The 144,179-nt window shown below is 40.0% G+C and overlaps 3 protein-coding genes across 8 annotated transcripts; 2 read left to right on the forward strand and 1 right to left on the reverse strand.

The window, feature by feature from the left end:
- Window positions 1-9,993: 9,993 nt before the first annotated feature.
- On the forward strand, window positions 9,994-31,197 carry CIITA (class II major histocompatibility complex transactivator). The gene is made up of 20 exons (XM_057367274.1): window positions 9,994-10,129; window positions 11,783-11,896; window positions 12,329-12,388; window positions 13,697-13,780; window positions 14,356-14,415; window positions 17,071-17,220; window positions 18,396-18,536; window positions 18,667-18,723; window positions 19,509-19,565; window positions 20,790-20,855; window positions 21,299-23,006; window positions 23,119-23,292; window positions 24,154-24,225; window positions 25,500-25,580; window positions 26,579-26,671; window positions 27,022-27,105; window positions 27,818-27,901; window positions 28,374-28,457; window positions 29,150-29,242; window positions 30,624-31,197. The coding sequence occupies exons 1-19, from the start codon at window positions 10,003-10,005 to the stop codon at window positions 29,220-29,222; spliced, it is 3,369 nt and encodes a 1,122-aa protein (XP_057223257.1). The 5' UTR covers window positions 9,994-10,002; the 3' UTR covers window positions 29,223-29,242; window positions 30,624-31,197.
- Window positions 31,198-34,496: 3,299 nt separating this feature from the next.
- On the reverse strand, window positions 34,497-42,527 carry DEXI (Dexi homolog). The gene is made up of 2 exons (XM_057367282.1): window positions 41,547-42,527; window positions 34,497-35,163 (listed from the first exon to the last, which is right to left on the reverse strand). Exon 1 carries the CDS (start codon window positions 42,072-42,074, stop codon window positions 41,793-41,795), a length of 282 nt encoding a protein of 93 aa, XP_057223265.1. The 5' UTR covers window positions 42,075-42,527; the 3' UTR covers window positions 34,497-35,163; window positions 41,547-41,792.
- Window positions 42,528-43,501: 974 nt separating this feature from the next.
- On the forward strand, window positions 43,502-103,401 carry CLEC16A (C-type lectin domain containing 16A). 6 transcript variants are annotated; one of them, XM_057367281.1, is made up of 24 exons: window positions 43,502-43,680; window positions 49,900-50,028; window positions 50,729-50,862; window positions 51,618-51,766; window positions 52,423-52,528; window positions 54,399-54,522; window positions 55,404-55,578; window positions 56,535-56,588; window positions 58,970-59,083; window positions 63,852-64,080; window positions 65,483-65,612; window positions 69,674-69,774; window positions 70,521-70,643; window positions 72,018-72,127; window positions 72,597-72,641; window positions 73,874-73,924; window positions 74,627-74,755; window positions 78,321-78,441; window positions 81,445-81,596; window positions 82,333-82,537; window positions 83,234-83,398; window positions 88,361-88,507; window positions 92,578-92,697; window positions 96,527-103,401. In XM_057367281.1, the coding sequence occupies exons 1-24, from the start codon at window positions 43,601-43,603 to the stop codon at window positions 96,865-96,867; spliced, it is 3,234 nt and encodes a 1,077-aa protein (XP_057223264.1). In that variant the 5' UTR covers window positions 43,502-43,600; the 3' UTR covers window positions 96,868-103,401. The 6 variants fall into 6 exon arrangements, with proteins under 6 accessions (XP_057223264.1, XP_057223258.1, XP_057223262.1 ...); XM_057367275.1 differs by lacking the exon at window positions 92,578-92,697; XM_057367279.1 differs by lacking the exons at window positions 92,578-92,697; window positions 96,527-103,401 and adding an exon at window positions 95,437-95,553.
- The last annotated feature ends 40,778 nt before the right edge of the window (window positions 103,402-144,179 follow it).

The raw sequence follows: 144,179 nt of genomic DNA on the forward strand, positions 1-144,179 counted from the left end.
TTCTTTAGATTTTGTACATGTTTCCTTTCTCTTTTGTTCCCCCTGGCTGCTGATAATACCTACATTGGCTCGTTCAGCTCCCTGAGATGCTTGCTGGACAGTTCTTCAAACACTGACTGGCAATTTCTATTTCATCTTTTGTTGTGGACGCTGGGGCTRAGCAGCTTTTGCTATAATTGCTTTCACTTGCTGGTATTATTTATTCTAAATTGGTGGCAGGGAGGTAGTAATGGCAATTACTTGGTCAGAAAAAGAACAAAGAGAATATAGACAAAACACCAAATAAGAAGGGGTTCCTAATCTGGTGATGCAATTAAATGTAAGACCTGTTCCTACCATTCTTAATTCTGTGAATTTTTCATGGTGTCATGAATTTTTTTGAAGCAGCCTGTGGTCCCTACTTCTATAGCATTATTGTTTAATAGTATCTTTTCCTAATTTATTAACACCTTTTCTTCTAGTTCATCAAATCGCTTCTGCCTCTTAGTATTCCTTGTACTGAATCAGGGAGAACCTGAAGGGAAATCTGAGGAATTCAGATTCACAAAATCTGTACTAATTCTATAGGTCTGAATGGTACAAAGAGGAAGAGGTTTTCAGGATTGGTCTGTAGGTCCCCAGATCCCACAAATAAGCTGCAGGGACATCAAGTGCCTTGGATGGGGTCTGACACGTTGCCTGCTCATTCTTTGCAAGATGCACCAGGTGCTACTGGCCATAACTCACTATCTACGGAGTGCACACTCTGAACCTCTCCTGGGCGCAGGGGCCCAACCTCTTGTGGCAAAACTGAAAGCAAGGTTCATGTCTGTGGCCTATGAGCCCCTTTTGCAACCAAGGCCATGATTTAAGAGACCACAATTCCCTCTATGGCCTGAAAGGTGACAAGCCTCAACCTCCCAGCCTAGAAGAGGAGGAAGCTCCAGGCTTGCTGGATGTCTSCACAGCTAATTCCTGGGAATGTTTCCTGTCTGACTTCCCAACAGAAGGGTATTTCTCCTGTGACTGGGCCTGAATTCACGAGCCACACATCTTTAAAATMTATAAATAATCACCAATTAAAAAGACTGAAATAAAGCTTGAAGGAAGGGCAAGAACCCAAACCTCTTGGTTTCACAGAGAATGCACTAACTGTCTGGCTTTCATCCTTCATGCAGAGCAGAGCAGCTTTGGCAGAGGTGTGAGAGCTCCCCTTCTCCAMATCAGAGCAGCCCAGAAACCACACTGCAGAACTATGGAAACATGGACCTGAAGCTCCTGAAAWAGGTGGTGTGACCTTGTGACCCTGTGTGATACCACAATCACGGTGTGCAGTTACAATAACAGCACAGCTACTGGAATGGGGGTGATGGTAAGTGCTCCTTCATTCAACTGATTAACRGCAGAGCTGCTATGTCTGATGTGGATTCCGACAGCTTTTGTGTCTGTTGTGTGTTTTAGTTGACACTAGGAAAGCCCCTAAAATATGTGGTTTCTTCAACTGTCGGTTTATTATTTTTGCCCAGTTTTTTTGCTTCAATTTGAAACTTGACACACGCTGTGGTTTTTTGCACGCATCCTTTTCATTGTTAGGTGGAGTTTGCATTTGTATGCTGTTTCCCATTCTTGCTCTATTTTATTCCAGTGTAAGGGAAATTRCAGGGGGGTTATGTCACATGCTCCAGTGTACCATTGTAATGGACTAGTTATATGAGTCCCAGAGGTAGTGACAAAAATATTAGGATTTCTTTTATTTTCTTCTTTTTCCTCTTTTAATTGCTCTTAGCTAATGATAGAAGAGAAGTCCATCTTTAACAAGTTGAATACTGTTGTGTACTTCCTGTCCCAAAACTGCTGCTAGGAGATCTGTGCATTTGTCTTATTCAGACTACTTGAAAACCAAGAGAAGGCATARGAGGTTTTCTCAATGTCTTCTTCTCCATCTATAGGCCAGACAGCTTCTAGCTGCTGGTGGAAATGCTTGCTCAGAGCTCCAGGACAGAAGTGTGACAGGCTGTGAGGGGATACAGTAATGGGAGAATGGTAGACTTCTCATGGACAAAGAGCTCCCCTCCACAGGATAGTTCTTTCCAGAAGCAGACAAGCAAGTGAGCAAACAGCTTGTGATACACTATCATGATTGCCATTTAAACATGAGAAAAGCCGATTTTCTGCAAGTATTTCACACCTTAAGCAATTTCCACCCACATGTCTGCCCAGACAGTGTTCACCATGCACGGGAGATGATAGGCTTTTCAACCCAAACACAGGATTGTTTCCTCTGTGATAGCCAGATTGGAGACAGATCAAAAGCGAGATGGACTTTGAATGGGTGTTAAGATATAAAGATGTCAGGTTGGTTCCTGTTTTACTCTTCCTGCATGTTCTAAGTATTCCTGAAGAGTTTTCCAACAAGATCTGCAAGACCATAACTTGGGAGGAAGCCTAGTTTCGGTAGATCTGTCCTTGGATTTTGTTGGGCTCTAGGCAAACCTACTAAGCAATAACATGCTAAAAGTACTCTGCCTTTGACCCCAAAGCTGATTATTTTGTAGCTAAGGCCAAAACAAGAGAAAGGGGACTAGAGAAGCTTAAGCTTTGAAAACTTGGTTGAGRTTTTTCTTCTGCCACAGTCCTAATTTGCAATAATTAAATGTGATTTCTACTTCTGGTTTTGCTTTTTCATTTGTAGAAAAAAAAAAACAACTTTCTTACTATCTTGACACCAGATAAAATCTACCAAGGTTCATGACATACCCAAATGCCTCGTGCTGAAGGACATAATATGGCCTACATTGGTACACTTTCAGCYACCTCACTGCCCCTAGGAAAAATACTGACATTAATTGCTGACATTTTACTAATATTATTTGGGTTCCAAAATTAGCTGTAGACTTTGCGTAGCACCATATTTACTTAGAAGTGATACTTCCCCTCAATGCAGAGAAATCAAAAGCACAAGTTCTCCTTTTTAAACTCACTTTCCTCTTTACAATTGGTCACAGCACAAACAATGTGTGTGAAAAAGAGAACTAACTACATTTTTACTGTATGTTYCTTCTTATGTAGCTATTGCTTAGCACTTTCCATAGCTATGGCATGCCTTTTCTTTTGGTCCTTGAGAACACTATGATGACAATCCCTAGGAGAGATACATTTGCTATGAAAGGTCTGTCTTAGCTACAAAAGCTGCACGTGAGTTAAAGAGAATCCATGAAACAGGAAGGGAAGTCACGCACTAAAGCAAAGCAGTGAACTGCTGATGTCTCTCTATTGTACAGCTTGAATCATTATAATCAGAAAATAGGGGAATTTGTTAAATAGACTTTCCACTCCTATGAGAAATTGCTCAGCCAGCAGTACCTCAAAGCTGGTTAGAAGGAATCCTGAACAAAAATTCTGCTATGGAAAACAATTTATGGCCAGGGAGGCCAAAGAGCCTAGCTGACTGGAAATCCAGAGCTCAAATAGAGAGCCAACGTGAAGGAATTTTCAAGGAAGCACCATTCCTTGTTCATAATACAGCATCAACATCTATAGGGACTTTGCAGCAATATCCATGAACATTAGACAGCGTGGCCCTCAGTAAGTAAGCACCAGCCCATTCCCAAACTGTGTAAAGTAGAACTGCAGGAACATACTTTGAATAAATCTCAGGAGCCTTGGGTTATCCATTTTGTGCTTTTTATTTTTTGTACACACTCACAAAGGATTTCCTCAGCAACTCCACCAAGATTTGCAGTTCTTAATGCAAAGTTTTCTATGTCTATTATGAAATGAACTTCCTGTAGAAAAGTAAAGCTGTGATATTTTGGAAGATGTTTTGAACATAACAGCTYTGCCTTTTAGATCGAAGGGATGAGAGGTTTTTTTTTTTTTTCTCTAGATCTTGTTTTAAAAGCTGTCTGATCAAATATTTTCCTTACTTGCTCACCTCAGAACTCAGCTGTGGTACCAAAGCCCTCCAACCTCCTTCMACATCTACATTTCTAGTATCATCAACATGTTTCTTCCCAAATGCTGTGATGAGCCTCAGTAGTGCAGCATAAACACTGTAGGTGAGACAGACTGAGATAACACACTGCAATGCTGCTGGTCACACCTGCAGCTCCCTCAGAAGGTCATTTTCTCCAGTGAAGTTAGGAACTCAGAAGGTTCAGAATTTCCAATCTAGTAAATGCAAAGACAGATTATGGCCTTAAATGTTTGTGGTCATTCAGAATCTCACTGGACTTTGGACAAGCATTATCACAGAGCAAGACTCTACAGGAGGGAAAGACTGAATTTTATCTTGAGAAGCAAGGGGAACTTTTAACCAATTGAAGATAGAATACTAATTAATAAGAAACCTATGTAACTTGTAGCCAATGAACATTAATGCCTTTGTTTGCCAAAATGTATTACTAGTGAAATGTTTTGATAGTTGTGCTGGTTTGTGAATTTGCCACCCATTCTCCCTTTCTGTACAGACCTGTAAATGAATAAAATACCTCAACTCTSTGTGGGGGTTGGCCTCTCTCACAGCAGGTTAAAGAATCCATTTTGGGACAAGGCATGGATGAAAATACAGGAGAAAATCCTCAGGATACAAATTAGAATCGTTCATGTGAGGGTAAAATAATGACYTCTATCATTACACACATTCAAACTAACGCCAATAATTCATATTTTAAATGTAGAAAACCATAGAAAGTGGCCTAGTATCACTTATGCTGGTGCTTCCAATACTACTGAGCATGTTCTGCCTCCTGCTTTGGCAGTAGCGTAGTGTCCCAATTAATATCAAAGCAAAGAAGCTGACAGTCACCTGAAAAGCTTAGGCAGTTCTCAGGTGTCTCACAGCCTCTTCTTTCCTAGTCTGCTTTTCCTTCTAAGACCACCTCTATAGACCACTCCACTAGATGATCTATGATTTGCTCCAGCAATTCCTTTYTGCTCTTTCCAGGCAGCTATGAGTGTTGTACAAGAAATGAACAACCAGTCTTTGCTGCAGTTTGTGTAGTAACAAAATAACTTTTGTTATTTTCTGCTCTGAATGCTGTTRTTCTGAGATGTTGCTTTTCTTCCAATGTGCATAGAGGAATTCCAACACAGCCTGGATGGTGAGAGAGCCTGAAGAGGCATGTTCTGCATCACAGGTTGGACCCTATGTCTGTAAAYAYTGGGAACASATCAACCCCTCCCAGGAAGGAAACRGCTTTGTCTCTYCTCAGKGAGCATGTTCTCRTGGAACCTGGTGAAAATTCATCTCCTCTGCAAAGAGAAAAATCTCACACAGGTCAGCAGCMGCTTTGCTAATGGAACTGCTGCCTTGTGCAGAAGTCATTTCTCACTGAACAGTTGATTGAAATCCTGCCTTACTGAAGCAGAAAGTGTGGATGTCATTGTATTCATCCAATCCTACTTCCTTTCCCCTTCAGACTGGTGAAACTTTACTTAAAAGATATAGACAATGGAATAATATCACAAAAAGTATCTTATCACTATAGAGCACAGTCTCTTGCATAATTAATTGTCCATTTGTGTAAGTCTATGCATGATAAAAAATAGAAAAATAARCAAATAAGCTTGCAGAGTAACACAGAAGCAGCTATAGGCATCATGAGAGGAACACTCATGAATTAACTTGGTTTTCAAAAGGTTGTTTGCCTTACACCAGGCAGGCATGGCAAGGTAAGTGATGATTAGATGAATAAACATGCTGCTGCAAGCAAACTGTGAACACCATGTGTAAGCCAGACAAGCTCCTGCTCCATAGAACATCCCACTTGTCATTTGGGCCAATGGCAAGAGACTCCAGCATGAGATGCAAAACTAATTTGCTATTGCTAGAATGTGAAAGACATACTTTCACTTCTGTTACACCAAGTGGAGCTGCTGGGTAAGTGTCCACATGCTGGGGCTTTTTTCTTACTAATGGACTGTTTACAGTGTGAACTTTGGGACAGATTTGAATTGGAATGAAAAGGGAAAGGAAGAATGTAGGGGAGCAATGGAAAGTTTTACTGTCAACTCTTACCCAATTCTGATTTGCAACCAAATAAATTGATCTGGCCCTAATTAGTGACAAGATCAAGCTCTTAACAGGACAAGTGACCARTAAAGGTAAAAGTCCTTGTTATACTGGGGTTGCTAGAAGGGAGGTTCTTCCTAATTTTCCTGTTTGGAATTCCCCCTCTCAGTGTTCTGCTCCCTCTTATTTCCTCCTTTCTACTGTCACTTTCTGTTAGCCCTGGGCAGGGCTGGAAGTTCTCATCATTTTTTGGTACTGAGTCCAGAGTGAAAGAGCAGGACCTGTCCAGTCTCTTAAGGTCAGTTTTTTCTCAACCTTTGAATGCATGCCTTTTTCATGGTAAATTAATCTTACCTTGCCTTTTGTACATATTTCTAATTGCACTGTAGGATGATGTCTGAATGTGGGTGAAATTTTTGAGAATTTGTGTGATTTTCTTTAGCTTCCTTTAGTAAGCTAGCCCTGTTACTTACCGAAAAGGTTGGTGTAGTTTATTTCAGACTTTGTTAAGAATATTCTTTTCTTTGTCTAAATGTTGTGCCWATAGAAAGTGAAACTGAAAATCATTGAAAAAGACCTGGCTTATTTCCATTTTTTCAGAAAACTGGCAAAACAACTTAAAGCTTTACTTTTGCATTGAGGTGGGCTGAAATTCTGYCTTGAAGAAAGCTCTTGAGTTAAGATGTAGACGAACATCTGCTCTGATGCTTTATCTCACTGCTGGGATGGGAGAGCTGGGTACATTTGGTACACAGGAGGCAATACTGGACATGAAGGGCAAATTCTGCTCAAAATCACAACTCTGACTCCTGCAGGCACTCATTRCTGCTCTGCCTGAATGTGTCCATCGCTAGCACCAAACAATAATGTTGATTTTAAGCWAAGCTCAATTGAAAGGCAAAACCACCTTTTACCTGATATTTATGCTTTTTTAAACTTCTTTAAACTAATCTCTAAGGAAGACAATTATGAGACAGGATATAGATCAGGGAGTTTTTTCCGCACTGTTTTTCTTTCAGTTTAAAGTRTGTGGAAAGTAACACCATTCCATTAGAAATAATGGAATATTTCTAATATTCAGCAGAAGTAGTATCTCTTCTTGAGTTGGGTAATACAGTAGAAAAGGTTAAACTGGCTTTCAGGTCTAMAAGTTTTTCACAGATCTGAAATAGAAACTAAAACTTTCAAAGCKAAATACAAATTGAGCTCAATTACTTGCATTTTACAAATAATCAGGRCATTTCTGAAAGGAAAATCTCTGTGGTACCTGTGGAGCAGAGGAATTGTTAGTGATTTATTTGGGGAGAGGAAAAGGAGACAAGTGATTAGCACATGGTGGGAATTTCATCCTTCCTCGCTGCTGGCTTGCCCACCTCCCATAGAACCTTGTCCCAAAACACTGCCTGTGGTAAAAGCCAGGAAACAGCCCTGCCTTCGGGGGAGTGCCTTGTGCACCTTAACATAACCTTTAGGGGGCACAGAAGATGAGAAACAACTTTGTAAAGGTATTGAAAGAAAACAGGGCTATAAAATTGTGTCCAACTACACTGAGCTTTTCAATCAAAGTACTTTTGAATCAAAGTACTGGTCTTTCACTGGGCTCCTTATTTACAGCTTGATATAATCTGCTTTTTGTCAGCCTGTTTCATTCAGACTCATGGGTAGCCTTTAATGGGTCTGGGGTGCTGCAGGAAAATAACATTTGTTCAGCAATCTTTGTATTTAATTTTTCAACTTCTTGTCTTTACAGCAGCTCCACTTCCTAATTTTTCTGTAATCTAGGATTTGGAATYTTATGAAAGACTTGGATGTTATGTCATCCTCTGGTTAAAAAGTGTGTGATTTGCATGGCACTACTACTCTTTTCTATGAATTGTCYTCAGCTTCCTAAACTGGTCCAAACGTTAAATGGGACGGGGATTTCCTCTGTTCCTAAAATGACTTTACAAATTKTCATTTTCTTAACCTCTCTACTCATGTGGGCGATTTATTTCATTACTAGTTAGTTCATATGTCAATAGAGGTTTGGGAAGGAAACCCCCTAACMACGCTCCTCAAATCTACTCTCCTTTACCTTATTATTGGAATAAATGTTGCATTTTAACCTTTATAACCCTTTGTTCTTTTAGATACCATTTTATTTCTGTTAGTGGCAGACCCCATTGCCTGGAGTCTTCAACATGTTGACCCTTTGAAATATAAGACATGATTAAATAGAATTATTTGGGAAAAATGATAAATCAAATGACCACCATTACCTGTAGAAAAAATAAAATGCCCCATCTAATGCTTATGATTCGTATGTGATTTAAACACCTACTTCTTCTTTGTCCTTGTACAGTGATGTTCACTGTTTCTTTCATTACTTTTCCAGCATTTTTAAATCGTATGATATCACTTGGACTCTAAAAGAGCATTGAAAAAAGCTTTGTGAGTCTTGGAAGTGACCCATATTGTGATGCCATATATGCAGGATGCAGAGCTAAGCCAAATGCATCGTGAGTGAGAGCTGGCAGTGTCAGGTGTGCCCAGAGTCACTGCAGAGGTGGCACCCAGGGCACACAGGGCTGCCGAGTGTGCCCATGCAACCGGAGCGTATCGGCTGCTGGAGAAAGGAGGTGTTATTTAAGGATTTAAAAGACAATATTTGTCTTTACCAGTGTCCAAACCACAAAGGATTGAACTTTCTGAATGGCATGGAAATCCATTTGGAAGTACGTCCTGTCTCGCCCTCAGCCAGCACATGCCCTTTGTGCCTGGAAACCTCGCAGGTGGCCTTGGGGACTCCTGTCCTGCAGCTCCCTGCAGGCTCTGTCTGACTATGGCTGAGAGCTGCCCCTGACCTTCACAGCCCTAACACAGAAATTATTACAAAATTCCTTAGTCCGCTGGCATGAAACTGTGCCAGACACCCATTTTGGCAGCACTGGGTCCCATGAGATCCCAAAGAGAATGTACTATCAGTAAAATAAGTTAAAATCATGTATGAAACAACAGAGGAAGTGCTAAGCACTGCAGAGCTTATTCACTCTTTGCCTCAGACAGGACTGCTGGGATGCTGTGACCAAAAAAGGGGAAGCTCTGGGAAAGGAGTTGCAGTTGTAAACAAGCTTGGTGAAGGTCTGGTTTAATTTTGTGTGCTTCATTTRCAATATGCAGCAAAATACTTGCTGTCCCTAAGGTGTAATTTTCCTTGCCTCTGCCTCTCCATGTAGAAATWTCCATCTTTTAAAAACTTGCTTCTTTATTTTCCATGGTGGCACCATGTTTTTAAAGCAGAATACAGCTGCTATTRAAAATGAGTTGGTTCAGATATAGAAAGGAATCCCAGCTCCAATGTAGTAAATAGAGACAGCTATGTAAAGATTTGTGTCAAAACCAAAACAAGTAAACCATGCTACCAGAAATTCATTTCCAAGGTGACCACGCCATTCTGTACACAATCAACCATATTGTTTGGGGAAAAGTTCTCGAAAATAAGAGTTCTCCTTTCATTGTTCCTTCTTGTGCTGTGYGAATGTCTCCTAGTGCCATCTTCAGGGTTTAGGAACTGGGCATAGCATCTCAGGCAGAAGCTCCTTCTCCTGAGATGAAWTTGTCCTGACAATAAAGAATGGGATTCTTCTATTGTCTTCACTGAAATTTTCTATTTTCCCTKATACCTGCTGGATTTGTGCTCACATCATTTATATCCTGGTAAGATACAGGGGTTGCCACCTATTCAGTACTTGGCACTTTTGGTCCCAGTGGTCAGATTGCAGTATCCCATTCCTCTCTCTGGAGTAAAAGATAGGGGAGTCYCATTGCAGCTCATGGATCTATAAGTTTAAATAACTCAGGGTTGTAACTCAATGCAGCTCTTGGTAAGCAATGCCATCTCTCCAGCCTCAAGACCTCTGTCTTGCCAACAGAAAGCCACAGTGCAGGACTTGTGGTTTTGACTGACAGAAGCTGTGGCTGTGTCATAGCCTAACTGCTGTGCAATCTGATTTCAGGCAAAGAGACAAACCATGGATTCAATRTTTGTGCCTGAAAACAGCTACCTTGATTTGCTGCACAGCGATATCGATCCATTGCAACTGTGTGCTTTCCTTGATCCTAAGCCATCTGRAGATGAAGAAGGTGACTTCTCTACAGGTTAGTAAAGCACTAAYAAATGCTTGATTGGTCTAGTCCTCATGCTGTAAGTTACTGCCATCTCCTCTCAGCTRCAAAGCCATCTAATGGCAGTTTATCATGGTGACTGGGTTCAATTCTACAGGCACTTGGTGCTGGGATATGGTAGCTTCATCTGTATCTGTGCATACAGAGACTGCTTCTGCAAACAATCACATTTTAAAACTGTACACATTTACATCATCCTGCTCAGTCACTCTAACTAAACACACTGTCCTGTCACTCATCAAGGCATGACAATGTCTTTCATTTGGATATCATTCCTTTAAGTAGTTATTTGCAAATGTTCCTGTCATAAGCTGGCCAAGTGTAATTGCCAACACCTCTGTGGCTTCAAGCAGAAAGCTTTGCARAACAGAGACGTTTAGATGAGTTTGCGAGGAAGACAGTCCTCAAGCAAACAGCATTTCATTCTGAGATCCAAAGGCACCACAACAAAGGACTTTCACTACCAGATGTMATTTTCCTGCTTTTGAGGGTACAGTGATGATTCTATGAATGGGAGAAAGCAGAAGGGCCAGGGTRTGAAGAGGACGGTTTCTTGCACTTCAGTTCCTACAGGCAGTCAGATCAGGAGGTTGCCCTTTGTGCTCCTGACTTTGTGTGGAAGTTGTGGAGTGTTCTGGTCTCCTTGCGTATTCTGTTATAAAAGTCTGAAAGTGTTTCTGTGGTATGGAGCATTAGCTGCGCTTATTTTAAACAAATGAGCTGGACCATGGACTGAAAATGGCAATGAAAGGAGAAGAACTGATGTATGCCAAATATAGTCCCATAGCTCTGTGCCCAATAGGCGGAAAATGTTACCAAAGTGGAGGATACCCTCTCCCATCCTTGTGGCTTTCATGAGTGACCAATGCCAGTAGGCACATGGGCAAATCAGTGGAGAACTGAGCACCAGAATMTGGAATCATCTTTGTGATTGATTATTTCCCAGGTTGGGCTTCTCCYTCTCAACTTCTGTCTGTTAAAAACAGCTGCAGGGGTGTTTCTTATCCCATGRCCTTACTTGCTCAGTGACTGAAAGTAGGATGAATTAGGGATCAAGAACTGACTCTTGTGCTATCACAATTGTTTTTCTGATTGGAATAGTTTTGAGCMTTAGCAATGTCTGAGATGATGTAGATTAATCAAACATCATTGGGACATAGCACCAGTTATTGGAAGCTGAGCATCTCTACTGTGAAGGTGTTAGCATGGTCCCTGGCAAGGTTTTAGCCTTGGCCAACTATCAGCTTCACAGGCAATTTGCAGTGCAATTCAAGGACACGGCACTGTTCTGAACAGGGAACCTGGATGATACCACCATATCCTGAAGGATAAGAAGGTTTAATAGGCCATAAGAGTCTGGGCTCTAGTGTCATTGAATGGATTCAGGACGTATTTCGTTTACTAGTAGAGATGAGGTCTCAGAGTTCAGCAAAAGGAAAGTGCTGATTTTCAGATGACTGAGTTAATGAGAGCTCAATTCTCTTCCTCCTGCACCAGCATACAATGAAAAGCCAAAGCCTTCTGCTGAAGTAACAAATCTGCCTGTTCTGCATGTCCTGCTATCTGGCTTTTTTCTGCTGGGTTATGGTATTCATTGAGCCAATGCATATTCCTTTGTAACTCTAGATCTTGAAGTTGATGCCAGCAACTATGAACACTTAAATAATGTGGATTTCCCATGTGAAAATGGAGATGTGTTGTACCCCTGTTCTAACACCACAGATGCTTAYGCTACAATAGGTATGAAAGCAATTTTCRTTTTTTAAAACATTTTTTTGGAATCACTTGCTATAGCTATTTCTTACAAATTCTATTCTCAATCTGAAGTAGTGGCATTTACTCATGTGGCCTTTATCTCATGGATGGTAGATCTAACTTWGAGTATGTGAACCTGTGCATTGTGGGGAAATAGATTAACAGTAACTTGTGTTTGTTAAGGGAAAATCTCTCTATTAATGTCTCCTTCTGCTTGAGGCTTCCTGCCTCAACTTCTCCTTTCTTTTGATCTTTATTTCCTGAACAACAAATTACAAGAAAAACTTAATTTAACTCTCAATTTTACTTACACTGCAGAGTTCTGTTAATGAAGATAAGCTTACAAGAGTTTTGCTGTGAAATTTACTGTATCATGACTGTGTTCCCCCTTTTTTTTTTTTTTCCCTTTGTTCCTAGCTGAATTAGTAGAATATGTGCTCAAGGATCAGCAGGAGAAGCAGGTTGAAGACATTTTTGGTAAGATTGATATGGCAAAGACTAATTTGTTCCATGGCAGTGTTCTGGCTGACATGTGCTTCATTCCCCTAGTTTGAACACTTGTAAAGTTTCTATACCTCTGCTTATCTTCTTCTTTCCTAATTGGTACCCTGCCCCAGGATTTTYTTAGAAAACTGAGATTTTATGCATTTTTGCAGGCCTTTCTTAAAGATGGCAGTTTTATCTCTGACCAAGTTGCTGAGCCTGTCACCATGGCCATAGAATATGCACAGTTAAATGTCCAGTGCAGTAATAGATGCAAGTAGCATCACACTTTGAGCACAGCAGGGATGATACACATAAGTTTCCAGAGCACTTTGCATGTGTGTAAATACAGTTCACACACACTTATTTCTGTCCAGGATGCACAGAGCTGCCTGAGGAAGCGTGTCAGGTTTTACTTCTCACCCTGATCAGTGCAGCAATGCTATTAATATATGTATAGTAAATCATTCCTTCATCCATCCCTGACCAGAGATACTGCTTGGCTTGTGGTAGAAAATCATTGTTTTGGTAGCAGCACAGATACAGCTATTTACTATTTCAGAATCTATATATTAATATGTGGCTGTTGAGATATCCATAGACTCAGAAAGATGCATGGAATATCTCTATCTCCTGTTTTATGTTTGAGCAAAATAACTTAAAATAATTTACCAAAGGTCAATCCTTCCTTAGAATGGMTACAGGAAGCTCACATGAACTTTACAAATGATTTATACTATTCCCTGGTGTGTTTAGAATTTGGGGGGTTTTGCATCTAATGGCAATATATATTGGTTTTGGAAAAAAAGCAAGATACAATATTAGTGCTCAAGTATTTACCAGTAAAAGAATGGTATGGATAACTTCACAGTTCTTGCAACACAGAATATAAAATCTTTTTAGAACCCTTTACTGYGTCTCCTAAAGGATATAATCCCTTTAGTACATAAATTGAGTAATACTGAGATCACACTGTGACACAGCTGTGATGTTTTATCCTTTGCTCATCATTAGAGCATTGAGAAGTACTTATGTTTTATTAGCCACAGAATTTATGGCAGTAGATTAATGGTGTGCAGCTCAGAAATTAACACAGGGTGACAAAGTTGCATTCAGAGCTCTGTGGGCTTTCTAAATCATGTGGATCTGGATACATCTTTTATTGCATTAATTTGTTTTTATCTTTTGTTTGGAGCATATTTCATTTTTGCTCTCTGTTGGTGTATTTCTCTTGCTTTTACTTCTATCTGTAATTTTTTCGGAGAACAAACATTGACATGTGGCCRTGTTTCATCTTTTTAGCAGGGAACCTTATTTTGGATGAAATTACTRCTGAAAACACTGAGAAATTTCCTGACATGAGGATGCAGACATGTCTTAAACGAAGTAAGTGTAAAACAGTGAGAATTTGAAAGGCTTTATGTTTGAATTCTAAACTTGCATTACAAGCCCTTGGCTTTAGCACAATCCCAATGCATTTGTCATGCAGTTCTTCACCGACATCAGATGTGCTTCCTCTGCCTTTGTTCATGCTCACGGGCCGGAACTGAAAGCAGCTCTTCCAAGCATAGAATTGACAGTTCGCAGAATTTGTTGTCCTGTAACATGACATTAAACTTGTTCTATTTCTTTGCATTTTTTTCATCCTCATGACAGTGTTGACTTTGTTTTCAGTGTGTCTATAGCTTAGCAAGCATTTGCTGAACAATTTCCTCTTCAATTACAAGAACAACRGCAAAAATCTTTGGCACAAAAATCTGCAGCCTAATTAAAACTTCACAGTCACAGTGAAATATCATGAGGCTTTTCACATTCATTTTTATACATTGGACCGGTACAGTTCTGAAATAACTGAATTGAAACTGATAACACCCCCGTCTACTTTAAGAAGTTAAAATAAGTTTCATGGGGTAAACTTAAAATTAACGACATTTTGTCACAATGACCTTTCTTTCTTTCAGCCTTCTTAGGCTCTGCAGAGAGTTACTCGGATGCTTCAGAACCCAAATATAAGAAAATTGGTAAGTCATTGGCTGACTAGGAAAAGGTTTTTGAACATAAATTGTGTCATGTTCCAAAATATCATCTTCTGTTAGGTGTTGTAACTCAACCTTCTAGAAGAAGTTTGCTTTCATAGATTTGATGATTTTGATCATTATGCATTTTCATGTTTCTGCAAAAGTCACACCTCTGACTAATTTATGAGGTAACAAATCCATGCCCTCTTATCCTCAACATGAAATCATGCGTCTTAGAACCAGCTATGTGGTAGCCTAGGAACACTTGGATCCTTATGTTTCAAAAGTGTGTGTTTCTGCTTCGCACAGATAGGAAAATTACTTCCTTAACATCAGCAGAGGCACAATTGAGCTCTTCTAAATCCACATGAGACAAGGGCAAAATAGTGGAGAACTAGGTCAGTGCCAAATTCTGTAACTTTTTTTATACACCTTTGGTTTCACTGGATTGTTGGAAGATGTTTCACTTGGAACAAAGAGAATCAAGCCCAGGCAAAAGAAGCTATGACCTGAGTCATRTTACCCATCAGGTTATAGCTTTCCATTGCCTGGTTTGATTCTCTTTGTTAGAGGTATGGCATCTTCCAAAACTCCAGTGAAACATTCTAGTGAAAATAAAAACAGTGAGGAGATGATTTCTTGGCCCAGTCCATGTGATAAAGTCCTTCRAATCAAAGAAAGGAAGAAAGGCAAGGCTTTTTCATACTGTTAGACCATCTACAAGACAGCACCTGGGGCCAGCAYGCAGGCTGGAACTTGTGCCTTAGCTGTAAATTGGTGCTAATGTTCTTACCTAATTGTAGCTTAAAGGGCTATCTCAGGCAGAGCTGAACCAGCAAAATACTCTTCCAAWATCCATGTGAGAGCAACCCGTTTTGACTATTCTAGATTGTGTTTTGAGTTGACATATGACTCATTGTATGTCAGCACACCCCACAAGCCTCATAACGGAAACCATGTACCAGACTCTAGGGGTCATGTACAAGTCAAGGTGGGCAACCAAAGTGTTTAACCTAGATATCCATCCAGAGGGCTTGGATCATGAGACTGCACCTCAGCACAATTCAGATAAGGAGCTGGCATAGATTGGATGAAAGTCAGAGAGAACTTGTGCACCCTGACAGTGATCAAAACTGATTTTCCAATGTTCTTGTGGAGTTCTCAGSGAGTAGGGAGGGAGGATTGTGCAGAACTAGCTGTAAAAATATGTTTGCTGGCTTTGGAAAGGTTATCAGAGTTTSTACTGAGGTGGTAGCTGCTGATTGTAGTTATTTAGACACAGGTGAAGTTCCTGGCGGTTAGTACCCGTTAAAAGTGGATTACTTTCTATTTGTTTAAGTTCCTTTAYAGATCTGGCCCTTTTAAAAGCCTGTGTTTATGCCACACTAACAATAATAATTTTCCATAAGGAAATGGCGTATCAGTTCCAAATGCCTCACCCTACAGACCTTGCATTCCAGTTGAAAGAATCACCACAGAGTTAACAGGTGCTTTGTAAAGCTGAACCTATCCTTTTCCTGGAAATCCTCAGAGTATTATCGGTTTCTCTTCTGTCCTTGATCCAATGAAGGTGCTGAGGAAGGCATAAACATAAGACAGTACAAGTACTGTGTAGACAAAATCTAATTGACAAAAATATGTGCTACTTGACAAAATCAGGAATTTATTTAATCTGTCACGACTGTCACGAGTATGGTCCTGCAAGGGCAAATGCACCAACATTTCAGAAGTGTAAGGCTACCTACAATAAAGAAAATAATGTGTACTAAAGCAGTAAGCCAAGGATGAGATTCTTTCAAAGGAATTGAACGAAATAGTGGCACAAACCCCAGACAGRTTTGTAGCTTCTGATAAAAAATCAGACCACAGAAAGTAATGAAATATAGATTTAACTTGTTGATGCTAGACAGGAGAGAGAATGAAAAAGCGAAACCAACTCGGAGAACAGGGGTGTGGCAAACCCAAGGAAACAAATAGAGTATTCAAGTAAACAAATGTGTCTTGCWTGATTTGTAAGAAACTTTTGATAAGCAGATGAAATTGTACAATGCATGAGTCTCTCTCCCCATTTGTCCTGTTCTTGGAGGAAAAAAATGTGCTGCAGGTGAGACGAATCTTTTAAAACTCTGGTGTTTTTTAAAACTCTGGTCACTTTTGTTCTTTGGGAAACACCYAACACACACTAGTTGTTCTTAAAAGCACTGCAGTGTCCAAGTAGGGAGTCAATGTCTTCAGTTTATTGCTCTTGGCCGTCTGCTCTAGTGCAATATTGAGATAACAAACCAAGCTTGGAAAATCAGTATAGCCAATGTAAGACGTTGCTGTCTATCTGTGAAAAATCCATGTGTAAGGTCATTTACATCTAGATACATCTGGAAATAAGATGGGCCAGGAAAGATGAAGAACAAGAAAATTTAAGAAGTGAACTACTGCAAAGAAATAGTGATCTACTACAGAATTTAATAAATAAATTTTAGATTTTGAGAGCTAAGGGCTTTTCAGAAAGCTATTGTGAATTGTTCTTGTTTTTGGAAAATCAAAACACAGCTGATGGGAATCAAGTGGTTTATGATATCTACTGAGATCTCTTCTTTGGTTCCTTTAACTTCTACCAATGAGATAAATTTCTCCTTTTGTTTTGCTTTTTTTCTTTTAAAGTGGAAGTCCCTCCAGTGTCTGCAGGGAATGGCAGTTTCTTTGCTATGCCTCTCAACAGCCATCCAGTGAGCTACACCTCCCTAACCAACCAGCAYATGTCCTTTTCTGTTCCTGCTGCTCATGGGCTGGAAAGAAGCTTCATAATTCCTGGTACGTAGGAAAGAAGTTTCATAATTCCTAGTACAGCTGTAGGTGTGCACCTGTGCACAGGCTGATTTATASAAGGGGAAAACTCTTTTAAACCTTGTCATTGACTATGAAAAATGGCAGGAAAAACAGGTATGGCAGCTGTTTCAGTSAAGCACTTAAAAGTGTGGCACTCATTAAAAGAATAGAAAATATTCAAGGGAAATGAAAAGGGCACTGCCCCTAATGAAATAGAATGACTCTTTCATTTAATTGGTGAAGTGCAGGTTATAAGAGAACAGTTACTCACTATATGCTAGTCTAAGTAATTACTTACTTGTCTTAACAATAGGAAGTAAAAAAATTTTCATTAATAAACTTTAATTTAGTCCCAATTTCTTTTTCACCCAGAGGTTTGTAAAGGACAGAGGGATAATTATATTTGCAGCAGCAGAGCAGAATCTAGGCTGTGATTTAGCTGGTAAAAACTGAGCAGTAATCCAAGTGATGGGCCATGGCCAGGCTGKGTAGCAGAGGGTGCAGTGAGTAGTGCTGAGGACAAAGGCACAGCTCAACACCTTTCATTGTTAAGTCTGGGCTGGAAAGGAACCAAAAACAATGTGTAAGTTGGAAGTCTTGAAGTATCTGATGCTAGCTGAAGCAGCAAAAAGTAGCAGAAGAAATTCTGTCACACCTACAGAAACTCAGAGCTATGGCTGATTAAATTGCAAGCACTGAATCATCAAAAAACTTTCTGAGCGGAGGTTGAGAGGGAGCATGCTTGTACAATCTGGATGATGTGCACATGTGAGGAAGGATGTAGTGCAAAGGAAGGTAAAATTAATGCAGTTCCGTACWATTGACACATTTTCTCTTCTCTGGATCTCTGGCTATACATTTACGGACTTTGCCTTAAGCACTTTTCCTTATGATAATAGAACTTTTCTTTAGACTTTGAAAACCAGTGGCTGCTAAAAGCTGGRTAATCCCTTGTATTTCATGCTCATTGTACCCTGTAAGAGTTTTTTTTTAGTGGATTCTATGGACCTCAAGTGATCCTATGAATCCCCACAGGGAAGATTTGCCCAGAAGCTGCCAGAAAGGATAAKTAGCTTTTAGAAAGCTTTTTCTCTCTTATAAAGCTTTAGAAAGCAAAMCCCTTTAAAAACAGAAGAGTAATTATTTTGCACTCATTTCAGGATTGTCAGAACCTTTGACTGCACAGTGCCTACCACTCAATGTGAGAGGGTACCAAGAGAACCCAGGCTTTGCAGCTCCYCCTCAGCAGATATTTAACTTTGTTCTTGAAAATGGCACATCTGATGTTATAATATATCCAGGTAAGTGCAATAGCCTTTCATCCACATAAATAGGCATAAAGTGCTAAAAACTCGATGCTGCCAACAGCAGCATTAAATATAGTTACTGATAGTTGTGATATGCTGAAAACTCTGCTTTGTTTCTTGCCAGTGCTGACTTCTTCCATAGAAACATTTGCACCTCCAAGTTTTCCAGATAGTTTATGTGGTAAGTAGAAAATTGAGGTTTCTATATGTACAGCACTTTGAGTTGGGATAGGGACCATAATGCCTCTCCTCAAAGCCAATTCTCCACTCCAGGCTTTACTCATATTGACCTTATTGATCAAAATAAACATTGATGGCATTTCCTTCTTTGTGTTGATCACTGGCTGCTTAGTCTAATCCCAAATAAAGTGCAGATAAGAGTTGTAGAGCTACAGGTTCAGCTACACTTTAGCAGCCAATCCACTGTGTTTCTGTGACATCCAGTTTTTKGAACAGGTCATGTTCAGTTAAAACAATGCAGAGCCCAATGTGCTGGAGCACTCTCAGAAGGGGGAGATGATCTGGTGCTGTCATGGCCTGAGCATCTTAAATGCTCAGTGCTGGCAGCCAGACTGCAGCCAGCTCCCATGGACACCCCAAAACCAACATGATGACAACTTATTTAGCTGAACAATACTGAAGCCKAATGCACAGAAAGGCTTATAAAGGRATCAGAGCCTTGGTGAAGATATAACGATCCCACTTCTGGTAACAAACATTCTTGAGAAGCTTTTCTTCCAGCCCTCAGAGAGCTGTTGGAACAGGAGTCTGATGTCAGCGTTTAGTTTCTGGTCCCTGTGCCCAGTACAGGATTTTGTTGCCCTCTGGTGGCTTCCACCACCTCAAAAAGTAAAAGTGTACCGGGGAGATTAGGAGATTAAATATCCCTAGGTGTAGGGAAATCTTTGTAAACTGTATATACCGTTCATGTGAATAATGCGGACAATTCCAACTGATTTACTGCAGCACAACATATGTACACCACAAATCTTGGAATTCCAAATGCAGCAGAAAAATTAGCAGGTAAGATGCCAAGTTTATTTACCTTTCTTAAAAGTTCTTCACTCCTGACTAATCTGACCAGTTTCCCATCTAAATGTCTCGTTACAGCCCTTTCTTCTGTACTTCCATTCTATTTTCTTATTTAATAAAWTAAATAGTAAACCAAAACCAGACACTTCAAAACAGGCACAACCCTTCTGTATTTAATGTCTTAGGTTGATTTTTCTCCTACAAAGAGGAGAACTGTCTTTGTATCAAATGTATTCTTTCAATGAAAAAAAGGACTGTTTTACTAGAAGTGGTGCTTCTCTGCTAGAAGCACCTCTGGACCCAAACCATTCTGCAGATTGCTGGTATGCAGGGTAGGAATTCATTTCCAGATCTCTGAAGCTCTAAGATTTGTAATTCTTTTAGACCACATTCYACATGGAGATAATCAAGATGATATTATGATATGAAACACATTTATACATATTTAGGGAGATTAATTTGTTTTGATTTGGGTGATTTTTTGCACATCTCTGCTGTGTGTGGTTATGAGACTGAGGTTGGGTGTGCTACAGCCTCTATCAATTTAAATTCTGTCTTGCATATGCAAAGCTCTTCCTACCAAAATTTCTGTCAAAAGTGATACTCTGCAATTACCAATCTGTAGRAAACGTGCTCTCTCTGAAAAATTCCCAATTTCTTTGTGTAAAGTAGACACTGTTCATCTGACCCAATTGCAAAAGTCTGCAGTAGTTTGAAAGCAAACAGGTGAAAAGAAAGAAAAYTGGACAGCAACGGGATTTTGTCAGGGGATGGTTAACGGGTAAATATGTTACCAACAGTCACTCTCTGTGACTTTCATCCTTWGTGCTTGGTTACAATGTGTAGAATAACAAAAGGAAGCTGTTGCTTTTGAAGACATTAAAAAGCACTATGTGTGAACATGAATTTATGCAAAACACTGGCATTTGAAAAAAAAGTGGATGTCACCTGGTAATGGTAGATCTGCTTCATGCAAGCTGTTAACAAGCTGTTATCTTGTTTGGTGCTATTCTGCCTCCAACAGTGCATATTAGCAAAATTCTACCTGTGTCGAGAATTATTTTCATTTTCTTTGTAATACAAACAAAATATCTCTTACTCTGGATGTATTGCAATGAACTTGAAAATTTGTGTTAGTCTTTTTGCTAAAATTAGTAAATCTGAATCAATTATTATCTAGGCATCTGCTTCAAGTACATTGTTTTGTTTCTCCAGATTTAGAAATATTTCAAGAAGTTCAAGATTCCACAATTCCTCCTGAGGAACCTTTCAAAAAACCAGGTGAGTTTAGAAGTCTTGAAYTTAAACCTTCCAGTATTTTTTTGAAAGAGATTCTGTGTTTCTTTCCATACAAAAAGCTGCTTGTAGGAATTATTCAACAATTTGTGAAGCTGTTCTGAGGGTCTGAGCACAATTCCTGGTTTCAAGATGTTAGACTTGGTTACTTTAGATATGTAGCTGTAGAACCTACTTGGCAGGTCAGTGTACTTAGGTGGTTTTATCATCTGTATAGAGAGCTCCAAAACTATTCAATTCATAGGTCTAAAAGTGTCTGTTGTGCCTGCACTTCTCAGCTGCAGCTGCATGGGGTAAATCCAGACCTATGAGCTTTATGGGAGTTTCTGTGCTTTCACCATATTACAGTTAGGCACTCAAACCACCATGAGATGATGTTGTAGTTTGTGGATGGTTCCTTCAGTTTGGTGTGCTCTTTGTCTCTCTAGAGCAAGTGGAATCTTTCTGYTCGTCTCTCAAGGATTATTTCCGAGACACGTGCAAATCTGTGACCGCGGAGCGGGAGGTAAATCTGGATCACCTGTTCATTGATGGGACACTTGTTCAAAGTCAAACTGAAACCAAGACTGGAAAGAATAGTGCAAAAGCAGTGGAAAAGGAGCTGGTAACTTGCAGCCTGCAAGAGAAGGAAAAGACAGCCATTGACAGAAGCCAAATATTTCAAATCCCACAGCGTAAAGACTTAGAGACTAAAGTGATTGTGGTGCTGGGAAAAGCAGGAATGGGCAAAAGCATTCTTGTTCAGAAGATCTGCCAGGACTGGTCTAATGGAGAGTTTTCTCAGTTTGAATTTGTATTTTGGTTTGACTGGAAACAAATAAGCTTGCCTGAGAAGCGATACAGCCTGAAGGAACTGCTGCTTGAATTTTTCGTAAAACCTCAAGAGGGAAGCAAAGAGATCTTTGAGTATATATTGCAAAATCCTGCTAAAGTCCTTCTGGTTTTTGATGGTTTTAAAGGATTGCACGATCACGAGAACTTCCCTCATTGCTCAGCYAGCCAGCCTGAAAAAGATTTGTGCAGTATAAAGGAGCTGCTTTCAGGACTCATCCAAAAAAAGATACTCAATGGTTGTACTTTATTATTTACAGCAAGACCAAAAGACAAACTGTTCCAGTACGTGTCCAAAGTGGATAAGGCTTTTGAAATAGTAGGATTTTCCCCTCAGCAGAGGGAATTGTACATAACCAAATACTTTGAAGGATCACCTTACTGTGAGAGTGCACTGGAATTAATCAAAGAGTGTGAGTACTTGTTTAGTCATTGTTACAGCCCCATTATGTGTAGGTTTGTTTGTTTTCTMTGTGAGACAGTACTTGAAATGGGGGAGAAAAGTCTTCCTTCAACTCTTACTGAAGTCTTCCTGAAATTTTTTCAGCAGAAGATAATGCTTATGCAAACAGATGTTACAACCACACAAAATCAGGAGAGTCTTGCTACCCTAGCCCGTATAGCCTGGTGTCTGGGAGAAAAGCACCAAAGTGCCATGAAAAGTGATCTTCTTCCTTCTAAGGAAGTTAAAGAGTTTGCCCTGAGATAYGGATTTTTCCTGCCTTTTGCGTCCCCCAGACATTCAGATAGTGAAGAAGAGGAATTTGGGAGCACATTCTCTGACTTTGTCATTCAGAATTTCTTGTGTGCACTTCACCTTTTGTTAGCTGAAGAGCTCAAGGATAAAAATCTAACCAAGTACTTGTCRTTTCTATCCAAGAAGAAAAAACCTTATAATTGGTTAGATTTAATGCCTCGATTTCTGGCTGGTTTGATGTTTCTCCAGCATGACTCTTACTTCTGCTCTCTTTCAAATGAGGAYGCAAAACAATCAATCAAGAAGCAGAAAACACTCTTAAAAAACATTAGAAGGCTGCAGATTAATAATCTCTGTCCAGAGAGGTTGCTGGAGCTTTTACGTTGTATTTATGAAACACAGAACAATTATCTTCTGCAGCATGTGGCCTTAAGACTCGAGCCAGACTTGTCCTTTCTGGGCATAGTTCTTTCACCACCTGATGTCCATGTACTKCACTCTATTCTGAAAAGGTCAAGAAAAGAGTTTTCCTTGGATTTGCGAAACAGCAGCATTGACCTGCAAGGGCTGAAAGCCTTGGTCAGCCTCAGGAACGTGACATCGTTCAGGTTGGTCACTCTCTGTACATCACAGCATCATCCTAGCACTGTGTGTAGATGACAYTTGCATGCAACAACAGCAGTCACATCTGTTGGTTTTGCACGTTCTGTCACTTCACAGGGCCTCCCTCAGTGATGCAGTCAGGCTCTGGAAATCTTTAGAACAGACAAAAGACTACGAGCTGCTGAAAGCATCCACAGAGAAATTTGTTCTTGATCCCTTTAAGGCAAAGACGATGAAGGACATCTGTGACCTCTGTGACCTTGTAGAGCTGCAGGAGAAGATGATGAATTGGTAGGATCACTTATTATCAAAACTCCTCTTACACCAGTAATTGATGAAAATAGGGTTTCACTGACAATGCTGAACAGTGGAGGGTCTGCTTGTCCAGAGAAGTAACTAAGGCAGTGCAAGCCCCTGTGTCATCTCAGGGGTCCTCCTACCCCAGCAGGAGGTCATAGCAGGGAGGAGCAATGACAGCACCAGGCAGAGCAGTCATCAAAACTGCCAATAAAAACAGCCAGCTGTCATTTCTCTTTAATCTCTGAGTTTGTCATCTTCCAGTTGCTTTCARTTACATAACTTGGGCTGATTCTTTCCTCCTGTAGTGCCTGGGCATAAATGACAGCCTGTTTTGCACTGGTCCCAAATGGCCTGAGCCAGTCCTTTAGCCCAGGARGTAAAAGCTTGTGTTACATGGCCTAGAAAACCTGTGTTTCATCCCTTCTGATGATGTAGGTAGGGGATTGGCTGCAATTCAATGCATGCTGAAATAAAGTTTTGTTGTTTTTTTTTTTGTAATGATGACATGCATTTTGACATGGGAAAAGCATTTGATTAAAATATAGACAGAATAGTTTCATGTTTGACAGAAAATAGTCGATTTAGAAAAATGTATTTCTGAGTTTTGCTGGGAAAAGAGCAAACAATTGCACTATGAAAGGCAATTACCAGATTGACATTATGTATTTATATATACACAATTTTCAGTTGAAGAAAGGTTGGAGCAGAAATTGCTCTAAAGTTTCCTCGTTTCTCTGTTGATGCAAAAGTAGTTTATTTTCTGTAAAATTTGCTAAAAAATTATTTTTAAAGCCAAATTATTTTTTTTGCCAAAATATTTATCATGCTCTGGTTCTACTGTGATTTATATAGTGTGCAAGGTGCATCTGGTTTCACCAGCTATGAAATTCCGGSCATCAGAAACCTCAGAAAACTCGAATTCGCGTAAGTGCTGGACTTCTACTGTTGAGAGGGTCATGTTTAAGGAGAAGTTATGGATGTTGTAAGTCATTGAACTGATATGTAGTCAATTAATGGTAAAGCATTAAGTAAACCCCATTTATTGATATCGTCCCTTTCTCAACTAGATTTATTAAGTTATGGCCAAAAAACCTCATTTCTGGCTTCTGCAGTGATACAGATCAACAGGGCTCTACCAATTTGGTTTCATTTTACTACAAGTTATCTCCTTACCACAGGGTGTAGGACTTGTGCCACAGGGAATAAAATACTTTCACTGTGATCAAACTAACTGGCAAAAATTTTCCCCCTAGAAATGCTGAACTTTTCTATCAAATGTTTTTGATGTACTTTTCTACCCTGTCAGGGCTAAGGCCATGAGAGAATTACATCCGAGAATGCCTCCCAAATAAATTATTTTGTACCCTTTCCCAGAAGATTGAAGGTTGATCTGGTAACATTATTTTTAAAATGAAGTTTTGGTAACATTTCTTTTTTCCCCCAACTGTAAGCAGCCTCCAAGGCTATTCTATTGCTCAAAACATCCTGCCATGAATTCATATGGGCAGAAATTGCAGCACTGCAATGGAGAATTCTCATCAGGTCTTCACTTGTTTCCTGCTCTTCAGATCTAACCCAACCTGGGACTGCTATTCTTGACCTCACTTCTGCTTTTATGCTCCTTTCTCTTCTCTCTTCCTCTTCCTATTTGCCTTTATTTAAATTTTGTTTAAAATTCTAATCCTTTTAACTAGCTGAACTTGTTCTGATCCCAAGGAAACTACAAATAGGATCTGAGGGACAAATGCTCGGAGCGTGGATATTAAAGTGCAAGTTATGCTTTAAGCTGCAGTAAAATTTTGATCCTAAGTTAGACTGAATTGGCATTAGTTGGGGGAAAAATAATTTTGTTTTCATTTCAATTATACTGAGATACATATATATTTCATTTAAAGATCATACTTAAAACGAAAAATCTGAAAAAATAAAGAACAGAAATACAGGAATTTAAAACAAGTGAGATGAGTCTTGCAAAGGGGAACAAAAAAAGTGGGAAATGCATGTCCTGCCTGACCTAGCATTGTTGGTTCTCACCTGGAGGCTTCACAGCAGAACACCTTGGTGCAGGTGTAGGGAATGGCTGCTTCTGCTGTAAACTAGCTTCCATTGGAGGCTGCAGGGGAAGAAGTTAAAAATTCACAAGTTTTGCTGCTTGTGAGCATGTGAAAAACCTGCTACATGTCTGTATTTTCTTCCAGRCTGGGTCCAGCATGTGGCCTTCAAGGACTGCTAAAACTCGTGAAAATTCTTGCAGCATTTCCATCACTTCAGCATTTAGAGTAAGTTCTGCTAAAGATTAACTTTGCTAACATTTCTCCTCAGCAGCTCTTGATAGTRGAGGAGCTCTTRTACCCAAGAAAAGTTTTATTTGYCAAAAAGACTCCTTGTTTGATGACCAAACTGAACAGCAGAAACATTCCCAGATGGTAACAGCAGAGTAAAAGCTGACACTCCCCATCCTCCCTGGAGACATGTGGTGTTGGTTTGTTCAGAACCTCTCAGTCCTTTCCTGGGGTGTTCCTGGGTGGTTAAAGGTTCTGTACAGAGCCCTTTGGGTGCTCTCTCCTTCCTGCCCCAGCACTGATCAACTGCCTGCAGTCACTTAYGTCTTCACTGGAGCTCCAGAATATCCATGACAAACCAACTCGAAACAATTATTCCAGCAGTAGTCAATGTTCTGCCATGGTATCTGTGGGAAGGTTACTGGGTTTTGAGAGGGTGTTTGGCCTTACTCAGCCCATTTGTCTGTGTTGTATCTGGCCTTTTCATGATTTTCAGGAAAACATTAAAGCTCTAAACGGAAATATGTCCGATATATCCCATTATTACCTGTCAGATTAGAAGGGGATCCGGTATCTGAAATTGTGACTAGATATGGGGAAAACTTCATTTTTAATACTCCCTCTCTGGAGAAGGAGCTGTTTAGGCAGGGATTTACAGCTTCTGCTGGATTTTGTCAGTTCTGTATTTTTGTGTGCACAGGAAATCTYATTTCAGCTTAGCTGGAACACAGCTATTTCATAACCATTTTAATAATCTTGCATATCAAAGGAAATGGGTCAAGCCATTCAAATAGTAAAAAAAAAATTCTTAGACTGTAAATTTGGGCAGCAGAAAGCTGCTTATTAGACAAGCTATAATTTATGAGATGCTTCATGCTGATTGAGGCTACTGCAGAGAAGGAGCTTTTCAAGATAGATAGAGTGGTCTCTGAGGTGAATAAACCACAGAAATTTAGATTAAAAGGAAAGCTAATTCTCTCTTTGTCGTCACACAGTCTTGATGCTCTCAGTGAAAATGGCATAGGAGATGAAGGAGCAAAGAGTCTATCTGAAGTCTTTCCAACCCTAACATCACTGGAAACATTAAAGTAAGTGCAAGGTTAACAGTTCAGGGAAATTAAAAAAAAAAAAAAATAGATTAAACCTAGAGGCTTAAGGGACTGTATGTTAACAATTATGGGCAGGAATATCCCATGGGCATGGAAGACCAATGAGCCTATGGAGATACTTAATCTGTACATTCATTAGACAAATAGGTTAATCCTTCCTGACTTCCCTTCAAGAGCTGTATTTTGTCTTTTTCTCTGTATTTGGTCTAAACAGACTGTCCAAATTAAAATTTTATAAAATTTGAAAATTAATTTTCCCCACATTATAATAAATTAGAATAAATTAGAATAAATATGCTCAACTAACGAAGTTATCTTTTTTACTGTAGTTTATCACAGAATAAAATAACAGACCTGGGTGCAGAGAACCTTGCTACAGCTCTTCCTTCTTTGTCTTCCCTAAAAACACTAAGGTGAGTAGCTGTGTCCTGTTGAGTGGTTTTGTACAACATACCTTGCTGTCTCTGTCAGATACTGTGAACATGGAACAAACAGGTAACACTGCAGCAGCCAAGCTTTTGACTTCATTCTTGCATAAAGATTTCAGAAAGAAGTATGACAGAGATACAGAAGGGATATAGCATGGACTGGACTGAYTTTTCTATCCAGTCCATAATATTCACTCATGAATCATGCCCTGTACAGATGTGCACCCAGGGCCACCATCTGTTGCAAGCCCAAGGCTGTGTTTGCTGATACAGGAACAATGGTCCATCCCCCTGCCTTAGGACATGTGGCACAGGCCTCAGTGAAGAAGGGAATGCAAGAAACCMTGGTGTGAAATTCTGGAGTAATTTGATGATGTGCAAATATTTTGAATGTTGTRCTTCAAATCTTTGAGCCTCATTTTTTGGCAGATTTTAAATTTGATCTAATGTAGGAGAGATGTTCTTATTATTCACAGAATAGGAGAATCTGGACCTATTTTTGCTGTATCTGTGCTGGATGAAGAAGGATGTGGCCACTTGCCTTACTTGATACAGGAAATAGGAATGCATGTTTTAAATTTTAACTGCAGATAAGGATAAATGGAAATTTAAGAYGTGCTAACCATATCTGAAAAGCCTTGATCTGTTTACATTATCCATTATTCAATTGTGACTATACTGGTTTGGTTTTCTGCAGCTTGTACAATAACAACATTTGTGACTTCGGAGCAGAAAGTCTGGCAAAAGTTCTTCCTGCAATGACTTCTTTAAGAGTGCTAGAGTGAGTATGAAATCTTTTGAAATGGCCCAGGAAGGCTTACTTCTTTGGAGACTGAAAATACAAATGTTCCRTGTTTGTTTTTAGAGGAGACAGAAACTGAGGAAGATTTCAGGGGAATTTCACAGAGAAAATGTGCTTATGCAGAGTCCAGATAGTCAGTRCTTAGCAAGAATTAAGGAACAGTTCACCATAAACCCAAAAATACTGGTGTTAAGGTGGGAGAAGAGACTCGTGGGGAGCTGGAGAATGACCTCAAATACATAGAGAAAGGACTCCTTCAGATGAATTAACATAATGAAGTTCACCTTTTGAGTATATTATTACAGGATTTTTGAATCAACAATCAATTTGGGGGTTTTTCCTTTTTATTTTGTTCCCCCATCTGCAGATTAGTCTATATAGTATTTTTGATTTTGAATATAATGTTTGATTACATTTGGTTTGGATTAACAAAGTTGTTTTTATTCCTCAGTGTTCAGTATAACAAAATAACTGGTGTTGGAGCCCAGCAGCTGACTGACAGCCTACGAAAATGTCCCCATATAAAGAACTTGGTGTAAGTCTCTTGACAGGCTGTTTGCTGTACCTTCATTCTGTAAAACTGGGTTAGAGATCATGCTAAAGCTGCMTTCTGTATTTGTCAGATTTATAAGAGGCACAAAAGAAGACATCACCAAAATACAAAAGCAGAGATGTTAAAAAAAAAACAGTTTTCAGCTGTATTTGTTCCCAGTGGTCCGAGGCAACTGAGCTTGTGTTGCCTTAAACAGTTTACTTAGAGCCTCCCTGTGTCAACCTTGCAGAGCCCCAGAGAACCAGAGCTGCTCTGTGCTGCACCACTTGTGTTTGAGGGATAAACAATGAGCAGCCWTCATTAAGGTGAAGTAGACTGAAGCTGCCAGTACAGGTCAGAGGAAGGGAGTTTGATGGAAAATTAAAGAACAGTTACAGGGACAGGACTGTAGTTACAGTTGTGTCCTGTAACCAGAGCCAACAAGGTTATGGAGTACTGACCTGCTTTTCTCTAAATCAAAATCCATTTTCCTTTGTTCCATAGCTTATATACTTTCATAGCATGGTAGTCAAAGGGAAAGACAACTTTTTTTTTTTTTTTTTTTTTTTTTTTTTAAAGGAGAAAACAATAGCAACAACCACAAAAAGCTACAAACATGCCAAACACCAAACACACCAAAAGAAAGGCAAATTATGCTTCTTAAAATCTCTTTCCTTTCTGCATTTGCCTTACAGGATGTGGAATCCCACCATTCCCTATGGAGTTCTTGARCACCTTCAGCAGCTGGACTCTAGGATCAGTGTGTAGATTCAGAGGATTCCATAAAGGTAACACAAAACTGGGCTCCTTGAGACAGCCAGGTTTGTTTCTGAGGGAGCTGTTGATTCCAGGCTCACGGGCAGCAGGCACAGTAACAGCACCCATGTGGCCATGGACAAGYATGGAGACACTGCCCTAGAGTGGCACACACCAATGTCACATCAGGCCCCCTTTCCCCCCACTCACCTTGCATCCCCCACCTCCCTGGCACCTTGCACTAGCAGGCTGCAAGTACTGTGGTAAGAAAAAAGGACTACCAGAACTCCCAGTCCAGCTCAGTCCAGTGACTGGCAGCTGCCCTTCTTACCTTTTCCTTTCTTTTGTGGAAAACTAAGGCTCTGTGCACTGCTCATGTTTAATAGATGAGTTCTGTACTCCTCAGAGCTTGTTTTGTTGACTTTTATGAAGTCCTTTCACRTTTCCTTTGTTTAATACAAATCCTCAACAGCTGCTTGTCTCACTATGCAGCTGTACCTGTACTGTATTCAGAGCAAAGCACTCTCTCCTACATTCCTTGTTCTCAGTCTYATTGTGTGGTTTAGCCACTGGCAGCCACTTTTACTTCATTGATTCTGCCTGCAGTTTCAAAGATTCTTGAAGTAATTGCGTTTTGAAGAGTTTAATGAGTTTGTCAGTAGTCACCAGGATCTGACTGCCTTGATGGTCCTGGACTGAAGGAGCTGCAGCCAGCACAGGAAGTTAGGGGCTTAGTGTAGAATTTCTGTTCCCAGTTTTCTGCCATGTGCTTCTTCTTAAAAAAAAAAAAAATGCAGGTTGCATCAGTGAAATGATCCCAATGAACAATGAGATGCCAGAGTCAAGGCAGGTATCAGATGTGCTCCAGCTTTCTTTAGATGGCAAGAAACCAAATTGCAGTGTGATCACAGCAGCATGAGCCATGCTTTGAATGGGCCTGGCCATGGAATGGCCAGTGGCTCCCTGGACCATACAGAGACCCAAGCTTTTGCATGACCCCTGCTCTCAGTGCAGTCATCACCAGGWGTTTGTGTGGCACTGACCTGGCTACAGGTTGTGGAACATTCAGGWGCCAGAGCAGCTTCACAGAGCAGCTTTATACAGCAGCAGTGAAAAACTGCAGTGCTCCTTACCAGCCTTCAGTCAGCTGAGTCTCTGTCCTGTTGAGCAACTCTAACCCAACTGTAACCCAACTCTTTCGTGGAAAGAAGACATTAGGGGTAAGACTGTGAAGAAATGAATTAGCACTGAGGATAAATAGCAGCAGGAAGTCTGGATTGTGTCTCCCAAACCTGAAAYATCCAGCATCTACCAGTCACTGTTCACAGAGCTGATCAAATCTATGATTTTGGTGTTCTTAACGGTGATTGGTTTGATGGATGTACATCTAATGTTGTTTTCATCATTTCACAGGTGTCACAAAGAAGAGGGGAGGGTGTCCTCTGTGCTTTCCTGTCTTCCTGCTGCTTTWTGAATTGGTGTTTTCATGTTTGTTGCAAAAAAGTCACATTTAAGTTTCTAAATCATGCTTAAATTGGGTGAATTAGAGAGTTATAAAATGCTGTTCAAAGACCCAACTGTATTTCTGCTGAAATGATGAAGGCTTAAGCAACAAGTTTCAAAGACGAAAAGAGCACCTGGACACTGTGACTACTCTAAAGGAGACCAGGAACCCCCAGGAYATTGGTAGTATACAATTCCATCATCAATTCATCAAAGAACAAACTGAAAGCTGCTCAACCTGCAACATYTGAAGCACTGACAGATCAAATCTGATTGCTTGTTTCATGGTGCCAGTGGTAAATGCCATCAAATTTGGTCTGATGATCTCAAAGTTCCATTTTAAAGATGTCTGTATGGACTGATTTGAAGCATTAGGATGAGGAGCATAAAAAAGAATCATCAGTCCTAGAAAATGTTCTGATATGGTAAGATTATTCACAAGMATCTAGAAGTGACTCTTTTCTCCATGCTAATAATCAATGTTGTATTATAAGGGACAGAAACATATCTTCTTTGACTCTCTTGTTACAGAATCCTTCAAAAAGATTGGAAAAAAAAAAGAAGTAATGAGAAGAAAGGAATTAAAAGTGCAAAATTATGAAGGCTTTTTCTAACATCACAAATCCAAGTGGATAAAAATAGCCATTTTATTGCACACAAATCCTCAAAGTGACAATCTTTGGAGGTTTTTAGTTCTTCTCAAAGGAGAACTTTAAATTTATATATCTGGATTGGTATTTAATTTCTTAAATRCAGCTAGCAGCATAAATGTTTACAAGCACCAATTTTATACTTGACACTGATATCACTACTGTGTGTGGTTTATGTGGCCCTCTGGTACAGAGTTAYGAGTAACCAGGCAATCACAGACAAAAGCACATTTCAAAGCACTATCATGTCTATGCTGCTGGTCTCAGGCACATGTGAGCCAAATATTCATCCTGCTGACTGCAATAGCAAACCAATTATCTCTTTTTTTCTTTTATTTCTGCTCTGTGAACATGAAGAGAACTTAAAGTTGTGCAGAGGCAATTGTCAGGTCAGGACTAGCATTCTGCCTTCCTGACCAGATACAGTCTGAGACAGAACAACAAAAAGGATGGAAAAAGCCAGGAATGTTCAAAATGCTGCAAAATGGGAAGTCTCTACTTCACAGTTAGCTCAGGGTTAGTTCAACACCTCTTTGAAATCTCTTCTGCGAGGAATCACTGACAATACCGAGCCAAGGATCTGTGAAACTAGAATCTCTCAACTAACCTCTCAAATACTCTGTTTCTTGGACTTTAAAAAGTCCCCAATTTAAACAGTTCAAAACCACAATCTTTCCAGCAAGTTCTTTCCAGCAAGTTCTACTCCTCTGCTGAAGTTTCAGTGCCTGCAGAATCCTGACAGCAGRGATGTGGACAAATTAAAGAGAGAAGGGAGGAAAGAAAGTCTGTTTCTCGTTTCTGAGAGCAGGGAATCAGGCACAACACCTGAAGGAATAGAGAACAAAGTGGAAAAACTGTGGAGAACATGATTGTAATTAGAATGTGGTATTTTTCTTAACTATCTGCATGGTTCTTCTCTCTAGCCACACTCTAGCCASAGTCATGGATAAAAAATCTTACTTACCCTCTCCTCTTTGAGCTTCTTGCATGGGAGGTAGTTTGAGCCAAATCTTGTGTGATATTCCCCTCAGCCTGCGGCACTCCAGCCATGCACATCCKTGGTGAGCCCTTGTCTTGGCTTCTCTGAACTGAGCTTTGGATGACAAATGCCCCTTTAGGGATATATTCTGCAGCTGCACTTTACTGTGACTGAATCTGAGAATGTGCTAAGTATTACACAGGCAGCTGAATGATACAGGGTGCTGTCTGCATTGCTAACATCATGTTGGGTTTACTGCTGTTCTCTGAGTTAGGGCGGGTTGTATGTTTATAATGTACAGATTGTAAATTTTGATACAGATTATAAGTTTTGGTTGTCTTTACACATCTTTTTTWAAGTATTAATAAAAGTGAGTATTCTGTTTTACAGTACCTGGTAGTACCTGTTGAAAATTATTTTTATTTTTCCCTATGCTATGAAACCACACAGAAACTGCTGGCTTCTGACACAATAACAGGCTTGGGGCTTTGTATTGCAGGTTAATGGAGAGCACTGTGTGTGAGGGAGACAGGATAGTCCTGCTGGCACTTAACAGTTCAGTGGTCTGGAAATGGAGAAGTAATTCTTTCTGAACAGGAACAGGATCTTGCAATGCCAACTGACAGACTGTAAGTTCAGGACTAGGAGATACAAATATGCTGGCTGAGGCTGYCTGCTAATAAAAGCAAAGAGGGGTTTTCAACCTTACTAAGTCTTTGCAGTTAAAAGTTCTAAAATTAATCGTGGTTCAAARTCTGGATATTCTTATAGCACAAAGCTCCTCCAAAATGCTTTTGCCTTATGTATCGAGATTGAATTCACTGGCTATCTTCAAAGAAGCTGTTGTGATCAAATCTGTGTTCTAAAAAAATCTTTTAGGATGAGAAAAATGCTGCTCTCTTTACATCCATCTGTTTTGTTGTCAAAAAGCCTTGCTAAAATGCCAAGGACTGTGTTATCACAGTAGGATCCTGTAACATTCTCCCCATCCTTTGAATGCATGAAGCTGGGCTGTTCTGGGAAATCAGAAATCTTGATCTAAGATTCAGAATCCCTAAAGTGAAATTTGTATTGCTTTATTGTGCACTGTGWGGCACAAACCTGCTGCAGAGAATTTATTACAGATTACTAGGTACTGCAGTAAGTACCAATAGTGACAAACTGAACCATGTTCTTGAAATGGCATATGTGGGATCCTGAAAGTAATGAAGCCATCTCTGTGAACACTATGAATTAATAATTATAGAATGCCCCCTTCAGTAGCAAAATTCAGCCTTTCCTGTGTTAGTACCAAATGGGCACATGAACACAAGCTTGGCAAGTTTTAAACTTGCTTATTCTTTCTATAGGTACCTAAATGGGGACTTAATTCCCTGAATGTATCTTTGTGTGTTAGAATATTGTGCCCTAAGTGACTTCACTCCCAAATTGCTGTGCAGAGTTTGCACTTTAAACACTTGCCAGTGTTTAAAGGTCCTGAACTACACCTGATGAAACCTGTCTTGGAGAAAAGCTTGATTCAGTGCCAGTGCTTTCCTTCTYGCAGGAGCAGCTGAAAATTGCATTTGGAACACAGAATTTTGGGAACTGGGAGGTGATTTTTACTACCTAGGGGCTAAAATGTGCCATTTGAATGCAACACACTGGGAGTATCAGGATACACAAGTTTGTCATTGTTTCATGGGGATCTAAACCATCAGCCCCTTGTTCCCTCACACTGGCTGTCAAGAGACTCCTGACACCATCTGTGTGCATCRGGAAGCCCAAGCTGGGAGCAGATGGCAGACACAGACTGCAGAGSACAGACATCATGCAGTGTGTCAGGAGAATTGTTTCCAATTCTGCTTTATCTGAAATGTTCTTGATTCATCAGCTTGATTTAACAATTGCAGTTACAAAAATCAGACTTTTCTAAAAAAGCATAATGACAATAAAACAAACCAGTCCAATGCCTGCCCTCAATCATATGTGGGTTCCCCCCAGTACAGTTCCTGATGTTTCAGTCCAGGTCTAATTTTTTAAGTAGCTGTTCCCAAGAAGGATTTYCTACCTGTTGGCCATCTCAGCAATCTGGAACTACATGCACATACCTGTAGGAAAAATGGAATTTCCTTGAAAGTATATCTCAYTTATTTTCTGTTCAAATTGAAAAACATCTCCAACACAACTGCTTAATTTTTCATGGAAAAGGTCAGTCTTTATTGTATTGCTTTCACATCTGTACATAGGAACGTGAGCTTAAACAATCTGCAAAGTATCCTGTGTTAAATAATRAATCCATCTGACATATAAAATTCACTCTCTGATCTATTTCAAAACTCTCATTTTAAATAAAATATCTTACTAGCACAGTTCTTGCCATAATACTCCCTGAACAGAACCTCCTTCAGTCACTCCTGCATATTTTCCCCTGAGAAAGCACTGCCTTTGAACTACTGGCTGGTAGAATTTTCAACGTGTGATTGTAAAACTTGCTTAAGCTATGTGWAGAGTGTGTCCATTTGGGTGACATGGTATTTATTCAAAAGTTTATCAAATCAACATCTTGATTTTCTGTTATAATGGAACATAGTTTATCTCATTATTTCATAMAGTCCATCCCAGAATGACCTATGGAAGCCCAGTATGGTGCATGAATCACTGCAGTTAGTGCACACATGAGGCAAAGACCACGAAGAGAAGTCACAACTGACAAGGTCTGATRACAACTCTTCTTCTTGTTCTCTTGTCCTTATTTTCATCTCTACATTTCAGAGTATAGTTTCTTTCCAGGACTTGATCCATTAWCCTGGTCATGATCCATTTCAGGTGTTTAATGAATCTGTTTAAAAGAAAACACATAAATACAGAGTAACCCTCCATACTGACAATAATAAATTACTGTTATATTGCTTTAAGAATAAATTACTGTTAGATTGCTTTATCCCAGTCTATCTACTGAGTCAAAGTATCCAACTGTTATTAGCGGGTAATATTTTACTGTAGTCAAAGGTAAAGACCAGGCTGAGATTTCTTTAGGTAGAACCAGAGMTGTGGATTATGAAGGTGCTGGGCACTGGTGACTGTACCCATCTGACCTTGTGATCTTACAGCTGATTAATGAGTATAGTGTGGAAGGTACTGTAATTAGTATAGTGTGGAATGGTGCATCCCCCTCTGAGAGGGGGTGATTGGGGATGAGTCTGTGTTGAGGATGAGTTGAGGTACAGTTCCATGAGCAGTTCCCCTGGCTGCCTGCAGCTCAGGACATTTCYGTGCTGTGTGGAGCAAGGCTCTGAAGGACAGCTCTTCCCTCCTTCCCTTTATGGGTCTGAAGAAGAATGAAATACAATGGTCACACATTGTGCATGAGCTTGGACAGACAGAGCAATAGTGTCATTAACACAGGCATTACRGGAAGCCAAAAGCAAAGAGATTGGCACAGGACTGGGGGAAAGGTTCTTATATGGATTGAAAGCAGATTAAAAGATTGGAAGGAAAGAATACAGCTTGGTAGGAAAGAACTCAGTGGCAGGGTATACCAGGGACCAATTTTTATTCATCACCATTACTGGCTCAGAGAAGAGATGAAYAGAGAAATCTTGAAGACTGCAGAAAATAAGCTCTCTCAGGTATTCAGATGCTGTACTGATAGGAAGGAAATCCAGAGGGATTTCATAACACTGAGTGGGCAAAGGATGGCGGATTTAGAAAACATTTGCTGATGGGCTGGGCAGCAATGTGMTCTCTAACATCCTGCATTCTATCTTGTGGATTTGGGAAAGCATGAAGAGAGCAGCCTGCAGATTTTGGTCAGGAACATGCGCTCTCCCAGAAGTGGAACACAGGGCTGTGAGATGTGGTCTGACTCATCACAACATTTCACATGTTCTTGTGTGCCACTTACTGCAGATACTAGGTCAGAAACAAAAAGCACTTTCATGTCCAGTGAGGTATTTCTGTCAAATGTCTGTCAGCTACAGTACCTGCTAACAGTACACATCTGCTCAAAATCCTTTCTCTTAAAATGAGAACATGAAAAGGGAAAACAGCAGCACATTTCATGTTTATCKGATTGCTTTCCAAGTGGAACTAAGAACTGATCTATAGCAGACAGTTCAGTGAGGTTGTTAGTATTCWGCACTGTAGATCAAATTCTAGGGTGACTTAAAAATAGCACAGCAAAACGTATTGGGCATCCAAAGGAAAGTATAAAGCTRTGTAATGGAAGTTCCAAACACTGCTGTAGGTCTGCTAGTCCAAGACTAATTTGTTGTGGCAGATATTAAATAGGRTGTAAATTATACAATTGGCCAGGATATTGTATCCTGCCTTTCTTATTTTCAGATTAGATATATGTCCCTCAAATTTCATGAGAACCTATTTTTAATAGGAAATCTCAACAATTTCAGAAAAYAGTGGAAAATCAAGAGGTAGAAAATATTTTTAAAATCTCAGAACTAGAACTTTCAATAGCCTAGAACATATCTGCAAGCATTTAACAGTATGGCTGTAATAGAATGACTTTAGCATTAGCAGCTCAGTCATGATATTTTTGTTAATTCTGTCTTTGAAGTTACTGTTCCTTACATTGCAGGCTGGAGCAAAGGACACATGGTGACTGTTTCACATCYTGGCACTCTCTGCTTTCTGTTTCCTCACTTTCTGCAGCAGTGTTTCAAATCTCATGGCCTATTTGGGCTCCACTGCCTCAGCAACCCTTGTGGAGTTTTTTTTTCCAGCCTGCAAAGAGTATTTAGCCTTAAGTCTGTGAACTGAACTGGAGTTTTCCCCGTCAATCGATCACTCAGTGCATGTCACCATTTTCCATTATACCGTTATTTTCCATATACGGTTCTCATCTGTCTTTGCCCTTTTTATCACATATATTAGACACATGCTCGTGTCTTCAGCGAGCATCATTCCAACTATTCAGTTACTTTTACTTTCCAAATTTGTAGCCMAAGTAATAAAATTCAACTGTGAAAAGAAAGACAGTCTGACAGTTTCTCCGAAGAAATGGAAAGATTTAGCAACTTGTGCATATTTAATCTTTTGGGATAGTTGTAGTCCTAATATGGTAGGATCATTATGAGGGGACAAATGCAAAGAGTTAGAGACTAAATGTCCCTAAACAAATTATTCTTTTTTTCTATTTTAGGACTGATAGTTATTAGCTGAACTGTAGTGTCACTTTGCTTCTCCTCCAGAGGAAACAAACATGAAGAATTAAATTAGATTAATTTCTTAATTCCTTTGGCAGCTTAAAAGTGGTAATTGGCTACTGCCATCTATTGAAGCAAGTTTATTAGAGAAAGCTTAATTTTTATAGGAAAGAACCACAGACTTTTTAAAAAATGGTCTCTAAAGTTACTTGTGGCTGAGGCTTTTAACACATGCAATACTCAGGCCTAAACTACTGCTATCAAAAATTGAATGTCTCCCTAATTTCTGTGCCTCATTTAAATTTGCATTATTAACAGCAGCATTTGGAAAACTTTTTCAAAAATCTTCTTACTCTCTTTACATTATATAAATAAATGCATTTGGTAGAAACTCACTTAGAACTGTCCATGGCTGTGGTTAATTAGTCTGTGGTTAAACAGTATGGACAGTGGAACAGTTAACCATGATTTTGTCTTCCTTCCATTTAGAAGGGAATTCCTGTTAAGTACACATCTGTTTAAAGCAGAGCTGTCAGGTGAGTTTGAACACTGGACTTCTATTAATTTTARTAACATCTAAAAATTCAAATCAAAGTTCTAAAAATCATAGCAATTGCTCTTAATCCTGCTGCTAATGTAATTCATATAAGAGCCAACTGATCATCTGTATCATGGAGTCAACAAACCACCTCGGAGATCTCTACAAAAACGGGGGGAAATAGTGAAAAATGGCAAGGTAAAATAAGTAACAGATTGCTCCACTCATTATTTTTAACATTTAAAGTCTGAAAAGAAGGAAGTCAGGAAGTGGATTCGGATACATTTAAATGTATCCTGACAGTGTTAGTGACATCATTCTTCTGATCTGTCCTTTGCAGGACATCTCAGTTTTGGAACAGAGGCACAGGGGGTTGCTGTCTCATAGACACTGAGCCTGCAGTTCTAATTGGCACTATATTGATGAGCTGGGGAGTTAAGCAATTTTTTTGATTCAGAATTTAGATGCTGGCATTCATCAGAAGCGCTGAGTCATAGGTTTTTAGTGCTGGATTCTGCTCACTGAAGATATTCATCAAAAATCATTTTATGAAAAAATACAGGTAAAGTGTGTACTGTAAGATTCATAAATTCATAATTTATAATTCACTATTTCTTATTCAGTTTTCATTATTGATTACTTYTGCCCATTTTCTTTCTGACAGGAGTTCTTTGTGATAAGTCACATCTGATTTTATGAAAGTATGAGAACAGTCATATAACCTTATTCCGGGGGGCTTCAAGTATAATAAATAACCTGGTACCCTCAYACTAAAACAGTAAATGACAGGCACAAACTCAATTCTGTTCAGTTTACACAGATTAATTTCTTCATTTGAATAGGCCAGGAACCATTTTTCAGCTGCTTACTTAGCTGTCTGCCTTCAATCTCTGCCACCAATTATGCTCAGAAACTTGGGCATCATTTTGCTCCTATTGAGTTTATTCAAGTGAGGSGTTTCTGCCAGAGAGCACAGAGCTGTTCTGATCCACGTGTTCTTTTATTTTTACATCTAAATTAGCCTTTCCACATACTGCAGAATGGCCCTCTTGGGATTTGCCCCCTCTGTTTCCCTGTCACTCGTCACCCACYCCGGGGTGCGAGGCATCGCTTTCTGAAGGCACGGAGGACGCTGCAAGGTTTCAGCTCAGGCTAATCATAGCTCTTTGGTTGTTCTCAGAAATCACTGGTGAGTCACATGAAGAACACTGCTCTTTAATGCAAAGAGTAGGCCTATGTATTTTTCATCACTGCTGGCAAAACAGACCCAATCTCCCTGCAGTGCCTTGTGAATCCTCAGCACTTCTGGGTGCAAGGGAATAGGACAGGTGGGAAACCTTCCCAGGCCAGGAAAACAAGGGTTAACACTCACACAGAACTCGGGTCACTGCAGGCAAGGCACCACAGGAATTTAAATCTTCCTTTTCAGTGCCTTACTGCTGCTCCCAAAGCAGAAAACACAGCTCCAAATTAGGGCCCTCTTCTGCTTTCCTATGGAAGTGGTGAGGAATGGCACAGAACAGTGAAGAGACCTGTAACCAGGATATTAACTCAAATCCCTCTTCATGGTAACACACTGAGTCTTTGCCTGGTAGCTAAATAATTATGCAATTTGTGGCCTGGTTGCTACGTCCGTAAGTATAATTAAATATATAAACAAATGAAACACAGTAAATGTTTTCCTGCCTAAGAACTGATCTAAATTTAGGGATTTGTGATTTGATTCTCACTGGAAACCACCATCTAATATGACAGCTTCCAAACAAAAGGGACAAGACTGGAACTGGTATCTGTGCAGAGCTCCATGAGCTCACAGCGGAGCCTTATTTCTAAGTTTTGGGAAGACCTCTGCATTTTGATTTCTGCATATGGAGGGTTTATGGTTAGAATATCAAAAAGTTTCCAGAGCTTCTTATCTTAATATGAAGGAAAATTTTAAGAAGCCCATTAATCTGCACTGAATAGAGCTGTGCTCAGGCCCAACACACTATCAAATAATATGTTCATATAGTAGGAAAGATCACTGAGGAAAATTGCGTCTGTTCCTCTTCTTAGGTCTTCCTGAAAACTAGATGCAACTTATCAYGACAAATTCTAATCAGAAAAAAAGTTATTTGAAAAAAGTATTTTTAATCCTCTATTAAATGGCGATGGAGTAGTAAGATCTGGAGTTTGGGAAAAGGTATTTTTGGGGAGAAAATGGATATGGCTTCTAGCACCAAAGATCTTGCTTAAATTTCCATTAGTTTTTAGGAATTGCTTTCCTCGAATACAGAGCATGTATGTCATTTGCCCAGCTGAARAAGGAGAAGCAGAGACAACCACAGAAGTAGTCAACAGTGTTTTGTAGGGAGGTTTGTTCTGCTCCACACCTATTTTAGGTGATTCTAATCCAGCTGCTCAGGATAGACCACCAAATGTTGGCATAGACACTTCCATTTGCAGTGACTGTATGCAGTGAGATTTCTTCAGTAGCAACAAAATCTGTTCACTCCCTCCTTAGGCTCCCACAGGCTTTTGACCAAGACTTGTTCAGCTGTGTTTGTGCCATGTTACTCCAACACCAAAAGTGTCCAATTTTTCCTTCTGAACTACTGACCAAAATCAGCTAATATTGCTTTTTATAGACTCTGACTAGAAATATTTAGSACATAATTTTATATCCTATACTAAGGACAGAACTACAGGAAAGGTTTGCTTGTGTTTTTTCAATTAGAAGACTGTTTAAAATAGCCTGATGTTAACTGGTATTTGTATAGTGTGTTCAGCAAGGTTTTATTTGTAACCTTAAAACTGAATTTCCCATTTCCATCATTTCAAACAAAAAAAAAAAAAAAAGAAGATATCCTGGATTTCAGATTTACAGACAATATTTTGCTAAAAAATCTACTGGCAGATTTGCTAACACATTTTAATTTAAACTGTGAATGTTTTCATTAACATACATTTGGCACAGAAAGTCCTAGCTAGAAATAGTAATCTTCTTCCCAAATGCATTTCAGTGTTTTAAAATGCTAAATCCTTACATTTCCAGAATTTTAGATTCACTCAAAAGTACAAAAAAAAAATTGATCAAGCAAACCCTCGTGCTACGATTAAAATGGGAAGAATGGTGAGCTGCGTAGTTTGTCGTTATCCGAGAGTGGTTTTAAAGGGCAGTTGATTAAAACGTATTGCTGGCTCGAGGAAGATCTCTGAATTGTAATAAATATTAGCCGGAATGCTCATTTAGATGCAGGGCTGCTTTTCGAACCAGATCAGAAAGTCGCTGCCCACTGTATAGGCAGCCCCAGCAATACAGCTGCAGTGACTCGGAACGTGAGTCCCCGGGAGGGAGGGACATTGTGCAGCGGGGCCCCGCCGGCCCCCTGGCGCTGCCGGGAGAGTGAAGCGCCGGGGGTGGCCCCGGCCCTCTGCCCGCAGCGCTCGCCCGTGCCGGGAGCTGCGGCGGAGCGTGTCCCCGGCGCTGTGCCCGCTGCCCCGGGAGCGCTGTCGCCGGCCGGACACTGCGAAATTACTTACTYCCCTTGCGAGCCCTCTGCGTCTCCGCGGGCCTGCCCGGCGGCAGTGGGTCTCGGCTGCCCCTCTGGCCCCTGCACCGGCGGGGCGAGTGTCATTTGGAAGGGAAGATGTTGCGCAGGAGCCGCGACGCAGCGAGGGCATCCCGGGGMCGCGGCGGTCCCTGAGCTGCGGCCATGCCGGGACACCGGGCCCCTGCCCCGGGCCAGGCGGCGGCACCGCTCTGTCGCCTCGGAGCGCCCCGGGGCGTCACTCCAAGTACCCGTCAAAGACATCCAGCTCGCTGTCCGTCTCGTAGAGCACCGAGCCMGGGTCGGAGAGCATCCCCAGATCCACCAGAGCTTGGTCCATATCCTCGGGCAGGAAGACGATGCCCACATTGAGGACGATGTACTCCATCAGGAAGGCATAGTAGAGGATCAGCACGTTGACAAAAAACAAGCCCACGTAAAACATATAGGGCAGCACCAGCAGCGCATGGAAGGCCCAGGACTCCACCGAATCCAGACGTGCCGAGACCGCGGCGGTCATGCAGCCGTGGGGGCTGCGGGGGCAGCGGGCACCGACCCGCCCGGCCGGCGCGGGGGGGCGGGCGGCAGCGGCGGAGCCGGGAGCGGGGCAGGATTGCACGCCGCAGCCCCGGTGGCAGCAACGGGCAGAATCTCTGAGGAGCCGGATCCGGATCCCGGGCCGCAGGGGCGCGGAGCGGCCGGCTCGGTCCTTTCAGTCCCCGGAGGAAGAGACGCCCGGGCGGGMGGGCTGGCGGCCAGCGCGGGTTCAGCGGCGTTGCCGCAGCCCCGCCGCTGGCAGGAGGCTGCTGAGCGGCATCTCCGGCCCGGCTGCTGCAGTCCCGCCGCGGCTCCCTCCTCCTCCTCCCGCACGCAAACTTTGCGGAAGGAGCCCGCAGGCGCGTTGGGAGGTCGGCACGGAGCACCTGCCAGCGAGGCCGGCCTGCGCGGCAGGACCGTGTGCCCGCCCGCCCCTCGCTCCCCGCCCCGCGCCTGACCCGCCGCACGCCGCCGYTGTTTACCAGCGCCGCGCTGCCGCTGCCGTGGGGCGGCTGTGACGGGAGCCGGCGCCCCCGCCGCGATTAGCGGCATTCGGGTCCCACTGCGGCTGCACGGGACAGGAGGCGGCGTGCGCTGAGAGACCGACAGTCGCCTGCGCGCTGTGCCTGCCCGAGCTGTGCCGCAGCCCGCAGCCCGGGCAGGACGGGCAGGTCTGAGCTGTGCCTTCGCCCCTGGGAGTTGTTTCCCGACCTCTGCTGTGAACGAGGTCCTCCTGGAGCGGCATTGCGGGCCCGGGCCCCTCTCGGCTGCGGTGCGGGTATTTCTTTGCCGAACAAGGCTTTACCTATACCAAAATACAACCGTCGGTGTTAATTTAAACTCGGTGCGATTTTGATACTGGTTGACAAACTTCAGCTTTTACGTAGATGGTTTATTTCTCTGGCTAAAGGAAAAAAAATCCCAAAAGAGGTCAAGACAGTCAATAGTCCCATTCTCTTCATTCTTCCTTCATTTTTAAGCTGATTCAAAAGTAAGTGTGCGTTCATTACTGGAAAAACCTCCGCAAGGGGAGTATCAGCAGCCGAAGATCTGGCGCTGCGTCTTGCAGCACAGGTGCTGACCCCACAGAACGGCTCCATTTGGGTTATGGAAGCCGAACAAGGAATGTCGGGGCCAAATTTATTATTTAATTACAACCCATTTTGGAGGTACAGGCACACGTTTAATGTTCTGCTTTTTTTGTTCAGGCTCCGTTTACGCTCTGATGTTTTTCTAAGCGAGCCGCCCGGAGAGCGCGCCTGGCCCAGGCCCCGCCCCGCCCGTGTGAGGGCTCGGCCCCGCCCCCGCGGTGCATCCTGGGACTCGCAGTCCGCGGGCGCGCGGGGCGGGCGGGGGCGGGGTCGGGCCGGCGCTTTCCGGCGTGCCCCGCCCGCGCATGCGCCGTGCGTGCCGGTGCCGCTCCGCCGGGGCTCCGCGCCGCTMCCCGCCCGCCCCGCGGGGCTATGAGGCCGTAGGGCCCGCGGGCCGGAGCAGCCTGCCGCCGCCAGCATGTTCGGCCGCTCCCGCAGCTGGGTGGGCGGCGGGCACGGGAAGGCCGCCCGCAGCATCCACTCCTTGGACCACCTCAAGTAAGCGCGGGGCGGCCGCGGGCTCGGGGCCGCGGAGAGTGGCTGGGCTGTGAGGGGGCTCGGAGGGGGCCGTAGCGGCCGGCGTCCGTCGGCGGAGCTGCTCGGGGCAGGTTTCTCTCGGACAGGACTGCGGGGCCGGGGTGAGGAGGGGGCGGCTYGGCGGGCGGCGCTCCCCAGGCGCTCGCTGCCCTCACCGCGGCGTTCAGGCGCAGCTCTCCCGAAAGGAAAGCGCCCAGAACGGTCCCCGGCGGTGAARGAGGCTCTGTGGGCTGGTGTCTGCCTCACGGAAATCGACCTCTCCGTCCCACAATGTCTTCAGGGCAGACGCAGTTCGTGATGTCATGTCACACTCAGGGCTGCCATACGTGTTTGTGTTGTTTTTAATAATGCCACAGAGTGGAGTGCCGTGCGAGGAGTGATCAATACAAGAAATACCACATTCCTCGTGAGGGAGAACTTTGTTTCCTTTTGGTAGCTGAGGCGGGGAGGCGAAGGGCTGGTGCYGGTGTGTGAGCAGTGCCCGTTCCGGAGGGTGTGCGGGTTTTCGATAGTTAGCAGTGAGTCACGGCACTCGGGCCGGGATGTGCCCTGGACTGCAGAACTCAGCAGCTGCTGCAGGAGGAAAGCTTTGAGCTTGAGAACTGCCACGGTGTCTCTGGAGCCCCAGAACCGGGTGTTACTGCTKGCTGCAGAAAGTGGAATAGCTTTTTCCTAGCTCTGCCACTGGAGAGTTAGAAGGGTGGCAAGGGATAAAAATTTTAATTTCCCCGTTCCATTTTAAGTGTTCTGCTATTGCGAGAAAAATGAGAACCACTTTGATAGYTTTTCTTTGTACTGAACGAGAAAAGGAGGTCATTAAGAGACGAAGYATTTTCTAAATGAAATCACTGTGAATATGCAGCTCATTGAGAAAAAGTGCCTGGTAGKTTTCAGTCACCTTACAAGGAGGACACGAATGGGGTCTGACAGYAATGAGCAGGATGCCCTGTACAAGATTTGGATCTTGCAATTGTGTTATCAAGATCATTTATAGATTCTGGGCTTTGTGTCTAACCTGCAAAAACGTTCAAAATGAGCAAGACCAACTGAAATGCAGCACTTTTTACTAAAGACAAAGAAATCAAGTCCAGGAATACAGAACTGACGAGGCCACAGCTTTGCAGGAGTAATTTTGGAAGCATAGTAGATTACACTAGTAAGTCACTGGGATCTGTTTTTACAGCAATAAAAAGGGAAAAGTCATGGTCAGATGTAAACAGGAATGTTTTATGTAACATCCAAGGAGTAATTATTGTGTACTATGCAGCATTAGTGGAGCTWTAGATCTATCTGGCTTTGATATTTCATTTGAAGATAGAGTAAGCACGCTGATGCATGATGAAATTTGAAGAAACTGTATTTAAGTTTAGCAAAAAATAGGCTGATGAGAGGGAGACTTGAGACTTACTTTCAGGCAAGAAAAATATGTCCATATGTTCTGTTGGGGCCCCAGAGAATAGAAAAATTACACCCTGYCTGATTTGTAGCAAAAGGGAATTGGGCTTTAAGTGTTGCAACTTTTGCTTGACTTGTTATCTGAGAGCTGAAGTAAATAGTTATCTACTAGAGTACAAGCTTTGGTCTGCTTTTTTGCATGTGATTCCTTAATTGTGAATCTGAAATGGTAATATGTAAAGGACGGATGGGACCTTTGATCTGTTTGGACTATGTATATTTTACGGGTTTGTTTATCCAGGCTGCAGGAAGTTCAGCTTCTAGCTAGCTGTCAATAGGAGGGGAAATTTAGGTCTTTWCCAAGTGTTGAAGTAGGTAAAATAACAGAAGGAAAAAGGGCAGAGRACCTTCATTTTGGGGTCATGAAAGAAAGTCAGTCTTAATRAGCTTAYTTGATAAGCTGTTTACCTTCTCCTCTTTTCAACTCATCAAAGCCACATTTTGTGTTCCATATGAAGGAGCTGAGTAGAACACACCTGTCTTTCTATTACAGGTTAGCTCAACATGTAAAAGGTGTATTATGCTATGTTACAGGGATGAAATGAGTCTGGGCTAGCTTTGAGGGAACATTTTTAGTTTTAAACTTGCATAGTGTAGAGTTGAGTCTGAATTGTAAACGAAACACCTGCTTAGTGATACCGTCAGAGTTACTGCTTTTTGTCCGTAAATGCTGGATCTTTCCCATCAGCTTTAATGCAGTTTGTTTGAGGCTTGCTTTTCAATTTTTACTATTCAGTCTTCCCACAAGCATGTCATAGAATGGAATGGCTAAAGGCAAATTGTGAGGCCATTTGTGTTAAGTGTTTTTATGCAATCTCTTGATCTAGTGAAAACAGTTAAAATTTAATCCAGCTTCTGAAWTGTGATCTAGGGAAGGATGAAATARTGCTACTCGCTACCTGRRTGCTTCTCAGAGAACTTGGTGTTTTTGTGCACCTTTGTTTCTAAGTCAGATTTTCCCCTCTACTTTTCTATATTGTTAATGTCAAGTGCATTTCCCATTGTGTCTTCTGCACTTGGTATTTTAATCGCATTGTGATTGCACAAAAGGTTCCATGCCATTAAAGTTGGGTGCTGAACATTTTCCATGCCTTGGTCAGMTGCAGTGTCTGTAAACGTATGCTTGAAGTCTTTTTTTCATGGGTGATTCATTTCCTGAAGTACTGTCCGTGCTATGCATCAGGTTTCCTCTGTAAGAACAATATGTTGTTACCTGTTTACAGGCACAATGAAGAAGACAGCATGTTATGGGGTTTTAAAATTTGCGTGCTTGACTTCCTGAACTCTTGCCTATTTTAGTACGTTTTTGTAAATAATAGGTAGGAATGTTGTTAAAACACACCTACAATATTCATGAGTTACTGTGTTACCCCTTTGAGCATGGTTCCTAACCAGAAAAATGTTCAGAATTTTGTTTGGTTTATTAGGTTGCTGGCAACATTTCCCACTAATTTTGATGGTATTGGGTGCTTTGACATTTCCTGCTTGATGGGTTTTTGTTTGAACCCACTCTTCAGATGTAGAGATGACAAAAACCTTCTCTTTGGTAGTTTTGCATTTTGAAGCACCAATCTGACCCCTCTGTAACCAGCATTTAGAGACAGGCTTTAAGGATTTATATAAATACAAAAATACTGTGTTTGTGTGGTACTTTATGCTCTCATTATATGGTATTTCACATGTCTGTAAAGAGAAAAAGAGAAACAAGTATTCTTTCTTGTTCAATTTCAAGCAAATGGGATAAATTAAAAAAAAAAAAAAAAAGGAATAGTTTGATGGTGAAGGCCAGGTTTCCTCTATGTGAATCAATGCCTTGGCAAATTAAAAGAACTCTGCAATTATGCTGCTACCTATAAATTTGGAGATAATGTGTTTCTGACTATTAAACATTTCTTTCTTTTTGTGTTTGTAATGCTCTATATTCCATAGGCTCCCAAAATAAGGCAATAGCATGTTATTCTTCCCATCGCATCACATTCCCAAAATTCTACTGTTGGAGTAAACTTTAATCCCAGATTTGTATAATGCAACTTATTAATGAGAAATAAATGTCTGCAGATGCAATAAACTTCCATGTGAGTTAGAATAAATAGGCTAAACTATGTGAAATAATATAGTATTAATTACTCTCTAAATCTCTAAGGAAGTTGTTCAGATTATTGTGGAATGAACTGGTCTAATTGCCATCTCTTCAGCTGTTCTCTRCTCCATTAACTGCTTCATCCTCGGAGCAGGGACCGAGTTTGTGCTCTGTCTTTTGATTCATTGTTCTGATAATACACATGGTGCCCTCATGGGAAGTTTCTCCAGGGCTTGTGTGCTCATGTAGAAACCCTGGGAATTCTCACAGGTGGTCAGACTTAAGCTCTCACATCTTCYCTGTGAGCCATCATGCTGTCAGTCTCCACAGAAGGAATCTTGAACCGTGATCCTGAGATTAGTGGAAGAGGATTTGCAGGTGCTCTTTGACTTGTTATTAATGGCTTTTATGGTACAGCACGTGACCAGGCAGTTATGACTGTAGGACATAGCTGAGAATCAGCTTTTCCTAGAGTGATTTCAGTCTGAGCAGTTTCTGTTCTGGATTTGAAAATGAGTATTGATTTCTGAGGGGAAACATCACCATGAAGTTTCTTACTGAAGAGAAAGATTATGAAAAGCCAATTCCCCTCCTCCTTTCCCCCCTGCCACCTATTTCATTTTTCCTTCTCTTTTCTGTCTGTTAATATATGTAATATAACAATCTTTGGTAATATGGTGTAGGCTTTGTCACATTGCTGATTTGGGTGTGAGGGAAGGGAGCATGTGGTTAAAGCTGTGAACTTCTGGGAGCTGTTTACCTCTTGGTGTCCTTGTGCAGTACTCAACACAGCAAAGAACTGTTGTTTGATGATTAAGTAATATTCAGACCAGCAAGCACATAGTGTTTTACCATCACAGCACAGTGCATTTTGTCAGCTTCTCCGAAATACCACCTGTTCCATGCATAGTTTGTGAGGACAGACTGTGTCTTGCAACAAGTCCTGTGAAACTCTGCCCAACTCAGCAGCTCAGCAGCTGAAGACAATCCTTCAAACCAAATTTTCCAGATTTTAAGTTAACTGTAAATATGATCAAAGTTCTTGCTGATTTTGGTGGGGCCTTTTGAATTCAAGCAAAGGTTCTGAATCTAGGTAATGTCTTTGTAAAGACTGGAACAGCCTTTGTAAATAGCTGGAACAGCCTCACATGTGTGTTCCGTTAAATGACATTTTAGTTTCTGGCTTCATGTTTGCCCAGTGCAGTGATTCAGGTTTTTAGTGTTGATAAAATTGATGGGAATATTGTTTTTTGAAATGTGATTTCAATTGTGTTTTTTGACCTAAGCATCTTAATTTATGCCATAAACCAGACACTCCAAAATTTTGTTTTAGAAATGTGCTGCATTTTCTGGAACCTTACAGAAGCTTGGCAAAATTCTACTAATGAGATTCCTAAAATTTCAGTCTGAATCACTGAACAAACTTTCATGGAATCCAAAACAATAATGAAAGGCTGTCCCAGGGTCGGTACACACAGGCTATTTTCACATAGTTAGGTCTTGGGAGTTTTGATTAACTCCACTATTCATGGCAACATTTGTAATATGGAAAATCTGTCTTCCTTCCCAAACAGTTGTGAGCATATTGCACAGAAATCCTGGACGCAAAGGTGTTACTTTGGGTTTTCAGTACAGTCACAGTATAACAATATGAGTAGATGTGTTTAAGAATCTAAACCTGTGCAGTTCTAAAATTATATGAAATTTCCCTCACGTATTCTATTTATTTTCAAAATTGTGCACATTTCTGATATTTATCTTTTATTACTCAATAAAATTAAACAGAGGGAAAAAAGCAGTGGTGATTTTTGTGCTTTTATTAGAATTGCCTACACCCCACTTTTTTTTTTTTTTTTTGTGGGATGTAAGAAAGTAACAAGACAGAAGTAAATTAACAAGACTGAAGTAAATTGGTKCTTTGATGTAACTTTTTGGGAAAAAAGTTTTACTCTTCCTTGAAGAGTAAAATTTTGAGACAATCTGAAAGACTTATTCTATTTAGCTTCCTGTCACCTGTGTGATATAAACATCCCGTTTTTTAAGCTTCACTAGACCATCTTAAACTTGCCCTTTGAGATGATAAAGCTGGACTTTGCCCCCTTTCCAATGAATATTTGTGCTTAAGGGAACAGAGACCTGATAATGACGCTTTGCCAAGGTGCATGAATAGTCTTTGAGAGTCCAGATATTAAGGTTCGAATTGATGTGAGTCTGTAAGGGGTCTTTGCAGGCAAGAAAAGGGATCTAATTTCTCTGATTAGACCTTATGTGCCACTTTCTCATATCAACTACTGCATGCTTACCTGCTTCTTCTATTTTTCTTGCTCATCATTCCCTTGACTTSAACATATTCTGAAGAAATTGATATGAGAAGCATCTTGGGGCAGTTACAGTTTCTAGTTCTATGTTAACATGCATAAGCCCTCATAACTCACCTGGCTGGGGAGGATTTGTTTCTTTTGTCACTCTGTGTAACAATTAGTTTTCTGTCTGCAGCAACATTAAAAGAGATTTTAGGGTTTTTAAAGGCTAYAGTGATTAGACTTTGTGCRTATATATGTGTCTACATTGGTACAGTGATGAAAGACAAACAAGATGTGAGGGTGGCAGCATAGCATGTTACTTGTACTTATTTTTTCTTTTAGGTACATGTATCATATTTTGACTAAAAATACAACAGTAACAGATCACAACCGAAACCTGCTGGTGGAGACCATTCGATCCATAACGGAGATTCTTATCTGGGGCGATCAGAATGACAGCTCAGTGTTTGAGTGAGTACTTGTGAGCAAGTTGGGCTCTGCTTTTGTGTTTGAAGAATGCTTGGAGTTGTACAGAGTTCTCATTGAAAAAGTTAACTCTTCCAAGACTGTATTTCATTAATATATGTAGAAAGTTATGGCTTTCTACATATATTTTCATATATCTATGGTAGTAGATAGGTGAGCAGGTTCATATTCACATCATACAAGAAGTTGCTGCTTCTAAAAAGTGTTTGAAGTCCAGAGCCCCTTTTGGGTACTGCTTTTGTTTGACTCTCCATTCTTTTGATGTAAATAYGAACTCTAACTTATTTTAGGGCACAGTATTACTCAATACATGTATTAATATCATATTGCATTAATATCATATCAGTTTGTTCCCTGCAATTTACCTAAGGTACCACAAATAAATATCTTATTCTCATGGTTGTATTTAGAACTGCCTGATAAATTGAATATGCTAAAAATACAGTAGGAAAGGCTCTGATTTCTTTATGTCCTTTTTTGCATRATTTGAATTTTTAAGCCCCATTGTTTAGTATTTAAGGTTTTTGAAAGATGTTATTTTATTATACAGATACAACTTTGCAAAATAATTCTTCGTAAAAGAATGCTGTTTGTCAAAGTTGCCTTGAATCATCCCTAATCCTTGCCAAATGATGTTCCTGTTATTTACAGCATGTGACCTAATGACATCTTTATTTTATTCCAGCTTTTTCTTGGAGAAGAATATGTTTGTTTTCTTCCTGAACATCCTGCGTCAGAAGTCTGGACGTTATGTGTGTGTGCAGCTGCTGCAGACTCTGAACATCCTCTTTGAGAACATCAGTCATGAAACATCCCTGTGTAAGGGCACACTTCCAAACTGCTTAGGATGAAGTGATTGAGATTTGATTGAATTGAAAGATTCCCTTTCATTCAATGAAATTTAGTCCTAGAATTACTAACAATCTTTTAAACTGAACACTACCAAAAATTCAGTGTAAACTGGCTCCAAAATGCCTTTTAATGTAAATTTTCAGTGGTGCAAAAGTAGTTGTTAGGTACAACTGCATTTAGATACAAGCATTTAGCATATTTCAAGGGGTTATTAAAGTCAACAAATTAGTTGTGATCTGRAAGGTTCACTTGCTGCCACAGATCCTATGGTGGAGCTCTGCTGTGTAATTTGTGCTGTAACTGTTCTGATATCATTAGTGCTGACATTCAGCCATGGCTGTTTCCTCAAGCTTTTTGTCAAAATATAAAGAGGATGGAGAATTAACAGTTTGAARTATTACACAGCTATCATGAAGAGAGAGTCATTTTCAAACCTTGGAGAGTTGGGCCTTTGGGAGGAAAAGAGTTAAGCATTATTAGCTGCAGAGACTACCTAAATCGAGAAGATGAAGTGTATTCTCAGTTGTSTTGTTCTTGGGAGAAAGACCTTTGTAGGGAGCAGTCCTTTATATCAGTGCTCAAAGGCATCACTTGAGTTGTTTGGGTAAAAGTTGTGATTATCAAACATCAGGTCATTGCTTGCTAGCTAGTACTTTAAATACAGCTTGTTACCATGATGATTTTTTTTGTATTTACCTGGGTTAATGCTTCTTATTTTTCAGACTACCTGCTCTCTAATAACTACGTGAATTCTATTATTGTCCACAAATTTGACTTTTCTGATGAGGAGATCATGGCATATTACATATCATTTTTGAAAACCCTTTCCCTGAAACTCAATAACCATACYGTACATTTCTTTTACAATGAGGTAAGTGAAGAAAGTTRCAGTATAATGATAAAAGAACTTTAATTTTAAATTGATAGCAGTGTAGCATATGTTTAGTCTCGTCTCTTAATGTCTTGCTTTTATTTTGATAATGGCAATACCTGTGTTTGTGAATTTGTTTGTAAGGATCTCTGCACAAGCATGGCTTTTTTTTGCAGTCCTCTTTCAACTATAATAAACTAAAAATCTGTAAATTGGTGTTATATTAGATCATTTCAGTAGTACTTAAGTCTACTTCCTTGAGAATTCAACTTGTTTATGCTCTGTTTTCTCATGCTTTCGTAAACAGGATCTTTTCTGTTGCATCACTTGGTTCTGAGAGGTTTAGTCGAAGTCCAGAAAGCTGAGTCAAAGGGCAAGGTTGAAATGGGTTTTTTCCTTGCTGTGCTCCACTTTCTGCCAGAAGAGGGCATGAAAGCACTGAGTATGTGCACAGTTACCCTGGGAAGCTCTGTTGTTTAAAGCACTCTCTTTTAATACAGAGCTACAAATGCGACTTGTGTTGTAAAATCATTTTGGTTATTTAAGTAGAACGTAAAAATACCATATTAATACACAGAAAACATAATTCATGTAGAATCCCAACTGATAGTCAGTATATGTTTAATGAATAAATATTTTCTTTCCTCTTGTTACAGCACACTAACGACTTTGCTTTGTACACTGAAGCTATTAAATTTTTTAACCATCCCGAAAGCATGGTCAGGATTGCTGTTAGGACTATAACTTTAAATGTCTACAAAGGTATGCTTTTTATTTATTAAAAAAGGCATGTGTGTAAATTTTGTTTCATTGTAGTTTAATTTTCAGTTATTTACATGTAAGGGTTTTCAGTCTGTTTTATGAGATTGAAAAGCTTAGCATGTTGGCAAGTTTCAGATACACATTTTGACTTTTGTAGCCACTATCCCAAACCTGCAGTAGGTGCTTGTAAATAGTATTTTTTTTCACTGAGGAAACTGGTTTGAGGAAAAAAACACGAAAGTGTCAAGCATACACAAGGAACTTTAGCTTCCCATGCAACAGAGGTCAGAATGTGACTGTATTTTAAAAAGTAAATAAACAAAAAAACCCAAAGCCAAAGTGTTTTTTTAAATATGAATTATTTTTTACTGATTAAATTGAGCTTTCTAGTGTATGAAGCAGTAACCAACATCACTCCCTTTTAGATGGAAGTGTATTAAAGTGTGTCTGTAGAACTCTTGGGCGCTGCAGTCACTTCAGTCTCAGGCAGAGCTGGACCATTCCCAGAARTATGCAGTGAAGGCCAGGAGGCTGCAGTTGCAAATTCCTGTGTTGGGCATTACAAAAGGATCAAAGGGAAAAATGCARAACTTCCCTGTGAAAGTAGTAAAGCTTTCTCAGGTTTTCCAGAGAAAGTGAGGCATCTGTATTGTTTAAGGTCCTCAAAACTCAGTAGAGACCTCAGCAACCTGGTTGTACTTTGAAATTAGTGCTACTTTGGGAATGTCTACTGTAAACCCGACGTCACTTCCCCTTAAATTTTTCTTGGGGTATATAACATTTTTTAATGAACTGGAAATGTCACAGTATTGTCTGTAGAAAAYGTTGTTTATTCTGAACTTCTACCTCTGAAATCAGCATGCTATAAGGTCATATGTATTATGCAAYATGTTCCTGCAGGGCTTCTTGTTCTTTAATTCATTTTAAATTACATGTTGAATTTACACAACTTTCTGTCAATTAAGAGGTCTTCATAGACATTGATAGTCTTCATAGAAGAGGTTAAGGTCTTTTTTAAAACAATGAACAGTTTGCTTTGCAAGTGACTGGATAGCCTGCATAGCAAATAGGTTGTTTACAGTGTTGGCTGCAGCACTGTTTCTGTGTTCTGAGAAATGGGCATTTGGTACTTGCTTTCTAATTCAAGGAACTGTAAATGCAAATATGAGCTTACAAAAAACAACAAATTAGAGGCTTCATATCCTATTTGTGGTATATTTATGTAACTATGTATTTTATGAAAAAAATGTACTTGTCTAGAATTTTCATTGGATGTTGTAGTGATAACAAAGGTTACAGATGAAAAGGCACAGCTCAGATGTWCAGGTTTGATAGTTTTCTGAGTACCTGTTTGCATATATTCTGCTCTAACACCTACCCTGTATCTTTTAGTTTAGGTGCTTTGTGCTTTAGCTTTTTAAACCCTTGTAGAGGATGTCACTATCCCAGTTCCTAATCCTGTTAACTGTTGTCTGTTTCTTTTGCCCTTCCTTCACTGATGATTCCTGTGTTCCTTAATGCAGTGTCATGTAAGTCTAACTAGCTTGACTCTCAGCATTACTGCTTTATTCTTGCGCTTTTTTCTCTTCTTTTTGATAAATAATGTGCTAAAAGAACCTTTCTGAATTCCACTAGATTTGTTTATTTTCAGACATATAAATATATCAACATTAGGCTCATTCAAGCCAGCTAAGAACTGATGTGACATGATGTTTTTATAGATTTCCATTTCACGCCTAAGATTGTGTCAGGTGTATACTCATGTGGAAAGCTAGCATGTAATCAAATTCAGAARRTATTTTGTTGTGTTTCTTAAAAAGCAGTAAAAAATACTGGCAACTGATTTTTGTTTTTAATGATTTTTCTTCAGTGGACAACCAACCTATGCTGCATTACATTCGAGATAAAACCGCAGTTCCTTATTTCTCCAACCTCGTCTGGTTTATTGGCAGCCATGTGATAGAACTGGATAACTGTGTGCAGACTGATGAAGAGTAAGCTTTTGCAAATGCTGGCTATTGAATGGAATTGCTTTCCCCCGATGTCAATACTGTCCTTATTTTGTCTGTAGTAGTCCAGTTAAGTTAGTTTCTTAGCATGTTCCCTTGTAGACAGTTCAGACTTCCCATTCTTTAAAGTTTTTTAGTGATTCTTTTAAGATARCAACGCTATGTGCCTAATCTCTGCTGGTGTGCATACAAGTAAATTAGTGTTTGCCACAAACTTTTTCCTCATCTTTATTTCATCCTGCTAAAAAAAGCAAGTGTCTGGAAGACACAAAAGTTATTTTGCTTCTCAATCTTCTAAACTTTGTCTTTTTTAGCATTCTTTTCCTATGGGTCATCTCATTAGAAGAGCTTTCTGAAAAGATTCTAGGGGATGAATTTAAGCAAGAAAGATGAACTTTAATATATGAACTGTCAGACCTGACATGGCTGTGTAATATTCCACTATSAACTACAGAAATATTTTGTTGATTTGGGTTATTCTTGGTTTGTCTTGCCACTCCCACCTTAGAGTGGGCATGTTTCATGCTTTCCTAAAGTGAAGAGGGACATGTTAAATACAACAGAGAATTCTCCTTTATTTTTGGAAAAAAGTCTTCTCATTTTGGTGGTTGGCTTCTGAGGAGTCTGGCAATGGAAAGCYAAGTTTTGTAAAAACATTTCTTCTGAAATCTTGGGGGTTAAACTGATCTGTGCATCCTAAAGCACGTATAGGCCTGAATAGTGTTTGCCAGTTGCATTAGTTGGAAATGCAACTGAAACATCTTTAGGCAGTCTGCCTGAGCCAGGTGATCTTTGGCAGGGATGCACATTACATTTTCCCCTAAGTTTTTAAGACTTTTACAATTTTTTTTTCTGCTCTCTTTCAGGCACAGAAATAGGGGCAAGCTRAGTGACTTGGTAGCAGAACATCTTGATCATTTGCATTACCTTAATGATATCCTTATCATTAATTGTGAATTTTTAAATGATGTGCTGACAGACCACCTACTTAATAGGCTCTTTCTTCCCCTCTACGTGTATTCATTGGTAAATCAAGACAAGGTAAGCTAAYACCTGCAAACAGTTAAATTTCAGARGTGCTACTTGCTTTCAGTGTGCAAAGTGATTTGTGTAGTAGGTGTATGATACTCTTGATATCTATGTATGGTTTACATGAAACAGCTTTAATAAGTGGCTGTAGAGGAAATGCCCTGAGACTGAATTTAAAAGCACAGCAGATTAAACTATGTTCACCAGAGAACTACTGTTTTGGGTGACATAGTGGTTAAAAGCTGACAGTAGTGGGGACAAGAATAACTACAAATTTGGAACATGGTTTAAATTTCTGCTRCTCTGGGAGATGTGTGATTTCCTTTTCTGATAAAGTTACTTGTCTTCTGGCAAAAGCAGGTTATAATACAGTGCAAATTTGCCGTGACGTAAAAGTCCATCTAGGTAGACAATACAAATTTTCAGGTTTGATACTTATTTCTTCTATTTGTAGAGAAACTGTGTGTTTTAATGTGGTATAGCTGAATTTATTTTTAAAGCATAGCCATTAAATTTAGTGGGTAAACTGTTTTTTGGTGAAATAGAAACTATTTTTTAAAATCTGTACATGTTCCTGCATTCACTTGTCTGTTGTGGGTAGTATTTCATGTTATCTGAATAGCTAATTTTGAGAGCAGTCTTTAATGAAYGTTAACTGAGAAGAATTTTTGGAAGAAATAGCATAGTGAAAACCAGTGTACTTCTGAGATGCTCACCTATTCAAGTTACTTAAGTGACTGTGAAAGACAAATTAATAGCAATTCGTTAAAACAAGGAAGAGTAAGAGATATGCTTATTCAGAGTCTCCATTTCCAATAGTTTGCAAGCAATGAATGTTAAAGAACATGATYCTTTCTGAATRTTTTGTAGCAGAATGTGRAACAACACAAGTTTTGTTTTARATAAAACATTAACSATGTAAATACTTTATATAAATWAATAAGCATTTTTCATAATGTTTTCTRTAGGGTGGAGAACGTCCAAAAATAAGTCTCCAGGTTTCCCTCTATCTTCTTTCTCAAGTAAGTATTTTAAGTATTTGTCCTGTTKCAGAACAAATTTTGCAGTACTGTTCTGGTTTAAAATTTACTGTATTTTTATCATTTYGGCAAAGCCATAAAAGAAAATTTGGCAAAAGAAATTTTTAACCTTTCAGTTTCCATACAAAAGGAAGTAAAACATACTGTCTTTTTACTGGCAGAAGAAATGGCTTCTTATTTGAGTTAATATCATTCTTTTAAGGATCCCAATGCACAGGGTAAGCTTGAGAGCATTCCATGATCATAAACTGTACACCACCTGACATATGATGTGTAATAGCCATGTAGCATGCTGGGACAGAACTTGGTACAATGGCAGATAAAATTTAGCTCAGTGTAATATTGCATTTTGAATCTGCCTAAGCTATGGAAAATTTCAGATTTGAATTTTCCTCTTTGAAAACCCAAACCCCCAAAACCACCACTACCAAAATCTTCTCACAATTTGAATTTCAGAGCTTACASCTGTAAGCCCATAGCTTAAATCTATAATTAAGTACTTGTTATTTCTGATTCTTACCAGTCCCACCTCCTTTTCTTTCTGGAACTTCTTTTCAAATTAAGAGTTTTGCAATAGAGTTTTTRTATAGTAGGGAAGATTCATCTGTTCTCTCTGTAGTCTTCACAGCATTGCTATGAGACTGGTTTTCTTAAATTGTTATCTGAAAATAGTTTTGACTTGTTTTCATAGAATTTATACTTCTTTTTCTTTGAACTTAGAATTTTTCAATAGTTATTTTATTATGTACTGGCCCATAATTTCATCTTTTTGCTGGAAGTATGGGTTTGGGTTTTTTCCTAGGAAAATATAATTTACTGCTTCATAATTTAAATTTTAAAAATTGTGGTGATATGAGGGTTATTTACCACAGAAAAAACTGTGAGAGCAGCAACTTCTTGTAACCAAAGGGATCTGCATCTTACAGTTGCATAAGTTGACCTCTTTTAACATCTTTGTTTTCAGTGGAAGTGTCAGCGAGGTATCACTTCAAGATTTGTATCTATGTTCTTCATTCTCTTTAATAAAGAACATGGAACTAGTCATAAAGAACTGAGAACAAATTTTGTGTATCAGAATGGGATGTGATATAGAAAATCATGCTGTATTTATAACTGGCAGAAACACTTTTTTTCCACCTCCCTTAACCTGGAGTCTCTGTGGTGKGGTGGGATCTGCCAAACCTTGCTGCCTGTTTCTGTTACTGACACCAGGCATACGCTCTAGGCACTGCTCTTATATTAGAGACAAGTGCTAGAGAGACTGTGCTAGCACCTGAAAATGCACTGCTGGGGCTTCTCACCCACTGTTCACAGAGAACATATGCTGTACTTGTACCAAAACAGGCCTGCGGGCAGTCAAGCAACACTTGCTGAATTGGCAGAAGCTTGAGTGATTTGGAGGTTGTTCAAAGTACTTTTGAAAAGTTTTAGATAGATGACTACTGCATGCTAATAATCACTTTTGAAGGTCTGGTTCTGACTTTAATCAGACAACCTGTGGAGAACATTTAGCTAAATACTGTAAAAACAATGATTAGATTTCATGACTTAGATACTATTTGGGAATTTTGTAAGTAGAACCACTGATAAGGGATCCAGCCTTGATATTCCTTTGAAGAGAATGGATATAAGCTGACAGAAGGCTATTGCAGCTGGACCTGAGCTGGTTCTGTGCAGGAGCCAATTGTTTGCTGGCCCACTTGTAAGTCTTGGCTTGAAATAGAGTCATTAGTGTGAACAGAGAACTCTGACCACAAAGCACTTGTGGTCAAATGCTTCAATGCTCCAGGCAGTATGGTCCTTACTCCTGTGTTCTGTAGCCACTGGCTAGCTGACATTGATTTGCTGCAGTTTGAGAGCCAGAAAARCTGCTTCTGATCCAGCTCAGCCTATTGTGTGGCCTTTACTCATGAATCACTGCACAGTGATTGTGTGCACTGCACAGAACTTTCTGGAGTCTGGCCAGTGGCTAGCACACAGGAAGATCTGGGGATGCTGTGCACCATAATCAGTTTGTTGTTCGTGRAAAAAAAARAAAAAAACCCAACCCACATTTCTGGAATGGTTTCATTAGTTCCTTGCTAGAACATCACACAACTTTGCTTTCAAAGGTGTTGAGGAGAGAAAATTTACACAGGAGGAAAGAATATGAAGAATTATTAAAACTAGATAGCCTCAAAGGTAGACAAGGATCAGATACCTGTGTCTTCTGTGTTTTAAAGTAGATTTAATGAGCTATCAGTGTTACCAGTTGTATATAAACTAAAGATAGCAGCAAGGTGAAAAGTATGTTGAGCAAGGGAAGTTGTGAAACTGTATTCTGTAAATATGTCTAATATTTYTTTCTGCTCTTCTTTTAATAGGTTTTTCTGATTATACATTATGCTCCCTTGGTGAACTCCTTGGCTGAGGTTATACTCAATGGTGATCTCTCGGTGTTTTCTTCTAAGGTTGAGCAAGATATACAGAAAAACTCAGTAAGTGGCAAACTGTCTCTGGTTTTATTTTTTTTAAGGCAAAGAAAATATTKGAAAAACAAAATCAKGTATCTGGAAACTGAAAAGCCAAGATGTTCAGGTTTAGGAGAGGAGACCAGCAATAGACATCAGGTTGTGTTGTCAGATCATCTTTTCAATGGGACATTTTAATGGGACATTTCTGTAATCCAGTCTTCTGTGTTCAGTTTTTTTATCTGCCCCTTGGTAGTGAAATAAAAATGATTCAGCACAACTTTCCTRTGAATTTTCCTTGTGCAACTTGAAATGAGAGACTTAGAAAAAATACCTGGCTTAAGGTTTTTATCTSAATATTGCCATTGTTTTAGCAGTAAAATTGATCGTCTCTGAAAATGGTGCATCAGTGAGCTTGTGAGAATAGAGACCAGCCACAGAGAGAGGGGAGKGCATTGCTCTGTCATTGCCCTTTTCCCTTTTTTAACCCTGGGTAGATGTTGCTAGATACTGATACTCTTGTTACTGGTTTTCTAGGTGTCATGTTTATAATATTTTCCCTTTTGTTGTGGCTTTCACAGTTCGTGAAATGCTTACTTGTTACTTTTTAAGGGCCTATTTTGGGGGGTATGACCTTACTGTAAGAGGCCTCTGACTGTAGTTCTGTCGAATAATTGAACATGTCCCCTAATGACTGGTGCTGACCAGCAGTTGCTGATTGAATGTTTAATTTATAACAATCAGTAAATTGGTTCTCATGCACCTTCTTTCCCAGCAGTGGCTATAGCTCTGGGGGTTTCAAGGTGGGAGATGTGTTTCAACTCCTTCAAGATACATGTCAGCTTCTCCACATTTCTTCCCATGGGACMTTGGAAGCTGTGTGGGCTGATCTTAGCCAGTAGCTTTTAGGCTTTTGGTGTTTTGTTCTGTGGACCTTGATATTTAGAATCTAATCTTTTTTAGAAAGAACTACAGTGAAATGGTAGAGTTGACTGAATGCTTTAGGATAAAGCARTCTCTTTCTTATGTTAGGAAATGTCTGACCTTCAGCTAGCTGCATATTCAGTGTTGTGTGTTACTTGTGCAGAAGCAGCTTTGTTACTAGGAAATTTGTGGCAAGAGGGTGGAGCACCAGTTGTTACAGAAGTGAGATTTTCTTTTCCTGTCATGGTTACTGTACAGAGTTGCAAAATACCTATGAATGTGTTTGTGTGCTTGCACTTATGTTAGGAATACTAGGGGTTTCCTATAAAATCCTGTTGATCTGTTTATGTTTGTAATACTGTTTAGGTTGCTGCTTCTTACTGGYCTTAAAAATGTGTCCTCACTACATGTAAACTGGTAAAACAGGCTTCTGTTGTACCTGAACAGKTAGTAAATAGGAGGGGTATTGGCCTTCTGAAATAGGCTGTTAGAAAAACTGCTAGAGGTGGAACTGCTTTACAGGGAGTGAAGAGTGGTGGGTAAAGGGACAAACTCCCATGGGAGAAACCTTAATTTTTGGTAACTTCAGCCATATTCTTTAATGAAACCATGGAAGGGAAAGCCTGTAGTGTAAAAGCCCACTGGTGGAGGCTGGCTATGTGCAGAAGCAATGGGGTGCAATCTTCAGCACAAGTGCTCTGTGCCTGGCTGCCAGGGAGGGGAGCCATCCAGGGAGCTGCTGKGCAGTGATGTGTGTGAGCCACTGCTGCAGGCATTGCTTGGGCTTTTCTGCTGAAATGTGGCTCAGTGCACTGAAGCTCAAGTCAGCTGTTCATATGAAGGCATAGTCCAGTAAAGTGAGGCAGTTTCTTGTTACTCTGTGATGGGATTTCATAGAGCAGGGAGTTGATTTTTGAGCATTGTTAGCCATTCCAGGGGCTGTTCTTTGAATTATGATCATTGTGGGATTATTACTGTGGTGGTTTCTGTTGCAAACAAATTGCCAACTTCTGTTGAATACTCAAAGTTTCTTCAGAAGTTAGTTTAGAATTAGAAGAATTTAGTAAGAAGTGATGAGCAAGTTCTTCAATTTACTTTTAGTCTGGATGTAGAATTGTGTTTTTTTCTGAAGTCAGACTCAAATTTATCTTTTGCTACTTCCTTTCTGTTCTGATTTGCCGTGATAACTATTCTGATACTGTCCTGAGCTTGTTGTTTCAGGGATATCTGTGTATTATGTGGAAACACTGTTATCTCTAAACCTTTGCTCTATACTCAACACTGCTCATCTGTTGTAGCTGAGATGTCTTGATATGTTTAAGTTGAAATGTTACTGTCAGTTTCTAGATAGCACATAGTTTCTAAACCTAGAAGTAAGTAGAATCTCATATCTRTACTCATCTTTCTAATAAGATGAGTTAAAATGGACTGAGGTTACTAGAAGCAGAGTCACACGTCTTCTTGCTGGGATACTGAATAAAGAGCTCCTAACAAAAGCYGAGAAAGGTCATAGTTGCTGTGTATGAATGCAAAATATCCTGAGTTATTTAGGACAAAAAACAATGGTTGTTGTCATGACAGGAATAAGTGGTGCTTTTAACTGGAAATCAATTTATGGAAAAAATGACCAGCAACTGTAAAGCTGATATCTTATGAATTGGCAATGATCTACCCATGGAGATCTGCTGAATCTCACAGGGCAGTGGTCTTTGCCTAAGCTCCTTTGAGCAGGTTCTGCACCTCATTCCATTTTTTYCCCCCTATATTTCTGGGTTTTAGGTATCATCAGAAGAAGTACAAACTCTTATCCCGCAATGAGAGATGAATATGTGTAGGCAGCAGAATGTATTTAAACACGTGAGATATCACACTAAGGTTTACCTTACTTCCTGTGAGATCTGTTTTCCTGCATCATTCAGATGTGGGCCAGTTCTGCCTAGTGCATGTTTCTTCTTTAACCTACTTTCTGCTTCCCGTAAAAGGTGTTACTGGTATTGCCTTATTTTACCAGCACACATTGCACAAGATAAACCATTATTGAAAATGTGGTTGAAAGACATTTTAAAAGTATAAACTAGCAATACCTGAAGCTGTATAATCAAATTATAATAAACCAAATACTATATAAATTAATTTCAAGTCTAATTTTAGAATGTTTTCATCATATAGCCTTGTTATGTTTAGCAGAACAGAATATTTGTGTAGGGTTTTTTCTAGAGCATTCCTTCTTGGATCAGATCATGKCTCAGTGCTTATGAGCACATCACTGTCTACTGGTCTCTCATGTTACTTTGCTCATGTGACTGACAACATATGAGAAATACAAGGATGTTAAGTACATTCTTTTTTCATAAAGAAAGTAGCTACAAGATTCTAGGAAGCAATGCAGAAGTAAGAAGTGAATACAGAAAGGGGAAAATGCATTATGCAAATTGCATATTACTTTTCTGATATTTCCCTGAACAATAGGACTTAAGGTGTTCTTCCCTTTTCTTATAACTTTTCTGACCAGAAGCCATCAATAAAGGTAACCTGGTCATTTTATAACCTTCCTGTGTTGCAGTTGGGTCACACGAAAAATGTATCAGAGGACATAAGTGTAGTAAATTTCATATTGTGGGGTTTTTTTTTGTATTGTAAAATATCCTTCCCACTATGTGGTTAGTTTCAGTGCCAAGTKTAAAGTCACTTATGCAATATTTTTATAAAACATTTGCAAAATGTCAGAAGATGCAGAGAATCATTTTGGCCCTGTAACTTCTAGACAGCTTCTTCCCTGATCTTTTCCTAATCCCTTGGTTTTTRAGTACAGATGTTCCTAACTAGGTGAAGGGAGGGATTTTTTCTGACTTTTCCCCTGATGTTTCTCTGATGCACTCATCTTGAGTGCTTATTGTACTGAGTCATCTATGGCAAAAAGTAATCAGTTYGTATTTACTCTAGTCTTGCTTCTTTTCTCTTGCTTGTGCTTAAATTTTTAACTCCTTAGCCAGTGTCAGCTAAATACAATTGAAGTATTGAGCTCTGGAAGGTGATGGGGTTTCTGTAGCAGTTTTGTTTAGTGYAAACCTGTGCTGGCAGGAAGCTCCAAACCATGTTTCACTTCTCAGTAACAGAGAGGCTTGGCTGATCAATGTTTATAATGAACTGTGATGATCAGCTGGCAGGCCTAGCCAGTGAGAGGGGAGCTCAAAGCAGCAGAGCTCAGAAACGAGCTGCAGAAATGTAGTRAACCAAGTTTTGTTAGCCCATCTATTTGCAGAGATTCTTGCAGTAACAAATGAAGTTGGTTTTCCAGACTTGATAAGTCAATGTCTGGAGACCCAAAAAGGGTTAATGGCAGTGTCATTGTTCCTGGTTGATACAAGAATTAGTTTGCTGTTCAGGGAGGCATAAGACTCCAAAATAAAAAACCCAACCCAAAGCCTCGCAGCACATAGCGTTGGATTTTCTGCTTGCCACTGCCAAGGACCTTTAAAAAGGGGGTGTTTCATATTAATACACTGCTGTCAACACACATTAGGATTTGGCTGCCTTTATCCTTTTTACAAAAGATGTCTCAATTACATATGAACTATCTGTCTCATCCCTTCAAAGAAGGGAAAAGCATTTTAAAACATGTAGTGATGAAATAGGTAGTTCTCTCTCTTCTTGTCTCAAGAAGGCACACTTTTTAATGAAAGATCTTTGGAGTCTGTTGCTTTGGAGATAATTGTGCTACTGATGGTTTGGTGCAACTTCTATATTTTAAAATGGATTTGAGATTTGTGAATAGTGTGCTAATTTACATTTTATATGAACTGAAGTTTCTTTATAAATTACATTGCAAAATGCCTTGCTGTAACTCAGTTTAAACTCTTYGAATTTACAGGCAAAGTCAAGTATCAGATGTTTCATAAAACCAACAGAAACACTTGAGAGGTCTCTTGAAATTAACAAACAGAAAGGGAGGAARAGGATGCAGAAAAGACCCAACTATAAAAATGTTGGTGAAGAAGATGAAGAGGAGAGAGGATCTGAAGATAACCAAGATGACCTTGATAAAAGTAAAGGTACAGAAGCAAGTTCAAAGAGCATAAGAACAAGCACTGAAAATGAAGGTGAGTGTTCCAGCAAGAAAATGATGCTTACAATTTAGGTACTTTTATTTACTGCATGAACCCAGTTGTGATTTGTTATGTGATTGCTCTCCTGTTGCACTATATAAACATGGGGCTGTTACATTTGTATAATTCTTCAGCTGGATTTTTTTCTCATGTTAAATCATACTGTCAGAACATGTATGTCTAATGTGACTAAAAGCTATGACAGTGTTTTCATAKCTGCTCATAGGCCTCAGCTCTTCTCACAATGCACACCTTGTGCCTTGTGGTTGTGGGCACTTGTTAAGTAGACTTGACAACTGTAGCTTGTCCTTTTGTGGTAAGGCAGAGCTGAAGCCACTTCACCTTTGCAAGATGGTCAGCAGTATTTTATGCAAGTTTCAATGATAAAATTGAACAGGTGTTCTGAAAGTGGCAGTATGTGATAGAAGATGATATTGAATAGTTCAAAACTGAAAACATCTTTAACTCGTASGTTTTTTTAATTGGACATTTTCAGGATTTTTATGTAGCACAAACCTAAGAAGTGCTTTTATAGGAGGATTGGTCTTACAGCATATTTTAACTGTTTATTTTATAGTTCCTAAGTTTTAGAAGGTTGTATCTCAGTACTTACATTAAACATAAATGTGGCAGGGTTGCATGCAAGCAATTGAACACAAGAGTGTTGTGCTTTGACAGTCCTGCCCAAACATGGTTGAATTTAGATTTGGGTAGACAGTCTGYTTGAGAAGGCTTTCCTTAAATGGTGTCAAATGTCAAATAACTGATGGTGTGTTGTCTACCATGATTTAGAGAAAATSTGAAAAAATATACTGTTTAAACTGGTGCATTTAGTTGTCATTCTTGTCCAAATTCYTAAAGATTGCTAAAACCCAAGATTTGGTCCCAATAGTTCTACTGAAAGTCAGTAGGTGAAGCACTGGGGACGAGGTGTCCTGKTTGCTGCAATTGTAGAGGCCTGTTTTACACCCTCAGTGAAACATGATGTCCACACATGCCCCGGTCTCACCAGCTTTTTCACAAATCTCTTTTTCAGAAAGAGGTTCTATGGTTTTTCTTCCTGTGGTTTGCGTGGGAAGGGAGCTTACTGTGGCTTYTTTATTTGCCAAAATGATAGCTAAATTTTCTTTACATATGTTATGTATATTTATGCATTTCATRTAGTGTTACATTCCTTAAAGAAATGTAAGCCAAGTTCTTTACTGGGAAGAAAGTTTGCCTAYATCTAATAATGTTCATTCATTAACCTGAGRTAATGGTTATACCTCTTATATATAGATGCATGAGACACTTAATGCCAAACAGAAAATACAAAAGAGCTTGAGACAACTTTGTTCAAAATATCAAATTTTGCTGGTTTTTGATTTGATTTTTGGTGCTTTTGGGTTTTTTTTAGAAATAGAGATGGTAATCATGGAGAGATGTAAGCTGTCAGAGCTGTCTATCTCCACTGTGACAGAACAGAATACAACAGATGAAGAAAAGAGTGCAGCTGCTTCTGGGAGTGAGATAACAAACTGGAACAGGTATAAAGGAACTGTAAGAGATTTTGCTGAATTGCTTCCTTACCTGCCCTCCCCTTAACTCTTTCACTTCTCTTAAGGGATGTTTTAAATCTGCTTCAAGCTAAAATTACAAGGGAACTTCTGGATCACAAGTGAGTGAATCAACAGAAAAGTGAGGTGTAGCCTCTCTATTGATTGGTTTTGGAAATTATCCTGTTCCTTTGTAGTTTGTGCTTCCCTTCATGGCAGTGGTGATGTATTAAGTTGGTAAAGTTAAATTACAGAATAGTTACACAACAAAAGCACAATATGAATGTTTTCATTCCATAATTTTCTAAACCTCTTGAATTAAGCCAGAAGTTTTCTTAAATATATTTATGGTTGCATTTGTCTACTTCATAGGCATCTGTAAAGAAAAAACGAAAAAAAATTCCTCATTTCATGGCTGAATTTGGCAGAATTTTAGTAGTAATAGTTATAGACAAACCCTTGTGACCTTTGTACTGTTTCCAGGGTCCATTAGTGAGTTATTGAAAACTTCTACTGGAAATACAGGTTATAAGTGTTTCTGGGAGCAGAAATCATCCTGACTTCAGAATTTAAACTTGGTTATTTTAAGTAGCCCTAAGACACCTTCTCAGTAAGAATTTTGCATTCCTGTTAATAGAATATTAAAAAACCGTATGTGCCTGACACAAAAGTAATTGCTAATRTGTCCATTGGGGAAATGCATATGTTTGATAGGATTTTAAATTTATTTTTGAACTTGGGAAATGCTGCCTGGTATTCCCAGAATTTCATTCTGTCTCCATTATAGCTTTGTAGTTTAGATTACATTCATTAATAAAGATAACATTTCATTTCATTGTAAAAGTGAAATTGAACCTTGACTTGAACTGGCTTTAAAACACATTGTTCTGGATTATTGATAATTTGACTAAAATATGTGCCAAATGGCTTTTAGAAAGAAATTGGCAGTGAGTGCATGGAATACTAAAGTGACTGGGGTGGCCAGGTCTSGAAAAGTGCAGAATGCTCTGATGTGAGCTGCCAATGCATTTGGCAAATGTCTGCAGTTCAGGACTCTTGGACTGTAGATGTGGTCTCACAGCATCCTGCATCTTTTCTAAAAATAAACATCAAAGCATATGCACTGCTAAAAATATTTTTGAAATAAGGATATGTCTTGTGTAGGGTAATTCTGGCCTTTGTTCTGTGTGGGTTTTTTTTTAAATATCAGTGGATCAGCTGCTATAGCTTAAGATTTTGTGTTATTTTATATGCCAGATGTARTATTTGAAACAGTAGCTGAATTTCTCAAGAGGCTTGCTCAAGTGTGTATAGTCTCTGTCCTACYCTGGTTGGAATCACTGAGCATTGTGGATAAGGTACCATGTGGAAGTGGAAAATGCAGTGATCTCTGTGCCATGGAACTTGCACACCTGGAATAATCGTTAGTGGTTGTGGTGACAGTGCTTCCTAGTGTGCTGAAGTCTTGAACTGGGGACATATTCCCCAAGAATAAATAATTTGAGGAACACWTGTATGGCATTTGATCTGCTTCTCCTATCAAGCCATTAGTAAAAGACTAGCAAAGGAAGCAAATGCTTACAGAGTTAAGAAATACATTTGAAAATACTTACCATGTAGACTTTACTATGCATACTGGGGGTTTTTTATAATAGTTCAATAGTTGCTGGAAAAGCAATGGAAAACAACACAAATAGCAGTTAAAAATCTGCAGCTGTAAAAGCTAAGTCAAGTTTTTMATTTCCTTTAGCCCTTTTCCTACTGTGAAAAACAAAGGAGAAAGCTTAAGTATTTTAGGTATAATTTTATTTTGATGGGCCTCACTACTGGAAAGTTTAAGCTTAAAGACATGTTCTAAATTAACTTCATTTTATGCAATGCTGCACAGCAAAGCTCTTTTCCAAAGCATGTCAAATCTTCATGCTATGTTGTGGCTTCTGTTGCTGTTTTCTTAGGCTGAAGTTTTTGTGACTCTATTGTRTATTTAGTCTAAATGAGGACCATTGGTGAGTGGGATTCTTGGAAGTTGTTTCAGCCTCAGGTTATTGTGGCTGAGACAGATAATRCAGATAGATCTGCAATGAAAATGATTTCTCTTACTGCTGTAGTATTTTTTTCCAAGTTCTGTAATGTCATGAATCTAATTAGTATGTGGGGGAAAACAATGAAAAATGCATTAGACATTACWGAAGTCATTTAATACTGTGTAATATTGGTGTTAATGGGACTACTGATACCTCAGCAGCTTTGACCTTGTAAAACATTGGCTTTAAAAACATTATATTAAAAATAACATATTAAATATTACTTTTATATTTTAGGTTAGATTTTAAGTTGTTTATTGTCAGTTGCTGGTGTGAAAACAAACCCAGTGCTATTTTGCATTGAAGTATTTTAATATCTTGGTCCTTTTCAGACCTTGGGTCTGTTTTTCAGACCTTGAAGCTGAGCTCCCTTTGTGGTGTGCAAAGCCCCCCTTTTGAGTGGGACAGGAGCCTTGTAGGGCTTATTGAATGCTTAGGAAGCCTGAACGCCCTCTTGGCTGATTTTCAACATTGCTCATTATTTAGGWTGTTTTCCCTTGAGTAGTTACATTCTTTTGACATCTACAGTATGTGAGCAATTTGACTCAAGCACTTTGAGTGTGGAATTTGGGTAAAGAGGGATCATTACTGGTGGCATTTCTGGTAGAGGATGTGTGTAATGCTCAGAAATGCACAGATGAGCTGCCGTGGCATGAACCGAGCAGGGAGCAGCGTGGGCTGTGATTCTGGTCACTGCCTTGTTTCAGTAAAGAGAACATGCTGCTGAAATGTGCCTGGAGCTGCCGGGAAGTTCAAGTGCTTTGTTATGATTTGGCTTTCCTGGGACACACTGGGTGTGACCGTGATGGCGCCACAGGTCTGGAGTAGGTATTGAAGTGTGTTGTGTTCTGGTCTTTGCCAGTCCCTCTGACCCCCAGCTGACCACAGCAGTGAGTTTGTAGTGCAGCTTCTCGTCTGCCGGGCCTGTACACAGCAAAATGTGTTTTTGGTTCTGTGACTTTGATGTTATTTTAATRTATTTTCTTTGAATATAATTTAAATAATGTAAGAATTTTTTTTTCCTTTCACTGTTGAAGCATAGTTTAAAAGGTAGGAATTCACTTTTTTCACTYTGGGCTTCCCAATTGTCATCTTCTGGTGCCTGTGACACTTCCCTGACATATCATTTGTTTATCTGGGCCAGTTGTGAAAATATTTTTAATTTTTGCTTGTATTCTGAGCTTGTACAACTGATTGGATGCAAGCCAGCTTAAGACAAGAATCCAAGCTCCCTTGCCATCAGGCCTGTGCTAATGTCAGCTGAATCTCAGCCATATCTGATCTGTCCAAATGCTTTCTGGATTACACTGGTTTTTGTTGTCYCTCCAGGTACGGGTAAAGGAAAGGTGAACTTGGCATTGTTTGTAAGCTCCTGTATATGTGTCAGAGGTCACACATTCTTAAACTCAGGAAAACAAAGATCATCTGCAATACAAAGCCTTTTTTTCTTCAAATATTCCCTCCTAGTTATTTTTTCTTTCCTCTAACTGTTGGACAGTACAATGTWGTTTTAGAATAGCCTAGCTTCCTCCAAACTTCTGGTAAAAATGCTTACAAGTAATGGTAAGAACTTTCYAACTCTGTTTAGTAGATGAGTTTTAAGGTAGTCCTTTATGCAACAGTGATAGCAGTTCCCTGAATTTACTTACATATCCACTTTTAAAAAAAGCTCTACAATGCTTCTGCATACGTACTAAACAGGCTACAACAAATGTTTGAACAATCAGTTCTTGGGAAGGTACTATGGAACAAATCCTGTTAAAACATCAGAATTATTATCAGAATGTAAATACAAAGCATGGCTGTAACCTGAGTAACTCTGTAACAAAACTCTTTTCTTATATGCCTGAAAATGTGCATTACTGTAATTTCCCTCTTCCATTAGCTGACTACCTGTACAATACGATAGTTACCTATTTTTCTATAGGTTTTTTTTTTTTACTCTTTCTAAATTACTTTTTTTCCTAGGCCTTTTCTTGATATGGTGTATAATGCACTGGACTGTCCTGAAGATGATTACTATGCCCTCTTTGTGCTCTGTCTTTTATATGCAATGTCACACAACAAAGGTAAGTGCTGTTATGTAGAGTTAACTGCGAGGCCCGGGTTGGAAGAAACTGTAAACCTCAGTAGAGTCATCTTCTGCTTTATGGGGCTGTTTATTGCTGTTCTTTAGAGTGAGATAGGGAGATCCCAGTAATCCATAATTGTGTGTTGTTCTAAGGGGTCTCACAGCAAACCAGACTTTTATGASAAATAATTTCGATATTTTAGAGGAATATGTTAAAGAAAGATAGGATYAGTTTCCTTATATAACAAGTCAGTGAAAATTTTATTTGTTGGGGAGGATACTAAACRGGGCTACTACAAAATAAAATTCCCATTTCTTTTAAACATGTATGAACAGATTACTTAACTACCACAGCAGAATTTAAAATCAGACTTTGATCTTCTCCCCTTTTACCATTATGCTCCCGAGATGTATGGCTTGACTTTGATTTGATTCAGATGCAAACAAATAAACAGAGAATTTCAGAAGTAGCAAAATAGTTTACATTTCACCAACCACTTTGGGATTTGAATGTCTTCACCCTGCAGGCCCAATTTAAGGCTGAGAATTCTCAGGGATTCATCAATGTGTTTGGTCTTTCTCTTGATCCTCTATTTCCTTGTAATACAAATTTAAGGCTAACTTGCCTGGTTTCCTCTTGCTAATTGTTCTCTTCTGAGAAAGCTGCTGTGATCTATTAAAGGCTTGCCTTGGGGGATTCTCCTGTTTTCTAATTTGCCTTTTTTTTCCTTCACTCCATGAAAGGACTYGACTCAGTCAAGCTGGAAAGAATTCAACTTCCAGCTCAACATGCTGAAGAGAGAAATTCATATAATCATGTCCTTGCAGAAAGGCTCATCAGGATAATGAGTTATGCTGCACAACCAGGTATTGCTTTTCTAGGRTTTGTTTTCCTTCCAAGCTAAAATTTTTGAAGATAGAAAAGAAGCTACTTAGTCTCTTGTCTTTGAGGGGAAGGTGCCTGTTCAGCATGTTCCTCAATGAGCAGTACCCACTGTCAGTACCCACAGCAGTACTACAAACGAGTAGACCTCGTTTGTGAAAGACAACTATTGGCTTTTCTTGTTGTTGAGGAAGCAGAAACTCTGGATTGGTGCTGAGTAACTGTTTTTATACTCAGAACTATACAARGAACTGTTGTCTTAATTCCTACTTTCTGCACTTTAGAATAAWCAAAAATTGTGTTTTTGAGTGGTTTCACCTTAATGTATGATTTCATCCTAAAATTGTGATCTGTGGCACCTTGGTTATAAAAATAATTCTAGTGGAGAAATAGATTTGAAAACTATGGTATCCTTGCTCATAGGAGTCCTTTGGCTATCACCTCTAGGTGGTAGCAAATTTTCCCCCCTTTTTTTATCTCAAATTGTATTTTCAGTTCTGAGCTGTTTTGCAGAAAATGAGGGCTTATTTTCATTCAGCTTTTTTATGACATGAGAGTTACAATGTTCCATGACCTATTCCATGAAAATATGATTTTTGTTCAAGCTACACCTCCTTGCGCGTCCCCCCTTAAAACTTCAAATGGGTCAGACTGGTTTCCTCCAGAAACTGMCACACTATCAAATTTTTCATTGTCTGTAGAGTAAAAACCTGATGTTTATTTGACTTGMAAGATCCACAGCACATTAACTTGTGCTGATGTGCCAAAGATTAAAAACATGTTTATATATGAAGAGTTTGTACATACAGCAGCAGGAACGAGTGCAAATGAGGATATGCATTTATTTAAATAAAGGCATGTCTGGGGAGAGAAGTGCTGGGGAAGGGTGGAAATGGGGGATTTTTATTCATCTTGCTGCATGTTATGTAGAACTTCTCCTTCTCTGTCTTGAAGGAAAAGCTATGATTAGTATGCTAAATACAAGCCTTTCACCTTGTAACTTTATCCATGCCAAATGTCTGGAATCCTTTTGTAATTTTAGCATAATTCAACATGTGCAGATTGATAAATGCATTGGTTTGGCCTTATTTCACTACTATTAAGCTTTACCTTTTTGTTGAATGGTTCTGCTTTAATTTTTCTTCTGCTTTAAATTAGTCTTCCAGTTCTTTTTCTTCTACAGCCCACAGCATTGTAAGGCAGCATCAGCCCTCATCCCTGTCAGATATGGGGGGTGTGACAGAGGAGCAAAGCTTKACAAATTGCAGGAAGAGTAGAAACATTTAAGATCGTGGGATGATGGGAAGAGCTACAATTAAACTGCTGCTATTTTGTRTATTGAAATTTTCTTTTCATAGATGGAAAAATTCGTTTGGCAACTTTAGAACTTGGCTGCCTATTGCTGAAGCAGCTGGTGTTTTCTAAAAATGGCAGGATCATAAAAAGTGTTCACCTTGATTGTCTTGAGGTGAGTATTTTCTTTCAAATTACCAGTCACTGCATTACCGGTGTCAGAGTCTCATAGTATAGTTGAATAAATCTGCTGATTTCTGGTTGCAGTAAGCCTAAATGTGAAATTTGAATTTCTAGAACATTTTTGCATTGGTAGCTCTGTKCAGTGAACATAATAACTTAYGTTYTGTTCTCAGGTTTGCTATTTTAACTTGTAACTTCTCAAACAGTTTTGTGTTTCATTTTCTCTCTGAAATTTGGTCATCCATCTCAATAATGTAACGAAAAGTGCTTTTGAAACTAATGAGCTCATATAAGCTCTATTTTCATAGGTGCAAGGACTGTATTCAGTCAAATTCTGGGATTAAGGCCATGAATAGGGATGTTAATAGATAGTCTTCTGTATCAGTTTTTGGGTGGGTTTTTTAATGTGGCTAATGAGTAAGTGGTGTATGTGTTCCCTGAAATGCATTTTCTCTTTCTAGGGTGCAAGAGAGGAAAGTGTTCATCTCCTTCGTAGTTTCTACAAGGTATATATGCAAAATGCAGTAAGGGAAAAGTCCTTTGCATAACGGGGAATATCTGCAGCCCAGTCTTTAAATACTGCCCAAAGCAGCACTTTTTTTAAGATGGGAACTCCAAATTTGTAAGAGAAGGTAGTTTTTTGTTGGAGGATTCCTCGCCTTTCCTGCCCTTCCCATACCACCCTGACATACCTCACAAAGGGCTKTTGGAAGACTCACAGAGTTTGTACTGGAGATGAAGTTTATCATTGGCACAGATGCAGCATATGCTTGGTTTTGACATTAGTTTTGGTTTGTGTCATCTGAAATGGTGATCTAAGTTTTACTTAATCTTTTTTTCTGATTGGAAACCTTTGCAAAGTTTTTTACTTTGTCTGTGTGTTGCAATGAAAGAAATAAAATTTTTAGCCTTAGGCATTAACTTCTATGTAAAGAGCAGTAAATCCGTGACAGATTTCAMGTGTCTGAAATATCTTCCTGTTTTTCTTAGAATTCTGTTGAAGAATGTTTGCTCAATGTGGCTTACAAAAAACAAGTAACTTGTGGGGGGTTGGCCTTGGCTGGTTGCTGAGGTCCACTCAGCTGCTCTCTCACTGTCCTTCCTCAACAGGATGGAGAATAGAATATCTTGTCAAGATAAAGAATAGGGAGGTYACTTGCCAATTACAGTCATGGGCAAAACAGACTCAACTTCACAGAAATGAATTTATTGCMAAAAAAAAAAATCAGATAGTGAAAAACAAAGGCAAATTAAAACATTGCTGTCCCCCACCTCTCCCTTGTCCCAGGCTCAGCTTCATTCCTGTCTCTTCAACCTTCTCCTGCTGTGAGTGGTGCAGGGGTGACGGGAAATAGGGATTGGGTGTCAGTCCATAACAGATTCTCTCTGTTGCTTCTTCCTCCTCACACTTTCCCCTGTCCCAGTGTGAGTCCCCTCTCCATGGGCTGCATTCTGTCAGGAAAATAATTGCCTCAGTGTGGGGCCTGCAGCTCCTTCAGAGCACATCTGCCTGCAGCAGAGTGGGTACCTGCTCCGCCATGGTCCTCCAGGGGCTGCAGAGGAATCTCTCTCCCTTTCCTAAATGTGTTTTCCCAGCAGTGCCATCAGTGTTGCTGAAGGGCTCAGCAGTGTCCTGCAGCCCCAGCCTCCCCTCACAGACACTCTGTACATAACCAAACTTAACAAAGCTTCAAAGCACCAAGGGGTCATGGCATGTCCATCTGCTTTCTTTTGAAAGGGAGAAGAAATTTTCCTGGATATGTTTGAAGATGAATACCGGAGTATGACAGTAAGTGAGACCCCTTGTGCCCTGCCAAATCCTCAAACTCAGATATGGCACAGGGAAAAGAAAAAGTACTGATAGCTTCTCAGAACACTGGGGTCTTTATTGCTGGGAATAGGAGAACAAAATGTGGGTGGTGTTTTTGTCTCTGAGAAGTTGTGTTTATACTTAAATCATTTATGTGAAATTTCACAGCTCTTTATTTAATAAAGTTTCATTGCTTTCTAAAATTGAGTATATAAAAATTACTTTAGCCTACTAAATAGGGCACTGGATTTATTTTTTTTTTCTCTAAAYGATATGAAAATCTTCCTATATCTGTCTGAAGCTCAGCAAGGTCTCAGTTTTGAGAAAGTTCTTTTCAGAGACAAAAGGTTATGAGAAACTTTCTTTTGATTGAAATAATCACAAATATAAGTCAAAACTGAAAATGAAACCTGGCAAAATTTGKTTTTTAGTATTTGGGAAATATTTCCTTTTGTAATCTTCTGGAGTTCTTCCTGTGTTTTATCAGTATGGAAACTTGGCCAGTGTGTCTGGGAACAGTGAGCAAATATAGATTAGAGGTTAGCATGTAAGGATCTTAAATAAGACGTGGTATTAAAAAATCTCAGAATTGTGGAATATGTGGCACTGAATTGTGTTTTAAACTAAGGAGGCAACTGCTTATTGTTCTGTATAATAATCAGTGTTGAAATATTTTTATAGATGAAACCTATGAATGTAGAATACTTGATGATGGATGCTTCAATCTTGTTACCCCCAACGGGGACACCACTGACTGGTATTGATTTTGTGAAAAGGTTGCCTTGTGGAGATGTGGAAAGAACACGAAGAGTGAGTAAGACTATTTTTCTTATATTTCTTCATGACAAAATGATGCCAAAGTCTTYGAGCAGTTCCAGGAATACAAACACTTTTCTTTGAAAATTGCTTGATTGGAAGCTTCATCCATAAAATCATAAAAGCTTGTTGAAGACAAATCTGTGTAGAGTATATAATAATTACCTGCCCCAGTGGGGAAACTTTTTTTTCTGGCTTCTTGTGTCTAGTCAATGTAGCGTGGTCTTGCACTGGAGTTGTAMTTTTTCAGAGCATGAAGACAGTTACGTACAAAGGCATTTTGATGACACTCAATGTATTGTCAGCTTCTTTTGTCATCTGCTGTCTCAGTCTATCTCTCAATTATATTCCTACAGTAAGAACCACCATGGGAGGCTGACTGGCTCCATATTGCTCATGTTTCTAGACATGGCAAAAAAAAAATTAATTTTACTTGACAGTTCATCTTGCTGAAATAGTTCATGATAGAGATCTTGAAAATGAGGAGAAAACCAGCAAAATAWCTATTTTAGTGACTGACACAATCTGTAGCGGTGATACTGATAAGGACAACATCCTTATTTCCATTCGTTGTTTAATCAGTTCATGGCCCTTATCTGGCTGTGTCCTGGAATCCTTGTGTCAGTAAGTCTGAGATACATAAACGCAAAGAAACTCAGAGAACAGCACTTTCCAAATAATGATTTCATGCAGTAATGTAAGTGTGTTATGTAAGTTTATTCAAGTACTCTTGAAGAAAAAAAMCCCATTTCCAGGAATCTTCTGAAAAGATTTGTTTTCACTRCTTGTTATAAGCCATACAGCTTTTGTTATCACAGCAAGATGCCTGATAAAATACAGTGAATTATTTTGAAAAGTATTATTCTTAGAAAGCAGAAATGTTTCCTGGAATTCTCTTATGAGGCATTTAACAGAAGGATACTTAGAAATGCGCATTAGTGGTAAATGATCGTTCCAGGATTTTGATGTGCTAAATAAGRAATAGCTTAACTTCTGTTGGTGGAAATAAAAAAATCAATACTAATATTCCTGTAGATTCTATAGGATGGAAGGGTCTCTATCATCTGGAAGAATTCCCAGAATTGCTTCCTTGTTGKTCCTCCTTCCCCAGTCACATTACGCTCAGGTTTTAGTACCTCCTCAATTCCTGTGCTGCTTCCTTCCAGCCAGGCTGCCTTGCCTTAGCTGAAAATTGTCATGAGAATATGCTGAACTCAGGTATACCTTGTGACATTGCTGCTGCCACTTAAGCTGCTGAGATATTGCTGATGGTTTCAAATGAAAGGAATTCGATTCTGTGCATCCTCTGACATGATTCAAAAAAAGTTCTCAATTTTCATTTCCCTAGCAAGTGAAATTGTCCCTTATTTTGATTATATTATGAGTTCTTAACTGTTAGGATCTTACTTCTTCCTTGCTACAGAAAGTCCCTCTAAGTGGCAGCTCTTCTTTTCTTTACTTTAGGAGGAGCTCTTAAAAATTTCACTTTGAGAAGTTTTTGAAGTACTAAGAACACTTTTYCTTGGCAATGTAGTAAGATAGTGGTAGGTTTCCCTGCAAATTGCTGTTTCTTTGCACATGGTGTGTGTGTATAAATAAGGAAATCATCATTGTAATGCATAGTTCTTTAATGAACATAGAAATCCATATTTGTTCCAACTTAAAAGAGAAAACAAAGTCAGCTGAAAAATTTCTGGACCACTGAACTTTTCTGTTGTTTTGTTGAGATGTGATAAAATATGGAAAAGCACCATTTATTGRTACTGCTAACAAACTGAGCGCTGTCGGTGTTGTAGGAAGCACAGCATGGTTCCCATTTCATCTGATGTTCTTGGTTGTTTTTTGGKTTTTTTTCCCAAAGCTAAAGTTCTAATTTTATCTTTTGTTCCTGTACTTTGTTCTGCACTAATACGTGTTTGGAGAAGAATGCCATTAATATAATAGCAAATGAATGTGATAAAAATTAATGTGGTCTSGGAGGAAGAGGTTTGAGGGGGAAGRTAAGTGAAAGCTCAGTAGTGGTTACCCTACAAATTTTAAAATGTCCCAAAAAAAAACCTTGTTGGACTTGACCTTTGGGTTACCAAAAAGTGCCAAGATTTTCCTATACTTGATTGAATTTGGCAAGTTTTAAACCAAATACTGTAAATTATTCTTGAAACATGTGGTAGCAAACTGCTTTATAGCAATCTTGTATAATTTCAGTAAGTCCACAATACATTAGAATGYAGTCTGCCTAAATGGGAGAGATGATTTCCCATTCTAAAGTGAYTCTGTTCTTATGAATTAAGTAGTTAATTATTGTTTTTGTTATATACGCTTGACATCCTTTGCTCCACATAATCATATTGTCCTGTTAGAATTCAACAGCATACTAACRTCATTGCTTTGGTGTAATTTCATGGAAGAGCCTGATACATGGCTTCCCTCTTTTCATCCCTGTTCTGCCAGAAGTTTCTGGAAGCTCTGCCGGTAGAGAGCTGGCCAAGCACTCACATTTCTGCTTCACAGGAGCCACCATTCTGTTGATTTTAAAAATAGAGGAGTGCAGGGTTTTCCCTTAAAGCACTTTAGATTTGTTTTTCCTAATACTTCCTGCAATCTGGGAGTTTCTGGGCACTGCAGCTGTTCATGAATTCAGTGCTTTTACTGTAAGGCAGCAGTTAATTTACAGTATGCCACAGAATTACTCTGTAGGAAACTCTTAAAAAGCAGAACACCGGAAGTAATAAAAAATGATTTTTYATTTGCTATACTGAAAATGCAGTTCTTGTTGGGAAAGAGGATTATAAATGGTGCCTTTCAAAAYGTGGCTAATAAAATGATTGTTCTTTGACACTTTGGGTCTTTGCATACCATATGTCATRAATTTGTAAATCAAAACTAGCATACTCATTTCACAAAGCAGCTGTTGAAAGTTTCTTGCGACTGGTGCAGCTTTCAGAATGCTTTGCTCTGATAAAGACCTTCTGAGAATATAAATTAAGTGCTCCAAGAATGTTACATTGCATGTGGCTAGTTTTGATGACCACAGCAAAGTAAAATGCAGAAATCCCCTSTGTTTCTCTCTTAACTTGTAGACATCTTAGCTAGACTTGGCCAGGAAACTTATTACTGTTTTAAGTTCAAAATGTGGGAATCTCTGAAGGTTGGTTGTATAGGTGTCTGTAGCATACAAGCTTTGCAAATACAATCAGTCTTAAAATAATGATTAAATAAAAAAAATCCAAGATTGTTGTTTTTGCTTAAGCAGCTCCTGTAATCGTTTCCCTGTAAGTCACAGTCTGTGTGTGCCAGTGGGACAAAAGCTGTGCTGCTTCTACTTCATTGGAAATAAATAGCATGTGTCAGCTTCTTTCATATGTCTTCTTTTAACTAAGTGGGAAATTACATTCTGCTTTTTCAATTTAAAATTTCAGTTTTATATGTGTTAAAAAAATTTACTGTAGGCCAGTAAACTTGAGACTTGTAAAAGCCAGCATATGTTTGTAAGATGCTCATAAAATATGCAGTATTGGGTGTAAAAATATTTTAATATTCTTTTCTTTAATTTCTCAAGGCAATCAGAGTTTTCTTTATGCTCCGTTCACTGTCACTGCACTTGCAAGGTGAACTAGAAACTCAGTTACCGCTTACRAGGGAGGGAGATCTGATAAAGGCAGATGATGTTCTTGATTTGAGTAAGTAGACCCTTAATTTTCTAAATAGTATGACATGAAGAAAAAAAAAATTCTCCTAAACTGCTTATTACCACTATTCTTACTTACTGGAGATATTGGTGATGTAACAGTTTCCTCAATCTCTGTTAGTACAAAGATTTTAAAATTCCTCTGAACATTAAAAGGCCTTTAGTGTTTATGSTTGTTTATATACAAATAATGTCAAGAGGCAGTAGAGCTTAACATGACCCAAGAATGGTTCCAGTTACTGTTTTGATTTTGAAAAATGCTGTAAACTGTCAAAATGCACCTTTTTCCCTTTTGCCTGAATGCAATGATGATGTTTTATGGGAGCTTGATGAGAGACATTAAAGTTTCTCGTGAAGAAGCATTTTTAATATTTTAATGTGCATATGTTGAATGTGAACCTTTAGGTGTAGTTGCAAGGTTGTCAGCACTATAGATGAATGTAGGTATAGAGAGTTGGGTAATTCCACAGCAGGTTCATTCTGTAGTGCTGGAGGCTGTCAGCAGAATTATTCCAACTGTTACCTTTCAGTGCTTTTTTACTCTAAATTGCTTTGAAGCAGTTACATATGATGTGATAACTGTCTGCCTCACACTGCCTGTGAGGCTCTAGGTGTCTTCTTAGCCTTCTTTAGCAGCTCACTGGATGAAGTTCACTGGCAGCTCAAATTAACAGCCCAGTGTTTGGTTTCTTCAGGTGGTAACAGGATTCTGTTGGTGGCAATGTTTTAAATGCCATGGCCAAGAGGCAAATGAGGATACATTYAATGCTGTTATTTCTTTGCTGAAACCAAAAAAAGGAACGTCATAGTTAAATCTCCTTGCTCACTCTGTCTCTGATAAGTATACAGGCTTCAAAAAGGGCTTCAAAGTCAATTTTTTTTTTTTAAAGATTTGAAAAAAGTTTATGGTGGAATAACTGAGGTTTGAAAGAACCTCAGGAGATCACCTAGTCTAACCCTCTGCTCTAAACAGGGTCAGCTAGAAAAGGTTGCCCAGGACAGCTTGTTGTCATATTTGCAGCAAGGAGAATAAAGACCAAAATGTAATGCAGGTGTATGACATGGGGCACATCCTCTAATTTCAACTAAGTGTACTTAACGGGAACAAGGTGGAGTCATGTTTGGTTGCTTTTGTAGTAAAGCAGAATGTCATCCCAGATGGGCTGCCTGCTGTTGGGAAGAGTTCTTCCTGTGAAGTGGGAGGTGGTGCATTCACTATCTCCAGCCTAATGCTTATCTCAGGCYGCCAGCTGTGCATACAAAGGGCTARAAGTTTTCTGTCAGAGCTTTTAATGTAGATGATTTCTGGAATTGTGATGACTGTAAATTGTAAAATCATTATAGAGCAAGCCCTGAGGCAGATCAGGTGCATTTAGACCATCTCAAATAGCTGTTATATTTATAAAGATTTCTTACAATACATTATTTTCAGGCAAGTATTTCATAAACRCTGGGAACTATTTCCCTTAATTTACATCTTTAGCACTGCAGGTTGCTGAGGTCTGTGAACTTTCCTTTCTTGGCTGTATTTCCTAAAACATGTTTTTTTCTTGGAGAAAGTCCAGAGAAATCTTGGATCCATGTCATAGAGGTGTTGTGTCCAGACTGGTTACAAGCTTCATTTTGCATGAGGAGAAATTAGTCATTGCTGCTAATCACAGAAAGTACACCACAGTTCTTTGCAGCAGTGTCTTATCAGGAAGCCATTCAAAACCCTGTGGTTCACTGTAATCCYCAGACCAAATTTGAATAGTACTGAAGTTTACTGGGCTTGATATTTTCATCTGAATGTGGTTGGGTATCTGTAAGTGTTTCATAGCATGGCTGTAAATATTCTCAGATCAGTTCACTGGAAATGTGTTTAACCACACTTTCTCTTCTGTTTTTGTCATCAAGGATGACAGCTTATGACCCTTCAGCAGCTGTAAACTAGAAGCAGTCATGTAAATGGACCACATTTAGTTGTACAGACTTAAAGGATTCCTGTAACAGTTCCCTAGTAAATGAGTAACTTTCTGTTCTTTGAAAGACTTTTACAGTAATGCTTTACTTGAAGGTGTTGTCAGGTCCAAAATTAAAAAACTTCCTTTTCTGGAAAGCAATTTCTGTCCTTTGAGATCTTGAAGTACTGCATTTCTGCAGTTGGACACTTGAATTTGTACAGCAGGTGTTTTAATCTGCTTGCTGTTGCACTAAAACTTTGTAAATACTGGTCAAAAAGTAGTATTTGAGAGCTCCAAAACTCTGGTGTTCTGGCCTGTTTGTTGAGAATATCTCAATAGATTCAAAATTCATAGAGTCTGACATTTAGTATTTGGAAGGGTCCTAATTCAAGCACTTCATGTCTTGAGAAGARTAGGACTGCTCCAGGAATTCAGGTCAAATGAAATAATTGTCCAAAAGCTGCTACAATTTACCTGGAGAGTCAAAAACAGACTTGAAGTTGAAGGGTGTCCAGCAGTCAGAATAGTCAGGTTTCAGACCTGTGCAGAAGTAACTTGTGTCAAGAGCCAAAGTTTATAACAAGGTAGGCCTTTTATAACAAGGCCTACGGTGATGTAGGGTCTGTCTGTGGTCTTGTGGTAACAAGAATTTTTGAGATTTCCAGAGTGAGAGAAATTGGCACTGTTGCAATTTCACCCCTGAGATGAARGTTAATATAGGTGGTAACAGAAAGAGAAAGGAAGATGCTTAGTACCCATTTTATATTTAACTTGTGAGATGTCTCAACCAGTATGGTTAAAATATTTTTTGCCCTTGATAACTATGATTAGCAATTGAAATACCTGTTAAAAAAGTGATCAGAAGCTTTCTATGTGTCGTCAAGATTATTTTTATATATTAACATTTTTATATATTAACATATATATATTTTTATATATTAAATATAAACACATTTTTATATATTAACATTTTCTGTTGCGTTAAATACCCAAACCCCAGAATCCTCAGCTTCAGTGATTATGTAACCTTCTTCCTTCCTTCCTTCCTTTAGATAACAGCGATCTAATTGCTTGTACTGTCATAACAAAGGATGGGGGTCAAGTTCAAAGATTCCTGGCTGTGGATATTTACCAGATGAGTTTGGTTGAACCAGATGTTGCCAGACTTGGATGGGGAGTAGTTAAATTTGCAGGCCTTCTACAGGTAAGAGAAGTTGTAGTCTGGGTGGTTAGCTTTTCTGAGCTGAAAATCTACATTTTATGTTGCATAGATAGTAATACCAGTATCAGCTTATGTTTTTAAGCTCTGTACCATGCTTACTTGTTTCTTTGGTCACTAATCTTTTTTCTGGTTCCTGCCTTTGAAAACATTTCTGATTTTCMGAAGAAGTTTACATGGCTAACTAGTGACACAATTGCAGATGAGGTAACTTCCCAATATACATTTGGGTCATTTGAGCACTGAAGTCCCATCCAGTAAGGACTGAGTTCCAAGCACTTTGCTCAAGTATCACATTAATGAACTCTCCTAGAGTTCTGATTTTCCTACACAGATAGGGAAGGGACAGGTTGTAATTTCAAAAGGATCTGTGCTTATCTAACTGATTTCAAAAGCTTTAGGAAGTTTCTTGCATTTGTCTCTTTCTTGTCTTAACCGCCACTATTTGTATTTCCTGAAAATTTGCTCTGCTCAGATAATTTAACTGAATTTTTAACTGACTCAATCTCTGTAAATATGGATTTCTGAGGAAGTCAATCCAAGTTGTACAAGTTGCAGAGTCTGTTTTGGTTTTATTTTGYTGGGTTTTTTTAACCTGGAAATTGTCTTTGTAGGATCTTTGATGGARCATTCATAGGCTTTTCTTTCAATGTTAATATTTAATCTGTAGTTTAGAAAAGCTTATTTGTTCTTTAACTGTTTGCCTTCTGCTTGTCTTTAGGATATGCAGGTGACAGGAGTAGAGGATGACAGTAGAGCTCTGAACATAATAATTCACAAGCCTGCCTCAAGTCCTCATTCGAAGCCCTTCCCAATCCTCCAAGCTACATTTATTTTTTCGGATCACATTCGCTGCATTATCGCGAAACAGCGTCTGGCCAAAGGCCGTATCCAAGCCCGGCGCATGAAAATGCAGAGAATAGCAGGTGAATGGGGGTTCTGAAATGATTCACACAAGACTTGTCTGTCATTGCAAGTGTTTACGTAACATCAGGGTGAGGCACAGTAAGGAGTGGTGGGCCACAGAAAGCTCTGAACCAGGGCTGAGTTTCCAAGGAATAGATTTGGTTTCATATTAACTTGGAGTTTACAAAGTGCATATGGCACACTTTTATTGTTTGCTTCATAAAAAAAAATCAAAGCGAGTTTGAGGATAATACAGATCTACTTGATATTAAAAATTTTAGGTTGAATGGTAATGCAAAGGCAATTTTTTTCCAGTTTAGAGCACATTGTCTTTTTAAATGGCTTTCTGCAGTGTTCAGTTGTAACTAATGAATTCCTTTATTTGTGCAGGGAAAAACAAAAGGTTTTTTTAATAACTCCTATGTTTTTTTAGTACAAGGGGCTTCCGGCAATCCTTTTGGGTTTTTTCTCCTCTACTGTATTTTGGGGTTTCCATAGTGTGAATGTGGTGTGGACAGCAATGTAGAAAAGGTTGCCAGAAGCACTGACTCTCTTGTCAGTGCATTTGTAACCCTAATTAAGAGGCAAATGCAGGCAAGTTACGTTAAAAATCTGGTTTAGACTTGAGATCCTGAGCAAGTTATCAATTCTATTGTCACCTCCTCTTCCTTTTATGTATTTGAGTAACAAAAATTATCAATTGTGATTAAACATAGCTCTCCTGGATCTTCCTGTTCAGCCTTCAACTGAAGTTATGGGTTTTGGACACAGCTCTGCTGCAGCCCAGCACCTCCCATTTAGATTCTATGACCAGTCCCGGCGTGGGAGCAGTGACCCGACAGTGCAGCGCTCTGTCTTTGCATCTGTTGACAAAGTCCCAGGTAAGATGAACATTCATTAACAAGCAGTTTTTGCTTTGTGATTTCTATCTGCAGAAACTCTACTGTAACTCATATAAGCAATGAAAAGCTTATTGTGATGTGTTCCTGAACACACAACACCAGGATGAGGCTTAGGGCAAAACTTATTCCAAGAGAAACAAATAATGCCTGGGTGTGTATTCTGGGTATGAGGTGAGCAATACTTCCATTGTAGTTTCCCCAGATGTCTTAATACTTTACCTTCGTTTACAAATCGAGTTAGATTAAGTCATGTTTTGCATATGCAATATTTATGCAACTCATGTGTCAGTGGTGCATATTTCCTCCTTTCATTTGKTTTTGAATGTTTTCATGCTGGATTGTGAAAGCAGCTGGGATGCTGTGCACTGCCTGGTTTCCCTCAGAATGAGCAAGACAGCAAAGGGCCACAGCTACTCCTAAAATATTAGCTTGGAATTGGGATTAAAGGAATGATTCTAAATCAACGAGCTCTTTGCTTTTTTGTCTCCTTTTTGTCTGTTTCACAACTGACTTCTCTGCAGAAATTCTTTTCCAGATGGTGAAATTTTCTCCTTTTTGGTTAAGTCATTTTGAAGTGGAGTCTCATACTGCTGGAAAGTACTTAACTGTGCTGTATTTACAGAAGGTCTTATTACCACTTGCTCCCAACTATTTCACAGAATTCAGTATTTCTCTTTAAATGGGATTTGGTGATTCAGAWTTCAAATGCCCGACTTAGAATGTAGATGTTTGACTCCTTTAAGATGAAATTGGAGCTCAGTTTGCCTGTGTCCTGATGGGAAACAGAAATTATAAAACAATAGATATCRCCAGTCAGGTCTTTCAAATACAAGTGTGTGTTGTGTGATGGGAGTGTATTTCCTTATTTGACGTGACTTCCATGGAAAAGGTGTGGTTGGAAAGATGCCAGTGTCACTGTTTCAACTTTTAGTAAGGAAARTGCACTTGTGTTCCTAACAGGTGACTTCATCTACTAATTTGGAGATGGGGGTATTGGGGATGATGCAACACAGTAGYTTGTTGAAGCAACCACATACTTTATTTGAATTCCAGGAAATGTAGACTTCCACTTGCAGATCCAGAGGAAAAAGTATTTTGAAGTTTACAAAGTAAGATAAATGAGGCATAGAACTTGAAGTACTTCWAGTGCAGCATCTTTGAGATGCATTGTATGASAGTTAGTAATGTAATAAAAAYRGATTAAGATCCTGTTTTACRTCTGATTACAACACAAGTATCAGATACAGGTTTTCTCTCTTATCTTTGCTAAGGAATGAAGTAAGTTTTCTAGTTCGTAGTGATTTTCATAGGAATCTGTGCTTATCCTTTTGTCAGGCTTGCAGTGATTTTTACTTCAAGGGAAAAATTTTGTGGCTTTAAAAAAATTACTGAACAAGTTGGAGTTCAATTACTGGCTTCATGTATTCATTCCTTACTGCTACAGCTTCAATTGGTGTTTGAGTTCTGCAAGGCTGACAGTCACTTTATTTGCTTGTACTTTTAAGAAACAAATCATGCTTTCCCTTGGTGATGATTCTTTTGTAGATTATTTAAAGGAGAGCTATGTTTTTGGCAATATTTTTAGATTAATTACTACTTTTGGCAGGACCATGTTGGTTTTCAGTGCTGTACATCCGGTGTGGTTTTTAAGAAATTAACAATAATATAAATGTTTTCATCCCTTCTGCAGATTTCAGTCTGTGAARAATTTTAATACAGCTGTTGAATCAGTTCCCTAACCTCTCTTGTCAATGAGTTTAGAATTTTCAAGAACATCTGTTGCAGTTAYGTCTGGTTCAGTTTCTCTCATGGTGCCTGCATAAAGCTCTCCATGTTTCCCTAGAGAGCCTGCAGTTACCTTATGCATTCCCTTATTGTTGTCAAATCTGGCACATTTTCCTATATTGTTTCACAGTCCAAAGTTAAAATCTGTTCTGAAAGTGCTTTGTGGTGTCTGGAGGAAGAGGGTGAGGATGGTTATAGCCTAAAACTGAATTTTGTGCATGRCACATGAAGAGTGATGGGAGTATAACATGATGCTTCAGAGCAGCTCCATTAACACAACGAAAAGTGCAGGTTAGCCAAGTGCAGGGAGATGCTGTAATCATCTCCTGCTGGACTGGACAATTCTCATCAGAGAACAACGTAAGCAAAATTCTTCACTTGATCCATTTTATCATCATGAAGTCGTGGCTATGAATATAYTTCAAGGTCTGTTTTAAGTTACTGGCTTTTGTGAGAATATTAGAGCTTGTTAGAGATAATGGCTGGACTGCTCACCATCTCATGTATTAGCTATTTATGAATATGTTGGACTTTTGAAGCATTCTTTGTGTAAATAAAGAGCTACACTGCTYTCAGAGAAACCAGCAGGTTTGGTAGGGGGCCCTGTGAACATAGATCTTMTATTGAAAGTAAATAAATAATGAGCCCCTCTTCAGGCAAACTCAASAAGTAGTTTCAAGTATCAGCTCTATTCTGAAATTTATATGCCCAGTGWGTCTTAAGGGAAATCTTAACGATTTCCAGCAAAAGGTACATCTAAATATTTTAACAACTGTGGTTGCTTACCTACTGAGTAAATTTATTTTGAAAAGCAAAAGGAATCAATAGATTTCTCTTCCTATTTTTTCCATTGTTAATATCTTAGTAGATGATGATGGTGAGGTTTTRAGAGAAAAAGGAGGAAAAAACTTGTTGTTAACATTAGCCTGGTGGCAAGCTATAACCATCTTCCTTTTAAAATCTGAAGGAAAAAAGTCATCCATAGCTTTGGAACCCTGTGCATGGAATGACCTAATGTACCTGTCATCATCAGATTAACCCTTCTAAGTGTTATTTTACTTCCCATAACTGATTAATTCTGCTCACCTTTTCTTTGCAAGTATTTCCTGAAGGAGTTTCCTCTTTTGAATATTTGTTTGTCACTAGTTTCCCAGTTACAGTATTTTGAATGGTTTAGGCTTACCTTTCCCTATCTAAATTAGCTTCCTGTAGCATACTTAAAATCCTTCCTCTGCAGTTGTTTTGGGAGAGAAAATATTTGAGGTCACTTTGAAGCAAATGCTGCTGTGTGGAGATATGAATCCATGAGTGCTGTTCTGCAGAAGCTTTGGGCTGACATCTTGCTAAGTCAGGCCAGCTTTCTCTAGGACAGTCATGGGAGACCTTGTTTACTGTTTTCTACTGTTTTGGTGGGGATGGCAGATTTCTTCTCCCTTGAAGTGCAAGCTTTTGTGAATATAGAATGCTTTGGATGGGTACAGCTTTTACCAGCATTGTAAGGGAAGTTAAATCCCTTGATGCAAGCACTTCTGTACCAGTGGCTTTAGGAACTGTTCTTAGTTTTTTTTTTTTTCATTTTAACAGCTGGCTTTGCCTCACTTCTGTGGTCACAAGTCCACTGGTATTTTTCTGTTTCCCCATCCTAACTGGTATTTCCAAATATGAAATGTGYATGAAAAACTTAATGGACATTTTCTGATTAAAAACTATAGCACTCTGGACCAGTGATACATGTAGAAGTCTTTCACATTTGAGGTAGTTCAGTTTGTGGTCAACTTTTTGCAGACTGTCAGACATCACAGTATGTAACCTCAGTTTAACTTAACCTAAATGATWGCAGAAAATCAATCAGTTTGGTTTCTGAAATAAAATATGTGGATTTATTTACATTTATGGGATAATTAGCTGSTTACCAAACTATTTTGTTTTTAACTAAAAGAGATGTCTTCTACCATGGTGGTGATTTAATTCTTTCAAGTGGTGTTCATCTTGAATACAATGAATTGTAATTTAACTTGGTAAAAGTGACATTTAGATACCTATCTAAAACTATGACACAGTGCTRCAGAAATTCAGATAGCATTGTGTTTCTGCAAGTGGTTTTGAGTCTGGTTCTCGGGTAAGCATGGGAGGTAGAAAGTAGGAGGTGGGACTGCAGATCAAGTCAGATTATTAGTAAGACTGATGTTTGTTAGCTTTGTTCCTGTGCTTTCTTCACTGTGTTTTTTTCACTTGTAGCACAGTCTGTCACTGTGTTGATGCTAACAGCATTTYCCTGACTTGCATATCTATGTTTTGAAGCTTTCAGAGGCTCCTTGTAACATGTGCATTGAAACTGTGTTTTGACTGGCTGCTGTATGGCACCAGCAAATTCCCCATGTAGGAGATTCTCTGAGTGAATCATCCATCCAGTGCTGTGGGAGATTCCCCATATGAAAGGATGAAGAATTGTGTGGTGCATTTGCCATCTTACCTGRCTGTCAGATACTTCCCTTTCCACTGTTAATGTGCAGTGATGGCAGCAAGTAGTATGTTGTCAGGTGTTTTATGGTGCATGTTGTGGCTACTTTCAGTAGTTTAYAGCACTGCCAAAAAAACTTTTGCATTAGTACTTTCTTGAGGGARAGTGAGGAGGATTTAAGGAGTGCTGTGAGACACTATACACCTTTCCAGTCTTCAAACTGGAAAAAGTTTAGCTTGTGAGAGGCTGGATGAAATTCAATGCCAGCATTAGATGTGATTGATTAAAATTTCCTGAAGTTATCTCTAGTAAAAAATGTAGGCCTTCTATCCAAGAGGTTTTTTTATTCGCTTTTGTCTTAACCATTTTCCTTACGTTAAGGTCTATGACCCTGAATATATTGACTATATCAAAAATCAAAGAGTTTTGACTGTTTGTGCAAACTCTAAATTTTAAAATACTTTGAATCCTTTACACTCTGTTTCCTTGCTCATTGATCAGCACTTGTAGCCTGTTTTCAGTAAGATGCATTCAGATGTTCTGGTTTCCAAGATGAAGGTGGGAGAGGGCACATCCTCTGGGTCACTGCGGGAGGTTGGCACCACTTTGATACAGCRTTTGCTTTTACCTTTTCCCACTTTGTTCTATAGCATAACTCTCAAGATAATTAACCTGAAAACCTCCCTGTTTTGCAGGCTTTGCTGTAGCCCAGTGTATAAACCAGCACAGTGCATCCCCACTGTCRTCACCATCCCCTTCCAGTGGCAGTGGCAGTACAGGGCGCTGTGATTCAGTGACTGCAAGCTCGACATCCACTCCTTCTGCTGCACAGAGCCCAGCAGGTATTCACTCGCCATCTTCAGCCTAGGCACTAAGGCATACAGAGYAATTCATTGTAAAATTAAGTTAGTATGTTATTGGATTAAAAGCAGWAGGGCTTTATGGTTTTAGATCACTTAATCAGCTAAGCCAATTAAAAATAAATTGGGTGCAAATTTAAGTGATCTCTTCAGCTCTCTGGAACTCTGAATACTTGGCATCTTTCATTAGAGATTTTAAGTACTGGTGAAATAATGTCCTGCTTTTCTGACTTCTTTCCTGGCACATACAGTTTAGAATKTTGTGGGGCTTTTTATGTTGGTGGYGTGTTTTAACTGAAGAAWTGATTGCTTTGAATAAATCTGTAATGTAAAACTGTTAGCCTTAGGGCCATAGGGGATAAGTTGATCTCCACATGAAGCATCTCTTTTTGAACTGGGTGGCATTYGCTTTTGTGTGTTTATCTGATCCTCACATTAATTTGTAACAATGGGCCAAGTATGAAATATTTGAAAATAGTTATTTAGAATGTTAATATTGTAAAGCTTTTGCAATAACACCGTGGCTGTACACTTCCACGTTTCAGGAGGCTGTTTCAGCTGGTGCAGAAAAGACTGTAATATGAATAGACTGACAGTGTAACTTTCACAATGTAGATTGCATGTGTTTGCATTGGTCAGTGAATTTAGTGGGTATGCTTAAACTGGAGCTTCTTGTTGCATTATTCCTCCTTTCTGTGTACTAAGAGTCGACAATCTTGTCTGTTCTGTGTATGAGGCAAAGCCCCAGGCTGGAGACTGAACAAGAAGTAAATCCTGAAGGGTGCATACTGAAATGCTTTTGTGCTAGAATTGACCTGCTCTATCTCATTTGGTTATAAAACAATAGAGGTAACTTGATTGTCAAGATCTTTTCAAGCAACCCYTCCTTTTAATGGTCACTTCTGATGYTGATCATTCCTTGAGAGGGCTGTTCTGGATACCCCTTCTAGGACATACCATTTTGCCTTTATTTGGAAGGCACATCTATATCTAAAATTTGTTGCAGTCCTGCAGGAAATGATGCAACTTTTGCTAGTTATTGAGTGTTTTTAGGTTTCATTAAACAGTGTCAGCAGATCAGTGTACATTATATGTTTAAAGTGAGTATCCCTGCAAGGAATACCTTTGGAAAGGATAAGGAAAGGATGTCGAKGAAGTTAGTGAACAATATATGAACTTCTTAGTGCAGTTTCAGGCAATAATGAACAAATAGTGGTTTAAAAYCTGTGGCTAAATATCTGACGGTGTCTCAAGATGCTTAGTATAGACAAGTGAGAACTCTGAAATCCCTGGAGTTAGGTCTTTTGGGGAGTGGGAATATAGGGACAGTTTTCACCAATCCCTGGAGCTTTCTTGACACTTTTTGCTAATCTTCAGTGTCAGATCAATACTGTTTATTCTTGGGATCAGTGTTTCTCCATTAACTGAYTGACCAGTTTGCTGCAAGTTTGTAATGAATGTTCTCCCTTTTATAGTACTTCTATGTAATTGTGATCTCTAGTGAAACTTGCCAGGAATGTGRCATGAGAGAGAGGATCTGTTTGGCATGTCCAGGTAGCAGTTCTWTGGGCTTCTGCATGAACAGAACTCTGCTGAAGTAAGTGACAATGCCATGAGCACTGTCTGTGCTCTATCAGGTCATACCAATCACTCARCTGGCATATGGAAAYRCTTGTTGGTGTTCACCCACTTCAATGGGTGATTTTCCCTTAGCTTAAGCAGCTGAAGCTAAACTGCCTTATTCTGCTCGGAAGCACGAGAGGAGACTTRAATCATCTGAAGTGGCTCCTTTGAGGAGGAAGTAACCAGTASCTGATGAGCAGCAAGCAGTTACCAAAATCTGTTTTATGTCCCAAGGCAGCCCTTGAATGCTGCTGCTGTCTGTCACATTTGTCTCATTTCCCATTCCATTTTGAACACACACAAATGTGTAGGAGCTCTCTGCCCCTCCTTCCCTGCTCCCCTGTTTGCTCTGGCACCTGCTCAAATTGTTGAGCATGAAGAGCATCCTGGGTTGCTCAGGAACTTCAGACAAGAAGGCCAGACAAGATAAAAGGGAGATGGCTATCTGGACTTCAAGGAAACTACCTCAGCTACCTTCCTCAGGAGCAACATCTTAAACCACACAGCTTATTATACTCTGAGCTTGTGATTTTAATGTCCTAAAATACTCTCAATTGGCAGGTTTAAACTGGTCAGGATTTGATATATTTGAGACAATAYTTGTAAATCTTCACAGAGTTGCTTCTGGAAATCAGATTTGTGACATAGACACCAATTTTTACATAAAAGAGTGATAAATGAGAATAGAATAAAGACAAATTGCATATTARTTAAGAGAAAGCAATGTTACAATATAGAATATATATTGATAATTGAACAGCAAAAGAGCTTTCAAAAATATCATACAAAAAGGTTACATTAAAGTGTTTTGTGAAAGTAATTTACTTGTTACCATTCCTACCTGCATCAAACAGTCACACAGTGTTGCATCAACATCTTTGTTATGAGTGATAAACTCTTGTGCTTCCCGAGTTTATTGGCTATCCTACCTAAGAGCTTTGTGGCACAGATATTTTAAAGACTAGCAGCTCTCCCATTTGCAGTATCTGGGATTTAAGCTTAGCCCTTTACAAGGTCACTGTTCTTTAAAATTGAAAAAGCAGAAGTCATCCCTTAAAGAAAGCAGAATGCCTAGCAAGACAGAAAAATCAGTATCAGGTTTTGCAGATGCTGCTATCAGAATGTTTTTTTTCTTTGTATTTACATGATTTTTTCATTGGCATGTCCGTTTGAAGTGTTGCTATGCACAAGGTAGAAATGTTCTCTTGTTAGGCAAATTTGAGTCATCAAGTTTCAGAGTTTAGAATAGTCATGTCTTGGCTACCCTTGCTGGAAMTGTGCACTTCTTTAAAGTGCTTATTTTTATATATGCCAAGGAATAGATATAGAAGCTCTYTTACTGTAAGTTAGCAGTCTTCCARAATTATAAATGTGTTAATGTCATCTATGCTGTATTTTATTACTTTTTAAGCTGTCTTAAGTTTTAAAATGCAATTGGCTTCAGTACTTAAGAAAATGTTTACATTGGARCAATAGGTAATGAGGACTTCGCAAGGCACTGATCTGTGCCACTTCTGCTGTATTTCATGCTTCTGGCAGATAGTGATGATAAAAGATCTAAAATAAGTACTAAGAGCTGTYCCTTGTTGCAGAGAACATATTGGATTCCAGTCTGTAAAATTAAATTTCCATTCCAAGGAGAGGATGATTAATCAAGCATGGACAGCCTATAAGAGCAKTGCCTGCCTTCCTATTGAAACCATCTTTGTCTCTTCCCTCTATAATCAGTAATGTAAATGTGGTTTGACCTTCTGTTCTATGATGCTCTAGTAATTTTCTAACTAGGTGAGGAAGTACTTTTGTTCTTAGAAAGTTTCTTTTCTAGGAACTTTCTATGCACCAAGCATCATCATCTGAACTGCTGCTATCTTTTCAAACCCTGTATTTGGCTTTATCATAAACCAAATGTAAATGCTGCTGTTGGATATGAGAATGGTAGGGCTGAATGGTCTGAAGTGTTGTCACCTGCACTGTACTGCACCTCATATAGTTTATGGCCAAGGGAAAGGAGAATAATTTTGTGTCATCAGAATTTGTGGTAAATAACTTCTCTCAAGATTTCTGAAGCAGGTGAGTAAATTGTAATTAAAATAAAAACCTACCAGCCCTCCTTGGTCTAAGTGCTGTTGGTATTGTAAGAAATAGCCCAAACTGTATTATTAATATTTCCAGATAGGAAGCAAAAAAAATCAGTTAAACTCATTTATTTCTAAAGAATGAATACTTCCCGCTTCAGAAGTATTTCYCAAAACTAGTAGGCTTTGGTGTGGTGTTGAATTGTATTCAAGATACCAGCAGTTACGGGTGTGTCCTTGTCACTTATTCTTGTTGCTGCTCTAACATTTATCCTTTGTCTTCATTCCAGTTTCCCTTCCCTGTGTCATTGTTCAAGCCTCTGTATGATTTATGGCTGTGTTTCCCTCAGTAAGGTCTGGCAGGAAAGGACGCCGGCGGGTGTTTAGTCTGTCGGAGGCTGACAGTCACGGTGGACACTGGGTTTAGGCCTTCCAGCAGCAGCTGCAGCAGAAACTCCCGCAATACCCACTCAGGCAGGTTCCTCCATAAGCCTTCACAAGCCCATAATACTCAATAGAACATATTTGCTTTCCATGCTGACAGCAGTGACAGTGAGGTAGGAAACTGAAGAAAGCATCGTAATATTTATCTCTGCGTTTTGTTTTGGGAGAACTRTAAATTAATTAATTAGCTGTTTCTGAAAGCCTTATATGCCRTTTCTCCCATGTCTCTGGACACTCYTGCCAAAGGTGGAAATTGTGCTTATCAAGCCTCCAGCTTCAAAGCAGCCATGTCTTCATTTGCACAGGGCAGCCCTGGCTGTAGTGAAATTTAGTAAGCCCAGGCTCCTGAATGGACAGTAATGCAGGTCGTTGGCCAGCAGCAAGAAATCCTTTTACAGCTCAGGTAAAAGGAACAGCCATTCCCTGTCATATTCCCAGCAGGAGACTGTCTTTGGACTGATGGCACAGGCTTTATATGTCTGTGATCAAGCTCTGGCAGATGACTTTATGGACTGTTTAATTGTCCTCTCCCGAGGAGCTTAGGCGGCAGAGCAGATGCAAAAAAAAAAATGGAGATAYGCTTCACATGACCTTTGTTATTTAATCTATTTTCACTTGTATCCAATTAATTTCTTTTCTTTGTTACTCTCATGGCATGAAGATACTTTACTCAGCTGGTATTATGTAAACACCCTTTTTTGTCTTCATAGATTTAATTTGCAACTTTTCACTTAATGTCTTGTTATTTTTTTTGTTATCCTTTCCTAGTATGTTGCTATACATCTTAGAACCTTCTCTGTGGATGATGCTCATTCTTTCCTTTTTCTTTTCTTTCCTATTTTCTTTCACAATAATTCTTCTTAACATAAGTTAAAACAACAGAAGTAGAGTATTTTAGTTTGGATTTTTTGCTGTAATGATAATCTTTGTAGCATTAAAGAAGTGCTGAAAAACAYGTGAGGCTGAAGCTCTAAATCTAAAGAGAGCTAATAATACCCCAAAACTTGGAAAACTACACTTTGTTTTCAATAGGTGTAGTAAGTTTGGAGGTATGGAAGGGTGTTTGTTAGAGCTAAAAGTTAAGGCAAGAACCATTTTAAGAGACTCACTTCACTCTCCCTGGTTTTGTTGCAGATCTGGCATATATTTTGTGCCAGAACACTCTTGCTTAAATACATGGAGTTTGGGGAGAGATAAATAGAAATGCTGTTTTGTAGTATTAGGTGATAACCTTTTGAAATTCAAGAGTGGATCATATCTTAGTGACTGGTGGTTTTATCTGCATGAGGATTACAATTTTTTTTTCTTTCTATCCAAAAGTCAAACTGGAACAAAGTGTTAGGAGTTTTTGAAAACGCGTTAGTATTYTTGCATGCAGTATGAAAAGAAGTTCCAGATAAAGGGCAGAGAAATTAATTTGTAAACATGCTGGGTACATGAAACTCTTAAAAAGCAAGAGCTTGGTACCTGCCTGGAGACAGACATTGTTGTGAGCTCTACACTATGTTCAGAACTCTCCCTCCTCCACCTCTTTGTGTGTTGGGATTTGCTTTCTGGTCATTTTGGCAGTGATGCCACGTTGGGTTACTGCAATTGGCCACTGTTCCCCAAAATACAGTGCCAGAGTGACAGAAGGACACTGACGAAGGACATGCTGAGAGGAGAGAGATTTGCTTCTATCAATAGTAAATAAAAGMTGGAGGGAAGCAGAGAGCAGTTCTGATCTTCTATTCTCTATAAATGCTGCAGCTGAAATACTGGGAATTATATTTTGCTTACATATTTTGATATTTTTATCTTTCTTCAGAACGTGTTTTGAGACTTTCTATACAAAAGTTTGGACTTGTTAACTCCAGACATTTTTTATGAGACTTTTTTCAAATACTTCTACTTTGTGGCATTAAGATGAAGAGTCACTTTAGCATTAATTTAAAACCTGTGTGGGGACAATACAGAATAACAAAAGAATATGTATATCTTTCATTATTTCAGTAAATGAAAGCAATATGAAACTATACTGATATTCTATTGGGAAAGGAATGATTTAAGAAAGTGCAGCTTCAGAAGTTAAATAGGACCACAAGAGAAATGTGCTGTACAGAACATTCCTGAGCAGAATGCCATTRTTTGATAATACTTTGCTTGCCAGAATGCCTCAGGTTTCTGAATCCTAAACTTTGGTGAATATTCATGCTATAGTATAAGTAAGATWAAAAAAARTATCTTKGCAAASAGCATTTGATTTTCTTTTAAGRTTTTATAAATTAAAAATCAGTTCTGTTCTGTGCATACTGAAATGTTAGTGTTTATCCTGGAATTCAGAGAAATGAGGCTGTTTTTCATTGTTYTAGCAGTTCATTTTCCATGTGAGTCTTGCTTCACTTCCTCTCCTAGYAGTTGCTACATTCTCACTAAAGCTTCTTGACAGCTAAAAACAATCTGTAGGGTTACTTTGAATCTATCCTTATATTTCAAAAATAACCACTGATGTCCCTTTTATTTAAAAGGAGACTTTTTTACCATCTATAAATCTTGTTTTTATTAAAGTGAGAAGCTTTAGCCACCAATTCAGCAAAAAGTACATGTGAGTGGTTTGTGAAGTGTGAATGCACCATTGTTTGGGGTTATCATACCAGAAAGGTAAAAAAATCAATAATCTTAGTGTTATCCACTGATACCTGACTCATATCCATTCCATTCTCCACTTCGTTTTTCTTTTTTTTTTTCTTTTTTTTTTGTCTTATGTTCATGCTTTCTGTTCTTTTCCAGGACTAATTGGAATCATATTGAAACGGAAATATTTTTAAGGTCACTGTGTATTAAAACCATACCTAGTTCTTAGCTTCTGTATTCACTACATTGCCTAGTAGACTTCTCTGCAGATGCCTGTACACTTGAACACATGCTGTTTCTTACAAAAGCTTTAAAACTGGTCTGTCTTGAAGCTGGATACCTGTTACTTTAATGGCATCTATTACTGGAGTCTGAAACGAAAAAAAATCAGACTTTTCTGGGCATACTTGCTCATGTAAGGCTGTATCACCTCCTCCCCTCCATTCCCTCTCCATCCTGAGCCAAATGAGCAGCTTGCTCGGCAGTTCACTAGGATTTTTAGGGGGAAAGGACAGTACAAATAGCTGTTAATGCTGGAGGGGRTTTTCATAATGTGGGAAAGTGTAGTAGCATATCAGTTTTTCTATAGAATTTATTCTTATTCCCAGTTTTATCAGTGGTGGATGCCCCATGCTTAGGAAGACAAAAAATCATGTCTCCCAAGGCTGTGTAAAATTGGCCTCTTTTGCAGCACCTTCACTTGCAGTAAGGGCATCATCCTCCTTCCTCTTCTGCCATAATTCTGCTTTCTGTAGCTGAGGTGTCGCTTAAATGTGAATCTGGAGGATGAATTGAGAGAATGGCTTCCAAATTTTTGTAAGAAACAGGCCACCTTTTGGGAAAGCTGGCTGTAAAGTGGTTCTTTGGTTTTTTCTTTGATTTCTAAAGATCTTCCTGGTATGGGGTAGTGGCTCATTTTAGTTCATACTAAATACTGGAGAGGGTTTCTTCCCCTCAATTTCCTCTCTCTGAGAATATTTCTAATACTGCTACATATTCTAATACTAAATGTATATAATTGTCTGGTTCCTAATTTGAACAGAATCCTGCGGCATTTTATGTTATGCCTTTATAATATTCTGGTTTATTTCTAATTACTAAAAAGTGGATGTGTAAGCATAGTGCTTCACAGAACTGCATTTTCCACCCAGTTTATTCTTGAACACTAATGAATAATGGTCTGTTATTAGGCTTAATGTATATACTGACTTGAATATTGATTGTTCTTGGTGCTTTCTTTTCTCAGATGAWGCTTCAGCTCCAGAGCAGCCTCCGATGGCCAGTTCCGGTCAGACGATGTTGACTGATGAATCTCTTCCAGCTGTCTCCAAATCCAGCAAAAACGCTGTAAAAAGCAGTGACATAGAAACAGCCAACCTGTCTCCCAGCCTGATTCCCGCACAGCAGCCCACAATATCCTTAATCACAGATGACAACACGGACACGCTGAGCGTGGAGTCGCTCACACTGGTGCCACCAGTGGATCCACACAGCATTCGAACATTCAGCTGCATCCCTCAGGCCTCTTTGCAGTCTGAAGTTGAAGTTGACAAAGTAAAAGAGGTAGAGGAAGAACATTCTGACTAAAGCCAAGGTGCAGACTGTGATAAACAGTGAAGGAAATGCAAACCAAATTGTGAATTGTTTTTTCTCTGGGAGTTCAGATACTTCTGGAGGCCTGAGAGGCCTCAGGTCCACACGAAGGGACCAACTGGTGACAGAMAATGTCAACAAAATTTGGAGCCAACATTGGCTACTCGGTGTGTCTGAACTGGAGAATGGGAAAAAAMCCCAAACTTTCCAGTCTGGACTGGTTCTTTCCTACCAATTTCTGTTATATAAGAACATGAAAGTATTTCAGAGGAYCTACTATCTTTCTAACAGGAACTAAACAATTGTGAAAGATCTACAGTATTATGGCAAAGTGAAGAGATTTTTGGATACCCAGCTTCATGATACTGCATTATTACGTCTCTGAAACTGGAGACATACCATTGACCCGAAAAAATTATATATTGTAAGACAGAGGTAAAGCTTCCATTTGAGTCAGGTTTTTTCAGTTYGGGTTTGGRGTTTTTTTGTGGAGGAGGGATTTTGGGGTTTTGTTTGGCTTTTTTGTTTGGTTGGTTTTGTTTCTTAATCCTGATCTTGTTAATCTTTTGGAGGTCTGCAAAATACCAGCAGGCTTGGCCACTTTCAGTATTGTCTTTGTGGGACTCCAGACTTCAATATTATGTTTTCCATATGTAATATTTATTTCAAGATTTATTTCAAAGGTACACCTTTCTAGATGTAAAAGCCTGAAGTTTAATGACAAATGCTTATTCAAATTAACATAAGRGATTTTTGAGACTACTTTAGTCTTTGCTTAGCCACCTACAGAGGAATGTAAAATATTTTAAGAGATTCCTATAGCTTGTTTGTTCACTTCTGACAGTCAAAATCTGCACATCTGAGGAATTGTGATATCCCTGCAACTGAAAGACAACTTCAAGATGCAGACAGAAGCAGTTATAGTCTAAAGAGGTTTTTCAAATTTTTCATAGTCACATAGGAAGAAGGTCACCATATCTAACTGATAATTCCTTTGCAAGTCTGAAACTCAAAAGGCAAGGTATTGTGACTATTTTTTTTTTCCTGTCTGGGATAATATCCCAGTTAAACAATATTGCTACATAAAARTGATTCTGAGTTACATTACTTCCTAGCTCCTGACACCAAGTTGACAGAAAGGGAAAGGTGTTGATTAAAGTTTGCAATGTTCTTTGGTGATTTGATACATAATTTAGTATGAATTGAATTTAAGATTTTTCATCAATTTYCAAGCAAATTAATTTAAATTACTATTAATGTGAGCAGATTGTCATTGCTGGTCTGTTCATAACACCAAGTTGGCAATTCCTCAAAGTGCTGTTTACTTGGTATTGATTTCAGTCATCACTGCAATCTGTTTCCTCWTTCTGTCTCTACTAGCATTGAGTTCTTACCCAGTTGGTGAATCTGAAAAGTTTTTACCCACTTCCCAGGTGCTCATTGTGCCTCTTCTTGGCTGTCATAGGGAACACTTGAAGTGATTTTTAAATGTTATGTTTATATATAGGAGATTGACTAATTSTCAAGTATAACTTTTCTCACTTTCTCTGTCTTCTCTTTCACATAACAATTTAATCCTTGCCAACCAGGTATACAAAGTGTCAGCTACTGAATGCCAGTAATTTTTTTTCCCCTTACTAACTTTTTCATGCACTTTTGTTGATTTCCATTGTTCTGTGACTTCTCTCAAGTTGAATTAACTGGTATTCTGACCACTCCAGAGTGGCTCAAACTCTAAATGAACTGAGAGTTGAGTGTCCCCAGMATTGCAATGAGTTTTGTGTGAAAATATGGCATTGCTGGAATAAGAGCCTACTTTTGGGGTTTTTTGGTCTCATGCTTAGGATGAGTTTGCACTCATGCAGTCACTGTTGCAGCCAATGTGCAGGTACCTGAACAAGCCTAGACATCAGTAGCAATTTGGGCACAAGGACCACGTGAATTTTTATTAGCTGAACTGATGGTAATCTAGACTTCCTCTAGTATGTTGCAGCATTACACTGTAGCCCCAGTAATATTCTGAATGTCATTATAAAAAATGTCTTACTTAATTTGAAAGCATTTTATGTTAGTTGTTAACCTTACACTCTTGACCTAGATTACACAAAATGCCAGTGTGCAGGCTGAGCTCCCTTAAATAGAATTCATTTTAGACAGGAAAACCATGCTCTTTATTTATCTCATTTCAGATTCTGTTCTAGCAAGATTAGACCCATGCACAAGGAGTCTCTTTAATAAATGTGCAYAATCTCACCCCCARGCTGCACTGCACAAGAAATGGGATGAGAGGGAAAGAAAGTTCACTTTGTTCTTTATCTTACCTGTGAGTGGCTTTTAAGTCTCATGACCAGTTACCTGGTGAGAGCTCCAGAGGAAATGACTGAGAGAGATGCTGTTGTTAGGGAAATGGAAAACTGGATCTGCTGTTGAGTCTGYTCCTGGCAGAGCCTTGCCCTGCTTGAGGGGTGCTCAGGTGGAATAGCTTCCAGCAGCTCTCTGCAAAGATGGAATTACCATGGGAGAACTCTGACTCCAGCTTTACCAGCRTTGGGTTGTTACATAAACACTGCAGCTGACCCTAAATACAGACCCTAAATCTCTATTTAGTGCCACGTAAGCAATTGATTTTTGACTTTTGCTTCTRATGTTAAGGTGTATGTGTCTAACATTGGACTGTACTTTATGTAGGAGACTTCAGAATGCAAAACTCTGGAGATGTTGAAATAATCTGCCATTGGCAGTTTTTAAGCTCTGCAAATACAGAGTTACCCATCTACAATTCCTAGAAGTGCTATATCTCTCCCTTATCAGAAAATGGCTGTTTCCTCATCCCCCTTTCACTGTAAAAAGGAAACTCACCTGGGCACTGCTCTTCTRTTATCTATAAATCTTTGGAATAGTTCTGTGCTTGCCTGCTGTTTTGCTCTCATTAGCACATCAGCCACAAAAAAACCCATATTGATGTCAGTGTAACACCAGTGCCTTTAACCAAATCCAAACACCAAATTGCAAATGAGAGCAGCAACTAAACAACTGGTCATTCAAAAGCCTCAATACTTCAGTGTAATACTGCAGAGGGAGATAAAATCACTCTAAATATAGCAATGTTCTGGAGCAAAATGTCWGTTTTGGAGGTATTTTAAATTCTCAGTGTGCATCTGTAGAGACTATACCTGTCTTCAGTCATATTCTGTCAACGTAACACAATTCTGATATTCTCTTCCTTTTGAGAAGAGACACCAAAGAAACCAGGGCATACTGAATGTTACTTCTTACTTTACAGTCTGTGTGTCTTAATTTATCAAATTTTACCAAACTATTACTTGCTGAGCTTTGTGTTGCCTTCACTGTTAGGTCTCACTGCTTCTTGCTGGTCCCTTTTGCTTTTCTGTCATCCAGTGTCCAGCAGTGAACCAGTTGAGTTTTCATTTGTGACGTGATTAATGGCTTCAGACAGGTGGTAATTGGGTCAAGGAAGGGAGGGAGGAAGCATTAGTGCCCAGTTCTGATGTCTGTTTCACATGGGAGAAATCCTTGCAGTGTAAAACTTGGATATACAAATCAATTGTTTTACAGAAATTCTTTGATACAGAACTAAACCAAAGGTGAGGCTTCCTCTGCTTCATTTCATAAGCGGTGTGTATTAAACCAAATTTATTAGAAAGTCATCACTTATATTAGTATTAAACCCGTATTTTGTCTGTGAAGTCATGAATTATATATGCTATAAGGACTGAGCTCATTTATATTCTCCACTGCTAAGTCATGATAAACTAAAATTCTTCTTACTTTTCCTTAAAGTAAACTGAGCTTAGAGAAGGAAAGATACAAAAATACTCACTGAAGGATCTCCTCAGCATTCTTCGTTTTACAGCCCAGTTGGAATTTTTCTTGAAGTCACTTGGTGATGAAACATTGCGAGTATCTTCCAGAGTTCATTTATTCTYTTCCAATGTTGTTGCTAAAGGACAGACAGGTATGTGACATTTAAAAAAATCATCCTYCTTATCCAGAATTTAAGACTCCATATTCAGAGTTTAAGTCAATGATACAGAACAGAGGAGGAAATAATGTTTTTTTTCTGGATTTKAAGTATTTTGGTTTGTAGAATTTGAGAAGTAATAATTAAAATAGTTTTTTTTTATTTATGGCAAGATTTACCATTTTCAGGATTAAATTATTGTCATTTTATTTTCTAATTAAGCAGTAAGATGTGAGTGACTGTAATTTCCACCCTCACTGCAAGTGTCTTGGGATGATTACTGCAAGTAATCCACAAATTCAGTAATTGCCCTGGAACTGAGTGTCATTTCACTGGTAGTAAAATAAGCTTTATGCTTGAAGACACAGGTAAGCTATCAGACAAGCAGGTCAAACTGTCTGTGTAAGGATGAAGCCACTTCATAAAGGTRAACACTTCACTCACATGGTGCTGTTGTGCTCTGGTGTAATCAGTCACTTCACTGCACTGCACTTCACTTTACAGGGAGCTCCAGAGCAGCCTCAGGAGCAGTGTCACTGACCACATGGAGTAGTGGTCAAAAAACCCCCATCAGGCTAAACATCCTGCTGTTGTCCCACTAACCAGCTGAAGTTAAGCTTGCCTTTAAAAGCACMTTGCCCAGGCAGGCAGCTGCTGTCTGGACAATGAGTGCTTTAGTCCTGTAGCTGAATCAGAGATCTGCAGAGACATTTGCTGGGGCTAGGGAGAYGGAGGCCTTTTGCCTCCAAGATAATGAATCTCCTCCCTTCAGACAGCCTAATGTAGCCATCTAAATACACCTTGAAAATTCTCTTCTTAACTGCTACTGTCCTTCTTGAAAGAGTTTTTTGGTATGTCCCTACTGCCCTACCCTAGGGTATCACTCACGTGGGCACCACTCTTCTATTGTCTAGGAATCTTTGGAGTAGCTCTCCTGTGCTTGCCTGCTGTGTTTCTCTTGACCTTTCCCTACATTTSCAGCATGAATTAGAAACAAATAGAATAACTCCTGCTGTCTCCTATAGGATTCTGAAAAGCAGATGGTGATCCAAGCAGGGCTTGCTAGGGTGGGATGTTTGTAGGGGTTGGGAGGGGGGAAGTGCTTCGGGGTTTTTCTGCTGCTCAGGAYTTGAGCAGCAACAAAGACATAGGAGATGCAGTTCTTGACTGAGTCTCAGAGGGTTCTTTCATATGGAAACATATTTTTATATTACATTTGTACAGAATTTTCCCTATTTTGATCTCCCAACCTTTTTAGATTTGCGCATTGCTCAGATTTAATTTCTTTTGCAAGGTGTTATAAAATATATATTTTGTGTTTGTTAATGTATTATAAATGTAAAGCTAAATTTTGGTTGTCTAATAAATGTCACTGTGGTGGTATTTGGTTTATTGTTTTGCTGACTTGAATTTGTTGGTTCTTAATATGAAAAGGAAAAACTTGAGTCGTTGGGACTGTCTTGTTAGCATAAATGTGTGGAGTGCACTTATTTTAAAAGTAATTTAAAAGGGCTTAAGCATGTAATGGCTATACTTGGTAACAAAGKTAGAGTTAAGTTAGGACTAGTTCACAAGAGTCTTTTTAAGATCATAAACTGAAGATTCATGAGATTTTTTTTACCTTGTTCCCCATTACTTTTGGTTATGGATACTCACACTAAAGTGAGTTTAATACATACAGAAATTGCAATCTGATAACCAAAGTATGTATGAGCAGATCTGAGATAAATGTTTTGGTGTATTTAGGACTGGCAGAAATTTTTACAGTGAACATGAAGATAATGTTTTTAAAGATTGAGAATAGATTCAAGTGTATGAATTTATAGATAATTCCAAWGTCTAGGAGCTTTGTTTTGCCCAGGGACAGCACTGAATATGTTGTCACAACTCCAGGGAACCCATTGGAAGCATTACAAACTTTAGAAGATAACTTTAGGCATCTCCACTTGTGAATAGTTGTGTTGGTATTTTTGTTGCAAACTTGTTCCTTCATTTTGAGCTGTTTTGTGAGTTTGATTGTTTTCAGTGCAAAGAGGGAGAAATGTATTTTTCTAGAAGAATGAATGTACCTGGGATTTAAGCACTACAGAAAGCATGTAATGAACATGAAGGACTCTCCTCTTATGAAATATATTTCAATAAAGTTATGTATGAAATGTAGTTCATTTGGAAAAAAAAATCCCGAAGATGCACTACATTACCTGGAAAAAAAGCCCAAACATGGTTTGAACTGAATTCTGAAATGTCTTTCTACAGGCAATAAGTATTAATTATTTAATGTAAGTTATGTTAGACATTTGGAGTAAATGTGATAATATCTTATGTTAATTTAAAGAACAATGTAACTAAGTGTCTGGGAAGAGAGTGAACATAGAAAATATTGGTGTATGTTTCTGAAATCCAGATTTCTATAGCTGAGTCTGTATTTGCTGGCATTGATCGTTTGTTGTGGCTATTGAAAACCTGGACAAGAACAAGGAATAGACCTTTCTTTGTGAATGGAACTTGGCAATAAAAATGGTGTTACTAAAAAAACTTCCTTCATTTCATGTTCTGTTGCTGCATTTGRTGCACAAGGACATTCAAAAGCAATGACAAGCAGAATTTGCAGAGTCTTGCTTTTATTTAGAAGAATGTTGTGCATGTGTGGATGCCAGGCATTTTAACCTTTGAGCCAGAGTAATTTGTACTGTGTATGCAGGAAAATCATAGCAGGAGAGGGAACAGAAACAAGCCTGGAAGGGCAATGGAAAGTAGATGAAACYAAGGGTTAAGAATGGCTGGGCAACATCTAAAATATCTGTGACCCACTTTGAAAGTGCCCGCCATCTGTGATCTCTTCCCTAAACATATCCTTTCACCCTCTGCTGCTTTCTCTGGTGCATGTTGCCAGTTCAGTATATGGATTAAATCCAACAAAGTTATTAGTTGGATTCTTGTTAATTAGCCTCTGCATCAATAGGAATTCATCACAGTCAATATACAGTCCTTGGGAAATGCTTCTCAAACTAGTTATTGCTCCAGAAGCTTTCTTAGGATGAATTCAGTTACGTTGTCCCATCAAATAAGCAAGCTAGGTATCAGAGGACACTTATTCTCTGTAAGAGGTAAATATGAAAACATGGTGTATTGTGGAAAATGAACTTCAATCTGCTTCTGGCAGCCGAACTTTCTAAATTTTGCCAGTAATGCTGCTTTAAGGATGCTAATTTTATAATTTGTTGCCAGGAAGTTCCCTTCCTTCAAGTTTGAAAYTGCTTTGTGGTTCTGTATCCTGATKCTTCAGAACCCTTGCAGCCTKTTGTCATTTTTGCTGTGTTTCTGTAGTGGATCTTTGTAGACTCTGAGTCAGATTGAGTGTCTTACCCTGAGTTACTGATGATCAGAGAGGCAATGAAAGCACAACTTCCACCCTCTCTCATGCTAACTGGGTTGATAAAGAACTGGACAGAAATCAGTGCTGCACTAGTCCATGCTTTTGTTAGTCCCCAGAAACATCTAAGTGCAGCATCTTGAACAGTCCTATAGTGGGTAATCCACATCTTTATCATCAAGATAATTTCATCATAGTTATATAAACAAGAAAGTGAAACTCTGTCAATACATATATCTTTGTCAAAGTAACTCTTGTCTAAGTAAAGATACAGCATTTGGAGATTGRTATCTTCATTCTTTGACATTTAACCTTTGTTTCCATGTCAAGGAAGGAGTTCATTGGAATTTCATGGGTGCAGCTGTTGGATCAGAAGAAACTGCATTTCTGTTCTGCCATGTTAGAGCCTGTGTTTGGACAAAAACTATCTCAACATTTTCTGGTGATTTTGAATGTGTGATGCATACAACTGGGAATGAGAGATCACTGTTTATGTGAGTGTATTCCCTGAAAATTCCATTGAATTTTGAACTGATACGTTTAGTCTCAAATAAGGAGAAGTGCAGGGAGTTGCAGCACCTGGAGTTGCAAGTATCCTCTGGCATAATTGGAAGAAGGTTTCAGGCAAATGCTCACACGGAGTTAGGGCAGTTGAGCTGATGGAGAGTCAGTCAGTCTGGTTGGATGATGCATAGTTGTTCTCTGCTTTTAGCTGAAGGATTTTATCAACGATTTATCTGCAAATATGTCTAGGTCTTAAAATTGTTTCTACTTTTGGATGCCAATTCTCTAAAATGGATTTTATGAGGTGAAGTTTTTAGATTATTGAGTGCCTTATTATTCAGACTTGAGATCTTTTGAAATGMGTTGAAAGCTCTTGCTTGTCCTCAGACACTCAACTCTACAAAGCTGGGAAATGTGCTTGTTGAATGGAAAATACCGATCTTGTCATTCCATTCTCTGTCTTACCCCCAGATAAAGGTTTATGCTTCACGTAGGCCACAACTTAATTTTTTTTTTTCCTGTTTGAATGACTGATGAGGAGAGATGAATACTTGGGCCCTGTTTCTTAGTTCCACAACATTTTTCTCAGCTTTAGTATGGAATAGACATTGTGACACTGGGTGGGAAAATAAGCTGCTATTTTACTTCAGAAACAAATTCTGTCTTTTGGTTAATTGGATGAAGACATATTTGTATAAGTTTGTCCTCATTTAGGGGTAATTTATTTGAAGCAGATTTTAGCAGCTGCTTGAAACTGCGTGTTTAATGGACCATTGAGTTGAGAAAGGAGATAGCTACTGGGTCACCACTACAGAGCTGGCTCTGCCTTGGCAGCCAGAGCTACCAGAGATATAAAAAGGAGTTTCTGAAGGAGAGAAGCAGAACTACCATAATGTCTTAGGAAAGAGAATGTCTAGTCTGCAGAGGGAGGTGGGCTCTGCAAAGGACGAAAGTCGTCTCACTCTTCCTAATRGCTAATTTGAGGGATAAGAGAAAAGAAACATCCTTTTGTAGTASTTTATATGTAATTGTGGCCTCTGTTCAGGATATCTGTTAACTGATACCATGAAAAGCCTCTCACCTGTAAGAGTATCAGATACAACTGTCTATAGCCACACATGTTTAAGTCTCACTCGTTTGTATCACCATATTATCCTATGCAAACCAGTTGCTGATGTGAGAAGGGTGTAGCTTAATTCCAGAGTTCTTGGGAACAAGATGTGAGCAGCTTTGCTTTGCTGCTTCTCCACCATGCAGTTCACTTGAATTTGCTTATCACAGTTTATCAGCTTCAAGGCTTTCCTGTGAAAGTGTTGTTTGTAACCACTGTCTGTTAGATAACTTGTAATTCTTACGTGGCTGCCAAAGTGCTTTGGAGGGAAATAGGCTTGCTCAGCTCACTCAGTTTTGGTTAAAACAGGTCTTGCAGGCTTCTTTGAGAGTTTCTAAACAGATCTAAAGATGAGAAGTTTTGTGAAGGAGGGAAACTTGTCAAATTTTGTCAAACCACAGATCTCTTTGAACAACAGTCTTGGAGCTAAGCTTCCTCTGTTTTGTCTGAATCTGAAAAGAAAACCAGACCTGTTATGGGAAATCAGAGCTGACTTCTGTCTCGCTGTGTTTCGATCTGCTCACACCAAATGCAGTGTGTGTTATCCTGGCATCAGCAGGCTGTGCTTTAGCTCAACAGGACATTGGACAGATCCTTCCTGTTCTTGAGTTCACCCTTTTTAAAGGTATTTRTATCAGTGGTGGCTTGGGAAGCTTAGTCCATGTTTGTAAAGTGCTTTGACATTGATGKTAAGCATTAATCTTTTTGTCACCTTGTCATAAAGACAAGTCATTAAAAGCATCATTCCAGTCTTACTGCTTGTACCTGTAATTTTCAATGCAAATAACTTTTGGGTTTTTGTTTGCTCCATATCTCTGAGTCATCTAAACAACTTAAAAATTACAAGAAAAAGAATCTTTCTTCTACCTTCTAGGAGTGCTTGATTTAAGATTTGGTCATAACTTGAAATCATTCACTATTGTTCAGAATGATTAGTTCACAGGAATGGATTTGTTTGAAAAAAAAGCCTGGTTTCTTTTAAATTTAAAAAAAATCAGTATATTGAGAACCTTTTCAATCTTTCCTGCTTCATAGCAATGATAGTAAGGAAATGATTAATCCTCTTAGAAATCAAGCTGAATGTATGAGTCAGAATGTTGAAASTGTTTTAAGTGCCTATTTGTATATAGGCTAAAAGAAACATGAATTCCTTGTAAAGCTGTTTTAGATATCCCAAAAGGCAGAACCAGAAGTGGCCTCCAGTCTAGGTCCTACAAGGCCCTACAACAATGGGACTTRACCAAGTCTCACTCATTAAGTATTTCTTATATAATAAAACATATAATSATTTATATAATGAATAAATTAAACATTATCTGAGTAAATGAAGGGAATATGTCTGAGAGAAACTAGTCTGTTGATTTCTCAGTATTTTCAAGAAAACAAATGCAGAAGTCACCGCAACCTGGAGTTAGAATGTACCCTTGGCTGTTGGCAGGATTTCCTCAGCTCCCTGGTTGATCATGTACCATTCATTCTGGAAACTGAAATTTCTGGGTAGTCCTGTGACTAACCTTGTTAATGTGAAACACTTAATGATGTATTCTTTCTTAATTACATACTGACTCTGAGCTGGGTAACCAGAAGTTGATTCAAGAATGTCTCATTCCCCACCATGATATGTCACAGATGTCCCTGCTCACACTGAAAATACAATAAAAACCGGATGTGAATTGAGTCAAACCCTTTAATGTGAGTTTACAGWCTGTAGGGCTGACTTGTGTGTAAGGTGCCAGGCAGTGGCATTGTTTCTGTGTTCAAGATAAGGAAAGCAAATCGCAGGCTGATGGTTCAGGATTGTGAAGCCTGTGAATAACTCAGGAGCTGAACACAAAGCAACTGCCTTTACTGATGGCTGCTTTGGATTTCCAGTGGCAAGAGAGATTATGTGTAATATCAGATGTTAAAATATATCTTCTAGAAAATACCTTTTTTCTAGTATATATGAGAAAACTTTTCCAAGTAATGCTAGTCCTCAGAATAATGTGATGACTAAATAGGTATTTTAAGAAAAGTAGTARGACAAACCCAGAGTGATTGTTCAGCCAGTCTGGATGAGAATCATCTGGAATATTGCCTAAACTGTCAACAAGAATTTTTTTAAAGGGGACATTTAATTCGTAAATGTTTTAAGAAACTTCCCTGTAAGCCTTTCTTAGCCAGAATTACTAGAAGTCTTGCAGGCAGTTATCTATTCTGTCCAAGCAGGCACAGATACAAGGTGTCTGTCAGAGTTCAGTAGGATGCACATTTCCTCTGAAGAGTCATTTTGAGGGAAAGGCCGCAGACAGAGTTAGTGCTGACTAGGGATTTGTCACTGTTAACTCTTGTTATTCTGCTTTACCCATGGAGCTGTGATGTTTCTGAATTGCTTCTAGATTAAGGAAACCATAGGAAAGAAAACCACAGTATTTCTCAACTCTCAGAAATAAACTTCTGCAAAAAGGCAATTTTCAAACATTGCAATGCAAATACTTTRTCCACGTTTGAGATGCACCTCAGGCTGGAGTTCTGGGGCAGTTATTAGTCTACCATTGTGATTTTTTTGTTGTTTTGTTTCAGTGTAAGAAAGAAAAATGAAAAACTTCATTCATCCCACCTGAAACCAGAAGGCTGTGAGATACTTCCACACGTATGAGCTGGCCCTTGTAAAGATACTCTTGTACTCTGGGGTTTAGATCTGCAGCTTCAGTCTGCCTAAGGAGGGAAACTTGGCCCTCTTCACTCAGACATTCTTTCATTAGAGAGCCAGTGTTTGGCCCGTGGTGTGGAGGGTTCATTTTGGAACAATTCCAAATCTATGCACAGTAACATCTCCCTGTAAGATGTTTTATTTTTAGGTGCTTGCACAGCAGCAGGRAAGAGGTGTCCTGAGCTGTACTACCTACCATGCCAGGGAACTCCTGGACTTTTCTGTTGCCCCTTAGGCTTTGATTCTGCAGTKTCTGATCTCTGTGGCTGACAGATAATCATTTTTATAGCCCCACTGATTACAGGAGCCATGTGTGTACTTTGCACTTTAATTCCCAGCTGTAAACAAGTACTTTGCTTTCTCTTTTCCTTCACTGAGGATTTGTTGCCTGCACAGAGTGCATATCTGGAATGGTCCAGTCAAGCTGGAACTGCAGAACCACATTCCTGCTTCCATGGTGTGGTTGTTGGCCTCCAATATAAGATCCAGGCGTAAGATTTTTGTGGGAACATTATTTCAACAATTTCATTAAGAGAGACTATTTACTTGTGTTTATATTGGTGCAGTAACTTGAATAACACTTATATTTTTGCCTAAGGGTTGTGTATCATTTGATGCACAGGATTACAGCTTGCAGGAAAATCTGCATAGCTGCTCCCAGTAAAAATACTGGATGTATTTTTACTTAAAATTTTACTTAAAACTACTTTTTAAGAAGTAGATTAAGAAGGATGAGCATCAGTRCACATGTACATATGGACTCAGGAATGTTCTCTTTGTTATCTCTGATTCCATGTTAATTCAACAAGAGSTAAAGTAGAAAGCCAAGAGAGGAAKTAGAKCATTACCTGGTGCAGGTGWTTGGTGCAGAACACCTCTGGCCTGGTTCTGGTTCTTGCTGCAGCACAGAGACCTGTGGGACTGGTCCAGGAGCCTGCTCTGCCTGCACAGACACTCTGGAGTCTCCTTGGTTTCCCTTTTTCTGTTCCAGCTCCTCTAGGATGTGGTTAATTCTCCAATGTTGCACTGCRGCTACAGGGGCAATTACTGTTTGTGTGAAACTGGAGAGAAATGGGTGGTTAAGCCTGCCTCAGATGTAATTAAGTCTGAAATGTCTCAGTGGTCACATTAGAAACACTAATTTTAAGCTCTCTTATTGGTTTAGGCCATAGCCATTTGTTATATAAAGAGGCAAAGGATTTTTTTTTTTTTTTGTTCTTCAAATGATTTTCTGTGGGAACATGAAAAAACAGTGTTTCTCAAAGTATCAAGACAGTAAAACACTACAGGCTCCCTGTAAATTAGTTAAGAAACCTCAAACCATTTTTTTAAATGGAAAATATATCTAATCATCCTTTTTAGTCTATTGCTGAAACAAACTATGCCTGCAAGCTCATCSTATGGGTGATTATTTCACTATCTGTGGCCCAGAGATGGAATTTTAATGTCAAATTACTGAGGCAAAAGCTTAAATTGCTTGCTCTCAGGAGTGGGTCATTTAAATATATTTTTCCATGCAGAAAATGGTTTGAGAAGTCATTTGCCTTGATCTTRTGCATTTCTATGTCCTTATATATATTTATGCAATTCATTTGCATCTGCTGCAACCAGTGTTGATTAAACGAGATGGATTTGAACGTACAAAAACAAAATATGCTAGATGGGGGGGGGGGGAGGTAAAAGTAGCTAATGTGAAATTGTTGATAGGAGTATTTTTGCCATACTAGATCCACTAATGAGGACAAATTAAACAACAGACTCAAATTTGGGTTAAATAGGTGAAACTATGTCCAGAACTAAAATACCATAACTTTTGAAGGAAGACCAGAGCAGGGGGTAGTTTGGTTTGTGCATTCCTGGCCTTTGGACACCTTTGGACACAGTGCTTATGTGTCAAGAGTTTGCTGGTTCCCATCACAAAATACAGATAGAGTGCAGAATGTGCATAAAGACATTGAAAACAGACCCACTGCACTATGAAATTGCTGTGGAGGAATGGCCTTGCACGTGCTGATCTGTTGCCAGACAAGAATAGATACAGCATGCAGTTTGCTTTTCTTGAGAAGCCTGGGAATGCTTCAGGAAACGTTTACGGATTCCTCAGCTTGGAAGCATTCTTTGTCAGACTGCAGGAAATCTACGGGTAAAGGGACTGTTTCTGAGAAACAGAAACTGAGCTCCTCCTCCCTTCCAGATGGGCACAGCAGAACGAAAAGTGAAACTCTCGCTGGCCCTTCAGGGATTCCAACGATAATGGTAGTAAACAGCAGTTTGAGTTGTTACCTAAGTTTTAACTTGCATCTGACTCAACTTTAACAGCTGGTTACTTAATTCATCCACCTCTGGCTTCCTGCTAATGCACCAGGTGAGGACACCAAACACAGGAATCAACAGGTGGGGAAAAGCCTGTCTTGCAGCCTGCCTCTTGCATGCCCACACTGAAATAGCTGTGTCATTTCAAAGTTGGCTCAGTTCAAAGCTAGGTTTTTTCTTAAACTACCTAAGAAAATGTATTAAAACATATATTTCTTTTTCAAGTGGTGTTTGAATTTCCTATAAGCTAGAYAGAGGCCTTTTTTCTTAGCTAGCTTTGAACCTGGGTGGGTTAGGCTGATGTAAACTTTGTCTGATGCAATCCAATAGTTGGATTTCACCTGCTTTGTAGCCTTTGCAGAAGTTACTTTCACTTTTGTATGACACTACATGCTGACATGGTGATCCCAAATGATCATGTAACACATATTATGGGATTAAGCCTAAGTATCATAAATAATATTGAGTTAATAATAGTCTGTCTAGAGAAAGACGACCCTACTAAAGTGTCTGGGAAGCCCAGGTCTGTAATCTGACAAATTAATCACTCACAGATTAATTACTCAGGTGTTGGTGGCTTCTGTTTCCCTTCTCACCCCAGACAAAGCTGAATAAACTGCTGAATCTATGTGTAAAAAAAACCAGCACTACCAAAAGAGTGAGAGGGCAAGTAAAATGAATGATAAATAAGTGAAAAGGTCTAAGAGGCACAATCAATAACAGCAAAAGTCAGGAGCTGTGTCTAGAAAGCCAGCTTGGAGTTATTAATTTCCAGAGTATTTTGTACACCTGTGCCATTGCTTTTCCTGCAGTTCCCCTGTAGGWCCCTCACACAGTTCCTCAATCCTCTGGCAAGTTTAAGTGACAGGACAGGGTGTGRGGCTTCTTGCCTTGTTTTCCCCTCATCCTGTCTCCACAGGGTTAACTTCCTGGATTGGGCACAATAGAATCGAAGACTTCATGGAAGAAGGTTTAAGGAATGAATTATTTTAATTGGGAACTATATTGATTGCAAGGCAAGTTATTATTTGGGGATGTTTTTCTGGAAATTTTCCTACAAATGCTTGCCATCACATGACTGAATGAGTGTTCACTCAGCTGATAAGTGAAAATAAAGCCATGTCATCARTGTAACTTCCAGAAGTTGGGAGAAGAGCATTTTTAGCTATTGAGAGAGCTTAGATGACAAATATCTGAGAAATGTAGCAGACAGATGTATTAATACTCATTGASTATTGTCCCCCTTTCCACCAGCACAAAGCTTTTTAGAAACAGAAAAAGCAAAGCAAAGGAAGTCAGCTGTAGTCTGAAGCCAGAACAACTGTTAAAGCTTTTTGGAAAACAACTCTGGTATCTCTCGCATCTGACTTGTTCTCTGCAGCTTTCTTGCTGATCACTATCTCTTTTTAGCTGTTTGTTCTTCTGCTGTCTCACTTTTACCCTCTGTTTAGCTAATGCACTTTGACATGGTTTCACAGGAAGGATATAATCCTAAAACCAAAAAGTACTTGGATCTGGGTACAGATCTGCTTGTCTTGTGCCCCTTCCCCAGCCTGGGACTGTTCTGCCTGCTTGGGTGGGACCCTACAGCTACAGCCCTACACTGACCTGTGATGGTTTGGGCTCTTAGGCTGCTCTAAGGAACAGTGCTCTSAGTGATCAAGTGGGAGGGGGTAGGAGGGAATTCAGAAGAATGGAGCTTTCATTTCTCTTTGKTTTTTTGCAGGTTTGTGGGTGTGAATTGGCAGTGGAGCAGTAAAGCAGGAAAGGGAGAGAACAGAGTGAGGGAACTGTGGACTTCGGGGCAAAYAAGGGAGGAAGCAGAACACAGGAGTAAAAAAGACAACATGTTATTGAGATGCACCAACCAGAATGTGCAGATTAGTGTTGGAAGCATCCTCCTGTATGATCAGTGTGTCCAGAGAAGAGAGAAACAGGTGTTTATGCCCAACACACTCTTTGAGTCAACTGAGATTATTTTCTAGTCACTGAGGATAGGTCACAGAATTCTTGGGAGAGTAACATGCACTGGATGTACAAGTTTCAGTACTGAAGGAAAGGGCTTAATAGCAATGGGATTAGTTAAACATATTAAATTYCCTTCTAGGAGTAGAGTTCATTCAGCTTCTTACCCAGGAAATGTTCATTTATGCTGTTTGCTCAGGCAGGCACCCCCTGAGGGCACAGTTTCAGCTGACCCGTGTAACCAATCACATGCCATTCTCTGACAGCACTTGTTCTTTATCAGCCCATTAAGTGTGGGCTTTCAGCCAGTGAAAACATTGGATATTTGGCAAAGCATTTATAATTAGTGAGTGKTGTGGCAGAATAATGGAATCTGAGGTCTCAGCAATGATCCAGTGTGTCTGTTTCCAGCCAATAATCCCATGGAGAAAACAAAATGGAAAGTGAAGAATACCAAACTGAAGGAGGCAGAATGCAGTGTTTGGATTTATTGCAGCATATCTCACAGCAATTCAGACTTTTTCCAGAGTTTCATAGTGCCTGAAGACCTTGCAAAGAAGGATGTCCTCTCCCCATCCCTTGCATATGTTTAACAGTCATTGCTGTGCCATCTTGCCTGTACCGTTGATTCCTTCCCAGTGCAGAAGGCTTTTTGTGTTTTGTCAAGAGGTGCACTTAGGGAACACATTTTCATAGTCTTGAAATAGTTTGATATGGAGGACACAGGTTGTTGGGAAGGGAGGCTGACAGAAGCTTGAAGTGCACTTTTCTAGGTGTGGCAATGCAGATTTCTACTCAGTCTCACCATTTATAAAGYGGGAATCTCGTTTATTTATTTTGGCTGATGATCTAGGACGTTTTTGGCCAGCCATCAGCCACTTCCTGCTCTCAGGCAGGGGCATCAAGACATGGCCACTTTCTGTCAACCTTGTTTTTGTTTTCACCTCACTTGGCATGCATTTGACAAGCTTGATTTGGCATCTTCCATGTCTTGCAGCCTGTTTCCTCAGAACAGGCTTCCAAGCTTTTGACATTTTCTGGCTAGATGTCATCTTCCCATAGCAGAAATTCCTCTCCCCTCACATCACTGTCCACTTGGTATTGAGAGCCAACCTGTACAACWCAGATGAAAAGCTTTTCTGCACTCAAACTGGAGAGTCTGAAGATTAAGTGYTTCAGTGGTTCACTCTTTTCAGGCCAAGTGGGTTGGCAGTGTTAGAGATTTTTTTTWAATTCTTTTTCTAGAAGGTTGCAAARAACTGAGGTGAGGACTTWGTGAACTTGTTTACTAGCAAATAGTGCTCCTGTGACTGCTGAGGGAGATTWTTTCTTCCAGTTAGAGTTCAGGCAGATTAAGTTCCAAAATACTTAATTTCTTCTTTCTTTGCCAGACATTTTTGTTACAGAGCCACATGAGCTTTACTGSTGGCACAAGAGGGAGTTGGGGAGGGAGGGACAGGCACAGGACTACAGCATCCGGTCTGAAATTCACTTAAACTTCCATGAAATCTTGCTCAGAGCTCCCAGCATGTCCCAGGCCAAGTGCCAGGCATGTGCTTTCTGTGAGCTGCAGTCTTTGCTGCTACTGCTCTCTGCTGCCTTCTTATCTCTATAATAAAGCCTGTCATTCACTTTGTGACTGCTCCTTCAGTGTCCTGAGGAAGCCCTTCACAATTATGATTTCATCTTTGTCAGGGCTTGTATGTGCAGCAGTGCTGTGGGCTGTAGACTCCTTTTGTTTTTATCTGTTACACAAATATCTGCAYACAAAGGAGCAGGATTACTTCTGCTCTTAGTCTGAAATGCTGAGTGAAAGGTGCTGAGCACATCTGTGGCATTTGCACTGAGGGATCTAAACTGTACTTGCAAGGAGTTCTTAATGATGACATGGCATGATGACAGCATCCTTCCAGTTTAAAATGAGGGCTCAGAAATGTGAAACAGATTTCTTCTAAATGCCTCGAAGGGGGATTGAGAAAAGCAGAAAGAGTGATTCAAAAATAAGGCAATCTGGCATCAGAGCCAGCAGAGTCTCTACTCTTCTGCTCTTTCTGGTTCGTTTCCTTCTTTGGAGCATGAGGGATGGTCAGGAGAGAGAAGATACTGGCTCAGTAGATACAGGGTTTGTGATCCAGGGGCTCCGTTCCAAGTGCAAAAATCATCAGTTCCCACATGCTCATTTCTTCACTAACATAAGAGACCAACTGGACTGTACAGTCACATTCAGGCTTTCCCCTCTGCAGTCTGAGCAGTCTGGGTGTGTTGCCCACAGAATGCAGACCGAGTGCATTTAAAGTGTGCTGAGTTCGGGGCACCCCTAGGCCATGCTGCCAGCACCTGAGCACTGGAGGAGATGTCTGGCAGSTTATAGGGAGTATTTTGCAAAACTAAATGCAGGAGTGACAACATGGGTACATCGAAGTAATGCATGTGCTGTTGATTATAGGCCAGGCTTTTACTACTGTACTCATAAAATTTTGTTACAAATGGGGTGAAGCTCTTCCCCCGGTGAGTATTTGATCCAGTTCTTTGTGTTAGAGCACTTCTACAGAGCAAACCCCCTTGTGATCTGTCGTGCTGCTTTGTTTCCAGGACTTGTGGCAGACTGGCATTGCCAGTCAGTGGGATGGCAGTGTTGGACAAGAAGGGATTGCAGGGTTTTTTAGCAGAGTAGTTTCAGCACCAGCCCCTTGACAGCCTCAGCACAAACCATGTCCATGGGAACTTGCCAGACTGACTGTGCTGCAGCTGAACTGATCTCAGCGTTGGAGGCTTCTTTGTCCAAACCTCTCTTTTCCCTCAGCACCAAGCAAGGCTGCTTCTATGCAGAACTTTTCCCAAAACTGAGGGGAGATTTGTTTTTTCATATGTTTTCTTCCTTATCTGCTGATTAATTTAAGCTGTTCCTCTGAACCATCTTCAAGCAGTTTGGGGATGGGAAACCCTGTGAGTTCTTTTGTAGCTGWTGAAAGATGGTGTGCCACTGTTCTAGAAATGCCTCAGGTCGTGTTAATCAGTCCCTGAGATAAGGCAGTTCAGTGGAGACAGGTAACATTTTATGMGACTAAGTTTCACTTTCAAGTTCTTGGTTTTACTGCTTTTCCCCGAGGCAGTAAATGATAGAGCAGATGCTTAAAAGTAGCTTTTGTTCCCAAGTTTTGAAACAGACGTAGTAAGCTTAAATATTTCAATTTAATTTAAAAAAATAAAAACTTGCTTTCATTAAATATAAAGATGGACTTTTTCTGAGTTCAACATGCACGTGATTTTTCTTTTTTTTAATGTTTAATATCAACTGCTGTGACATTTTCCAATTAGCTCACAATTTAAACAAACTTTTGTAGCCTTTTATTTCCCAATAGGAAATTTCTCAGCAAACCTTGCACTCTTCCTCCTCCCAGCTGCAATGTGTAGCCTCATCAGTCTCCTTGAGGGAGTGGAGGGAAATACTAATGTCTTCATAGCTGTGGAAGAAGGCAGATGGAGAATAGAGACAAAAGCAGAGACGACTTCATTAAGAGGAAGCATTAGATAACCTTTGGGATAAATAATGATACAAAAATTACCTGATAGGATAAGGGGCAAAGGCTTATTTGAATAGGGACAACCTTGTGGAAAATGGTTGATGAAGGATGGATCACAGGAGATCACGTGCACCAGAGAAATAAATCCACTGGTGCCTAACTATGAACATTAATTGTCTTAYGAAAATGGAAACCTCATCCTATGAAAGAAAAACATGATCATAAATTATGAAAGACCTCTGATTTATCAAGTATAAGCTAGGATAGAGCAATTATATGTGTTATATGGTGAGAGGAAGTAAGATAACATTACTACTCATTGCWATGCTTTTGTTCTTCTCAGTTTTAACATACTTTGGAACAAGCTGCAATAAATATCTGTATAACATGAACCTGAAGGACAGTGGGGAAGTAGCTGGAGAATTTGACCTTATACTGTAATGGACTCTCAACAGCAAGCAGGAAGGATAATTGTGAATTTCCTTTGTGTTCAGGTAATTTTTTCCTCTCCACTAATTTTTTGTTACCCCTGGTAAAGTGAGGAACTACAAAATGAGGCAGTCTTTTAAAACTGTTCAATGCTTCTGACAGTGATGTATTGGTATTTATGTAGGAACTATTTTACCAGAAGTACAGATGGGGGAGGGAGGGTTACATGCTTTATTATTCCCTCACAGAAAAGAAAAATCAATCCATTCTCATAAATAATATACAAAATTCTCAGGAAGATCTRAATTGAACACACTTAAGATGTCACCAGGGTTCTAAGCCTCACTGGCCAAAGAGCTGGCTGGGGAAGAGCTTTATTCAGTTCAATTACTAACAAAATCTGGGTGGACCTGATCACCCTCACTGTCCATCACAGCCTCTGGAGAGAGGGCAGGTCTTATCCCTGGATAACTGAACAATCAATGCATTGTAAAACATTTGGGGAGGGCAAAATCCTACCCACTTACTCCAGGAGATTGAGCAGCACAGCTAGGGGATGGATGTTGGTGGTAAATTCTCTCCCTTCAACTGAAACAATGTCAGACTTGTATAAAAACAGGAATTGCCTAGTTTTATTCACCGGTTGATACTGCTGACATTTCATTAACCCTAAAAGAAGTTTAATGCGCCAAGATCTGTAGTGTTCAAAATAAAAAGTATATCAGGTCTTGTTTTCTGGGGTTTGGAGTTTTTACCTTGCAAATCCAATGTTAATTCTCYTATTTTTATCTGCCTGGCCACTTTTTCTGTATATTTGCAAAGCAAGATAATTGAGCTACAGATTGTTATGAAAAGGCCATATGCAATGACTATATTTGTTTTCTGGACAACTGGTTAATTCAAGACTTGAGTACATTCAAATGGCAAAATGTTGACATCTTGCTTCTTTTGGATTTCAGTGGCCTTATCAAAAATTTCACTGAATTCTCCATAGCCTTTTCCTGATATTTGCTTTTAATTTACCTTCTAATGTAAAAACATAGGAGTTTAAATCCAGCAATATAGGAGAAGTCAGGGCATCAYAGGCTTTCCATCAATTGTTGTTAGTTTAATTTTTTCACTGATCTAAGACTAATGGCCTGTGATGGCTAACTAGGAGCACACGGGCTCCTYGTGGGTCTGTGAGTTCAGGTGATCCGGATGAAACCTTTGAAACCTTTGAGCAGYGTCTTGTTTGGTTTTTCATGGTTGCTGAACTAAGTTTGTTGCTGTTGGTGCTGGTCCCTGAGTGGTTAATCTATTGTTTGTGAGCAGAAGTTGTAATAGAGCCAGAGTGACAGGTCATTAACTTCCCAGGGCTAATTAAGAAAGAAACAGGCCCTCTGCCTTTTGTGTGATGAGTGCAGCTGGGAGAGCAGTTCATCCGTTAAGAGCAGACCTTACACAACTGCATCCCTCTGTGACGTTGTCTTRTATTTCTGAGTTCCTCCTCAGGTCATGTGTAAATTCCTGCACAGATGTATTTTAGCCCCTTCCTGTCAGTAGCAGTGGCCAAGCCTCCTCCTCTGTTTATTTTGCCTGCTCGCAGGGCAGGGAGCAGCACTTCCTGTGGCTGGTCAAGAACTAGATAGCTGCTGGCTCTTGCYTCCCAAGTAGAAGATGGGTTATCCCAGACAAATCTAAGAGGAGATATTTGCACTTTTTTCTCTGACATTAGATGAGTAGAGAAAATGAAAGTAGTTCCCCCTCTCTTCACACCTGTGGGTACTCAGAAGGCCGGAGAGAGTGGGTAATTGGTGTTTTAAGATTTGTAGCAAATTGGATTGGAATCAACCAATCCATTGAAGCCTTCGTGGCAGGAATAGCAGGCAGAAGAGGCAGCACTGTGACGTGAACTGTATTTTCTCAAAAAATCAAGACGAAAAACCAGTGTGCTTTGAGAAAATTCTGCTATGTGCGTCAGCAGCTGCCTAATTTAAAGCAAGGGAGCTGCTCCACTGAAATTTCCTGGCTGTCCCCTGGAACCGCAATTCTGCCTCTGCTGTGTTTCTACTGCAGCTGTTTTCTTATCCTAGGCATTCTTTCTAAAGTAAGCTAACACTTCCCTCTTCAGTCCCCTCCCAAAAAAACAAAAGCAAAAAAAAACAAAAGCAAACAAATCCTCCATAATTTTCTAGATCTGAGTACGCTGCAGGTGGTTTAAATACCAAGTGTCCTTCTGTTTAGAAATTAAAGCTTTTTTCTTATCTCTGGGCTGACAGGTCTTTGAGTAATGGACATTTTTTCCTATAATAGAAATTTTTAAAAACTGTTCAAAAAGACTTTGACAAATATTTCTCTGTCAGGCAGTAATTGAATAAAGTCTCAAGATGCTTGATGCTGCCCCTCCCTTTTCTCCTGAGTTTTTTGTATGTGTTGCTTTTTGCCTATAAATAACACAGATATCTGAAAAGGGAAACCTCTTTTGAGAGGAGATACTGTCATCTGGCAGCTACCCAGTAAGGCCYTATTGGCTGTAAGTCAGTGCTCGTTTACCTAAGGAAAAGAAAGTCTAATGTTAGTTTAGGCAAAAACCCAAATCACCAACAACAAAAATAATCTTGAAACCTCACTGTATTGTGTTTGTTGTTTAAAGGGAAAGGAACAGAGAATGGTTTATTTTCCYGTATAAGCAGGCAAGGACAGACTTTAATGCTGCGGCTGAAAATGCTTCTTAATTCCTTTTATCTCTGGAGATCTTGTGAGGCTGTGGATGGTCCTTTCTGGCAGGTACCTGAGAGCCAGATACCAGCAGGCAGAGCACAAAGAGCCAGGTTTATACCTGTGCAGTGAGCTSCAGCTGCTGSCACTAAAAACTTCTCAATACTCTGTGCATGTGCAGAGCATAACYCTGCCCCTGCCTTCAGTGCTTCAGCTGTAYCTCCACACTCAGAATGAGGAACCTRGTAGGCCAGAGAGTTTTGTGATGTTTATCTACAGCTATGGGATGTGTCTGTCATGCCATTGGAACTGCCTCTGTGCTCWAAAATAATACAGCAGAAAACTCGTGTGCCTGTGTGCAAACCACAAAGTGGGAATGAGTGTGTGTTGATGTCATGGTTGAAAACATAGCAGGTCAGCTCACTGCCACGAGGTATTTTGACTTGCCCGTGCTTAGAAACTGAAATTGTGCAAAAAATCTGTTCTGGCCAGCTAGGCATCCAAAAAACAATGCCTACTCTTCCCACATCTTGTCCTATTATTTCTTAGTTGCATTCATGCTAATTTTCTAAAGCAGCCTGATCTGGTTATTATTTCTTCATCTCATATTAGGATCTGATATCAGGATCATAAAACCATTTTTAAAGCATCAAAAACATTTTTAAGTGTTCTTGAATTCAGAAACTCCAAGTAAGACTGCAATGGTCACAATAACTTCATGTAAATGGCCTCCTTCCACCTTAAAATGTTAAAAAATTAAATACCAAAGTTAGTTACAGCTTTTGTTAGATGTTTTTTTCCTCTTTGTCTAGATATAACTCAATGGTATTAGCATTCAAACAGCCATAGTTTATGTGTAAGTTATTGAGTTTGACACCTTCTCTGACCTCTCTTTATTACATAGAAGCTTATCTTGGATTTTTAGTTACTTATTATCATAGATATTCTTGTTTTTCTATTATTATTTTGAAACATGGAAGGAGCAAATAGCACAAACTTACTCTTCATTTTAGACAGGATTCCAGCCTGAAAATAACTTCGTTTGTAGTTTGGATATAACCAGAAGTTCCTTGTAAACTTAGGTAATTGTTTTTGTGCTTCAGGAAGCAAAAAGAAACGAACTTGGAATGAAATGCTAAACATTAAGTCGGTGGTTAGGCTTTAATCAGGTTTGAGCACTGTCAAGCAACAATTCTTGTTAGAACTTGAACCCCTTGTTCTCTGTCCCATGTTAATCTTCAGAAATCTGAAGCACAAATAAGATAACATCAGGCATGCACATTAAAATCAGGTCAGTACATCCATATGATGATTTATGGCCCAGCACTTTCAAAGCCTTATTGAGCTYTGTAAAGCTAATTTCCAGATGCTACCAGAGCCATATGAGCTGCCACCTCTTTTCTCCCAGCTATATCAACTTTGATCAACTTTGGACTGTACATCTTGCACACAGCAGGAAGATGTGCCCCAGCTTCTCTTGCAGTGTATTTCCCCAAGGCACTTCTGGTTTGCACCAGGAACAGGGGAGAAAGTTCAGAACTTAGGTGACCTGGARGAAGGAAATAATAGATTGTGATGAGAAGTKTGTGGAGAAAGGAAGGCTCATCCTCATATCCAGAAGGTAAACCCAGTTTAGGAGATGGCTTGGGCTGTCACTTGGTGTTTGAGCTGGAGATTTACAGTGTTAGTGTAGTTTTAGGGGACTTCCAATGTTGATGGACATCTGGTGTAGGTGAATGTGTATGGACTGGCCTTAAGAATAAAGACTATATTTAGCAGAGACTTCAACACAAAAATACAGAGGTTTTCATTATTTCAAAATTGAATCATTGCTGCTTCTTCCTCTTTTCTGGTTAATATCATCAAAATTCCCTAGGTAATGTTTCACAAATGGGGACTGCCTGGTTTCTATTTCTGCTCATTGTTTTCCTTCTATGAAATGAGCAGTTAATTAGTTGCTCAACTGAAGCATTTGGAACCAGAGAAGTAGAATCTGATTCCTCAGATGGTGAAATTTGCTTTCCTTAATTGTTGTTATGTAATAAAATGTGGCTGTTAAAGGCTTTGTAAGCAAATCCCAGTCCATGATAAGCAAATGTGGCAAGGCCAGGGAWTTGTTGAAGGTTTAGACAGTCTTTTCCTGGAATGATAAGGAAATGGATTTCTTGTTAAAGCTGGTACAGCTCAGGGTTTTGTAATGATTCATTACACTGCTAGAACAGTCTGAGACAGAGCCACAGAATGGGTCAGGACAGGACCACAGTGGCTCATCCGGTCCCACTTCCCTGCTCAGGCAGGGTTATCCCAGAGCACAGGCACAGGATTGTGTCCAGACGGTTCTGGAATATCTCCAGTGAGGCACAGCCTCTCTGGACAATCTGTTCCAGGCTCAGTCACTCACAATGAAGTTCTTCCTCGTGTTCAGGTGGAGTTTCCTGGGCATCAGTTCGAGCCCATTCCTTTGTGCCATTGCTGGGCCCCGGGGAGCAGAGGCCGTCCCTGCTCTGAGCCCTCCCTGCTCACACTGACACACATTGGCGAGGTCTCTGCTCACTCATCTCCTCTCCAGGCTGAACAGCCCCAGCTCCCTCAGATTTTCCTCACAAGGGAGGTGCTCCAGTCCCTTCATCCTCTTTGTCACCCTCTGCACAAGAGCTCCTTGTCCGTTTTGTCCTGAGGAGCCCAGAACTGGACCCAGCACTCCAGATGTGCCCCAGCAGGGCTGAGCAGAGGGACAGGGTCACCTCCCTGCCCTGCTGGCAATGCTCTTCCTAATGCACCCCAAGGCTGAGCTCAGTGTCAGCATCTGACTGGGCAGGAGTGTCTGGGTATGTTACAATCTCCTTCATGATCCTTCTGGCTCTGCTAAGCTTCTGGTCTGTTGTGGGGTGAATCCTCCTGCTGTGTTAGCATTCCTTGGGCTCCCACAGCCCTTTAGAGACCACACAAATGCTCATGAGCTGTAATTGCACTTCCAAAGAAAAGAAAGGATAAAATTTGAGGCATGGACCAATTTTCTTTTGGTTCTTTTTTTTTTCCTGTTTATTTTGGATATTGGAAGCAAGCCAACAGAAATCACAGAGAATAACACAAAGGATGTTTCATTGTTTTTAGAGGMGAAGCAGTGCCAGAAAGACTGCTGGAGAGTAGAGTACGTCACATCAGATGTGCACATTTCTCTCTTTTCAACAAAGCATTTTARCAAAAGCAATGATCAGGACAATCACGTAAAGCTACTGAGAAATTATTTGACTGTCATCATGGACAGTTTTACTCTCTTTAACCTWGTTTCCTCAGTAGATTAATTTTAAAAAATAACCTACTTCTAACATTCTCTTGAGTAGAAACTGGTGGATACAAACTACTAAGCAAAGTCAGTGGGCAGCTTGTTGCAGGCTGTATCTTTTAAACTTGATAGTCTATATCATGTTGAACCGTTTATCAGGAAGGAGCTTTTTAACCTGGTAGCAGAGGTCAAGCTGCTTCTGTTAAAATCCATAGAAAATTTCYCGCCTAGCTCTGTTTAGGATTATGCTGAATGCAGTTAAGTGTATGAGGCAAGTCCTGTGAATTCGAGTGGAGTCACTTCCCTTAAGCTCAGGTACCTTGTTAAGAAATCAGCGCAAACTGTGCAGTTCACACTGAGCCAAGATAGCTGGGAAGTTATCTGTGCTGACCGTGGGGCTTCCCCACCCACTGAGAGCCAAGGCCTGTGTTCAGCACCCTGCTCRGTAAATCASTGCTGCTTCTCCATGTGTTCWGCACCCTGCTCAGTRAATCASTGCTGCTTCTCCATGTGTTCTGCACCCTGCTCAGTGAATCAGTGCTGCTTCTCCATGTGTTCTGCACCCTGCTCAGTGAATCAGTGCTGCTTCTCCATGTGTTCTGCACCCTGCTCAGTGAATCAGTGCTGCTTCTCCATGTGTTCWGCACCCTGCTCAGTRAATCAGTGCTGCTTCTCCATGTGTTCWGCACCCTGCTCAGTGAATCAGTGCTGCTTCTCCACCACCCAGCAGCTTGATGATCCTCAGACTCTTATCTCTTATACTACAGCTGATATATTCACTTGCCCCCAACTCAGTCAGTGTGCAGCCATCCTCTGCAGTTAGTCCTTTGTTAAGTCATTGACTAAAAACCAGGAGACTGCCCAGACAGCTCCAAAGAGCCATTGTGCCAGTGCTGATGGAGTGCTGATCATGCARCTCTTCAATCAGATGTTCTAAGGAGACAAGTTCATCCTTAGCCAGCTGCTGCCTCACATATTCCTGCTGCCACACAGCTGCAAAGGATCCCTGCATTGCCAATGACCTACTTGGGCTGCAGAAGTGTTTCCCTGGAAARGAAAGTAGCAGATGGATGAAATTCCCCTGGAAACTGGTACAAGCTTGTTATCCAGACATTTATGGATATCTTTAAGATATCTTGACTTACATATTTTTGGGTTCTCTGCCTGGGCAGCACCTAAATGTATTTTAGTGTAAGTTCATTCTAAAGGTAATTGCCATTTTTGGCTCTCTAAGCTTTTGTTGGGAGTAGAGCAGTTTTCTGAGAAGCTTGATAAAAAGTTTGGCACCACCACAAACAGGGTTAGGGTTAAGGTGCATAAAATCAGGATATTAAACACTTTTTGGTCTGATATGGGTGCATGTTAACACACACATGCATCTGCTCTATTGGCATTGTGTTTGTAGGTGTTACCATCCTGTTTAAATATTCCCCAGATCAGGCTGCTTACAGGCAATTTATTTTGGAATTAACAGGGTTATGTCATATTTATCCTGRTGAGTTGCAGAGCAGGATCTGCTCTCAGGCAGCCTGCCATGAATGCTATAGAATAGAACAGAGAACTAGACTGGGGGTGATGCAAATCTTCTGATGCAAAGCTAAAATTCTGCACCAAGCCAGATCAGGGAGACAAAACAGCTGCAGGGCAGGTTGAAAAAAAAAATAAAAAGGGAAAAAAAGTCATCATAAGACAGACAAACTGTTGCTTAAAATGACTGTGTGGAACCACCCCCAGAATTCAGGGTGCCCAGAAATATCACATTGAAAGTGGCAGAAGATTCATAGTTACCAAAACAAGTTCAAAACTTTATTGACTAATAACTGTACCATACAGAAATATTTGGGAGTTGTCACTGCTGGAAGCATATGTCGTATGGCAGTTATCTGGGAAATTAAAGCAGTCCATGGTGAATTGGTTGCTCACAGTATCTCTGTATATCATAAGACAGAATCACCTAGAGCAGGTCTGGAGGTGTACAGCACCCTCAGTACTTTCCATTAGATCCACCTCTACTGAATTTCTCACAGTAACTTTGTCCCAGACAGCCTCCTTTCATTCTTAGCATCTTTCTTCTTTACAGTTCATTGTAGCACTGAAATGACTCCTCATCCTCTAGCAAGAAGAAATTCACTCCAATTCAGACATTTTCATAACGTAGTAGTGTACAGCAGATTGAGAGGTGTCATGTCCTACCACCCCAAGAGATTTCAGCCTGTAAATGTGTTTCATGTTCCCAATTGCACTGACTCACCAGAGTTTTTTATGTTTCCTGAGTGCCYGCTGGATGCTGCCATCCTGTTTAATCAGTTGTCTTCACCTGCCGGATTCTGCCTCATCTGCTTCGTGATAGAAGTCACATAACACAGTGACAAAAGGGRTTGTGGTCTGTAAAGAAAAAAAAAAGGATTTTTATGCCTGTATTCTGAGGAAACTAAGACTCAAATTGTTTAGAAACCTGTGTGAGTCAGAGACCCCTGGCTGGCTTTCCTGCAGGAGGCAGCATTTTTCTCCTCCCAATGCCACAGCAGGAGATAAATTTTGTGTCCTTGGCTCTTGCATTAGCAATCAATGCTGCCCTTTGTCTGCCACCTGCATGGCCACATTACACTCCTTCACCCTGGTGTCCTCRTCTTCCACTTTCTCGTTCCCTACTGTTTGCTCATGGTATCAGAGAGCTGCCTCTGTCAAATATTAGTAAGATGGCCACATTTCTATTTAAACTATTGCTGGTTTTTAAGAAATGTTTGAAAGAACCAYAGAAAATTCTGATTACTCTTTGAAWTGAGACTGMATTGCAAAAATGCTTTTCATTTACTGGTGGGGTGCAGCATCAGTGCAGCCACTGTAGCCATGCAGGCTGTAAGGACAGAGCATTGCACAGCAGTGGGARCACCACCTTGTCTTGAGTTGCATCACACCAAACAAGCATTTTACAAGGCTTCTTGCCATGGTTTGCTTTACAGCAGCTCAGATGTGACACCTGGAAATTTATTTTGTGATCTTTCAGAAGGAGGGGAGGGGAATTCACTGGAGAACTTCTTTTAGCATCCTACTCCCAAAAACTAGTAAGTTCTCTGCATTTAAGCATAGGCTATATGAGAGATGTAAAGATGTACAGAGGAGTTTGGGATTACTAGAGAATTGTTACTAAGGAGTTTACTCCAATGCTGAGACAGATACGTCAGGTAAAAACCTAAAATATTTATTTGTATTTTATTGGCATTTTATGGCAGTGCATTTAGTTATATCTGCAGTGACTCATGGTTTATTGTAGGATGTGTAGGATGAGCCATGATGTCTCAGTTGGTGTCAAAAGTTGCTGGTGACCTATGACTGAGCCTTCTGCCTCCAGAAAAAAGGGATGTGTGGTAGCTTAATTGAGAAATTAAACAGGATGGTAGAGAGGAAATCCTGGAAATGGTGAGCAGAGACTGAACAAAAAGGCTGAACCAAGGACAAATTTGGGGCTTTTATTGTGTTTTCCCACTGTGATTTGTACAGTAAAGGGTCCTGAGGAACAGAAATCTGATGATTCATTCAATTACTGGCTGGCCTGCAGTGTCTTTGGTTTGCAACGCAACAGTAACTTGGGATGTGGTGAGAAGCAGCGCACGAATCCCTCACTGCTGCAGAAAGGAACCAGCAATGTCAATGGTGTTAAGAGACCCTGCTGCAGTGCACAGGTTAAACAAAGATTGCACAGCAAGTCCTTCGGCTCTGGTGCTGCTGCTCTCAAAGTGTAGCTGCAGGGGGAGGTCAGAGCAAAAGAACTTCATTTGAAGAAAGCAGCTGTGTGAGGGCTGCAGGCCCCCTCCTGTTGTGAAATGGGGGCCAGCCCTGACTCAGCCCCTCCCCTGGGAGCTGCGATTGTTTGCAAGGAGAAGTGTGTCAAGTCAGTGCTTAGCCTAGCTGCTCCCATCTGGGAACCTCACCCAAATTCAAATGTCGGAGCTATATTGGTTTTCCAGGCCAGCGAGTTAGRTTTATTCCTGATTTGATCTGCTTCAATTTGCTGGAGTCATTCAAGGATAACTCTGACAGCAGTGTACCTGGCAGAGCTGAATGTCAGGCTTGAGGATGGGGAAATAGGGAGGTGTGGGAAGAAGAATGGGAGGTTGGGAAGGAGCCTTTTTGCTCCATGTTGTGAGGCTGATAGTGACCCTTTCCCCAGGCACAATGGATGAAGGGTTCCTGGGATTAATAAGGCCTCACTTTGYCTGCACTTGACAAGTTAGGGTTTTCATGTTGAAGGGTGTACACAGAATGCTAGGAATAATTTTTCCTCATCTTACTATTATGTTCTTATGGATCTTCACAACAGCAACAACATACTCTCTGCTCTTCTCACTGGCTCAAGGCTTTGAYCCCTGTTGGCACCTCCTCTGAGCAAGGTAGCACTGGCCTCAAGTGCCAGTCACAATTCCTGCCCAGTGCAGTGTCTGGAGCAGGGCACAGCATGGTCCTGGTTTCCCTGTGCTTTGGCTGCAGTCTGCAAGGAATGGTTCATTTGTGGCAGATGCAGAAAAGATAAAAAATTCCCCCCTCCTAWTTCAAATTTAAAATCCAGCTCCATATTTTACTTTTTGAATGAATCCAAGCCCAGCAAATGAAGAATTCTGACCAAGAGGCTGATTTTACCCACTGACCACAAATAACAGCAGGAACAATGCAGTAGTGGTCCTTCATAATACTCAGTCCCAAAAGACTGTGGCCTCTTCCTTATTTTTAACCAGCATATTTATGTGCTCCAAACCTCATCCACAGGAATGAAAACAGCATCAGCTTAAATTCAGGTGGTGTAAGCATGAATGACTTTGTCTGGAAAAAAAAAAAAAAAAAAAAAAAAAAAAAAAAAAAAGAAAGTTTAGATTTCAAAGCACATTTTACCAGTCAGCTGAAGAAATCTCTCTTGCAGGGGAAATGGAGGCTTCAACGTTCCCCAACCCCCAACAAAGGCACAGATCTCCTGTCATGTGAATGAAATAGGCTTGATGCCCTGCTGATAGAGATCCCAGCTTCTTCAGGATTTTCTCTTGTGTGAGAAGGGACTTGCGAAGCAGCTATGTTTGTGCTGCTTTGGATATGTTATGTCAAGAGCAGGGAGAAGAGCTCGGTGTTKATCCTGGCATAACAATGACTTGGCATGGGCTCAGTTCTGCTCAGTAGCTTCTTGTCTGGGGCCAACCCTGGAAACTCAGGAGCAAACTATCTAATCAGCTGGTCCAACTGCTGTAGGGTGGTTTCTTTTTAGAAACTGCCATCATGTTAGAACATGTGATTTATCTTCAAATGAAATAACATCCCCACCCTTAATTCGTAATTTAAGGACACAGAGACTGTGATGATCCTTTTATAAATAACATTCATAAAATCATTTACATGTGTCATAACTGTGTTTGAGGTTGCCAAGGCTTTGCTCTTCTCTGGAGAGGAAAGGGCTGTGGCAGGGTTTGAGTGTGTGTGCGTTGTCACACTGTAAGCRTGTTGATTCAGAGTACATTTTTTGCATCTCAGTCACCTGAGTTGGAACAGATACAAAGTTCCATCAGTTGAGTTCACTTATAGCAGTTTCAAGAGCTGCCTGTACAGAACTCTTTTTTTGCCACTTATTTGCTTTCTCAATTAAATTAAAAAAAAAAAAAAAGGAGTAGGAATTAAGAGATAACTGGCATTGTAAACACTAAATGAGCAATAATTGTGAAAGCAGGAATGCCATGAGATGCAGAAAGCAGGATACATACAGCAGATAAGCTTGGAAAGGAACAGGTTTACAACATTGTCTCTTGCTTCAGCCTGTCTGTGCACATGATCAGGGAAGGTGATGTGTGACTGAGTAGACACCACAGCAGTGTGCTACAGGCAGCCATAAAACTGCTTCCAGCTCATTATTGGAACAGCATCCTTGGGCAGTGCCAGCAGCAGGAGGGCCCTCAGTCACTCATGCCGTGTTCTGCTGACTGTTCCAGCAGCATCCAGGGAGGATTTCCTTGCAGAGCTCTTACAGCTGTGCTGGTGTTTCAGTCATGCATCTTCCCACTCAGGGTGTCCTATTTCCAGCCCTCCTCTTGGGGCCCAGTGCCGTCATAACTGATGTGCCGTGGACTTTCAGGAAAAGGGAACTGCATTTGGCATTCCAGACTTCAGTTGTCGGTTTTAGTTCCTGCAGAGACAAAGCATTCTTCCCGCCTTCCCAAAACACAAAGATGAGCTGCTGAGGATCAGTGGGGTTATCATTAACCTCATTATATCACAGGAGCTGATCAGATGGCCTGAAGGGCTGTTTGTGTGTGCCCGGTGCCCAGAGAGGRGGCGGCTCTGTGTGTACCTGTTAATGGCTTTCCAAGGAAAACAAGGGATGGCACTGTCTGGAGGGGCCACCTAAGGAGTGGGACATTGACACATCTTTGCCACGAGCTCAGAAAACTTTTCAGAAGTGAGAGCAGTTTCCCTGGAAAGGAAATTGAAATTCCTGTTAATCACGTGTGCTAGCACAAAAACACCACATGCCTCTCTTAGCCATGCTTTTCTTCTTCATCTCGGTCCATTGTTTTTCACAGGCCAAGTTTTCTTAAGGCTATTCTTTCTTTCCTTTTTTTTTCTTCAATTGGATTGATTCTTTGTTTTCTTCTTGGAAATGGCCTCACATTTCCTACCCCCTTCCTTTTTTTTACCCTCTTTCTCTTTTCTTTTTTGAAAAGTGCAGCTGAAACAGCTGGCATCCCCACAGAGTGCCTGCTTCTGGGATGCAGAAGATAGAGGTGGCATCCCCTCCCTGGCACACAGCATGGATGTGTGTACCCTGAGTTCTCTCTAGAGTCAGAGTGAGCATTTTGAGGGCAGAAATGCCTTGAGGTGTGTTAGGTTGTGCTTTAGGTTGAGATGCAACACACCTAGATTTAGTGTCYAAATCAATCAGGGACATGAATATTTAAAATTAAATTTATATTTAATCCTGCTCKTAGAGTCAGCTACTGACATAGTGAGTTACTTGGGCAAGTCACCAACTTGTAAACTGAATAATATTGTGATTTTGCTAAAGGCTATAACTTAGTTATGTTTTCCTTGGCTACAGAAGGATTTAGCTTTGAGCGGTGCTGTTATTCTATATCACTCTGCCCTTCTTTTTTAACCTTCGGACTCTTTTGCAATAGGAAGTTGTGTCATTTCTTTTATTGGCAAGGGCTGGTCCAACATCTGCAGGCAGAGAGATCTGAGCTGGAGTCTAAGACCCCTCTCCTACAGGCTAGGACTCTTTTTGTCCAGAGAGCAGCTAACCCCTCTSTTTCCAGAGGGCTGCTCCTGTTTTGGGGAAGAGGGTGACAGAGGATGTTGCTTAGGAGCAGTTTCTTGTCCTGGCTACACCATGGCACTAGAAATGTTCACAGCATCAAAACAGCCCTCCAGCCTGTGACAGGTGAAGGCAGAAAAACGCCAGGATTTGCCCCTCTGTCCGTGAGGGAAGGTGGGGATAGGACAGCTGGGGGCATCAGCAGAGTACCTGAACTCAGACAAAGCACAAGGCACGGGTAGGGCAGAGCAGAAAGCTCAGCAGAAAATGTGTCTGATACAGTKGCTTTGGCAGCGTTACCAGGTCTCTGTTTCATTATAGTTTCATAATATTTAGTGATATAAAACTTSCAGTCTGTTTTCAAAAGCAAACAAGCRAATCCCCCAAACAAAATCAAGTTTTTGTCAAGGAGAAAAAACTGGCAAGTRTAGACCATAAAGTCAAGCTTCTGGACCAAAAAAACTTGTTGACCAGCAGGATCCAAAGTTAATTGTGAAGTTGCACAATTTTGCTCAATCCTATCAATTTTTAGGGCCCTATTCATAGATTTTGAGCATCCTTGAGCCTCCTCTATTTTCTGTAGTATTGAAACACATCAAGGTCACCCCATGATATTTTTTATCTCACTCCTTGTTTTATCCCATTTTTAATTGCATCTCAACTCTGAGGTCACTGGGAACAGCTGTGCTTGCTTGTGCACAATTAATGAACCACCCATCAGCACAATTGAAACCATTCTGCTGTTTTCATCCATGCTGATTTTTGCCCATTTATATTCTTCACTTTTATATCCCACAGCTTTACCAAACTCTTCYTTTGCCGTGCAGTTGTCCTCCAGGTTTGATTCTACCCTACATGGTTGCCTCACAGGAATATCCTGACTTATAAAGGGGAAGACAATTCATCCTTCACTTCATCCTTTGCAGGTTGGGTTCACAGGCYCTGTAGGTTGAGATGCTGGTCATGTCCTTGAAAAAAAAAAAAACCCTGCATGTTCAGTTCCATGCATTATAGATGAAATAACAGGATATCCGGTTATTAAGTTTTCTTAAACACTTCTGGCTTTTGGTACAGGATGTACCCAAGGGAACAACCCTGCTCAGTCATCATTATGGTGACAGCTTCCTCCAATCTGCCCTCTCTGGAGGCATCTGCAGGGACTCCCTGTTCTTTCACTTCTCCCCAAAAGGCAAGAGAGATGCACAGTTTGATGCCCAGGGTCAGCAGGTGCTGTGCTGTTTTACCARGGTGCTGTCTAGCTCTTGTATGTCRGACCACACACATGAAAGAGGCCTTCACCTGTCAGAGCATCAGCATTTCAATGAGACACGATGGCTCTGATGTTGTGCAGTACTGTGGGATAGCACTTCTCAGCTTGTCACATATCAAGGAGCTTTGACTCTTGTTACCCTCAAGATTTACAACTTTCCAAGTGTGCTACCGGAAAAATCTCATGCTGTGATAGTGTGAAAAAAAATKGCATGAGAAAGAACAGCTTCTCAATGCAAACCCTTTTGGTTACTCTTCTCTCCTTTCACTTCCTCCTCACCTCCTGAGTAAAAAGCAAGCACAGAACAGCAAGGACCACAAAAGCAATTGTAGCACAGAGAAGCTGCTCATAGTTCTGTTGTTGGCAGCTGAGCCCCACAGCCCCTTGCTCATTCTCTCACAGTGGGAGGGAGTTGGGAGAGTAAAAGTGAGAAAACCTGTGGGCTGAGACAAAGACAGTTTAWTAGGAAATGCACAAGCCCTATGCAGAAGCAAAGCAAAGCAAGGGATTAATTCACCACTTGCCATGGGCAGGTGGGTGTTCAGCCATCCCAGGAAAGCAGGGCTCTGTCACACCTACTTGGGGAGTTACTTGGGAAGAAAACATTGTCATTCTGAACATCGCCCCTTTCTTTTTCTCCAGATTTATATGCTGAACATAAGAGCCTTGTGGTCTGAGATATCCCAGGGGGTCAATTGGGGTCAGCTGCCCTGGCTGTGCCCCCCCAAGTTCCTGCACACCCCCAGCCTCCTGGCTGCTTGGGTGGGGAGAGGAGTAGAAAAGGCCTTGGCTYTGTRCAAGCACTGCTCAGCAATAACAAAAACATCCCTGAATTATGAACACTATTTTCAGCACAAATTGAAAACATAGCCCCATACGAGCTAACCAGTCAAAAGCAGCACAAGTTCTAGCTCAGCTGACTAGCAGTTCTTCCTACCGGTGCTAAAGAAGAGGCTGGTGCAGAAGATGTTTTCTGTATCCTCAGATTTTTGGCAGTTACATGCACTAAAAATACATATGAGAGAAGAGGACATAATCTGAAAGTAGCAAGGGCTGCCTAAATTTGAGGTAGCAAAGTGACTGAGTTTCCCTTGTATCATTTGGGAGTGGGCATCGGGACAGGCTGTGTCTGTCAGTGCTTTCTCCAGTTACATTTGAGCTCGTGGGGTCAGTTTTAAACCCAGTAGTCAAGTCCTGCTTGTGTAACTTACTCTGCTTGTACTGATAGATGCCTTTCCTCTGTAATTATTTAATTACATGGAAACATAGCCTAACTATGAATATAAGTTAACTCATACTCAGTGTTACTAGCAAAGCTGCAGCTGGYATATAGAGGCAGCTTTGAAATCATCTGTCCTGAATCGCCAGCTGTTTTTCCCAGGAAACATCCCTGGAATAGAATACATTAACATTTTCCTGAAAGACATTTGGCTAAATCATTTAGCACACAGTGCATATGGTATATTTTACTTTATCTCTTCAGAGTGCTGTAATATTTAGTGMGCTGCTGTTGCCTGCACAGAATGTACTCATTTGGTTGAAATTCTTGTTAACATCAGCTGAGCTCTAACTTGGGAACAATCTGTGTTTCCTGTAGTCAGACCCTTCTTTATGTGCCTCAGAGGCACTTATGCCTGGAAGATCTATCACACCAGGACAGCTGGTGGCAACCCAGTGCTTCTTTTGTCCCTGGATCTCCTTGAAAGAGGATGTATGGAATGCTGCTGTAAACAGATGTGCCAATAGCTTTGAACTGATACCATAAGCCATTAAGAGAAAAATCCATTCCACGCTGATGCAGATACACAGCCCTGCAGGCAGTGAAGAAAATGTTCTTTGAATGAAGGTTCCTGCCGCAGTTATGAGTGAAACACAGGAGTAAGAAGYGTTGTGAAAAATTTGGGGTTCAGGTGACCAGTTAAAGTACATTCCCAGAATGGTTGGGTCTGAAGTACCTAATAAGGTCATTAATAACATGCAAAGGATTTTGCAGGTTCCCAGGATGTGAGAAAATAAATGTGGGGTTTTTTCTAAAGATTGTGTCTGTCTTTAATTCTGCAAGTATAAAGCCCTTGCTTTGTAGTTTAAACAAATTTATACCAAAAGTTAAAAGGACAAAGCTGTTCTCAGGCAGAAGYGTCCTTGCGTAAGAGGAGGTATTTACAAGAAGTATGAAGCTGTAACTCTTTTAGTTTCTACATCTTGTTCTAGAATAGAGACCATTATCTCTTGAAAGGTAGAAATCCTTGCTTATGATTGTAGGGTTATAATGGAGTCCAGCAGCATCAGATGATTACAAAGGCACTGAGTTGGAGGTGCTGTAAGCTAATTAAGGTAAATCCTACTGGAAAAGAGAGTCAACTTCATTTTGGAACGTATTGTGGTATAACTATTTTGACCAAGTAAATTTAGCAGTGTTAAACCAGGCTTCATTAGACCAAAAGTTAATGTGGAAATTCATTTGTAGTGGCAGACCTCGTAGTACAGATTGTTCTTCTGCTATTAGTTCCTTCATATTGTCTTCTGAATTGTCACATCATAAGGTTCATAAGGCTCAGATTTGAAAACTCAAAAGACAAGAATTTAATGTATTTTTAAKGTAGACAGATTTTGATATACTGTTCTCTTTGAGACAATTAAGRTGGCCTAATTTCCTTGCTATTTTTCCCCCAAAGGCATAGGGTGGATTTTGGTCTGTTGCTGTGCTAAGCCCAGGTTAAAGCCTAGCACAGGTAAGAGATTCAAAGCTGTTATGAGACAAAACCCGAGAGCAGAAAGATGGAGAGAAAGGGGTGTCCCACGTGAATGACAAGTTYGTGCTGAAGTCTTTCTCTTTTCACCCACAACCAAATCTCTGACTTGCCCTTTGCTGGCTGACAGTCTTGTTATTRAAGGAGTGGTTTGGCTTGAGGGTAAGACTTAAGATCCTGGGATATGTGAACCCTTTCATTACAACTTTGATCTTCACTGTGGGAGGTCTAATTCCTGCTCTCCYCGCCTAATATCAACAAAAGAGTAAAAGCTTTATAAACAGTGGATTGTTTGCCTGTGTCATTAGTTTTAGCCTAAAGCAGAGCTCCTTAGCACTTTACCTCTGAACATGTGGTGCTGCTGTCAGAGGCAGGATTCCCGTCACCACACCAAGCAGCTGCTGCCTGTGTGTTTGTTGATCCAGGGCTGCAGGCAGTGTGTTGCAGGCACTGCAGCCCGAGCAGGTGACTCCTTGAAGCRTGGTGAGGCCAAGAGCTGAGCCAGCCCACAGCTGCTCTGGGAGCTGTTCATGGTTTGCATCTGCTCRCTGTGTTCTGCTCTCCCAGCAGCAATCTCTGAGCTGGCTTTGGAGCCACGTSTTATCTCCAGCACGTGATCAAAATTGTGTCAAAATGCTTTTATGGAGCTCAGAACTCCATCTCCATGCACAGTTTTGAAGGTTGGTTCTTGAAAAGAGGAATGTCTAAAAGGAGAAGAAAATCTTTTGCCAGCTCTATGATCTTGGCAGCATCTCGTTTAATTGGAGAGCATGTTCAGCAGATGTCATTGAGTTAACMTCAGCAGGCTGCTGGAAATTGAGCTTTAAAATCCTGCTACAGGTACACACATTTTTTCTGATACAGCAACCCAATATAGCATTCCAGAAATCCATTTAACCACACTCTGATACATCTTTTCCACTAAWATCTTTTAAATGTCACTTATGTAATACCCAGCTGAAGTTTAAAGCAGTTCAAATGCCTGTGCCCTTTTAAGTTTGGGCCCCAGTGACTGAATTGTTGTATTCTGTTAATCTTTTTTCCTGGACTCTGCAGTATATATTTTTTCTTTTATGCTAAAACAAATAAAGCACATTTTGAGAATAATAAAATAAAAATTGTTTATACTAAAATATACGAAGAAAGGGAATCCTTGCATGGTTCATAGATGAGACATTTTACAGAGTGTTTTTAAATTAATGTAGGATTTTATYCCATCTCAGACCAAGCCATATCTAGTAAAGATGCCAAAGTAAACTAGGGATAATAGCTTTACAATGGCTCTGTTCCTCCCTTATCCTTGAACTTTCGTTTTTCCTGCACCTTCTTTTCTTATTTCCTTCTTGCCCCAATTTTGACTACRTAGGGTTGATATTCTCTTTCAGTCCCATCTGTCCTTTTGCTCTGGAGTTCACTGCAGACAATCCAATCTCACATCTTCCCTTTTTTCTCTTCAAACAYTTCTTTTTTGCTTCTCTGGACCTGTGTGTGTTTCTCCTGCTCTTAAAATATTAAAGCAGTGTCCTTTTAGATATAAGTTCRCTAAAAGAATAGTACATTAGTTTCATTGACTATACTCTATAAAAAGCTGTTATAAATATAGCTTTTTCCAAAGGAAGTATAAACAATCTAAGAAATTGAGATCTGTCAGATMTGAGTATAAATATCCACCTATATTAAACAGACTCAGGAAACTGTGAATTGGAGTATTTACCATRTGAGTCTGTATCACTTTGTGATTTACCAGACCTAGGCTTTGTGCAGGTTTTCTGCTCGATGTGATCTGGGTGCTAACTGAAGGTGTGTGGTTTTTATCAGTAGGAGTGAGTGGCACAGAGTACAACCTAGAGTGAAAACAGAAATTGTGTTCTATTTGTCTATAGCATAGCAGCAGGATTTCCTCTTCACTCCAGCATGCTTCCTGCTGCTTTTCCCAATAATTTTAACTACCAAATAAGGGTTATTCCTCTGGGATATTTTCCTGAGCTAATTAAGCTCASCGATATAAAACTATATTTTCCTTTGGTGATGTTGAATTCTTCTTTGTCTGCTCTTCTAGTGCTCTTTACTGTTCCCTCCAGACCATTCATCCTGATTGTTGGTTGGTATTTACTGCAGCAGGAGTATTTGTTCAGGAGAGGAAGGGCCTCTGGAGTCAAGGGAAGTTTCAAACCCTAGCTGGGGGGTGCACAGGCAGAAGTGGCACCAGCAGGCACTCACCAAAGTGGTGTGGCTGATGGCTGCTGGGTGCTGTGAGATCCCACTGGCTGAAGAACTTACATGGAGACAGGAAGTGTGTGCATGGGGTAAAATCTGACATCACTCACTTCCTGTTCCAGAATAGGTGAGTGCCATCAGTTCTGAGRGGGGCATTGCAGCAATATATCTCTGAATATTCTGGTAACAGAGCTTGCATAAAATGCTGCATCCTCTAAGAATGAATCAATTTCCTTCTTCCCATAATCAACATATGTGTAATCCACCTTTGAACCTTGTTATTGCTGCTAAGATGTGGATTGTGTGTCTGGCTGTTGCCAATTCCTGTAATTTGTACTGCAGCATTGAAGGAGCCTGTCAGGGGATGACCTGAGAAGARCAATTCTATCAATAGTATCGTCTGCCACTTTCATCACACTGAGTCAGGACCACAAAGGATGCATTTTTTCCAGTCTAGCATTTTTTGGTCATAAAACAAACCCTTGTTTCATTACTGACTAATTTGGTGCTCAAGTCCAGCATTTCCTCTCTCCACCTAGTGAATGCATAGATCTCCAGAAATGGGTAAGGGTTAACTGGAAATGGTGATTACAACAGGGAATTTGAATAGAGGAAGATAGTAAAATATGAGTCAAAATACACTACTTTTTTAACATAGTGAAGGTGGCACTCAAAATGCTTATCTTTGAAACACTGGATTGCATTCAGTGAGGGATGAATTTTGAATGTGGGCTGAAAGTAGCTGGACTCAAGTCCTGGTTAAAGACTTCATCCTAGAATCTATATCATAAAAGCTTTCAGCAAAAAGCATTTCAGCTCTCCCTGGTCAGACTAAGCTGCAGAATACTGGGATGCATTTTGTTACTTTCTGTGTTGCAGTTACCCCAAGAAGTGGGGGGCGGAATTCTCAGCACATAAATACTTTACAATGAGGTTATTGCTTRAAGGAAAAGTTTCATGTGTCTGGACATGTTTCAAAATGCCCCTGTATTTTGAGGAAGAACAATGTGTAAATATGAATCATTGCTCTCAGTGATCATCAGTTCTGGAAGGCTGCCAGATGAGGTGGCTTTAGAATCCTGCGTTTGGCAGAAATCAAGGGAGAGATGCTTTGCTTAGTTTAATGGGGCTATTTTGGGACCTGGAACTCCTGCTCATCATCCACACACGTCTGGGCTAAATAATTCTCTCACCAGATTATTTTCAATTAAGGCACTCTGTCTCTAATGGATTGTGGGCACTGTAGAGTAATTCTGGTTTGAATGGACAGACACCCAGCTAAGTGACTTACTGCTCCATCTATCTCTAGCTTTATGTGTATTTCTGATATCAGATCACACAATCAGCCTGTGCGTAGGCTAAAGAGAAGTTTGTTGTTTCTTTCTCRTGTTTTCAACCCTGAATCTTCTCCCATCTGCTTGACAAAGATGAGTTTGAAATGTCTGTACTCTCCCTGCACACCTTACCTGGAATTCAGCCTCATTTCTCTGGACTTGTGAATGGAAACATTACTACAATAGCAAAGGCACTTGTGAGTCAGCTTTAGTCTGCATGACACTTGCTTCTGCTCTGTCATTTTTTCCCATAGAAGACATTGCAAACCCAATGAAATAGCAGCTATTAGCTGGGCARCCAGGCAGCACTGTAACAGCAGAGAGAGATCCAGGGTGCTTGTGCCTGCCACAGGGAGGGAGGGAAAGAAGGAAGGAAGCAAACAAGCAAATGTAGTCCATGTGGTGTAGTCATAGTGCCATCCTGGTGAGGGCTTCTGCTTGCACAGGAAGGAGCTGTGAGCAAGAGGGAGTTGGGACAAAGCCAGCTGTAGTTCTCTGGAATGGGGGAAAACCTGGCTGGGGGYATGTAGAGGAAGAAATCTTAATATCCAGGCTGAGTGACACAGCTGCTGACTGGTCCTTCTTGCAGGCAGTAAAGAAGGTAATGAAGAGGTCACTATGCAGCTGCAGCAAAGCTTTCACACACCCTCAGCTRGAGCATTCCTATAGGACTCTCTAAAGGAAGCCCACTGGAAAAGGAAGCCCATGTGCCACTTCTCTAGATTAATATGTATTTTTTCCTTATTTACCAGCCCTGACAGAAAAAGATCCATATCTAAATCTGCAGCCTAGCTCTCACCAGGCCTTGGTTTCATTGAAATTATGTGATGCCCTGAAACGCCCCAATGTGGACAGGTTTCACTGGGGTTTGGGACCCTGCTTGTAAATAAACTTGTGTTCAGGACTCTACAGTAYAGATTCTTCTATGACAGTGTTCTTTAGCCAGGGAATGATGGTGAAGATTTTGTGAGGACTGTCACAAGGCAGCCTCTTAGCCAAACTGCACAGTTTTATATTGTGATTGATTTGGTTCTTGGTTTTTTTAACTCTCTGCTTAGGAACCCAAGTTTCCTCTACACAACAGCAGAAGACTCTGAGGGAAAAGGAAAGTTACAACAATTTCCTCTTAGAAATTGTCTAAGTTTAACAAAAAATAGCTCAATCATGAATTATGTTGTGGCAGTTTAAATTTATTTTACTTAAAATGATGAGTCCCTTAAAGGACAGTTTTGCATCTTTTTTCAGACTAAAACACCTGTYTTCAGCTGTCACTTCTGCTCTTGAGAGTTCTGTGATTACAACAGACAAGACCAATAAAACTTAAGGACCACAATAAAACTTAGTTAGYRTACACTAACTGATGGGGGAAAAAAGAAATATTTCGCAGGGTGACTTCTGTCCCACRGACAGGCCAGARGGACAGTTAGGACTGTGTATATCTTAAAAGGACAAAGCAGAGGGGCAACTAGTTGCATTTATATTATGGTACCACAATTCACCACAAAGCCATCTCCTTTTGTAGCATAAATATATTTTCTATCTAATATTCCAAAAAACAGATGAGCTAAACTTCCTTTCAAAAAAAGACCCAGGTCAAAACAAATGCAAAAATTTGCCTTKCTGCAGTCCTTGCCCACAACCTGTCACTGTATTGCTCAGAATATGCCACTTTGAGCTTTTCCATGTGTTACACTGTGAACTCCTTCGAAGTTTATATAAGTCAGCTTCTCTACAGTACKGAGAGAAACTTGGCTTGTCTCTGAGGTGATCTGGTATTTCAGATAGCTTGGATTATGGGAACTACCAGCTGGAGCACATTCACTTTCAGTGCTCAGGTCTTGGAGTTTGTGCTGTTCCCTTCCAGGGAGGGACCAGGCCACCCATCTGATCAGCAGCATCCAGGAGACCGCCCTGGATCTTCAGCGTGTGAGGYTCTGGCCCTGTCTGCTGGGAAAATGTGTTAAATTCTCACCAGACTTTTGCAATGCCAGCTCTTCCTCACAAACCAGACACTCCTGGCGGAAGAGGGAGGGGGTTTTCCTGAGGCCTTTCATGTATCTGTCATGAGGACAAGTTTCTTAAAAAGAAGTAGGATTACTATAACCCATCTACAAGCCTGTTAAAAGCAAAACAGAAACTGAAATTACACATGCAGTTCTGTTAATGAGAGGTTTGAGGCAATTTTGTTTTAATTCAATAACCATTTGACAGGAATGAAATCCACTGACTCAGATCTGTGTCTATTTAGCATCTCCTAGATGAAATAATTTTWAAAAAATCTTTCTGTGTTTTCTTAGCCATGCCACTAACACGTCACTTGAATCCCTTGATAAAAACCCAGTGTTGATCTCATCCAATGTTACAAGTTAAGAGTGAAATGCTAGAAAAAGGCAGCTACTTTACTGGAAACCCTTCATCCAAGGGCTATTTCTGCTGCACAGGCTCCAAGCAGCTGCTGCACAATATGACGTGATTATCTGAAAGGCTGTACTTTGGAGTAAAAGCAGCTCTATTGATTTTCATTTTGAAGAGTTACTGAAACCTAGGAGGAAAGGGAGTGAGGGGTTGTTAAGTTCCAGGTAAAGTAAAACAGAGATAATGACAGCTGCAAGGAAAGCAAGTGGATGGGCAGCCAAAATGTCTGGCTGTCTTTAAATCTGCATAATTCTGTACCAGCAAACTTCGGGGAAACAGACAGGTTTGTTTTCCAGGAAGAGATAATAATGTAGAAACCTCTTTCTTGTGGCTTTCTTTAATCACATGGAGGGATGGTGTTAAAAGCCAAACGTGTAGAGAGACGCTCCCTTTGAACTTCAAAAGCACAGCGTATCCCAGACTCGGTTCACTAAAGGGGCACTTTACTGAAAGTTACAGTCACTTCTCGTGCTGAGCTGACCTCTTGTACCTCTTTTAAAAACAACTATTTTAGCAGCCTTTGCTGCTGCAGTACTGTCAGGAYAATTCAAGTGTGCAGAGAGGATGTCACTGGAACTGGCATCAACGTGCTTTTGCCATGTTGAGTGTTTCTCTGCAAACATTTTTGAGCACATTTGACAAGAGCTGTGCAAATCTAGTCAAATTACTTTTATGGGCYGAGTAGTCATTTCTCCAGAACTATGGGCCTGGGAACATTTTGTTGATGTACACCATAATATCCTCTTTCATTTCAGATTTGTAGTTYGCCTTTTGCTTCTAGTGCAGATTGAGCTGTCATTTGTTGTGAATGTATGGGAACAAATAAATCCCTGTCATGTGTTCCCACAGCACTTCCTGGGACAGATTCAGAAAGCCAYAGGTGTGCCAAGTTGTGCTGCAGGCAGAGGGACAGAGAGAGGCACAYGTATGATCCTGGCAGGGATCTCTGTGTCACAGAAGGGCACTGTCCGTGAACAGGGAAAATGTCAATTTGTCCTGACCCAGCCCTGCCAAGGCTGATTCTGTCGCACTAAGATGTGACAGATCAGATGGTTTATGGCTCTTTTTGTTCCCCCTCATTGAATCCACACCGTGTTCTTCAGCCAGAAGGAGTAACCAAAGCTCAGCAGACTCAGCACCCAGCCTTTGCCCACAGTCCCTGCTGCTTCCCTGCGTGGGAAGAACCTGCACCAGGGAGAAACAAGACTGCCCTCAGGGGTTGCTCCCACTGAACGACTCTCTTACCTCAGATATGCTTCAAACACTGAGAAAGCAAAAGTTTTTTAAAAATGTCCTGCAGCAGGATGAGAGGGCTTAACAGCTCCTGTGCAAGAAAATAAGAGCGTACYGGCCTTAAGCTTGCTCTTTCTTTTCAGGGAATTACCAACAGGCAGATTGCAGCAATCRTTTTCCAAATTAGAGTAGCCAACGACATTTTCTGTGAAAATAATCTTGGGTTCCAGTAAGTTAAAAATTACTGTTGTTTTTTCCCTCCTTTTTTCCTTCCTCTTCCCATTTTTCCAAGAACTCAGTATTGTCCTGGATGCCCTCTTTGAAGCAGTGATGATGTGTGCAGTAGGCATCCAAAGGAAGCCTTGTGGTAGTCCCTGCATGTGTCTACTATTGGCCAAGAGGCTTTGGTTCTTTTTGCCCTCAGAAAAGTCTCTATTTCTTCCTGTCCTGAGGTCTAAATCTCCACAGATCACTGGAAACCTTCCCTTCRTTGCCAATAGCTTTTGGAACAGACACTCAGGCTCTATTCAGCTGCAGYTCTCCCCTAAGGAGAGCATGGTTTGTGCAAATTTGATGGCCCTACCCTTGAAATCACAARCTAAATCTGACCTGATGCAGAAGGTGTAATTACACAAGTAAAACTGGCTGGTTTTCTCCAGCCCCTCAATTATTTTTTGTGCAAAAGAAATTTCTTATGTTTTATCAGGAACTCAAATCCTTTGGAGATTTATTTGAAATTCAGTTTTGTGGTCACTGTTAACTTTCTGCAGCAAATTCAATGAGATTTTTGCCAAATTTGAAATATACTTTGATTAGTCAATGATGTGTTTTTTCTCTTGGGCAGTCTTCCATTGTACTCTGTAAGTATTCAGCCTTAATTGCAGCTGGTTTGTTTTCATTTGGGATTGTTGGTTGGAGTTTTGGGGTTTCTTTTTACTAGGAAATCTAAATTTAGTATTTAAAGCTTTAACTTACTGCTCCTGGAGAATTAAGAGATAGGCTATTTGTACTGAAGTTTTTTTTCAAGATTTTATTTTCATATCAGTAAGGCACTTTTCTGTGACAGAATTGGCAAAGTCAATCACCTTATGTGCTTTTTGGATCCTACATGCCACATTATTAGTAGACTGAATTATTTCTCTCAGCTATGAGGTATGTGCTTTCAATTCTGCATTTTATTTCCAGTCTAATTCTGCCAAACCCAACAGCAGGTTCCTGCCATAGCTGGAACTACTGACTCTGGTCTAGAATGAGAAGTTTGTCTTTTATTGATGTTCTGCATGACTGGTTTGCCAGTTTTGGTAAACAGGAGTTGGCCCATCCCAGCCACGTGCTCCTGCCTCTGCTTTGCACTGGTTCTCACCAGTTTTGGATGATTTTTTTAGCCGTTTTTTCTCCTTAGTGTGACAAGACTGGATTTTTCCCCCCTAAAACAGCAAGTTTTCTTGTCTCTAGAAGAGTTCAAGAGCCACCAAAAAGGATCCACCATAGAATTCCATGGCCCAGGAGCAGGGATGGAGAAAGGCCAGGTTGAGGGGAAGCTGCTCGATTGTCTCAGTTGTCTGTGACACCACACTTTTGAGTTGTTTAAAAAACACTCTGTTTCGGTCATGCAAAACACACAGCCAACAGCCKTCTAGTTTCTGGCTCTCAAAAAAATGAGATAAAATGATTGAGACAGATTTCACTTTCAGGAATGCAAAGTATGGATTGGGACTGGTTTCACTTACCAGACTTGAGCACTTTTGATTTAGAGCAACTGTTGAGAGTCCCAGCTACTAAGTCCTTCATGTTGCCTTTAACACTTCTAAAGGTAAAAGTAAAGGGTGGGGGCAACATAAACAGTATGGATGAGTCTTCTTTTTCAGAGCTTTTTTTAACCTCCTTACAAGTTGCAGCTTGGAGGATCAACCACCTCAGGAACAGACTGAGGGCACTGCAGTGTTTATGTGGGAAGTGGAAAGAATTATCTACTGCAGCTAGAAAGAGGAGTAGGACCTACCATATGTGAATGGTTAAAGGAATTACMTTACAGCTCCTTGGGAGAAATGAGATCCTCTTTCACCTTTCATGAGTAAATGCACTTGCATTACCAAGTAAGGGCTTCAAAGTCTAACAAATCACCATTTTAAGGAAAATCATGGAAATTTCACATAGCAATGTCAAAACAAGTGATTGGACACCACTTTCCCAATTGTAACTATTTCAATCATTATTTCAAACAGTCTAGCAGCCTCTTCTTTGGTGCTCACTTATATGAGTATATTCATGGGTCCAACATGTCTTTGTGTGCTCACACCACACCCACCTCCTCTGTAGCTTTTCCCCCAGCTATCTTTCAGCTGATAGGGGTGCCTGGGACTCCTTCTATCAGCATGTGCATGGCACAGAGATCCAGGCTTGCCAAGTGGTGGCTGGGTGGCTGTATTTAGACCATTATCAACATGACTAATGCCTGCTGAGAGCCTGAGGAGGTTGGCTCAGAACCAGYTCCTCCTGTACTACACAACTTGTTACTCATGCCAGTATAGACACAGGGTGAGAAAGTCTGCCTACCTCTGTCCTTTGCTGTCATCCAGCTGCTGCAAGYCTGTGCTTGCCCCATCCCACTCAGAAAGGACAGGGCAGATTTCATGACTTGAGTAACAACAGTTTTGGAAATCACACAGGAGGAGACATATAGGGAAATGCCACAATAGTTTCCTTATASATTTCTTCTTGGGAAGAGGAGGGAAATCTGCTTTTTCATCCTCCACTTTTACTTGCAGGTGAGGGCATGATCCCCTTATTGCTGTGTTTTCCAACTTTTTGAGGGGGAGGGAGTCAGGGCAGCCATCCTTGTCACTTTTTCCTRTCTTTTCCTTGCTCACTTGCAACCTGATTGCAACGCAGGAGTTTTACAAGGCTTCTGAAGCAGGCA

This window comes from Malurus melanocephalus, unplaced genomic scaffold, assembly GCF_030028575.1.
Source record: "Malurus melanocephalus ecotype Western Australia unplaced genomic scaffold, MMel_1.1 scaffold_77, whole genome shotgun sequence".
NCBI lineage: Eukaryota > Metazoa > Chordata > Aves > Passeriformes > Maluridae > Malurus > Malurus melanocephalus.